This window comes from Scyliorhinus canicula, chromosome 6 (assembly GCF_902713615.1).
Source record: "Scyliorhinus canicula chromosome 6, sScyCan1.1, whole genome shotgun sequence".
Classification (NCBI taxonomy): Eukaryota; Metazoa; Chordata; class Chondrichthyes; order Carcharhiniformes; family Scyliorhinidae; genus Scyliorhinus; species Scyliorhinus canicula.
Window position 1 is genome coordinate 172,324,264 of NC_052151.1, and position 144,179 is coordinate 172,468,442.

General features: G+C 45.6%; 2 protein-coding genes across 2 annotated transcripts in view; one reads left to right on the top strand and one right to left on the bottom strand.

Annotated features, from left to right (window-relative positions):
• Window positions 1-11,209: 11,209 nt before the first annotated feature.
• On the bottom strand, window positions 11,210-107,723 carry gclc (glutamate-cysteine ligase, catalytic subunit). Its single transcript, XM_038800449.1, is given in 19 exon segments — window positions 11,210-11,985; window positions 11,988-12,036; window positions 12,038-12,072; window positions 12,983-13,103; window positions 17,784-17,887; window positions 18,879-18,960; window positions 28,892-28,996; window positions 31,633-31,725; window positions 44,538-44,650; window positions 48,467-48,605; window positions 48,693-48,809; window positions 52,336-52,410; window positions 52,494-52,630; window positions 61,475-61,533; window positions 63,558-63,671; window positions 77,827-78,009; window positions 79,457-79,569; window positions 107,175-107,333; window positions 107,557-107,723. Coding segments are annotated over 18 exon segments (1,911 nt in total). The 5' UTR covers window positions 107,325-107,333; window positions 107,557-107,723; the 3' UTR covers window positions 11,210-11,863.
• A 25,586-nt stretch (window positions 107,724-133,309) lies between these two features.
• Window positions 133,310-144,179, top strand: part of eloal (elongin A, like) — a 178,526-nt gene continuing 167,656 nt past the window's right edge. Inside the window, exon 1 of the mRNA XM_038801049.1 lies at window positions 133,310-133,348. Within this exon, the coding sequence (XP_038656977.1) occupies window positions 133,310-133,348 (39 nt within the window). The remainder of the gene's footprint in view (window positions 133,349-144,179) is intronic.

Sequence of the window (144,179 nt, forward strand, 5' to 3'; positions counted from 1 at the left end):
CTCATAGAGTATTATAGTCCTTATTGAATTGTGTGTTTTTGTCTTTTTTTTAAGTTAATGGGTATTCTTTATTAATTGCTCTCACAACGACTGGATTGTTCCCCACTGGGTTGTACACCGTTCCTCACATTGTACCAGAAAAACACAGACACCACTATGAACTGGTGTTCGAAATTACCCTTCTAGGTTTTGGGATACCCTCGCACTTAACATCAGCGAGGATTGTAACATGACTGAACTGTGCATCTTATAATGTCTAATTAAAATTAACGAATGCAGGTAAGTGTTAACATCAGGCTGTTTATCTGAAATGGTTTCTGTGCACTAAGTACGGTCAATCCAATGCTCAATGGTCTACTACTTCTTGAATGTCAGGGCATTTTTAGGCTTATGGTTTTGCCACTATTCCAATGGCTTGTATAAAAGGTTTGCTGATTCACCTGGAAATGCAGCAGATAATTATTTTTAAACCTGGTCTTTGGAGGTAACCGAGGATAAAGGTGTTCTCAATGATTTATGCGGAGACATTCAGGAGATGGCAAGAAGAGCTTCGACCATATTTCAAGATCTAATAGTTAAGTAAAGGTCACTTCTAAAAACGAGTCAGGCAGCAAATTTGCTGCACAGAATTAATGTTACACATAATGCTAACTCGCTTACAATGGCAACTACAAGGTAGCAGCTTCTAAATTAACTGATGAATTTTGACCTCCATTACGCATACTTCTGGATTTGTGAACTTCTCAAAATCATTGCTAACTTTCTATTTATCTTTAAGTGTTGAGTACATATGGAGGGGTTCTGGTGTGAGGTGCTCCGGAGAGTGAATGCCTCCACCTCGTGCGCGAGGTTGGGGCTGATACAGCTGAAGGTGGTATCCAGAGCACACCTCACAAGGGCAAGCATTAGCCGACTCTTTGAGAGGGTAGAAGATGTGTGTGAACGTTGCGGGGTGGGGGGGGGGAGGGGGAAACCATGTTCATATGTTTTGGTCCTGTCCAAAGCTGGAGGATTACTGAAAGGAGGTGTTTAGGGTAATCACTAAAGTGGTGCACGTGAAACTGGACCCGGCCCTCGGGAGGCCATATTCGGGGTGTCGAGACCAGCCAGGGTTGGAAATGAGCGCGGAGGCAGATGTTGCAGTCTTCGCTTGTTGAATGCCCGAAGGCGGATCCTGGTGGGATGGAGAGCAGCCTCTCCATCCTGTGCCCTGGCGTGGCGGGGGGACCTGCTGGAATTCTTAACTCTTGAGAAGGTTAAGTTTGAACTGAGGGGAAGGATGGAGGGGTTCAACAATTCATGGGCATTATTCATTATGCACTTTCAAGAACTGGATAACATCGAACATTAGTTGGGGGGGGGGGGGTGGTTGGGAGGGTTGGGGGAGGGGGACTGTGTGTCCATGGTAACTATGGGTGATTCCTCATTCCTTTTTGTTATTTGTTTATGTTAACATGCGGGCTAATGTTTGGGGGTTTGGTGGAAAGATGGGATCGTTGTTATCGATATGGGGATTGACATTGCATTCGTTACTGATTATTGTTTATTATTGGGTGTAAATTTGGAAGAAAATGTGAAAAAGGGGAGAATAAAAATATTTTTTTAAAAAAGTGTAGAGTACATAATTTCATATTGTTATGGATCCTTGGATATCCTGACAATTTTAGGACTATTTCAACTTAATTCTGACACCATTTACTATTACATAAGAATAGATGCAACATGAGATGAGGGCAATTAAGCGAAATTACAAAAAAGATTTATAAATTTTAAAAAGAGTAAACCCAAATACTCCGGCATCAACAAATTTTGGAATTCTCTGCACTTTTGGGGGCTAGGTGGATGCCGGAGGGGCTGGCGCCGCTCCAGCCGGCACCGAAGGGACTGCACGGGTTCGCACATGCGCCGAAGGGCCGGCGTGATCTTGCGCATGCACGGAACCGCTGGCAAGGTTCCACGCATGCGCAGACCAGCCGGTGTATTTTGGCGTAGCCCTACAGGGGCCGGTGCAGAAGGAAGAAGTGCCCCCACGGAACAGGCACGCCCCCAGATTGGTGGGTCCCGATCACGGACCAGGCCACCGTGGAGGCCCCCCTCCCGGGGTTGGATCCCCCCCCCGCCGACTTACCTGTCAGGTCCCGCCATGTGGGACCATGCGCAAACTACGCCAGCGGGACTGGCCAAAAACGGACAGCCGCACGGCCCATCGTGGCCCGGAGAATTGCTGGGGGCCGCTGCCAATGGCCCCCGACTGGCATGGCGTGAATCCCGCACCCGCCTGAAAACGCTGCCGGAGAATACGGCAGCCCGCGTCGGGGCGGGGTTCGCGCCGCTCCCTGGGGACTCTCTGCCCCGGCAAGGGGGGGGGGGGGGTCAGAGAATCCCGCCCATGGTTGCTCTCCATGATATTCCAAACTTCTCCTTAAGCTGAGTAACACATTTAAGGATTCTTGACCGACTTGCCACAGAGATCTTTGCCTAGGTGATATATGTTAAAAATTATACCTTGGGCTATACTTAACTCAATCGGGGTTAAATTCAAATGCTAGAAAAGTTGAGAGATATAAATTAAAATTTAGATGGGTGACTGAACCTGCAATGCAGAAAAAAGGAATGGTACCTCCACATTCTAGTGATTTATCTTAATAATAATCTTTATTACTGTCACAAGTAGGCTTACATTAACAATGCAATGAAGTTACTGTGAAAATCCCCTCGTCACCACAATCCGGCGCCTGTTTGGGTACACTGAGGAGAATTCAGAATGTCCTCTTCACCTAACAAGCACGTCTTTCAGAACTTGTGGGAGGAAACTGGAGAACCCAGTGGAAACCCACGCAGACACAGGGAGAATGTGCAGACTCCGCACAGACAGTGACCAAAGCCGGGAATTCAAACCTGGGACCCTGGTACTGTGAAGTAACAGTGCTGACCACTGTGCTACCGTGCTATTTGTTTGTGGAATGTGAGTGTTATTGTCAAGTGATCATTTATTTCCAATCACCTTTGTCCGAATGGTTACGAGCTGTATTCTTGAAGCATTATGGTCCAAATAGTGTATAAGCAATCCTACAGTGCTGTTATGGAGGGATTATGACCCGGGGTAGTGAATAGACAGTAATTAATGCTGGTACAGCCTGCTACGCCCATGAACAAATTTTTAAAAAGAACCTTGAGGGGAAAGTTAACACATTGCCGTGGGTCTGCAGTCACATGTAGGCCAGGCCAGATAAGGATATCAGATTTCCTTCTCTAAAGGACATTAGTGAACCAGATGGGCGATTACGACAATCAAGGGTTTCATGTTCATCATTAGACTTAATTCCAGATTTTTATTCAATTCAAATTTCGCCATCTGCAGTGGCAGGATTTGAACCTGGATACGCAGAGAATTACTCTGGGTCTCTGGTTTATTAGTCCAGTGACAATACCACTGTGCCACCACCTCCCCTCTTGTAGCCACAGTATGTATATCATAGAATCATACAATCAAAGAATTCCTACAGTGCAGAAGGAGGCTATTCCACCCATTATCTCTGCACCGACCCTCCGAAAGATAACCTCACCCAGGCCTACTCCCTACCCTATTGCCGTAACTCCCCTTATCTTTGGACACTAAGGGGCAATTTTAGCATGGCCATTCCACCTAATCTGCACATCTTTGGTTGATCCAGTTCAGTTTCTTGTCAATGGTAACCAACAAGATGTTGGCAATGGGGGATTCAGCAATGTAATGCGACTCAAAGGGGTGCTGGGTAGATTCTACCTTGTTGGAAATGCTTATTGCCTGGCTCTTGTGTGGCACAAATGTTACTTGCTATTTATCAGCCTAAGCCTGAGTGTCATCCAGATCTTGGTGCATGCAGGTTCAGACTGCCTCAGTATCTGAGGAGCTGAAAATGACACTGAACAAAGTACATTCAACAGCGAACTTTTCTACTTCTGATATTACGTTTGAGGGAATCTCAGTGATGAAGCAGTTGAAGATAGGCCTAGGCACTATCCTGAGGAAATCCTGCAGCGATGTGCTAAGCTGAAATGTTTGGCCTCCAACCACCACAACCATTTTCCCTTGTGCTGCGTGTGACTGTAATCAGTGGGGAAAGTTTCCCCCTAGATTCCCATTGACTTCAATTTTGTTAGGGCTGCCATACTTGTTCAAAAGCTTGATGTTAAGGGCAGGCTCTCATCTCAAACTGGAATTCAATCCTTTTGTCCATTTTATATTTATTTGTTAGCTGCAAGGAGAAAAGCTACATGGATGCCCCCACTCTGGATTCTTTCAACCATGATGAGAGGTCTCATTAAGAGGTATTGCCCATTCAATATAAGATGGAGAACCACGAAGCTCACCCTCTCTGCTGACATCGCTATACGACACGTGATGCTTTACCAGCAGGCATGTATTCTTTGATACATAACACCCTTCGCTCTTTACTTCTTTCATGTAACAATGATTTCAAAGTTACACAACAGGCCCACTTATGCATTATCGTTATACACATATCTATTCAATTTTATAAGACAGTCTCTCAGGTGGACATCTATTCCATATGGGTTAAATTCAGCGTGCTGGAACCTGGCTAGTAGTGACCTTGGAAGTGTCCTCATTTCCTTCAGTAGGTGGTACTTCCTGGGACGCTACTCCAGCATTTGTCTATCAGAGATGGCAGCCATTCATGACCTACTTTAAGGAATTAGTTACAGTCCGTTGCTTGGGGCGGGGGGGGGGGGGGGGGGGGGGGGGGGTTTCTCTCTTTTCTTTCTGGATGAGGTGTGTACGGTTGGTTGGGTTTTTGTTATGTTGGTTTTGTGTAACATCTGCCGTGGGTATTATGCATTTGGTCATTGAATTTACTGTAAAATGCAAACTCTTTAAGAAAATTATTTTTTGAAAAAGGGAAAAGAGAATATAAATGCAAACTAGCGAATAACTTAAAGGAGGATGGAAAAGTTTTGTTTAATTATATGAAAAAGGAAAAGATCAGCTAGGACAAATGTGGGCCCATTAGAGTGGGCACCGGAGAATGTGTTGTGTAGAACAGGGAAATGGTGGAGGAACTAAAGAGGAGATACAGAAAATCTCCCAGAAATACAAGGCGACCATGGGACTTGTGAAATTGAAGAACTAAAATTTGTATTAGTGAAGAGGTAGTAGTTGAAACGTTAACTGGGCTGAAGGTTGATAAATCCTCTGGACCAGACGAGCTACATCCTTGAGTATTGCAGGAGGTAGCTATAGAGATAGTGGGTGAGGAGGTATTGCAGGAGTATTGCAGGAGGGAGCTATAGAGATAATGGGTGAGGAGATATTGCAGGAGGTAGCTATATAGTGGATGAGGAGGTATTGCAGGAGTAAGCTATAGAGATAGTGGGTGAGGAGGTATTGCAGGAGTATTGCAGGAGGTAGCTATAGAGATAGTGCATGAGGAGGTTTTGCAGGAGGTAGCTATAGAGATGGTGGGTGAGGAGATATTGCAGGAGGGAGCTATCTAGTGGATGAGGAGGTTTTGCAGGAGGTAGCTATAGAGATAGTGGGTGAGGAGGTATTGCAGGAGTATTGCAGGAGGTAGCTATAGAGATAGTGGGTGAGGAGGTATTGCAGGAGTATTGCAGGAGGTAGCTATAGAGGTAGTGGGTGAGGATGTATTGCAGGAGGTAGCAAGAGATAGTGGGTGAGGAGGTATTGCAGGAGTATTGCAGGAGGTAGCTATAGAGATAGTGGGTGAGGAGGTATTGCAGGAGTAAGCTATAGAGATAGTGGGTGAGGAGGTATTGCAGGAGGTAGCTATAGAGATAGTGGGTGAGGAGGTATTGCAGGAGGTAACTGTAGAGATAGGTGAGGAGGTATTGCAGGAGTATTGCAGGAGGTAGCTACAGAGATAGTAGATGCGTTGGTGGTTATCTTTCAAAATCCAAAAATTCTGGAAAGCTTCCTGCAGATTGGAGCGTAGCAAATGTAACACCACTATTTAAGAAGGAGAATAGACAACTACAGACTTGTTAGTTTGATGTCATAGAATTTAGTGCAGAAGGAGGCCAGTCAGCCCATCGAGTCTGTACCGGCCCTTGGAAAGAACACCCTACTTAAGCCCACGCCTCCACCCTATCCCTGCAACCCAGTAATCCCAGTTAACCTTTCTGGACACTAAGGGCAATTTATCATGGCCAATCCGCCTAACCTGCACATCTTTGGACTGTGGGAGGAAACCGGAGCAACCGGAGGAAACCCACGCAGACACCGCACAGACAGTGACCCAAGCCGGGAATTGAACTTGGGAGCCTGGAGCTGAATCAACTGTGCTAATCACTGTGCTACCATGCTGCATGTCAGTAGTAGGGAAAATGTTAGCATCTGTTAAAGAGGACGTGATAACTGAACACTTGGAAAATAATATAATTGGGCAGGGTCAACATGGATTTATGAAAGGGAAATCATGTTTGACAAACTTCTTGGATTTTTTGAGGATATTACATGTATCTTAGATAGGATATATTTTGATTTTCAGAAAGTTTTTGATAAGGTCCCCCACAGGTTAGTAAATAAAATTAGTGCATGTGATTGGGGGAAATATTCAAATATAGATTGGTCGACAGACAGAAAGCACAGAGTAGGAATAAATGGATCACTCTCCGGCTGACAAGCTCTTACTAGTGGGGTAATGCAAAGATCAATGCCCACAGCGCAACAAAGGTTCACCAGATTAATTCCTGGGATGGCTAGATTGTCAAATAAGAGATTGAAGAGACTGGGTCTGTATTCCCTGGAGTTTTAATGAATAAGGGCATAGGCTCACTGAAATTTACAAATTCTTACAGGACATGACAGGGTAATGAGACTAAAACCAGGGGACATAATCTCAGGGTAAGGGGTTGGTCATTTAAGACTGAGATTAGGAGGATTTTCTTCAGTGGGTGGTGAATCTTTGGAATTCTCAACCCCAGACGACTGTGGAAGCTTAGCCATTGAATATATTCAAGACAGAAATGATAGATTTGTGGAGACTAATGACATCAAGGGATTGGGAAAGCGGCATTAAGATAGATCATCAGCCAGGATCAAATTGAATGGCTCAATGGGCTACAACGGTTCCTATGTTCCTTCGATCAATACAAGATGAAGTCACTCCAAAGAGTGCGACGAGCCTGTCTGTGAGAAGCATTACCCCTTCCCTACGCTGAGAAAAGTAATATTTAAAGAATACACCTAAATGTCCTATACAGATGCGGGGAGGTGGTGGTGTTCTGATATTATCACTAGACATCTAATCCAGAAGACCCATGGTAATGCTCTGGGGCCCTTGTCTGATGGCAAAATAGATTTCAATAAAATAAATCAGAAATTAAAAGTCTAATGACCATGAAACTAGCATTGATTGTTGTAAAAATCTATCTAGTTCACTAATGTCCTTTAGTGAAGGAAATCTGCCATCCTTACCTGGTCTGGCCTACATGTGGCTACTGACCCACAGCAATGTGGTTGACTCTTAAATGCTCCCAGGGATGGGCAATAAATGCTGTCCCAGCCAGCAACACCCGCATCCCATGAATGAATAAAGAGAAATAAAATGGCAAGAACCTGCAGAATAAAGTATTGGGGGTATTTGAATAACGAACAAATGAGAATATGGATATATTTTACATTTAAGAGAGATGGCTAATGATAAATGGGCAAAAGGCAGAGCTGAGGGGGGATTAAATCTTTCAAAAAGAGCTACGGAATGTGAAGGAATTAAATTATAGTTTACGTATCACGTAACAACTTCAGAAAGCATAAATATAATTGCAGAAGGGGATAGGTCTGCCACAAAATAAATAGAATTGAGTAATGAAAATGGCTTGCTTTTGAAAATCCTTGCTTGGTTGACAATTGTTGGCTTGATGACAAAGTAATTCATATGTCTTATCATAGAATCTCTGCAGTGTAGGAGGCCATTTGGCCCAATGAGTCTGCACAGGTCCTCTGAAAGGCCCACGCCCCCGCCCCATCTAACTTGCACATCTTTGGCACCTAGGGGAATTTGGCATAGCAACCTACCTAATCTGCACATCTTTGGACGGTGGGAGGAAAAGGGAACATCCGGAGAAAACCCACGCAGACATGGGGAGAACGTACAAACTCCACACGGTCACCCAAGGCCAGAATTGAACCAGAATCCCTACCACTGAGGTAGCAGTGCTAACCACTGTGCCATCCTCAGCATCCACGATTTCTGACTGAGGTCTGGAGCTGTGTATAGACAGTTTCGCTGTTGAACATTCAATGCCAAAGCCCCCCCCCCATTCTCCAGCCAACTTTGCCTCCCTCTCCCCATGGAGCCGTTGTGCACTCAGGATGCTATAGGCATAGCTAAATAAACTGAATCATATCAATCCTCTAGGATTCAAAAATTGTGAAAATCCATCAGGGGATTTTCTAAAGCAACCCATTATCATTACCCAGATGTATCTGTATTGTTCCAGCCTTATACCCTCCTGCTGTTATATCTCTCCTATGTAGGTCATTACTTTTGGAAGTGGACATATGCTGCTTTGTTCTGACAGCCATCAGATTTCTTATTTTTTGCTTGTTCATGGGACCTGGGCATTGCTGGCTAGGCCATCATTTATTGTCCATCTTCAATTGCCCATGAAAAGTGGTGGTGAGCTTCCTTCTTGTACAGCTGCATAGAACCATAAAACCCCTGCAGTGCAGGCCATTCAGCCCATCTAGTCTGCACTGATCCTCTGAAAGAGCACCCTACCGTGGCCCCAATCCCCTGCCCTATTCCTGTAATTCCACAGATAGTGACCCAAGCTAGGATTCGAACCCACCTCCCTGGTGCAGAAGGCATAATTCTTGGTCCAAATAGCTCGGCCCTTGTTTGTGGGAGAGTCTAGAACCAGAGGGAATAATTAAAGAATAAAGGGTCACCCATTTGAGACAGAGGTGAGGACTAATTTCTTCTCTCTGTTGGTAGTGAATCTGTGGTATTCCTTACTCCAGGCCAGTATTTTTCAAACTTTTTTTCCGGGGACCCATTTTTACCAACCTGGCCGACCTTTGCGACCCACGCCGGCCGACCTGCACGACCCATTTTCTCTTACCTGGTTTGTTGCTGACAAAAATGGAGGAAATAGTTTTGGGTTCCTTTGGCCCCCTGAACTTAGAAAAAAAAAGGAAGGCTGCATATAAAAAAATGCGGCCACAATGCGCATGCGTGCCCGATCATCGGTGCGAATGCGCACTGATGACCGCGCATACTTGCGCAGTACGGCCAAATTTTTTTTTGCTGTTCCTGTCCATTTTGAAGGCCTCTCACAGACAGCATTATTAAAAGCCTGCTGCTACGCACGGATTGGCATGATCGGAAGCGCTGCGACCCTCCTGACACTCGCCCACGGGTTGCGCCCCCGGGTTTGACACTGTTTTCCCAGAGAGCTGGAGAGGCTTGGTTGTTAAGTATGTGCAAAGCGGAGATAGAAATTTTTAAACAGTAAGGGAATCAAGGCAGGAATGATGAAAAGGCAGGAAAGTGGAGCTGAGTATTATATCGGATCAACTATGATCTCCTTGAATAACATAGCAAACTGGAGGGGCCAAATGGCTTACTTCTGTTCCTCTACCTCAGGTCTTCAGTAATACTGGCTGATAGTTATCAGTTATAGTCAGCAAATCCAAGAGTTTATTAAGATTTGGAGCACAACTCTTTAAAAATGTTTATGTAATCTTCCACTTTGTCCTCAGAAATAGTTTGATAGAATAAATTTTAAAAATCAGGATTCATTAAATTGATTTAATAAAAGTTGGACTTTTGTTCATACTTTGTTACCCAAAATGATGTACAATCTGAACTTATATTGTGAAACACCAATTGCTAGATGCATTATCTTGTGCTTCATGGTTCAGCACATAAGGAAGTTTATATAAAATGTTACAGACTATTAACCTTCACTTGATAAAAGATTAATCATTGCGGGCAAAAGGTCACCTTCAGCATGGTACATTCAGCAACACTTGAACGTTTTTGGCACGATTTAATGGCCACATCGCACTTGAGCGAGAGCGTGACAGTCATTAGATCGTGGGGAGGCTAAAATCAGGAACCATGCCGGGCACCTCTAACGGCGACGGCCCAAGGTGTACAGACATTGTTGGTTTTTCAAGCAAAGCATGTCAACTGTCAAGGGCTTTACCTTCATAGATTTTCCTTGTATTTATCAATAAATGTTTTCATGATATTTAGCAAAGCTTGATAAAATTCACTCCCTTTCTCCCTAGTTTTATTAGATGTAAATTATGGCTAAGAGAATTACGGAAACTCAGAAGTGTTCAGACCACATCCAGAATGGAGTTATATTAAAACAAATTGAATGGTTGAATGCACCCGAATTATTTGCTATTTTTCACAAATTTTTCCAAGAATTCGGAGTGGAAAAAAGATACCTGTCCTCTTTCAAGCTTGAAGATTCGAGACACACATGTCTATATTTCCAATGTCTAAGATAATTCATGTTAAGAACTAAAGTAATTACAGTAGACTTAAGGTTCACTGCAAATCTGTCGAAAGCTGAAGGTAGGGTTCAGTCAGGCTACCAGAACCACATGATCAGCATTTTTGCAAAGTAAATCCTTCTGTAGTTTAATATAAAATAGTCTTTGAGAACATTCTAAAGCCATGTGTTTAAAATGAAACTTTCCAATTTGTAGACTCAAAATCAGGTATATTGCCCCCAGTAAAGTAGATCTCAGTCAGTCATCACAGCTGATCAGGGATTTCCAAAGACACAGGTTAAACAGAATCACTTACTGAAAACCAATGGATTTGATTAGTATCACTCATAACAACTGAACCTCAATATTAGATCATATCAGACAGATCATACAGACAAGGAAAGTAGCCTAGCTAGATTGAAGCAGCAAAGGTTGATGCCTGCGAAGTCATCTCAAAGGCAGTAAACACAATAGAATTAGGTTCAGAGACGAGAAGGAATTTAGCACATGATGAAAATAAAAATTATGGATTACCAGCAGTACTGGCAAGCAGTTTACAACAACCTACAAGTGAGAATTAAACAGGTGACAACTGTAAGTGCTCTTCCAAGATGGTGGGGACAGTCTCTATCCAGATTTTATCATTAAGTATGGCTCACCTTCATAGAAAAATGCAAAACCGTACAAATATCTACTGAGTATGATTGTGCATAACAGTATTTAGTCCAATCTCAATTTCCCGAGTAATTTTATTATAATTACAATTCCATCTCCTTGATTTTCATTTCATTTTCTCACCATGAAAACCATGTAATATTTACCAAACTCTCACTTATAAAACAAATGTAATCCAACACAATCCATTTAAACTATTCTTTGTCAAAGCCCTTACAAAAGTTTTTTGTAAACCACAGTGCAACATCAGATAATATTTAACAATGTGGACACAATATAAAGTTAGTAGATTTCTTTAAGTCAGTCAACAAAACATTCAATATAAACATCTACAGGGTTCATTATTTATTCTCACATGATCAAAACAACTTAATTCAGTACATTTACAGTCAATGAACAAAAAGCAATGGAATTTGTTGTAAGAAAATTATATATACAAAGTACATTTCTCCATTTGTATCTACAGCAGAATTTGTGCAACAACCCATGTTAGAGCGTATTAAAAATACATTGTTAATCTAAAAACAATATATGTACATGTAGCTTACATGTTATCTGACAACTGCAATGCACAAATCTGCATTGATTTAAACAATCAGTAAAATAAAGATTTGATTTAAATGGTTGGCCCTGTTCATTTGTTTGTGCATTTTCTTGGTCTCTGCACCATGCAAAATCTGTATGATTAACATCAAAGTATACAACTCCATGATATCAAACAGAGCTGTGCTTGCCATCTGAGTGTTTTGGTTTGCTGACTGGTACTCCAATTAGTTTTGGACAGTCATGCAAACCCTTTGCAATTTGGTCACATTTAATAATTAAGTCATAATGATTTTTTCAGTTACAATGCTATCTTGCTTGTAGTCTGGGTGATCAGCAACAAACCTTCCTCAACCAACATGCTGCAGTCATCAGCTCACCTGCAACAAACAAGAGTGTAATGGGAGTTTTTAAATGTTTACATTGATTTAGTATACAATTTCAGTGCAAGCATTGATTTGTTATTTTACTCTGTTGTAAAGTAAATGTTTTTTGATCAAGTTTCCTTGTAGGCAAATTGCAATATGAAATTGGTTGAAAAGCACAGAAGCAGCAAGGTTTTGCATTCCAGTGATTGATCCCTCTGGTCAACTTATTAAATTATCTCTTTAGATGTTTATTTCTCCCTTCCATCCCAATGCCTCTACCATTCTGACACCAACCCAACTCGAACCCTACAGGTTTGCCACCAATCCAAATTCATGGATAAGACTCAGTTCTAAAGGGGGAATAGAGTAAACCTGGACACACATACTGCTATACTGAAATTAAAGATCGCATGAATACAAGTTGCCTTACTTGGCAGCCTCAAATAAATCAAACTGTAATACATGCTTCCATCATGATGTGTCACTGGCTGCATCTTTATTCTGAGAAGTCTTACAACACCGGGTTAAAGTCCAACAGGTTTGTTTGGAGTCACTAGCTTTGGAGTGCAGCTCCTTCATTACTCACCTAGCTCCGAAAACAAACCTGTTGGACTTTAACCTGGTGCTGTAAGACTTCTTACTGTGCCCACCCCAGTCCAATGCCGGCATCTCCACATCATGGTCTGCATCTTTATAGGCATTGATTTTTAATATAGCAAGACTTCACTAATGTATATTTAGTGTTTTATCCACCAACCTCACTTGTGATTTCCAGACAACAGCTTATCAGAGAATACTGTTTTGGTAATTCTATAATATCAAGGCGGCAAACGTCCAGATAAATGCAACTGACCTTTTGATCATGGCCACAATTCTAGGTATGGTACAACAAATGCCAATAACAATTACATTACAATCTTACCTGAAGCTCGCTTTCTGATCAGTTTGAGGTAATTTAAAATGCTGCACCGTGTATCCACATCTACTTCCATGTTTTCAAGGTAACTGTTTATGATTGGAATTAAACCTGGAAAAACTCCTTCCTGCAAAACAAAATCCAAAATGGAGGTGGAAAATATCAGAAATTACACAAAATTTCACTCAAATACAAATGTGAAGGGAAGTGGTGCAAGATGTCTTTTAAAAAGCTATGAACACATTTTGGCAAAGGATTTGGTATGTTAATGGAAATGTTTGTAATATTGATCATTTGTACAGTTCCTATCCATTTGACAAGCAGCTAACTGCCATACTGTGAATATTGGATGGTATTTTCCCATCTGTCAACTCTCTTTAACCAAGACAACACAACTTTTAAAGAATGGATCAATTTAAACACTTTACTTTTGCACAAAATAAAGTACTGGGGAGGCGGAACAATCTCCCATTGCCCTTAATAAATCACTATGTGCAAGACAGTAGGAACAAAGTGGACAACTTCACTTATAATCTTATGTACAACCTTACCGAATGCCTTTCAGACATCCATATAGACAACTCCATTAACACTCCCTTATTTATCTTATTAACCTCAAAAGTTCAATTATATTAGTCAGTTTTAATGTGCTGATCAGGTCATTTGTTCGAATGTTCTGTCATTATCTTTCATGACAGAATCTAGTAGCTTCCTCACAACTGTTATAAAGTCAGTTAAAAAAAAAACCTGTTGGACTTTAACCTGGTGTGGTGAGACTTCTTACCGTGTCCACCCCAGTCCAACGCCGGCATCTCCACATCAATCTTCTTAAATACTGGAGTGACATTATCAAAGTTCCAATCTAATGGCACAATTTATAACTCAAAAGGACTTTGAAAGGTTATGACTAATGCTTCTCCAATTCCTCCAACCAACTATTTATTTTAATGTCCTAGGGTGGAAACCACAAGCTCGTGGAGGTTTATCTATTTTAACTCACTATTTTCTTCATTACCATTCTATCACTCATTAAATCCAGTAAGTTGCTCCTCAATTTATTTTTAGTTTTTCTTCTATCACTGATATTTTATCCTTTCCTTCGGCTATGAAAAAAAGATAAATAATGATTTAATAAACATGGCATTACCTTGTTGACTATTACAGTATCCTGTGCATGTCTTTAATGGATCCAGATCTTACCGTTATATTTTTGCATATTCTATTTGCAGATCTTAATATATTTTACTTTCTATATTTCTCCCAGTTTGCCAAATGACTATTTTTCTTGACATTTGTCAAGTCTTGCCTTATTTTTATAATAATCTTCTCTCACGGCAGCACGGTAGCATGGTGGTTAGCATAAATGCTTCACAGCTCCAGGGTCCCAGGTTCAGTTCCCGGCTGGGTCACTATCTGTGCGGAGTCTGCACGTCCTCCCCGTGTGTGCGTGGGTTTCCTCCGGGTGCTCCGGTTTCCTCCCACAGTCCCAAAGATGCTGCGTGTTAGGTGGATTGGCCATTCCAAATTGCCCGTAGTGTCCTAAAAAGTAAGGTTAAGGGGGGGGTGGGGTTGTTGGGTACGGGTATAGGGTGGATACGTGGGTTGAGTAGGGTGATCATTGCCTCGCACAACATCGAGGGCTGAAAGGGCCTGTTCAGTGCGGTACTGTTTCTATGTTCTAATGTGCCCATGGTTAAAATGACTGCAGAGTGGAACTTTTAGTCTTTCAACAGACTGGATTGTCTTATTTGTATGAAATAGTTTAAATGCCCCCATTTTTCTGCAGTCACTTGTTCCCTTTAATGTGCTCAGATTACTTTTATTTCTGGTGAAGTCAGCCTTACTTCTCTTAAAACATTGGTATTGAGTCTCAAACTTCATGATGAACTCCATCAGGTTACCATTTGCAGGATCCTCTCACTGTCACATCATTCATTCTGGCTCATTACTCTTCACAAAATCTAGCATGATCTGCTCCTTGTTGGCTTCAGGGAACCTTCTGGATACATTATAGAAATTCATTGGCTTGATGACTTCAGCTATTCTGCATTTCTCAATCTTTGAAAATTAAAACATCCTTAACTACTTTGCATTTACCATGTTTCTATCTATCCATTTATAAACCTATTAACTACATCACTACTTTTTAAAAAAAAATTTAGAGTACCCAATTATTTTTTCCAATTAAGGGGCAATTTAGAGTGTCCAATCTACCTATCCTGCACATCTTTGGGTTGTGGGGGTGAAACCCACGCAGACACGGGGAGAATGTGCAAACTCCACACGGACAGTGACCCAGGGCCGGGATTCGAACCCGGGTCCTCAGCGCCGTAGGCAGCAATGCTAACCACTGTGCCACCGTGCTGCCCTACTACATCCCTACTGACAAAAAGGTATGGAGACATCTCCCACTCAGTTTGACGTGGCTGGTGGCCAAGGAATGGCCCAGAACGATTTGATTAAAGCGACTGGTGGCCAATGAATGGCGAAGAAGGCTGTGATTCTGCCCAGCACCAGTTGGTGATTGGATATTTTTCCTCTGAGGTGCTTTTGAGTCACAAGGCTGGTTTGCTCGTTTCACTTTATATTCTGAAGCCTGGATGAAGGAGCTCTAGCTCTCTCTCTCTCTCTCTCAAAGATCTGATGAATTCTCTCTAAAAATCCTGTGTAAGAACTCTTCTCTCTTTCCAGCAAGACTGGATGTCATTTTATTGAAACTGCAAAGGATTGAGATTAAAACTCGGGCTGGAAGCTGGGTTTGATGCGAGACAAAGAGTCTTGAGAGAAAAGTGGACCCAAAGAACAATATAGCACTGGAATAGGCTATTCGGCCCTCCAAGCCTGTACCGGTCATGATACCAACCTTGGCCAAAGCCGTCAGCACTTCCTTGTGCCGTATCCCTCGATACACATCCTTTTCATGTATTTGTCAAAATGCTTTTTGAACACCATTAATGTATCTGCTTCCACAATCTCTCCTGGCAACACGTTCCACTCTTTTGCATTTTAAAAAAACTGCCTCGCACATCTCCTCTAAACTTTGCTCCACGGACCTTAAACCTATGCCCCCTGGTGACTGACCCCTCAACCCTGGGAAAGAGTGTCTGCCCATCCACTCTATCCATGCTCCTCATAATCTTGTAGACCTCTATCAGGTCAACCCTCATCCTCTGTCATTCTAATGAAAATAGTTTGAGTCTATTCAGCCTCCCCACATAGCTAACACACTCCAGACCAGGCAACTTCCTGGTAAACCTCCTCGCCTCCCACTCCAAAGCTTCCACATCCATCTCGTAATGTGGCAGCCAGAATTGTGCGCAATATTCCAAGTATGGCCTTACTAAGATTCTATACAACTGCAGCATGACTTGCCAGTTTTTAAATACTCAATACCTCATCCAATGAAGGCAAGCATTCCGTAAGCCTTCTTGACTACCTTGATCACTTGTGCTGCCACTTTCAAAGATCTTCAAAGGTGGACCTTTGGGTTGAAGGGCCAGTTTAATAAAGGTTAAAGTGTCTCTCCAGAAGAAATACAGTGAGAAATACTGTGAGCACTGAATGAATGTATCTGTTAGAAGACCATCGGCAACTGTATACCGGTGGCTTCGACCAAACAGCGTGCTGCTAACGGCAACTATAAAGCATTAAACATTGAAAGCAAGGACTCTTATGTTTTGCCCTGGACCCTTATTAATTTACCTTTCCATCCCTGTTTGTCTGACTTTGTGTGTGGGTAGAGGGTGGGACTGGAAGAAGAAGGTTAGCTGGTTGTTATTTTGTTGTAATTACTCCATATTTCATCTTTATTCTGTTATAAATAAACAGTAATTGTGTTTCAACTTAATAACCTGGTAACTATAAATTATTGGGCAGCCAAGGCCCAAAACGATTTCGGGAATTTTTATACGATTCACTTGTTGGGACTCCGGGGCCTTTGGGACTGGAATCGACCGAGCACTAGCCCAGGGTGTCATAACTCCAGACAGTGTTCCTGCTGCCTGCTCACCTTTATTAATAATCCTTTCTTTCAACTGCTGTAATGTTGTGTTTTAGTATTATTGCTATTTCTCCTCCTTTTCCAAGTCTTTCTAAATATCTTCTGATTTAGGCTATTTTTAGCTAGGTCTCCAACACCCATTGTCATACCTAGTTGAATCATTGTTTCTAGTTTCACTCGTAGGGCTGTGCAGAATTCAGGATAATGTTCACTGTAGGAACTCATTATTCCTGAAGAAGCATGCTCACACTGCACAGTATATTTTTCAGAATTTAGATTAATATTTTTCTTCCAAATGGAGGAGTTAGAACTCTTCACTCTTTTGTTGCATCCTATTTGCATTCCTGTGTGAAGTCCAAGAGTTTGTTCAGGGAATGGAATTATGATTAGCAATGCTCCTTTCCTAGCAGGTCTTACATATCTACACACTTGACTGCACTACTTAAAAGAAAATTTCCGTTGCCTTGCAAGAAACCTTAAAAGGCAATCAAGGATTTCAAACAATGTGTGGTTAAACAGTACAGTACTGGCAAGATCAAATGAGAGGTTACTTAAGCTTTCTTGATCTATAAAATTCAACCTCCACATGCAAGTCGCGTGAAGCAAGAACCATACACTGGGCCAAACTCTCATTTCTTATTAAAAGTTATTATAGAAGATTGGTGGGCGGGGAATCAACTAATTACCTCAGTTTATGAAGCATGCATAGCTTGAGTTTTGGGGTAGAAAGCTGTATTTAAATTACTTTCTGAATGGCACAATTTTGCTAAAATACAGGTGAGTGATACAAGGAGCATTTACACTTACCTTTCCATTAATGATCGTGTCTATGCTCATTAGTGCATACTCTTCAGTGTCCAAATCAATGCCATTTTGTGCATGAGCACAGCCATCAACAACTGGGTTTCCAGCTAGAATGACAAAGCCATGATTTAAAATATCTGATGCATCATGTTTATAATTGGCCTTAATTGAAAAATAAATATGGCTTTGACAGGTTCAAGTATTATTCAAATTGAAGCAAAGTAGCAGACAAATTAAAGCACCAGATAAGCACCCACACAGCTCCTTGTTTTAGTTTTGCATTTCTTAGAACCCCATACAGATTGAGAAAGTTTGAGTACAATGGAGATATTACAAATTACACCATAACACATAGGAGCAGAATTAGGCCATTCAGCCCAAGAGTCTGCTCTGCCATTCAATCATGGCTGATATGTTTCTCATTCCCATTCTCCTGCCTTCTCCCCATAACCCCGAACCCCTTATTAATCAAGAACCTATCTATCTCTGTCTTAAAGACATTTCCACAACCTTCTGCAGCAAAGTGTTCCACAGATTCACCACTCTCTGGCTGAAGAAATTCCTCCTCATCTCAGTTTTAAAAGCATCGCCCCTTGAGACTGAGGCTGTGCCTTCAGGTTCTAGCTTTTCCTACTAGTGGGAAACATGCATAGTTTGAGTTTTTGCCAGTCAGGTTTAGCGTATCCAATCTACAAAATATAGTCTGCTTTACTTCTATAAACCTGGAACAACTCTGTTGTTTTGCTCTTACCTAATATTACGAATGGAATGGGTATTTCAGTTAAAGGGACTGGTGGAATTTCATAATAACTTTCTCTCTGGTGGCATACATGTGTAGCATTATCTTTTAATAATGAGTATGTAAATAAAATAAAAAAAGAGAGCCACAGACCAGGTAGTTGGCTTCTTGATGTGCAGCCTTCCATTCCCACATTAGTTCCCGTAATGCAGCTTTGAGTTAATTTGATTTCAGTAATATTTAAGTAACTTACTTTTAGGCAGTATATTCCTATATTAAACTGTCTAAAATATTTGGGGCGACTTCTGTAGAAGTTTTAAATTGTTGACTTGAAACTGATTAAGATTCTTAATTTATACCTTTGTAAATGTCTTTCCTAAAGTAGAACATTCCTTGGCGTACAGCATCACGCTTTTGAGCCACGATCAAGTTCTCATCCACCTAGTTCAATAAAAATAGTATGTTAGATTGTAACATTTGTGGACTGTTTAAAACAAATTATGATTTTAAATAATGGTTTAAATACCATATTCCAATGTATCAATAATTTCAAGTAAGTACACAAACAAACTTGCTACTTTGCCGACAGGAAAAAATACTGTTCACATAAAAAGCTTCAATTTCACACGGCCAAACTATTAAAAGCCAGAAAGCCATTTCCCCCCAAAAAAGGAGAGGTAATTAGATGGTTCAGGAACAATTGGCAGATTCACTGATTGCAGACAGATTCATCACAAAGCAACTCGTTGAATTGTGGAAGAGTAAATGAACAGAACAGAATAAGATATAGTTTTCGTTCACAGATTCAAAATATTGGCTTGGAGCTTCAGCTGGGCTCTGCTGTTTTTTTTTTTGAAGCATTATTCACCTGAAATTGGCCAAACCAAGACTAAAATTTTAAGTTGAAAGAATTTCTGTAATATCATACACCAACTTAAACATGGAGGTAGATTCCAGCCCCACCCACAAATCCGGCCACAACCAAGATCTAGGCTGGGATTTTCCATTCCCAAGTGCATTAGGCGCAAATGTCATAATATTCAAGGCTATGGACCAACAGCTGGAAAGTAGGATTAATGTAGATTTATTGTAGTTTTGTCAGTGCAGACACGAAGGGCTGAAGGAACTCTTCTGTGCTGTATGACTCAAAGCGGGTTCGTCGACAGAGAGCAGAAAATATCACGAGAAGGCCAAAGTCATGTTTCACATCAATGTTAAAAGCAGGAAGACATTGCCCCCTCCCCTAGTCAATGGCGGGCTGCGTTTCTAGCCATTCAATGTTGGGAACCTCATGATAAATCGGCATATCATTATCAGGCCCATACGCCAGAATTATACCCACACATCAAACTATGTGTCCATGGAAGTGTGATGCATGACTGGTCTTAGCAGTGTTTGATTTCTTTTGGGTGGTGTGTGTGTGTGTGTGTGTGTGTGTGTGTGTGTGTGTATAATGCCAGGGTATGCACCCGAGTGAAGAATGTTTCCTGGTATGCTCACTGTGCACTGGAGCAGCCTTTAAAAATGGCACCCGAATCATTGAAGCGCTGAGTTGATGGCGGGGGCAGGTGAATCATGGGCCGCCTGCCAAACCCTTATCTGCCTTCTTTTCTTCCAAATCCCACACTATATGGTGGAAAAAGCTACCATTTGTCATTGGGGGCCACAATGCTGCTTTTCCCATCTGAGATCAGCCTTTGCCGAAAACCTTGCCCCTAATTAATAACTTGACTTTCTGCTAATTGTGCTCTCTGGTGGGCCTTAAATTTAAAAGCATTTAAATGTTAATTTAACTCACTACTAGGATACCTGGTCCTGTGCAACTTTTCTAAAAATCATTTTTCGGTTATTTGAAATTGGACTAGACACGGATTAAAAATTGATATTAGTGATAAACCCATTTTCAGCCGTATTATTTAAATTGCACCAAGTTCCAATGTAAATATATCAAAGAGTTTTCTAAAGCAATATTTCAAAATTAGTTTGAAAACATTGTCCAATTGCAGGGGCTCATGTCAGATTTTACTGAGTTCAGCAATATGCAAATATGTTTGAGTGGAAATTAGAACATCTCAATTTTGCATCTAGATTACTGATTGCATCCAAATCAGAAACTCTAGTGCATTATCCACAATGGAGTATTATACTAATACATGCAGATTAAACACTTATGCATTAGGTCAGTAGGAGACAAGTGCAAGCATCTCTTTCATATGCTTGGCCCTGGTGACCTGTAGGAACAGCAAGCAGTATATTCTGTAGGAACAGCAAGGAGTATATTCTGTAGGATTAACAGAGGATCAATAACTGCAATAAGTCTGCATGAGGAACTAGCCTATGAATTGAAAGCCCAAGTATTAACTCTTTCTCAGATGCTGCCAGACTTGCTTTCCAGCATTTCCCGTTTTATTTCAGTTTTCTAGTATCCACATGTTAATTAATTTGGCATTTTAATGTGTGTATATTTGGGGCAATGCTCCAAATGTCACTGCCCTAGGACAGGGCTTTTCAAACTGCGGGTCGCGAGCGGGTGTCGGGGGTTCACAGAGCGATCGGTTGCAGCGTTCCCGGTTGTAGGAGAAGCGTCAACGAGCGTGACTGTCTTTCAATTTGAGAATGCAACTGGTCTTCAAATGCGAATGATGGAATTTTCCTGCCAGGAGTGGTGGCAGAGAGCAGGTCACGTGCCCGGCACAATCACTAACTCTGTACATCCGTGCTTTGGCCACAAAATTGCAGGGGAGAGATTCCTCCATTTTCTAGCTGCCAGCAAGCAAGCAGCAGGACTGTGACTAACTGAAGATGGATTGTGATGTAATAAGGAAAAGAAGGCCAGAGTTACAAGAGTCCAGTATCTCGCAAACTGAATCGGCTGGAGAGAGCAGCTCAGGAGAATGCACGGCAGAACAAAGCAGTGCTGACACGAGCTGTGTACAGAGCTCCAGGGCCTCTGGTGAACAACCCATTAAGAAGAAACTGAAATCAGGAACAACGTAGTATAAAGATTATTTCTTGTGGTATGCCTTTGTTAATTGTGCCAATGCAAATCAGGATGCAAAGCCTGTGGGTGTTATATGCAGGGATGTATTAGTAAATGAAAGTTGGATGCTAACTATGTTTTACCTTGCAGACATCTTTTTAATTCTAAACAAACTGAACCACAAATTGCAAAGGAAGGATGATGATTGCTTTTGGCACTGAAGAAATAAATGCTTTCCAAAAGTAATTGAAAGTTTGGCAAGCACACGTATAAAGTCAAAACTACTACATGTTCCCCACACTGGTATGACACATCAAAGAAAACACTGTTAGTAAGGAGACTGTCAATAGACTACTAGCCTTATTCAGTTGCATCTGGCTGCGTTGATCAACAGTTTTTGTCTTTTCCAGAGAAGTTTCAGATTTTGAAAGAGAAGAGGTAGATGAAAATCCTTTTGCGTGTGAGACCCCAGAATCGATTATAAATTTACAGCTGTCTCTAAATGAAGAGACTAAACTTCTGTGTCCCGTCTGTGACAGCACATTAAAAACACACCACAAGGTTGTCAGCCTTCTGGAGTAGCATCTCCAAGGAGCATCAAGTGCTAATGCCCTTGACAACATTCTACATGTGCGAAGTTGGAAATTCCGTCCTCACTAAGATGAAGCACAATAGAACCTGACATGTGCATTGTCCTCTCCTCCTGACTGGAGTGAGATCGCGAGGACCAAGCGAGCTCACATGTTACATTAAAGGCAAATGAAAATGGTGTCGCGAAGGTTGGCTGACATGGGTCCCGAAGGTTGGCCGGTTGGTAAAAGTGGGTCCCGTAGTTTGCATTTCAGGGACTTTCTCCTGTTTCAAAGTAAACTTGTCCGATTGTTGAATCTGGATCAAAGGTGATTAACTTATATTTTCTCTTTGTTTGTGTGTGTTTTTGATAAAGGGATAGGTGGGGGAGGGGGGATACCATGCAACAGATGAAGGTTGGGGATGATGAAGCTTCTAAGTGCCAATTGTGCATATAGAAGCAGTTCCTGACTTCACTCCCAAATTGTCCGGCTTTAAATTTTTGGCTAAGTCCCCAAGTCCAAGGTCTCTCAGCCAGGTGTTCCCCTTAATATTGTGAAAAATATGATCAAATGACTTCCAAATTTAAATAGCAGGAAATACAACCAGGGTTTGTATGAAAACCAGAATGCTGGAAATCTGATATCAAAGCAGAAAATGCTGATAAAGGTAATCAACCTTAAACCGTTTCTCCATCCAGACATGCTGCCTAACCAGAGTATTTTCAGCATTTTTGTTTTTATTTCAGCGTTTGTGTAACCTCTCCTTATAATTTGGAGTCCAGGTATTATTCTAGCAAATTTACATTGCACTCCTTCCAAGACCGACACATCCTTCCCAAAGTGCAGTGCCCAGAACTGATCATTACTCCACTTATGGTCTAACCAGGCCCTGATATTGCCATGGTCTGACTTCTGGACTTTGATTCTTCATTCCTTCTCGCTGGTGGGATTTGCCCTTCCCGCTGGCAGCAAGAGTAAGATGGACCCATAAATCGTTTGTATTCCAGTCCTCCAGAAGTGAAGGTCAACATCACATTTGACTTTTTGATTATTTTCTGAAACTACTCACAACATTTTAATTAACTGTGTAAATGGATACAGATCCAAGTTTGCTGATGACAAAAGATATGTGGATCGCTATCCCATCATCTAGGTCGATAACAAATGCAATGTGCAATTGAGGCCAAACAAATCTCTTTGGGATTCAGCTAGTCACATGCTGCTCATTTCTGATAATCCATTATCCCGGTTTCTAGCAAATTCCCAAATCAAGTCAATTATTTTCCCATGTACTTCAAATTTAGCAAGAAATGAGGACCATAAAGATCAACCTAGGTTAAATTCCTAAAGATGCAATTAGGGCATTTTTACAATTGTGCTCAGTATCCCTACGTTTGTGTGAACTAAAATAACTATGCGCTGCTGCTCACTACGTAATGTTCTCTGCACGTTTCAATGCACGAATGTCAAATAGGCACTGAAGAAACCATTTTCCAAACTGCTAACTAAATTGTTTTTGTGTATAGGATATTAACCATGCCTCATGATAATTCAAAGTTTTTTTTCAATAAAGTAAATATTAAAATGAATTAAACATGGGATGTTGAAAGAATAACCGAAAAATAAAGGGATTTTAACTTGAGAGGAGACATTCATGCCACTTTTGATAATATCCAGCAGTGATGGAGAGTAACAGAGCATTGAAAATAGTTTCAGCTGGAATTCTTGCAGGGTGCTGTAATAATGTGATTGTTTACTTATTATGCAATGTTCATATTGACTGAAGTCACCTGCCCTATTGAAAAGCAGATACTATGAGAGCTGTTCAATACAATCAAAACTATCCATTGTAAATGTTAATCCGGAAATATTTTTTCCTACTGCTTCAATCTCATGTTTGGCAGAACACACTACAGATTTGAGGTTTGAGCGTCATGGCTGGCATATTTGCTCTCAGCCTAAATTAGCAACTGCTTATGTAACAGATGGTTATGACAGATGTTGCAACAGGTTCCAATTTGCTGTGTTTTGATGAGCTTTGTTGGGAGATCTGCCAGAGCCCTCTACCAAACAGCACGCCTCTGCTCACACTAATAAATCAAAACAGTAGTGAGAACAAGAGATCAACATCCTTCTGTGCTCCAGCAATTTATAACAAGTTGGCAGAATGCTGTGGAGCCGATTCAGTTGTACAATAAATATTACAACAGGATAATCTTCCAGAAATGCTTCACATTCCAGTGCGATGTACGTATTCTTAAACCACTTTCCCCTGCCTTTGCCACCTTTACCAACAAGAGGTATGAGGAGCTCATGAACTATATTACTACAAAGATCAAGACCGTCAGATCAGCTTCATCTTCTGCATTCCTCCCTTCCCAATGCCCACTGGAACCAACCTGTAGTGTGCCCCCCCCCCCCCCCCCCACTCAACCCTGAATAATGAGCTTCTCTCAATATCTATTCCCACTAACATCTAGTCAGTGAGACCCACCTCACACTCCATTGTTGACCCGATTCCGAGGCCAGAATTTTAGAGCTTGAACGGGTGTACGCCTGACCCAAACCCACGTGAAAAGACTTTGGGTGTGCGGCCCGACATCATGGCACCCTCGTGTAATAGGATGGTCGGCGAGTGTGAAGGGGAGTCAGAAGTGTGCCCATTGACACCTAAAAGGGTAATCAAACATATTAAACATGCACTTATCCAAAATTTTATATGGCCCAGTGCGCTGTTAGGTTTGGTGCACGGGCAAATCAGCTGGGCGCATTCACCTTTTTTCACCATTCCGGAGGTGGGATAAAAGGTCCAAATACGTTTGAAGTATGTATTTACAGCAAAGAGGCTCAATTTACTTCATAGAATTTAAAGTGCAGGAGGAGGCCATTCAGCTCATCGAGTCTGCACCGGCCCTTGGAAAGAGCACCCTCACTTAAGCCCACACCTCTACCTGATCCCCATAACCCAGTAACCCCCTAACCTTTTTGGACAGTAAGGCAATTTAGCATAGCCAATTCACCTAACCTCCACATCTTTGGACGGCGAGAGGAAACAGGAGCAGCCGGAGGAAACCCACGCAGACACGGGGAGAACGTGCAGACTCCCCAGACAGTGACCCATACGGGAATCGAATCTGGGACCCTGGAGTTGGAAAGCAATTGTGCTAACCAATGTGCCGCCCATGATTATGATTTTGGCATGACTCTCAGAAAACATGATGTGGAGATTCCGGTGTTGGACTGGGGTGAGCACAGTAAGACGTCTTACAACACCAGGTCAAAGTCCAACATGTTTGTTTCAAACACTAGCTTTCAGAGCACTGCTCCTTCCTCAGATGATTCACCTCAGAAAACAGTTCGGTGTTCACCAATGTCAATTTTGTCCTCTCTTGATAGCGCCAGGCTATTTATTTTTACTCAAATCTGTGGCACCCCACAAGGACAACTCAGGTTCTGCATGCTGCTAGAAGGATAGATCTGCATCAGTATTGTAACTACAACGCCACATCACTCCATTTTGAAAAGGCTGACTATCGGGATATCAGCAAATAAAGGTTTGAATGGCGAAAGTGATTTAACCAAGTTAAGGAAAAGAAGAAGTTGAGAGGAATAATTGATTATGAACCCAAAATGTTAAAATTGAAAGAATCACCACCGAATTCAAACTTTCTTTGCAATCACCTGCTTGAAACACAAATGTGTGCAGCAAACTTCATCGCAACGATGAAACGGCAAGATCACTACATTTGGATTGTTCAATGAGCAAAGTGTTTTCTGAAACAATATGAGCTGGCCAGCCCTTAATTGGTCAGCCAGGATGATATTCTTCCTCTGGTGCTCATGGGCAGAAGCAGGCACCGCGGCTGCTTCCACCCACCCTCTGCCCCATATTAACTGGCTACCCAACTCCCTTCCCCATTCCCATGTTATTAACAGTTCTCTCTCCTCAGGTGCTCCCCTCTCAATAAACAAGCGCTCTGGGTGGAGGCTGGGCACTATGATACCTAACAAGCCTTGTCAGTATGTGGCAGTGCACATGGCCATGTTTGCTCCATTTTGGGTTTCTGCTCCTGCAGTTAAAGGGCTTGACATCCTGACAGCAATGTAACCGAGTGGAAAAATGTGAAAACCACATCACAGGGCCCAGTATGGCTCCATAAAAGGTTGGTGGTCCAAGACAGTCAGGAGGAACCACCAGAGGTCCCAAAGAGAGAGTGTGTACAATGAACAAGGCTCCAGACAATAATGGACTACAGTTGACAGGTTACAAGTAGTGAGGGCTCGGGGGAAATCCTGGAGAGTGAAAAGACAGCAGAACGTTGGTGACTCTGCTCCAGGCCACTGGAGCAAAGAGCACCCTTTGGCATGCTGTGTTCTGCTTAAGGGTCATTAAGAATCTGCTTGTGAGTTGATGCTGGAGTGCAGACTCGAGAATCCAAGGGAATGGAACTTCGAGAGACAAAATAATCACCTAAAATAATTTCTCCTCCTGTTCCTGCACTTACACCTAATGTTTCAAGGCTCCATGCTCGTCCCCCACTTATTTCTCATCTACATGGCAATATCAACCAAAAAGGCTGTGTCAATTTCCACATACATGTTGACAATATACAGTACTACCTCACCTCTGTCTCTCTTAACCCCTCCACTTTCTAAATCTGTTCTGACTGTTGTTTAACCGCCTGTACCGGATGAGCAGACATTTCTTTCAACTAAATATGGGAGGATACAAATTATAGTCTTCATTCCCAATCACAGCTTCCGTTCCTCTGCCAGAATCCATCCATCTCACTGGAAACTGGAGGGTGAATCAGACTGAGATTCCTACTATTTTACTGTCCGAAAACCACCTTTTTCCACCTCTAACATAACACCCTTGTCTCAGCTTATCTCCTGCACACTTTCATACTTCTAGACTTAACTATTCCAATGTACTCACGGCTGACCACCCTATTTCTATTCTCCGCCAACTTCAGGTTATTCAAAATTCTGAATGGCCAAAACTGTCCAATTCAGTGGACCCCAAACCTTTTGCTTGGTAAAATTGACATCTTGGGAGTTGAAAACTTGCCAAAAAATATTCTTTTCTTTGAAGACTCACGTTAAACCAACAGAACATTGAAATCGCATTCCCAGAAATTATGTAAATATGTTAGAATTTAGTTCTATGTGATCAGAACAAAAAAAAAAGATGTGGAATGATAAAAACCCAGAGTCGGCCCAAAGTCCGTTCAACTTCTGAGGGAAAGTTTCCAAAATGTTCTTCACCATTTGCTTTTTATAACATACTACCTTCATGAAATAAAATCTGAACAGTTGATTATCTGTACTTTCTTAATCTTTAACTTGGTTCTGAACCTGAAACAGACCCAGCAAGGAGTTAAGAGCAGTAATTTTAAGAGATGCCAATTCCAGTACCCTGAAAAAAGCTTTTTTGGTCTGCAATTTTGATGTGCATTAACTTTCAACTCGTCACCTTTCACAGTTCAGAAAATAAATTTTAATTCGAACACTATCCAGGCTTGTCAAGCATCCAAAGAAAACAATTATTCCCATCTCTGTCCAATATTTTTGCCAAAAAACACACTTCACCACAACACTTTTCTCTGAATCCTCTTTGTTACATGAATGTCTTTTTTGAAATAGGGCATTAACATTTCAAATAAAGCAATATTTTCTCAAAATGCTTTATACGATCTATGATCAACACTGTTGAGGTTAAAACAGGGAGTTCTCACATGCCAGCCCTAGATAGTTTGCCTGCCCGTCATAAGTTCTGAAGTGCCTTCTATAACTAGAGTTACTTTATACAAAATGTGGAAGATGATGGCGGAACACTGAGGCCTCAGTATTAACGTCTTCTTCAAATGAAACATCTGGGCTGGGATTCTCCGGGCCCACTCCGGGTCAGAGAATCGCCGGTGACGCGGGAAATTCCTGCCTCACCGCTCCGAGGCCGGGATGTGATTCTCCGGTCAGCAGTGCCCGCGCAGTCGACGCGCCCCCGCAGTGATTCTCTGCGGTCAACCAGCTGAATTCCCGCTGAGTTCTGCCAACATGTTCCAACCTGGTATCACCCGGCAGGAGCTCGGACCCGCAGCCGCGTTGGCCGTCCTGGTGGGGGAGGGGCCTCCACGACATCCAGGCCCACGATCGAGGGCTACTGATTGGCGGGAGTCCGCGATCTGGAGGGGGCCTACCTCCTTCCACGGGCCCGCTGTAGGGCTCTGCAATGTTGCATGGCGCCGTCGCGGAGATGGCCACCATGCGCATGCGCCGGCACAGAGACGGCCGTCGCGCGCACGAGCGGTCCCGCAGTGCAGGGCCGCCTTTTGCGCCGGAACAGCGTGCATCACTCCGGTACCATGCTGGCCCCGAGGGCCGCTGAATCGCTAGTCCAGGAGGCCCGTTAAGGCCGGCGTACACCACTCGTGTTTACTCTGGTGTCAATACTTGGCCGTGATTTCTGAGAATCCCAGCCCTGATCTTCCTGGTTGAAGGTTTTTCATTGTGACCGTAATGTCAAACATACATCTACATCTCCTCTCAGTGACAAAAGGGAAATTCAATCATCCGCAGAAGATAGCAGTTATGTGTAAGATGCTGAGGACATTCTACACGTTTGAAACATTTTTATCGCTAACATGCAAGAGAGACTTTCTAGTTCTTCTAGAATAACCATTCTTTTTTCCATTTATTAGTCACGTCAGCTGCAAACCAAAAAGTCAGAGAGGATGTCTATTGTGCTCATAATTGCTTTTGTAACAAAACATAATACTGCTATATTTAATAGATCAATATATGTGTAAGTACTACTTACTTTCGAGAGTGGAATAAGAAAATCCAACTTGTATGAAAGGATCACTCGGGTTAGCAGTACAACAAAGACAACGTAGGCTGAATTCTCAAAATCTGTCAACTGGACCTGTGAACAAAATGTTTAAAAACCTTCTCTACATAATACATTTTTAAGGAAGCTATCGTTTTCCGAAAACTTAAGCAACCCAAAAAACTAGTGGTGATTAATTAATACACAGCAGCAATTTGGGTGATAAAAGGGGTAGCTAAGAGGCTTTTGAAACTACAAGGGCTTTGATAAATGAAAAGGGCTTTTCCCTCTGATTGCAGAGGTGTGCGGTTTACGCACCGTCACAGAAGGAATGTCAAAGCTTGAAGCTGCACACTGGTATCAGCTGAGCAAACAAAATGGAGGCACATGTGAAAAAGAAATAATGTCGGCTCCTCCCATTACTTGCGAAAATTCCTTGGCATGTAGGTATGAATTATGGAAAAACTCTCAATGTCCACTGTGCTCATTAAAGCAATGTGGATCACCCCCAATTTGGAAGCACTCTGCCATGTGATTATTTACATCAAGCCTAAATGACGGACAATAATTCCGGTTCTATAAATTGCTTGGTATTATTTTATCGCTGATTTAGAAGCAAAGTGGAACCTTCCCGGCTGAATCTGCGACCGGTTGCTCAGAAATACGTTGTCTCAGTTCAAATGCCTGGTGGCCCAATGCCTACTTTAACATAACCATTTTCCTCAGATACTGAAAAGTTAACTCCTATTGTTTTGAGCTGTCATTTTGTATGACAACATGGGAAATTTCCAGTAAAAGAAACTAAATTATGAAAAATCAAGTACCAAGAGCCAAACATAACTACAGCAACTTTGGTGTATTTTGCTCCACTTTTCTTACCCTTCCATCCATCACTTGCCTCCCTCCCCTTAATTTTCCTCTTGTCTATTTACCTAATTCCTTGCACCTTCATTTGCATTCCTCTCTTCCTCTCTAATCCTCCTTGTATCTATAGTCTTTGATCTGTTTTCCTCATCCCTCCAGGTCTCTTTACTAGCAGCATCAACCACAGCACCCAAAGCTTAACTCAGCAGGGATGGTTCAGGCACACTGAATGCAATTTTGTTGAGGTGGAGGAAACAGTTGAGGTGGTGACTTTGCAGGCAAACCAACTGGAAATGCTGGTATTCTCCAGCTTTTCAGTCCTGTGGGAGATATTTGGGGGGATAATCAGTTGCTGTTGACATCTTGGATTACTTGACAGAGGGTAGAACTACCAAAGGAAGTGATGGTTAATGGCCACTGAGCTAATGTGCTGGTCCTAAGTAGAGCACAAAAATGTACAACTATGACGACTCAAATCGATAATCACAAGGCACAGTGAAGCATCCCAGCTAAATGACTGGGTCAGGAGCAATGAAACAGAAAGCAAGCTTGAGATATACAAGAGCAGGGAGACCTGAATGGAGGAAATTTAGAGGTGGTGAAAGATGAGGCGAGCAAATTAGGTTGTGCACCAAAACTGGTAACAAGCATCTGCATTTAAAAAAAATAAAATTCTTTACAAGTAGTACAGTAGCAGGAAATGAATATGGCTCCTCAAAAAGGGCTTTTAATGAGTGAATGGATTTTATTTTGAAATAGAAGGAACTGAAATAAGTACTTGGTGATTTCAGCAAATGTATGCTGATCAAATGACATCCATCACACACCATGAATTTAAAAAAAATCAAAGGATGGTCAGGAGTTTCCACTCAAATACACTGTTTTAGACGTAATTAGCTACATTAAACAGTGTAACTGGCATAAAAGAATGCAGAATTTTAACTGCCAACTATTTACGCAACTTGGAACTTCAGCAATCTTTTGCTCCAATTTTTAAAAATGCTAGAAGCAGGGGTTACCCACAAAACTGGCTATGCCCTCAGGTTTATTAATCATTGGAAATTTCTACCTTGCATGCTTTCAAGGAGAATCCAAAAACAAATAGATACGTCTTTTGAGAAAAACACTAATACATTTTGAATATTTAATTTACTGAGAAAACGACTACGATTCCAAGCCAACTAGAAAATAGTTCTGTATATTTATGCCATTTTTAATCATTTAAGATCAGCTAACTCAAAAGTGGTTCACTGATCTAAAATGCAATATTTTCATTTGCATTAATAAAATTATCACTCAAGTATATCAAGGATCGCTTTTTAAAGCAAAACTGGTTTTCAAAAGAAATCAATTAACTGATTTTACGTTTGGTGAAATGCAAATTAATACGAACAATAACTTAATGGGGAAAACGTACCTCAAAACAGGAGTAATTAATAATAATAATTATTATTATTGTCACAAGTTGGGCTTAAATTACACTGCCATGAAGTTACTGTGAAAATCTCCTAGTCGCCACACTCCAGCGCCTGTTTGGGTACACAGAGGGAGAATTCAGAATGTCCAATTCACCTAACAAGCACGTCTTTCGGGTCTTATGGGAAGAAACCGGAGCACCCGGAGGAAACCCACGCAGACATGGGGAGAACGTGCGGACTTTGCAGAGACATTGACGCAAACCGGGAATCGAACTCCGGTCACTGGTGCTGTGAAGCAACAGTGCTAACCACAATGCTACCGTTGTGGCAATCAATGATTGCACCCCAAGTGCAACCTCTACCCCAAAAATTACATAAGCAGATAAAATACAAATAAATGGGCTTGAATTACATTGAATAGAGATGCATTAATACAATTATAGTACCTACCTCCATTGGTCGAAATTCAACTCTCCATCCAATTTCAGAATTTGGGGGGGGCGGCTTGAATCTCATGGTCTGCCAATTTGTGGATTGTATGTTCTATAGGTAGTCAAGTGCACAAGTGTTTTTTTTATTTCCGTTTTTCACAATTCACACAATTCCCATTATACTTTTCAAAACATTTAGTTATCGTTTCATCAACATTCCAGTTGAGTTTTTTGTACTTAACAAGCAAAATCAAGAACAAAAATAGAATTTTAGGACAGTTCTGTACTATAGTAAACAGTTAAAAGAACCTTTCCACATTATATATTACAAATAAATGCTTAAGTGATCGTACAAAATATTTATTCAGAGCCTTTAGCTGTAAATGTTGAGAAACTGAAAGATAGGTGCAACTGAAATTTTAAAATTGTTCCAAAGTCAGAACAGAACACCTTACAACCCATTACAAGGATGGGAGCATCATATTTACACACGGAATAATCTGAGTTTAGAAGTGAAGTTTGTAATGCAGCAGCAAAATGAACAACTAGCCATTCAATTGCAAAACCTGAAGCATAGGATTAAGGCTCATAAAATTAATGAACTGAAAACATATTAAATAGATACATTGGCATGGCATAAATAAAGTGTGATTAGAGGGGAAAATTCAATTACCATTCACCCAAATGTGAAGTAACACATGTCTGCTTTTCTTTTTGCTAACACCAAAAACTGCAGCACTACTGGTGTTGCAGGTTAACTTAAAACAGTACTAATTTCTCCTTTGATTGCTTCCCTCTTTATAAGCAGTGGCATATTACCCAACCCCTCAGTTCTGGTATGATCCAAATTTCTATTAATAATACCATAGCAAATTCTGAATAGAATGAACTCATTGGCAAGTATATTTACACACACTCAAGCCAGAGGAGGATGGCAACTTTGCCTCCTTTGGACTCATAGGAAAAGAGGGAGAGAAAAGAAAGATTTACAGGGCAAAGACCATAGAGAAAATAATTATTGCGATATAATTCACTTTTCCAGTGGAGTTGGCTTCACACATGGAGATAGGCATGCAGAGATGAATTAGTCTTGTAGACCACGGTACAGAAGTCCCGGTAGAAAGAGTAGATGGGGCCAGGTATTCAGCCTGGGCATAGACATTTTTCTACACTGCTGCTAGGTAGATGGAAAGATGGCAGACTGATCCAGAACCACTGGGCAATATTGCTCGTTCCACAAGCCATGTGTTCATGTCATGACTCCCACCTCTCCACTCTAGCTTGTGTATCATCTCTTATGTGGATCACTGAAATTGATAATGTTCCAACTATTAATTCTAGAAAGGGAGGCTGCAGTGTCCTTTTATCCTAGCAGACAAATGGGCGCCAGTTAGCCAGGCCTGGCTTACCAAATGTAGATGCCTTTATATAATCCCCATTGAATTTGGTCACTGAGGTAATTAGCGTTTCTTCAAAAATACCAAAGGTGGCCCAGATTTTACAGTAATAATGACTGCATCTTTCAGCACTTGCAGTCCTTTTTCCTCTCAAACTGACAGCAAATTCTGGAGTCCACAAATGTGGAAATCCAAAGCTAAAGTTAGTGATTCTACAATACTCAAAACGTTGAGGTCTCCACAAATTGCAATCAATTAGAAATCACTGAACTGAGAAAACTTGCATTTTATGCCATTAGGCTTGCTGTAAAAAAAAAACTTGTCGAATGAGGTGCACCTAATTCATAATTGTTGCTGAAAACCTCTCTGGTTTGACTTGAAAAACTAATCTTATCTTTGTGGAAAATGAAATTTTAAACATTTTTTAAAATGTTTGTGATATTTTTCAGCTTTTACCTTAAGCTGTCATAGAACACCTGTGTGCAGAAGGAGGCCATTTGGCCCATCGAGTCTGCACCGACACTCCGAAAGAGCACCCCACCCTATTCTGCCTAACCTTTAGACACCAAGGGGCAATTTAGCATGGCCAATCCCCCTAACCTACATGCACATCTTTGGTCTGAGGGGAAACCGGAGCACCCGAAGGAATTGCACACTGACACCGGAGGCGGTGCAGACTCCACACACACACTCAAGGTCAGAATCAGATCTGGGTCCCTGGCACTGTTGAGGCAGCAGTGATAGCCATTGCGCCACCATACTGCCCATATCTATGTCCCAATCTTTATTTTGCTTTCAACAAAGTAACATTAAAAACATTCATTAATCAGACCTTTTAATTTCCTGGTTTGCTGTCTAAAACATCTTCACTGTGATTGGCTGCTTCCACCCTGCTTGATTACATCATTGTTTCTGGACACCCCGATTTACACCAGAACTCCACATCACTTAAAAAGGTTAGCTGCAGGCACAATCGCTTCACTGCAGTCCACAAAATCCAGATCACTGAAATGGTATTTATACCACTGCAATTTCATGCTAAGCAGAATTTTCTCTAGAGTGCATTAGTTCCCTAAACATGCCCAGTGGCAATATGGATGCAGCTTTGCCAGATCAATAATGTAAGGAAGTCTAACCACATTTCAAGTGGATTTGGATCAATTAACTAAATGAGGTTTAGAATAGGTGAATTTCAATGTAACAATAACAAGAAATGCACATTTTCAAAAGTAGAAAATTATTTGGACAGAGATCATAATATTTGAAAATTGATACAAAGTGGTCATCAACAAAACTGCTTACCAAGAAAGATTCCAATAGCATCTGGTTAAAAATCACTGGAATATGTATGCAAGACTAGGAAAAAGGTAAAATGCTTTTAAAAGCAGTTTAAGGAGAAAGACACTGGAATGACAGCCATATTGCACACCAAGGCACCGTGGCTCAGAAGGCTGCCCAGAAGGGTAGAAGGAGAAAGGAGGAGTAGCACTGTTTATTAAGTATAACATGGGTAAGAGCAGAATGGAAATATGGCAATAATAAGGAAATAGATGGCAGACTTTGCAGCCAACAATGAGAATCCTGAAAGGTGTGTTGCCTGTAACATACAAGAGTAAGGGATATCTCATGGAGGCTGAAGGGGAACTTGAAAGAGATGGAATAAATCCAATGTCTTGGTCCATGTTGGAACAAAGTAAGGAGCAAGCGAGAGAGAGAGAGAGAGAGAGAGAGCACGAGCAAAATATGTATCAAAAGTTAGACCCAAGGGTGATAATCTCTGGATTAGTGCGCCACATGCTAATTGGAATACAAAACAGATAGATCACATAGCTAAAGGTTACAAGAATAAAGAATAAGAGAGGACATTGATGGCAGGGGATGAAGTAATTATAGGGACTAAAAGTGAAAAAGTGCAAGAAAATCATTCAAAATTAGTTAAAATTGTATTCCCTGCAGTGCATGGTGACTAGAACAAGGGAACAGGTTAAACATAAGGGGGCTTTAAAATGTGAAGATGAGAATATTTTCTTTCTCTGGAGAGTTGTGAATCTTTGGAACTCTTTCCCCCAGAGAATGGTGGAGGAAGGGTCAATAAATGTTTTACGGCAATGGTAGACAGATTCTCGACTAACAAGGGAGTCAAAGGTTATGGGGGTAGGTGGGAATGTGGAGTTGAGGCCACAGTCAGATCAGCCATGATGTTATTGAATGATGGAGCAGGCTCAAGGGGCCGAATGGCCTGTTCCTGCTCCTAATTTGCATGTTCATAGACCATGTTTGTAATACAACAGGGGATCTAGAAGCTATCATTCATTGGGAGTAACCAGAAATAGTAGGGGTTACACAGAGACATGGCTACAGAAAAAAAATCAGAACTGGGAGTAAAACATTGCAGGGTATAATGTATTTAGAAAAGAATAGGAGAAAGGAGGAGTAGCACTGTTTATTAAATATAACATGGGTAAGCACTGGTTTTTTTTAAGGATAACATAAATGGCAGTAAAAACATACAGCTGTCAGAAAGACAAAAACAAAATCCATATGGATAGAGATAAAAGATAATAAAATATCAATCATACTAATGGATGTAGTCTACAGATTATCCAGAAGGAAGAAATATGCAGAAAAATTAGAGAATTGAGTAAAAAATAAACAGAATAACCATTGTGGGGATTTCAATTACCCATGAGGTAGGTAAAGAGGATAAGGGAATGGAGTTCCTACATATGCACAGCACTTCTTTCAAACACAGGGGGCGGAATTCTCCGACCCTCCCCCGCAGGGTCGGAGAATCGCCCGGGGCCGGCGTAAATTCCGCCCCCGCCGTGGCCGGAATTCTCCGCCACCCAGGAATTGGCGGGGATGGGAATCACGCCCCACCGATCGGCGTGCCCCCCCGTGGCGATTCTCCGGCCCGCAATGGGCTGAAGTCCCGCCGCTGACAGGCCAATCCCGCCGACGTGGTTTCAACCACCTCTGGTGGCGGCAGGATTGGCGGCGCGAGCGGGCCCCCGGGGTGGGTGTGCGGGGCGATCGGACCACGGGGTGTGTGTGTGTGGTGACGTCAGCGGCCGCTGACGCACCGGCGCATGCGCGAACCGGCGAAGGCCTTTCAGCCAGCCCCGACGCCGGGTGGCGGGCATCTAAGGCCGTTGGCACCGGTTTTGGCGCGGCGCCAACCACTCCGGCGCGGGCCTAGCCCCTAAAGGTGCAGAGAATTCCGCACCTTTGGGAAGGCCCGACGCCAGAGTGGTTGGCGCCACTCCGCTACGCTGGGACCCCCCGCCCTGCCGGGTAGGGGAGAATCCCGACCAGGAAGTATAAAGTCCAAATCACTACCAAATGTACTTATTTGGAATGAACCAGAGCTGGTAAGATAATTAACATAAGGGAACATCCAGGTAATAGTGACCATACATCCCTCTCTATCATTATCTTAAAGCCAAAGTATGATGAAAACCAAGTTAATAGATTGGAGGGAAGCTGATTTTGATGGGTTCAGAAAATATTTGGTAAAATAAAATGAGCAACCATATTGAAAAATATGGATGGCAACAATGAGAAACAATTAAAATGGTGTTCAACAGTTTGGAGGAAAATATATTACACTAAAAGAGCAAACTAAACACTCTAGGCACAATCTAACGTAAAACTTTCTGCCCGAAACACAGCACAGTGCAGCCAGATGTCAGGAGATCCCTCTTCTGGGATCTACCTGGCTCGCTAAGCCTCCAGAGATCTAATGCGATCTTGCAAGGAAACGCGATCTGAATCCAGCCCATTGTGGTGGGATCACTGTTTTGCAAATCTGCATATTAGAGTGAGACAGCTAGTCTCACTCCAATATGCTTTCCCAATCTACCCGAGGCATGGGATCTAACCCCCTCAACCATGTAGATCTCAGGGCAAATGCCAACGGGGACCAGACAGAACAGCACTTGTGGTGATCTCAGAGGAGATCATAGCCCAGCCCCCCCCCCCCCCCCCCTCCCAGGTGCTTGCCATGTTGCTGCCACCCAGGCACTGCCATCTGGGTGCCAGCCTGGCAACACTAATGTGACCAGTGGCAATGCCAGCTGGCAACACTACCAGGTCAGTGCCAAGGTGGCAGTCTGCCATTTTTACCATGCTGGAGATCGGGACTGGGGCAGCTTGTACAGGTGCAGTGGGGCTCTGAGGACCCCTTTGCCCATCGATTCTGCTCTGCCATCCAAACAGATCATCTACAATAATAATTATTAGTATCACAAGTAGATTTACATTAAAACTGCAATGAAGTTACTGTAAAACTCCCCTTGTTGCCACATTCTGCGCCTGCTCTGGTACACTGAAGGAGAATACAGAATGTCTAATTCATCTAACAAATACGTCTTTTGGGACTACCCATTTTTCCCACTATCCCCATATCTCTTGATGTCATTAGTGTTGAAAAATCAGCAATTTCTGTCTTGAACATACTCAATGACTGAGCTTCACAACCCTCCAGGATGAGAATTCTTAAGATTCACCACCCTCAGTGAAGAAGTTCCTCTGCATCTCAGCATAAAGGCCTGTCCCTTATTCTGAAACAATGTCTCCTGGTTCTGGACTCACCAGTGTTACAAACGCCTGGTCAACACTTAATAATGGCTACAATATTGAACCAGACACGTAACGCAGAAAGATCGATTTGTTCCAGGAGTGATAATACAAGAACTAGGGCTTGGTTATTTTGAAAACAAAACTTTATTAAAACAAAAAAATGAAGTATTTCTATTGGTTTTACATTTATAATAACATTACAAGGAACATCACACAGTAAGAGAGAGATTTACAGAGTGGGTATATGAGGAAAAAGAAAAAAAACTTAATAAATAGGTATGCATACAAAGGCAACATGTGTACAGATGCGGGGACGCTAACTTTGGGTGACCAGTGATTGGTTACCACAATCGTGCCATATTACATGTTAGCTTTTTACATGTTGCCATCCTGGTATTAGCACATACCAGGGGCATGTTTGGTGCTACCTGGGCGCCATTCTTGTGATCGCACCCATGTGCTTCCTTGCCCTTCGTCCCCCTGGCTCCTCTGCCTTTCTTGCCCTGTATCCAGGTTACTATCCCCACCAACCCACCCCCCCTCCTCAACCGCATCCTTCTCCCATTATCCATTTCTGTTATGGTCCTCCCCCCAATCCCCCTTCCCCTCCCCCATTCCCCTCTCCCTTTTTGGTCGCTGGTCACAAACAGGTCTTGGAACAGGCTGGTGTCTTGCTTCGAAGTGTGGTGAAAGCCTTCTTCGGATCCTCGAATGGAGAATTTGATCCTTTCCACTTTAACGGAATTCCCCAAGTCAGACAGCCAGTCCGCAGCCTTGGGTGGCGCTGATCTCCAGCAAAACAGGAGTCTCCAGCAGGCGATCAGGGAGGCAAAGGCTAGGGCGTCTGCCCCTCTCCCTGTAAAGAGTTCCATTTGTTCCGATATCCCAAAGACCACCACTAGTGGGCATGGATCCACCCTCACCACCTTGGACATGGTCTCAAAAAGGCGGTTCAGTACTCGACATGTCTGGGACAGGACCAGAACATGTGGTTGGCAGGACTTCTCTGGTACTGTACGCATTTGTCCTCCACCTTTGGAAAGAACCTGTACATGCATTTTATGGTCAAGTGCGCCCTGTGCACGTTTAGCTATGTTCGGCTCAGCCCTGCGCATGAGGAGGTGGAGTTCATCCTATGCAGCGCTTAGTATTTCTAGGAGGTTTTCTGTATCTTCCTCAGTGAAGACATAAACAAAATAGTTGTTTAGTTTCTCCATTTTCCTATTCTCAATTATAAATTCTCCCGTCTCCACCCGTCATGGAGCCAATCTTAGAAAAGTATCTGTAAATGACATCGGGTGATTTCAACCAACCAAATGTTGTTTTATGAATATGAATTTAAGGAAGGATATAACTGAGCTGGAAGCAGTTGAGAGAAGGTTGACCAGACTAATACTTGGAATGGGTGAGTTGTCCTATGAGGAAAGTGATGTGTTGGGTAGGCTGGGTCTATGTGGACTGCGTTTGATGCAGTGTAGCGAGAGACAGACTTCCAACACTTAGAGATGCAACGCGATTTTATTTAACATCTAACTATTTTACATCTTCAACTGTGGGTTGACACTATGCTAGCTTGACTGGAGACCCGAGGCTAGCCTGAACCAGACTAACTGACTACCACATGGTGTTTGCACTGACTAATGCTCACAACCTCTGACCGTCAGAGGCTGGATCTCGAGAGAGCGGGAAAACTGGTGCCCTCTGGCTTTATAGTGGTCGTGTCCTGTCTGGTGATTGGCTGTTGTGTTCTGTGCGCTCACTGGTCATCCTGTGCGTCAATCACTGCCTGTCTGCACTCCATTATATACATGGATGTATATTATGACATCTCCCCCCCCCCCCCCCCCCCCCCCCCTTTTGTTTTGTGAAGTTTGTGTTCAGGTAATAAATATTGAGGTGTGTGCGCGTGAAGATGTGTACATGTGCGTGACTAAATACAGAATATGCTAAATTGGACTTGAATACATAGGAAGGCGTCACTAGTGCAGATATAGGGCAGATGAAGCAGTAAAAAAAAAAAAAACGATATTTACAGATGTCAAAACGATGAGGTAACAAAGTTATGCAGCATTCAGTCTATAAGTTTAGTCTCTGTGGCGGGCGACGAATTCTGGTTGACCGAATGAGCATTTGGCTCTGTTGAGTCAGAGGCCACGCTCGTAGATCCTGTAGAATACCCCCTCGAGACGATCGATGTGTTCTTGAGGGGTTGTGGACCAGATTATGGCACAGTCGACGTACACTCACACCCCCTCGATGCCCTCCATCATCTGTTCCATTATGCGGTGAAATACCTCTGGAGGCAGAGATGATGCCAAAGGGCATTCGGTTGTAGGAGTAGCGACCGAACGGGGTACTGAATGTGCACAGCTTGCGACTGGACAGGTCCAGCTGTATTTGCCAGTACCCCTTGGAGGTGTCCAGCTTCGTAAAGAATTTGGCATGAGCCATCTCGTTGGTTAACACTTCCCGTTTTGGTATCGGGTAATGTTCCCTCATGATATTGCGGTTTAAATCTTTGAGGTCGATACAGATTTGAAGCTCCCCTGACGGTTTCTTGACGCAAACCATGGAGCTAACCCAGTCCGTGGGTTCCGTGACCTTTGATATGATGCCCTGGTCCTGCAACGGCTGCTTGAGGCGGTCCTTGAGGGGTGCCAGCACCCGACGCGGTGCGTGAACCACAGGGGTGGCGTTTGGTTTCAGCAAGATTTTGTATCGGTGTGAGAGTGTGCCCAACCCTGCTAACACGCTATGATATTGCGCTATGATGTCATCAATTTGAGCCTGGAAGTATTCATCAGGTGAGGCCGTTGCCTGTGAGGATGACATGGTGTGGACTCGTTGAACCAGGTTCAGGAGTTTGCAGGCCCGAGCAGGGAAGCTCTGCCAGGTCCTAAGATCTCAAATCGCAACGTCGCTTTAAGTGACCTATTGGATACTCCAAGTTGGCATGAGCCACTGGCAGCAATGGCATTGCCATTGTAGTCAAGGAGCTGGCAGGCCGGTGGAAGAATGCGTGGTCTGACGCGGATGGTGTCGAGATTGGATTTTGAAATGAGGTTCGCTGAAGCGCCGGTGTCCAGCTTGAAACGGATGCGAGCCTTGTTAACTGTAAGGATAGCACACCACTCGTCGTCTGGATCAACGCTCAGGATAGGGAGGTGTTTCACCATCTTTGAGAAAGGCAGCGCATGCTTTGTAATGATATCCACCCGGAATGGGGATTTGAGGCACTCAGCATCAGGATCTGGTGGACTGTCGGGGTCGGAGTCTGGCACGGCCTGCTGTATCGAACGGACGCTTCTGCGCCGTGGCTGGGATCGCTGGATGTTGGGCAGTGGAGCAGATCTGCAAAGGGCTGCGTAGCGGCCAAGCTTGCCACAATTCAGACACGTCATGACGCCAACGTCAGCGCATTCCGTGCGCCAACATGCATGCGCAGTGCGGTCGAATGACGTACGCACCTGCGCAGGCTGGTCGTCGGTCTCGCCGTCCCCTCGCTCGTGGCGCGCATGCCCTGGAGCCCGGGAAAAGCGCGCGAAATGGCCACTCTCATCAAGACTCAGGCCCTGCATTTGTGTGATGGCCTGCACCCATTCTGCCTCGTGGGGGTTTAGCTTTGCCGTTTCTGCCGCCCTGATGTGGGAGTACCGGTTGTTAGCATGCTCGTGGAGAACGCACGTTTCGATGGCGATGGTGAGGGTGAGATACTTGACTTTCAGGAGCTGCTGTCGAAGGGAATCGCAGTGGACCCCGAAAACAATCTGATCCCGGATCATGGAATCAGTGGCCGAGTCATAGTTACATGACTGCGCGAGGATGCGGACATGGGTCAAAAAGGACTGACAAGGTTCATCCTTACCATTAAGCCTCTGCTGGAAAACGTACCGTTCAAAGCTCTCATTCACCTCAATGTCGCAGTGGCTGTCGAACTTCAGCAGGACTGTTTTAAATTTAGTCTCGTCTTCGCCTTCAGCGAATGTAAGGGAGTTGTAGATGTGGATGGCATGGTCCCCGGCTGTGGAGAGGAATAGTGCGATCTTCCTGGCATCCGTGCGGCCTCGAGGTTGGTGGCTTCGAGATAGAGTTGGAACTTCTGTTTGAAAATCTTCCAGTTTGCACTGAGGTTGCCGGCGATGTGGAGCTGTGGAGGAGGGCGGACGTTGTCCATGTTACCGGATGGCTGATTGCTGGTCAACGCTGATTACCTCAAGGTGAGTCCGTCAATTCTCAGCATCCAGACCTGGTACCATGATGTGTTGGGTAGACTGGGTCTATGTGGACTGCGTTTGATGCAGTGTAGCGAGAGACAGACTTCCAACACTTGATAAGATGCAACGCGATTTTATTTAACGTCTTAACTATTATACATGTTCAACTGTGAGTTGACACTATGCTGACTTGAATGGAGACCTGACACTAGCCTGACCAGACTTACTAGCTACCACATGGTGTTTGCACTGACTAATGCTCACGAGCTCCGACTGTCTCAGAGGCTGGATCCTGTGAGTGGGAAAACTGGTGCCGTCTGGCTTTATAGTGGTCGTGTCCTGTCTGGTGATTGGCTGCTCTGTTCTATATGCTCACTGGTCATCCTGTGTCAATCACTGCCTGTCTGCACTCCATTATATGCATGGATGTATATTATGACAGAAAGGTTGGACAGGCTAGACTTGTCTCCGCTGGAGTTTAGAAGAGCAAGAGGCAACTTAATCGATACATACAAGATTTGGAAGGGGTCTTGAGAGGTTTCATCTTGTGGGATAATCTAGAACGAGGGGTCAATGGTAACAAGACGATGAAAAAGGAAACCGGAGCGCTGCTTTATTTCCAGACAGTCAGAATTGAAAAGTAGGGAAGTTATGGTTATACTTCTATCAAATGTTGTTTAGACCATATGGAAACTGTAAGCAGTTCTGGTCCCTATATTATGGTAACGACATAGGGGTAGAGAAGATGGAAAGGATCAACAGGATGAGTCTCTTTTCTCTTTAAAAAGGCTGAGGGATGACCTAATAGTGGTCTTTAAAATTATGGAAGGATTTGATAGAGGAGATAAAGATGATGGATTTAGATATTGAAAGATGGGATGAGGCTAGAGCAGGGGTGGGCAAACTACGGCCCGCGGGCCGCAGGTATTTCTGCGGCCCACCAAGTCATTAAAAAAAAAAAAAAAAAAAATTTTTTTTAAATTAATGGAGGGGGGGGGGGGGGGGGGGGGGGGGGGGGGAGGGCTGTTGGGTTACTTACTGGTATAGGGTGGATATGTTGACTTGAGTAGGGTGATCATTGCTCGGCACAACGTCGAGGGCCGAAGGGCCTGTTTTGTGCTGTACTGTTCTATGTTCTATATGAGGCGCCCAGAATCATAACCGGGTGAAGTAATTATTTTACTTAATATACTATGCGGCCCTTTATTAATTGTGAATTTCTGAATGTGGCCCTTGCACGGAAAAGTTTGCCCACCCCTGGGCTAGAGGGTTAGGTATAAATACTCGCATGAACTGCTTGGGCTGAATGACCAGTGTGTTGTTTATCCGATGTAATTTGATGCAGTCCAGCACATTTAAAAAGTCAGGCATTTACATCGCGGACAATTTCAATTCAAAAGAGACTCATTGTAGTTCCTTTTGCTTTGCAACAACTTTCTGTTATAAGGTAGGTTTTACCAATCCAACTTAAGATGAGTAACTTCCAGAGCATAGCACGACTAGTCCACAAATATCAATTTGAAACATTCTATAATGCAGTTGTAATTAAATGTTGGAAAAGAGTAAAGTTATGTGGCTGCATTCTCCAAAAATGGGGCGATGTCCCACGCCGGCGTATAAACGGTGGCATTTCACGCCAGACATTCCTTACAAAGATTAAGACCTATTCACCTACCTACATGGGGCTGGCAGGGCCCCGGAGTGCTTCTCGCAGCTTTAGCTGCGGATACAGCCCCCTGGTACTTGATCCCCCCCCCGGACCCCCACCAGCGCAGCCCCAGACTGAGTCCGTAGTCGCCACGCGAGTGTCCCGACTGGCCAGACGTAGTTACAACCACGTTATCGGGAAGTCGGCCGGTCACGACCGAAGCATCGCTGGGTGGGCCTCTGGCAATGGCCCTCCCAGCCGTGCTGCATAAATCGCACGTGAGCGAGTGGCGCCGGGCCCGAGTCAGATGGAAAAGTGGATTCTCCGCCCCCGCGCCAAACGCAATTTTGACGCAGGACTGCTGAGAATCCAGCCCCATGGTTGTTATTACTCACCACAAACCCTGTTCCCTCCAGGCCAATTTTATCCCCCTCCTTGGCCACTGGCTCAGGTGGGTCAGACAATTTGCCTTCTCAGAAACCTCACATCCTCTTAACACCAAGAGAGTTTACTTCTGTTCCATATTGTCTCTCAGTCCACCCACTGCAGAAATTCGCATCTATGTTTTTGGTACTTACAGACTCAACTATTTTAATGCAATCCAGGTCAGTCTCCCATCTTCCAAAAACTGAAGCTTATCCAAAATCTGTAACCCTGCATCCCCACTGCACCAGGTTTTGCTCACCAAACACCTCACTCCTTGCTGATCTGCTTTGGAACGTGGACCAACAATGTAGTATAATATTCAAACCACTCCAAGGCCTCACGTCCCTTCTATTGCAGAGGCCGCCAAGACCTCATGTTTCTCCATATCTGACGTCTTTTGTATCCTCACTTCCTTTCCAACACTACTGGTACTTGTGCGTTCAGCCATCTAGGGGACAAGCTCTGTATATTCCCTCCTCTTCAAGATGCTCCTTGAAACCTACCTCCTTGACCAACCTTATGGTCATCTGCCCTAATATCTCCATTGGCCAAGTATCATTTTGGTCTGGTTGCACTTCTAGGAAGGGATAGAGATATTTACTGCCTTGAATAAGGTGCTATGAAAGTATGTATTGCTGCTGTTGATGCTGCAGATTACCTCAAAGTGGTCAGATTCATTTGCATCATCCATATGTATCCTTTCTGCATACAGCGTCAAAGGATCCCGAATAAAAAGGTGAGCTATATGTTGTGCCAGGAGATGATCAATACCTGAAAAACATATTTCCAACCTCAAAATAATTCTTCAAATCAAAGGATATCGCAAAAAAAGACTACGAGACAACACAGCATGGCAGTTTTCTTTTGCCCCATAGGAATATTTGGTAATCCACCAAAGCCTCCCCAGTTTCCACCATAAACTGAATAAGTTTAATATACTCATCTCCCAAGATCAGATTCAGCCTTTAGGCGAAGCAGGGGGGTAAGAAAGGGCAGCAAAAAAAAATAAAAAAATAAGTGCTTATTTTTAAAAAAGTTTTATGTTCTGATCTTTCATTTAAGCCTTTTTATTATTTACAATTAAATAAAGCAAAAGATAATTTGGAAAGCAGAGAAGCAAAGTTAACTGGTGCACGCGAGTTGCCATGCCATAGAGGTCAAGTAGCTAGGAGATACAAAATGAAGATGCTCCATTACAAATATTGTTGAGTAATTACAACTTACACTTATGAAATGCCTTTAATATAGTAATGCATTTCAAGGTACTGAACAGGAAGATAAGAATGCAGAAACCTACATAGAGCAATGAGGTAAAGACTTTACGGCAGGTGACCAAAAGCTTTGTCAAAGAGGGAGATATTGAGTATCTTTAAAAGCACAAGGGCCTGGATTGTCTGCGGGGTCCCTGATGTGGCAGAGAATCGAAAAGTCCCGATTGACCCCCCCCCCCCCTTATCTCCGCTGACTGCGGAATTGGGATTCATGCCCACACGCCATCAGGAGGATGTAAATGAAGCAAATGGATCATTAAGACTTATTTACATCCACTTAGCAGGCCTGGCACTCTATTCTCTGGCCCCAAGCGATATGCTAGTCCTTTGGGCAAGGATTACAACAAGGCTCACCAAACACAAACTTAATGGGGTAGCCCTCACAGTGGGCCAAGGAGGTACCTCTTAAGGGAGTTGCCCCCATTGTCCATCTGAGGGCTATTCCCCCTTCCCCTCCCCCACAATGCACAACCTGCCCACCCCTCCTCTACTAGAACCGCCCACCCTCCTCCAGACCCCCCTAAAATGGGGGACATCCCCCAGAGACCTCCTAACTAAAGGAACACTCTACAGAGACCACCTAACTAGAGGGAGCCCCTAACAGAGACCCCCTAACTAAAGGAACCCTCCACAGAGCCCCCAGAATAAACGCACCTGTCTGGAAGCTACCCAGACAGGGGTAGTGCTAGAAATTAACAGTTGTGACACTTACCTGGAGGCACTACGTGTTCATTCTTAGAAAGTTGTTTTTAAACCCCTCAGATCCTGTAGCTGCAAGCCATTCATTCATTACTAATAGTGGGCTGTGATTGGCAGCTTCCACAAAACAGCTGCAGCCTTGATTAATTCATCTCCCTTCATGGGTGAGTGACTCAAGAGTTGAAACATTGAAACCAATGTCTACAAACGTCAACCATATCAAAGAGTGGAAAAGTGCATTGCCATCACACGCTTGAATGCACTTACATTTCTTTGAAAAGAAAATGGCGGCCCGATAGCGGGATTCCCGGATTATTTCTTGCTATGCAGAAATTTCCATGGCGAGGAAGAGTGAATTGCTTCCTGATTTGCACTTCCAGGGGGAATGTAAATCAGCAGCAATTCTCCTCTGGTGGGAAAACATACAAAAACGGAGAATCTCACCCCAAGGATGTAAATTGATTTGTGGAGCTTAGGGTCTGGACAGCTATGCCACTGAACCAAGGTGGGGAGAAGGAAATCACCGATCCACAAGAGGCTTGAAGAAGTGAAGCAATGCAGAATTTGGAGAATTATAAACTTCAGAACCCAAGAGAAAGGGAAGGGCAAGACCACGGAATGAACAAAAAAGTTATAAACAGATAGAAGATTTTGCAGATGGGAATAGCACACAGGACAAGATTCAAAAAAACGGGCAGCACGGTGGCGCAGTGGGTTAGCCCTGCTGCCTCACGGCGCCGAGGTCCCAGGTTCGATCCCGGCTCTGGGTCACTGTCCTTGTGGAGTTTGCACATTCTCCCCGTGTTTGCGTGGGTTACACCCCCACAACCCAAAGGTTGCAGGCTAGGTGGATTGGCCATGTTAAATTGCCCCTTAATTGGAAAAAAAAGAATTGGGTACTCTAAATTTATTTTTTTTTAAAGATTCAAAAAAACACAATTAATCAATTTCCTGTGGCATTGTACATGGCAATACCAGGTCAAAAGGCAATCTTTGGATGAAGTGGAATTTGAAGCTCAGGAAAAAATTCAACCACAATATACAGATGGAACTTAGATCTCCTTCTTTCCTTTTTGTATTTGCATTACAATTCCATTGTTCAGTTGTACTAGAAATTTGTTATGCTGTAACTATATCCTTTCCCTGCTGATAATGGTGCAACCATTCTGACACTAGTCAATCAAATGACAATGAGGGGATGGATGTGTGCTTCAAAGTTCAATTTTTCTCAGGAAGCTCAGCTGCAATGTGGGAAATTGCACTTTGATATTTACAGAAAAAAAAATTACAACAAGTATACAATCAACAACCTGTCTTACCATACACTTACACTAATATTACTCCTCAAACCCTGGTCACCGTTAAAAAAATTATTTTAAAATTAAACTAATCTTTTGAAATGGGTCTGCTGCCATCATTTTTGGAAAGCTTTCACGCAGAAACTGACAGAAGCCAAGTATTCAATCCTTAAAACTTCCTCAAAACTGTTTTGAGGAAACCAAGAAATTAGATGAGGATACGGTCCAAATCCATAAATTTACCTTCCAGAATTTGTGGGAACCTAGTGGCTAGACTGCATTAGGTGAAGAGGTTACAGGCAAAACCCTTTATAGATATATAAGCGAGTTCAAAGTCAACTGTGTGATGGTCAATATTTGCAGACAAGATGCGCATGTAGATGACTTGGGTTTGTGTGGGTGGCACGGTAGCACTCTTGCTTCACAGTGACAGGAACCCAGGTTAAATTCCCGGCTTGGGTCCTTGTCTGTGAGGAGTTTGCACGTTCTCCCAGTTTCTGCGTGTTTCCCCTCTGGGTGCTCCGGTTCAGTCTCACAAGTCCCGAAAGACGTGCTGTTGGGCGAATTGGACATTCTGAATTCTCCCTTAGTGTACCAGAGTGTGGTGATTAGGGGATTTTCACAGTAATTTCATTGCAGTGTTAATGTAAGCCTCCTTGTGACAATAAAGATTATTATAATAAAACTATGAGCCGCATTCTCCCCGACCCGGCTGCCACAAAAACGACACGGGAGAGCCGTGTACAATGGAGAACTCCATTGACCTTGGGCAGGATTCTCCGGTCGCCAAGCAAAGATGGACAGAAAATTCCGCCCCTTATAAATGAAAAACATGCATTTGTTTCTGGGGACAAGTCTACAAATAGAAATTTGTTAAACAGTTTTTTTTAAGCTGTACCTCAGGTTATTTATATTAACTTTAGAATTGATGCTGGCTTTCCACACTAGGTATTACCACACTTTGCGAACAGGTCTTGATCAAAAATGTTACGTTTGCTTAAGTAGAGTCAAATTGAAAGTGCTGTTCCTTGAAGTCGGTGAACTAGGACTATTTATCAAATGCATTTTCTCGTGGGAAAAAAAAATGCTCTAAAAGTAAATGAATTTCATGCCTAAACATTTAAAACAGGAAGGTTTGTGCTCCAAATGCTGCGTGGGCCAAGGACACATCAGTCATACTAGGCTAAATTGTTACTTTACAAACAAGGTTTTAATAGTCATCAAGTACAGCATCATACCAATGCAAGGCAACTTGTAATTCAGAAATTTCATATGTTAGAAACTAATCCCAACTTTTATTTCTATGCATACTTTATTACCTCCTTCTCGGAGCTGCTTGTAGATTTCATCATCAACTGTCAACGTGAGGTCATTGTATTTTTCACCACATTTCGAGAGGTAACTATCAATGGAGTCGTACCTGGATTTACTGATCGTGTACTTGCTATTTTTGCAAGGCTGCAAAAGTAACAAACCAAGCATAAGGTTCATGCTGTGCGCGTTAAAGTGGCATGCAACGCATTAACATGGAGAATAGTTAGTTACCTCCAAACCCCTTTCTTCCCTGGTTCGGTCATCTACAGAGGCGGAAATTACACCCCAGCGACAATCAATGTCTGACACATAACCTCTATAAAACGGTGAAGCAGCACTCAAAGCCATCTGGAAGGGAAATTGCACTTAAATGCACCAGGGGAAAAGAAAAAGTACAGTATTTGCAATTCACTTCAGCTGAATATTCCGTAAATGTTACAATTTTAAGCATTGAAGTTATCAGAGCATTTTTATTAAGTATTATTGTACGTTTTCCTTTAAACAGCTAAAATGTTACAATCAAGCTAAGTACACAATCAAGTGAGGGTGGCACAGTGGTTACCTCTGCAGCCTCACACCGTTCAGAACCCGGGTTCAATCCCAGCACTGGGTCACTGTCCACATGTAGTTTGCATACTCTCCCTGTGTCAGTGTGCGTCTCACTCCCACAACCTAAAAATGTGCAGGGTAGGTGGATTGGCCATGCTAAATTGCCCCTTAATTGGGGAAAAAAATGAATTGGGTGCTTTATTTTTTTAAGTATCATAATCAAGTCAATCTGTAGCACTCATCAATCTGTAAAGCTTAGCAATCATCAATATGCATCAGACACTTTAGTGCTCTTACATGGCCTCAAATTTGGGAATAACTTTCTATCCACTTTTTCAGGTAAGAAACTTGCATTAATCAATGGCAACTTTTAAGTCACAAAGCCTAGGGCGGGATTCTTTGGCTGCGCCCACCTGGCAACCAGAAATTCCCGCCTGAGGTCAACGGACCTTTACATGGTCCCCGTCCTGTCCACGGCGATCTTCCGGAAGCCACAGCCGAAGAATCCTGGTCCTAATTTTTAGGGGCTAAGAATTTATACACATTTAGATATGCATCAGCATCGCCTGCCTATGAAGCCATTCCCACCAACTTCACCAGCTTCTTAGTTTTGAGACGTTATGAGGTGTTTGCATTTTTTGTATCACTTCAGTTTAAAACTCACTTATAGTAGTTGCATTTCGCCATTTGACATCAATAAAGCACCTTCAACATTCACTCCCTCCACCACTAATGCAGTCTACACCATCTATAAGATGCACTGCAGCAGCTCACCAATTCCTCTAACAGCACCTTCCAAACCAGTGACTTGTTACCTAGGTGCCCTCGGGCAGCAGATGCATGGGAATACTACCACCTGCAAGTTCACTTTCAAGCCACACAGCATCCTGACTTGAAAATATATATATTTTTAAAAAATATTCTCCCTTTTCACATTTTCTCCAGAATTTGCACCCCACCCACAAGCAGTAAATGGTAACAAATACAAAGTCAATTTCCTTATCAACAACAATGATCCCATCCTCCCACCACCCCAAGCAATGACCCACCTGACAATATAAGCATCAAATGGAACAAACCCTCCCGGACTTGAAAATATAATGCCATTCCTTCACAGCAATTGGGTCAAAATCCTGGAACGCCCCCTTAACAGTTTTGAGAGTGTACCTACACAGCTATTCAAGAAGGCAGCTCGCCACCGGCATGGTAGCATAGTGGATAACACTGTTGCTTCACAGTGCCAATGATCTGGGTTTGATTCCGGCTTGGGGTCACTGTCTGTGCGGAGTCTGCACGTACTCCCAGTGTCTGCGTGGGCTCCTCCAGGAGCTCCAGTTTCCTCCCACAAGTCCCAAAAGACGTGCTTTTTCGGTGGATTGGCCATTCTGAATTCTCCCTCTGTGTACCCGAACATGCGCCGGAATGTGGCAACTAGGGGCTTTTCACAGTAACTTCACTGCAGTGTTAATGTAAGCTTACTTGTGACAATAATAAAGATTATTATAATAAAGGTTATTATCACCTTCTCAAATGCAATTAAGGATGGGCAATAATATTGCTGGCCCAATACAAAAATATCAAAACCTCAGACTGACCTCTAGACCCCAAAAGTCTTTTAATGATAGTACTACAAGAGCAAAGTGCATCAAGAGTCAGAGGAAACAAAATAATGGGGCTTCAAATTCTAGAAAACAAAATAGTTATAAATATAAAAAGTTATTTTTAAAAAGTGGGTATGGGTGATATTTATATTTGAACAGCTTTCAATCAGTCTGACAAATATCAGCTGCTGCAATTTAATGTTGTTATCAAGACTAACTCACATTACAACAGCGACTTCTCTGACAGCACCTATTTACCTTGAAATGCTATGGAAAATGGAGGACATGGTAGTTCTTTCTTGATATTATGCTACATCTTAGTGGTGAGAATTAGTTATTGCAACAACAACAAAAACAAAAAGGTTCCCAGCTGGAAGTAGGCACAAAGTTAAAAATATGGGGCTGGATTCTCTGATTTTGAGGTCTCCACACCGGCGTGAGAACAGTGGTGTTTTACGACAGAAAAAAATGGCCCCATTTAGCTGGGGGGCTAGCAGCAAGGCAGCGTAGAGCACCCGGCTCTAGCTGCCGATACAGCCGGAGAATTGGCGGGTCCCACTCGGCGGCAGTCTGTAGCGGCCGCGCCATGCAACATGGCGCCGGCTGCTCCCTGACCCGGCCTGCAAAATAGTGCCCCCCCCCCCCCCCCCCCCCTCTCCACAGTGCCCCAGCCCCTGACAGAGTCAGTCCCGAGGCCATCGATACGGCGCACTCCATACTCCGCCCCCGATTCGGTTGTAAACAGGAATTCTCCGGTCAACCACCGAACGCGATTTTGGTGCCATCGACCTGAGAATCCCGCCCGTGCTAAATAAGTTCCAAATGTGCTGAACCAGAATGATGGGATGAGAGGAAACTCAAAACTTCCAAAAGCATTTTACACTAAACTAATTTGTTGCATCATTAAGAAAAAGATGAGGAAAGTTAAATGCCTATTCTATAACGTTGGATTCTAACCAGAACAGCTGTGTGGTCAGAGCTTTTCGTTCTGGCATTCTTCAACTTAAGAAAGGAAAATTTAAATAGTCATGGTGAGATCTCATTACCATACAACACCCTTGCTGTAACATGGCCACAGCAGAGGAGGTCAGACTTCACCGTGAAGCCCACAGTTGAACAGTCTTCCAACTCTCATTGTTGAGGCTCACATACGTAGAGCATTGAATGAGTTGCTGCAGGATTGCTGCTATCTACAAAAATATGCCAAAACTGTGACAACTTCAGCCAAGCAATGGGGGACAAAAACTGGAAAAGAAAACTGGAAAGCTTTTAAATACTGAAAAGTTCTGCCAACAACAGTAATTTAACAATGAAAGTAAACTCATGGAGTTACTAACTCAAAGCACTCTTCTTTGTTTAGCAAAACAAAATATTTAAAAAAAACATTTGTGTGATTTTTTATAAAGAAATTCTATGTTCTAAAATGTTGCCACATTCACACAGCCCAGAGATGCATGGAGATTACTGACTGCAAGGGTGTTAATTTAATAAAACAGCAATTACAACATTGAACTATCTTGAGTACCGATCATTGAGAGCTTCCCAAACCCAGGAAACCACCCATCAATATTTTGTGGATTGGCTCACAGCTGCTAGTCCTTGTAGTATTGTCATTTCAGGACACACCCTGTTGGTGTTTTATACAGACAACTCTCAAAATACAAGTGATGGCACCAGGAGAATGAAAATTTACAAAACAGAGAACAACAGTCCTTTACACTTACCACAATAGGGCAAATTGTGGCGAGTTGGTCATATAGATACCTGGCTTCGGAGATGCTGCATGCTTGGAATGTCACCTATCACAAGAGCAGTAAGTATGTAAGAGAGCGAAGACAAAAAACTAAATGAACACTTTCAAATTTTACAATTGGACACTCACCTGAAGGCAGCAATTGCCCATACCAAACCCCATAGCATCCATATAGATGTGATCAGGTTTTGTTGCTCTTGCTGCTTCGCCATCATCATTAACAAATTTTTCAATAAATGGAGAGGAAATACGTTTGTCTTTATAAACTGCAAGGGAGAAAAATGTTAAAAGTCTGGCAGTAGTTGGTTGCAGCATAGACTTGAAAGGGGGAACAGCAAGTCATTTACAGCAACTTCGCATCCTTTGCAGTTAATTTCTCAATGAAATATCTCTGTGCACTCTAGCTTGCTAACATTTTACTGTAGCAGATGGAAAAGATCAGCCAACATTGAGTGCAATGAGTGGTCTGCTTACAGACTAATTACCTTTAAGTTTTCGTTGTTATTGGAGAATGTCAAAATTCACTTCAATCTCTATGTTCGTATGTAAACAGACCAACTAAAACATCGAATGACAACATGCAGATAGGGTTTCTTGCTGAACATCTGTTGCTATTAAATTTGCCTCTTATGAGCAAGAATGCTGTTTGACTGCTTTCCATCAGCTCCTTGTGGTTGGGTGGGCATGGCAGAAAACAAACGATATGTTCTGCATCATAATTTTCATACTGTAAGTTGCCTTTTTCCGGGATTCTCCGAAATCCCGGCCAAGTGTAAACAATGGAGTGGTGTACGCCAGCTTCAACAGGCCTCCTGGCCAGGTTATTCTCCCGATTCCAGGGGGCTAGAATGGTGTCAGAGTACTGTGCGCTGCTCTGGCACCAAAAGCATGGCCGGCGCGGTCTCTGCACCAGCCCCTGCACAACATGCTGGAGCCCTACAGGGGCCCGGAGCGGAGGAACATAGGCCATTCTGGTATGAGCGTGCCGCCAATCGGTAGCCCCGATCGTGGGCCTGGCCACCATTGAGACCCCCCCAGGAGTTAGAACCCCCCCCAATCAGGATGGCCCCCGCAGCCAGAACGCCGAGGTCCCACCGGGTAGGGCCATATGTGAACCACGCCGGCGGGACTGAGCAGGCACTCGGTACATCGAGCGTGGAGAAGCGCCGCGGGGGCTGCTTTCAACGGCCCCGGTCACCAGAGAATCGGTGGCCTGGCATGGGCTCGGAGAATTCCGGCCCAGGTGCTTTGAAATTATTTTTTGGAATGAGCCTAATGCTCGTATTTCAGGGAGTGAGAAGTGCCAGATAGTAACATTACCATCTTGCTACACATGGCACACTAAAGTGTTCTTTCCATGGCTCCCTGCATTCTTTACTGTATTCGTTTAGCAGCGTCTGATGTTCAGCCCCTTATGTGCTCTTTTCAGCTCCTTCAATCATCCTGATCCATCTTTGGGTGCCTCTGCCCGCTTCTTCAGTTTCAAGCTTGCTTTAAGAGATTTCTCAGTCTCAATTCACTTGGGCCCTCCAATCAAATTTCCACCCCACCACAGTTCCGAAACAGTTTAAAGTCACAAATGACATCCGACCAAACTGCAATAAAATTATCCCTCCTGGCCCTTTTCGACCCAGCAACATCGTACACGCTGACCACAGATTCTTTCTTCAATGTCTCTCCACTGTCATATGGCTGAAGGGTTCTGCTCTTACCCAGTCCCATGTCTATCTAATCACTGCCAGAGAATCACTTGCAATGGTCTCTCAACTGGCTTTTCGACATCCTGCAAATGGATGGGTAGAAACATCTTCAAAATGTTGGGAAGACTGAAACCAATCTTTTGGTCCGTTCCCCAGCTATCGAATCCTGGCAACTATCGGAGACCAAAACACAGACTGTTTGCAACCTTGTTGTCATTTGACCCCAGCTGGAGCTTCCAACCTCTTTATGCCATCACGAAGACCACCTAATTTCATCTCTAACATCGCCCGACTTCGCCGCAGCCACAGCTAATTTGTTTTGGAAACACTCATTCATGTATTTATTGCCACTAGACCAGATTATTCTTTTTTTAATAAATTTCAAATATCCAATTATTTTTTTCCCCAATTAAGAGGCTATTTTAAGTGTGGCCAATCCACCTACCCTGCACATCTTTAAACCCGGGTCCTCGGCACCATGAGGCAGTAGTGCCAACCACAGTGCCACCCCTAGACCAGACAATTCTAATGCACACCTGGCTGGTCTGCCACATTCTACCTTCATCCTCTTTATCAAAAACATACACCAAATCTTGTTCACCCCTCATCCCTATGCTCTCTGACAATATGGACCCCCAATCAATAAATGTCTTGATTTTAAAATTCTTATCCTCATTTTCAACTCTCACCCTGGCCTCAACCCTTCCCAATTGGAATCCCCTTCAGCTCCAAAACTCTCCCTAGAGATCTGCAATCTTCTAATTCACGTCTCAAGCATCGCAGATTTTAATTATTCTACCATTGGTTGGCATGTCATCAGTTGTCTAGGTCCTGAGCTCTGGGACTTCCTCCCCACAGATATCTGCCTCACCTGCTTGCTTACCTACTTACACAGAAAATAGGGAGAGGCCATTCAGCTCTTCGAGCTTGCTGCTCCATTCATTATGATCATAGCTGATCTTCCAACTCGATAGCCTGATGCCATCTTCCCCCCCCCCCCCCCCCCCCCCATATATATTTGATTCCCTTAGCCCCAAGTGCTATCTAACTGCTTCTTGAAAAAATACAATATTTCGGCCTCAACGGCTTTCTGTGGTAGCAAATTCCACAGGTTGACCACTCTCTGGGTGAAGAAAGTTCACCTCACCTCTCTCCTAAATGGTCTACCCCATATCATCAGACTGCGACCCCTGGATCTGGACACCCACAACATCAGGAACATACTTCTTGCATCTACCCCGATTAGTCCTGTTAGGGCAGCACGGTGACACAGTGGTTAGCACGACTGCCTCACAGATCCAGAAACACAGCTTCAATTCCGGCCTTGTGTGACTGTGTGGAGTTTGCACTTTCTCCCTGTATCTGTATTCCTCCGGGTGCTCCCATTTCCTCCACAGTCCAAAGATGTGCAAGTTAGGTGTATTGGACATGATCAATTGCCCCTTAGTGCCCAAAAGGTTAGGTTAGGTGGGGTTACTGGGTTAAGGAGGCAGGGTGGGGCCTGACCCTCGGTACGGTATCCTTTCAGAGGGTTGATCCAGACCTGATGGGCTGAATGGCCTCTTTCTGCACTGTAGTGATTTTATGATTTTAATTTTAAATGTTTCTGAGATCCCCCCCCCCTCATTCTTCGCAACTCCAGCGAATACAATCCTAACCAACTCGGCCTCTTCGCAAATGTCTTCCTGCCATCTCGGGAATCAGTCTGGTAAACGCGAGAGCAAGAATATCGTTCCTCAGAGAAGGAGATGAAAACTGAACATAATATTCAAGGTGTGGTCTCATCAAGGCCAAGGCTCTGTATAATTACTGCAAGACATCCCTGCTCCTGTATTCTAATCCTCTCGCTATGAAGGCAGCACATTATTTGCCTTCTTTACAGCTTGCTGCATCTGCATGCTTACCTCCAGCGACTGGTGTAGAAGACACCCAGTTCTTGTTGAACATTCCCCTCTTTCTAATTTATAGCCATTCAGATAATTATCTGTGTTCCTGCTTTTGCTAATAACTTGCATAACTTCACATTTATCCAAATTATACTGCATCTGCCATTCATTTGCCCACTCTCTCAACCTCTTCACATCACACTGAAGGATCTCTGCATCTTCCTCTCAGCTCACCATTCCTCCCAGCTTTGTGTGATCTGCAAATTTGGATATCACATTTTGTTCCCTCATCTAAATCACTACTATATATTGTGAATAGCTGGGGTCCCAGTACCGATCCCTGCAGTGCACCGATCCCTGCGGTACACCACTACTCAGTGCCTGTCAAAAAGACCCGTTTATTCCTACTTCTGGTTTCTCGTCTGCCAATCAGTTTTCTATTAACCTCAATACACCAAATCCAATCCCATAATTTTATAGCTAATCTCTTATGTGGGATTTTGTCGAAAGCCTTCTGTAAATCCAAATAAACCACATCCACTGGCTATCTTTCATCAACTCTACTAGTTACATCCTCAAGAGTTCCAGTAGATTTGCCAAGCATGATATATCCCTTTCATAAACCTATGCTGCCTCAATCTGAACCTGCCACTGTTTTCTAAGTGCTCTGCAATAAAACCTTTGTTCATGGATTCTAGAAATTTCCCCAACAGCATGGTGCCACAGTGGTTAGTGCTGCTGCGTCACTGCGCCAAGGACCCGGGTTCGATCCCAGCCCCCAGTTACTGTCCATGTGGAGTTTGCACATTCTCCACATGTCTGTGAGGGGCTCACTCCCACAATCCAAGGATGTGCAGGGTAGGTGGATTGCCCGTTAATTAGAATTTTTTTTTAAAAAAAAGTTTACTGGTCTATAATTCTGTTTTTTCCCTCTGCCTCACTTTCTAAATAACGGGGTTACATTAGCTACCCTCCAATCTGTAGGAATTGCTCCAGTCTATAGAAACTTGGAAGATGACCACCATTGGAGCTATTATTTCTGAATCTAAATAAAGGAAATTATGATGATATGAGACATGAGCTGGCTATGGAGGATTGGGAAAGGGATGACAGTAGTTAGGCAATGGCAAATATTCAAGGAGCACATGATGAACGTTAACAATTGCTTATTCCTGTCTGATGCAAAGTAAAACAGTAAAGGTGGCCAATCCATGGCTTACATGTCTCATCACATCACAAAGTCAGGCGTGACAAGGCCATTAAGTCACGTCCAATATCTTTCCTCTCTAGTGTGTTAATGCAACTCCACCGTTTTTTTTCCCGGCCTTTCCTAAAGACTGAATGTTCAATTCTCATCCCATATCACCCTACAGCCATGTCTCCATAATCCTGACTATATTATACCCGTTTACATCTATTTGCGTGATTAAATTCATCCACTTAATTACGAACGCTCTGTGCGTCAAGGCACAATGCCTTAATGCTTGTATTTTAAACATTACTTGTCCCGTTCCCAGGGCCTTATTGAATCTGGCCCTTGTTTTCTTTGCCTATCCCCCCCCCCCCCCCCTCTGACTCCTTGCATAAGTTTCCATGCCCCTGGCATTTTAGTTTAATCCCTCCCCAACCACACTCGCAAATTCTCTCCCAAGGACACTAGTCCCTCTCCTTTGAAGCACCTAGATTTGACCAGGTTGTTGGTCATCTAACTCATTTTTTGAAAATGTTTTTATTCAGGATCTTTTCATTTTACATACAAAACACAGCATTCAATCAAACATTATACAATTCTTATTATAAACACCCCACCGGGGCAGGATATGGCGCAGTGGTTAGCACTGGGGCTACAGCGCTGAGGTCCCGGGTTCGAATCCTGGGACACTGTCCGTGCGGAGTTTGCACATTCTCCCAGTGTCTGCGTGGGTTTCACCCCCACAACCCAAAGATGTGCAGGTTCGGTGGATTGGTCACGCTAAATTGTCCCTTAATTAGGAAAAAAAATACTATAAATTTTTATTTTAAAAAAAACACGCCACCCACCATACCACCCCAGATGCCACGCCTTTTATCTATAGAACAAAAACAATCCCTCCCCCCACCCTCCATGGATGATTACCGGCTCTTGAAGATGAACGAACAGCCTCCACCTCAAGTAGAACCCCTCCCCCAAACCCCTGATGGCAAACTTAATATTCTCCAAATGTAAAAATTCCGACCGGTCCCCTTGGTGGCTCTGGAGCCTGCCACCCGAGCAAAATCCACCTCCAGGCTACCAAGGAGGCAAAGGCCAACACGTCAGCCTCTCTCCTCTCCTGCACAACCGATACCCCAAATATCACCACCTTTTGGCTTGGGGCAACCCGTGTGTATGTGTGTGTGTGTGTGTGTGCGCGCGCGTGTGCGGTTCGCCAGTTCCCTCAAAAATTGCTCGCATCTGTCCCCAATCCCCAGATAAACTTACTCATGTGCGCAACTGAATTAAGCTCAATCTCGCGCAGAAGGTCAAGTTTATCCTCTGCAAGGCCTCACTCCACATCCGTCCCCGTCCCTCCAAAAGGCACCATCCAGCTCCTCCTCTTTATCTCCTCCAGCAAGGCCTTCTCCCTTTACCATTAACTGCCAGTAAATATCAGAGATCTTACTCTCCCCTCATCTCACCCTCAAGACACTACCTTTTTCAGCAACGAAGGGACAATAACCGCAGAAATGTGACTAGCTCCCTCCGCACAAAAACCTACAAGTACCAAATCTGTTCCTCCACAGAAGCGGAAACCTTTCTACCAGTTCCCCCAGCTCTGCAAATCTGCACTCCACAAACAAGTTTCTAACCTCTCTATTCCTTCCCATTCTCAAACCCTGTGTGTTGAATCCAACCCCGCTGGAATAAATCCGAGTTCCACAAATCGTGCCCACAACATTCCTTCCAGATTAAAATGTTGCCTAAACTGATTCCAAACTCTTAACTGAGGCACCATCACTAGAATCGTAGACTATTGGCCGGCAAGAATGGAATGGGGCTGTCACCAGTGCCGTCAGACTTGACCCTATGCACAAGCTTCCTCCATCTGCCCCAAAGTGACTGACCGCCCACGATCTATTTCCGAACTGTCTCAACATTCACTGTCCCTCTGCAAAAAGACCTTCCAGATCAGAGGCACCTCATCTGCCCTAACACAGGCCGAATTTACCCATTTACTCTCCAGGCCAGAATTATCCTATTTACTCAGTCAAACAAAGATATAGGCAGAACAATTAGGAGATTCAGGAAAATAAATCAATTTTTAGGTAAGAATCATTTTCACGGTTTGGACCCCGCCCTGCCAGCGATAATGGGAGAACATCGCACCTCCAAATCCCCCCTCTACCAAGTTGGCCATATTAAATTTATGTAACATACCTCAGCTAAGTGCCACCCGTATTCCCAGATATCGAAAACCTGACCTGACCAACCGAAACGGCAACTTCTCCAGACCCCTACCTTGCCCCTCGGAACTCATTGGAAACACCTCACTCTTTCCCACGTCTTTCCCACCCAAAAAAGAGCCAAATCTACTCAGCATCTCCATAATCCTGCTCATACTAGAAATCAGGTCTGTCACATGTAACAAGTTGTCTGCACATAGGGGCACTCCATGTTGCATACCCCACACCCTCTCTCCCCTGCACTCTGTTGATGCCCTAATCGCAATCGCCAGCATCTCAATCGCCTACGCAAAAAGTAACGGGGAGAGTGGACATCCCTGCCTTGTACCTCTGTGCAAAAGAAAATATCCCAAACTTGTTGAGTTGCGTTAGTGTGAACATGACCCATGGGGGTCTTTGCAACAATCTCATCCAGGCAATGAACCACAGTCCAAACCTTCCCAATAGCTCAAATAGATACTCCCACTGAACCCAATGAACCCCGGGGTCCAAACCGTGAAAATTATGATCTTACCGAAATATTGATTTATTATGCTCAAAAGTGCGGCCTCCAGCCTCTGCACTTTCCCCTCCACCATTGACCTTACCTGGATCATCAGATCACCTGTTCCCTGGGTACTTTATTTGCTCAATCTCCCTCAAATGCCTTCTCCGCATCCAGGGAAATTATTGCCTCCATTTCCTTATCAGTTATCATCACATGGGTACTTTATTTTCTCAAATCTACCTCAAAGCCGCCTGTCGTCTCAGCTGGTGTGCCAACAACCTACTTGTTTTCTTCCCCATGCTCATAAAACGGCCCCCCGCACACCCGCAACTAACCAACCAACTTCCCTGTCGACAACAATTCAAAAACGTATTCTGGAGCTTCTTCCTCTTCAACAACATTTCTGGGGTGGCCAAATACTGCCAAAACCACTGCCAAAATGGACTCCACTAACCTGTCTTTCCATCCTCCCCACCTTCTCTCTATGCCCCTTAAATCAAGAATTGCTCCCCAAATTAACGCCTCCCACAACGTGGAGGGAGAGACCTCCTTGTTCTTATTGAATTCAACATACATGCCTATAGCAGCACAAATCCTCATGTGCTCCCTTTTCCATCTTCAGTACCACATCTAACCTCCACAGACCAATTTGTCTGTCGACCAGTGAGTGGGCAACAACTCCACAGGGCCCTCCGCCATCTCCTCCACCACATGCATCCGCCAGGTCCGAAGACTCGTCTGGTAACTCTTCGACCGGAGGAAAAAATCCTAGTTCTTCTATTTTGCCACTTCTCCCTCGTAAAACGGAGCAGAGCCAAAGAAAACCAGCCCTCAGGCAGGAGCCAACTTATATGTGACAACTCATTCGATGGCCACCACTGGAAGCAAATTGATATGACTCATCATATTTGGTTTTATGTTACTCTTGTTAAAGTGCCTTGGGAATTTGTATTATACAAAGGAATTACTTAGATATAAGCTACTGCTGTAACGCTGAGCGAGCGTTTAATTTTTTTGAAATACGCATCTCATTATCTATAAGTAAACAGTTATCAATTCTGCAGTCACCACTCCTCTGGCAGGGTGTCCCCAGTTCTAATAGCCTCGGTATGGAAAAACTTCTCCGAACCAAAATGACAACGGACGAGTTTGTGATTTTGCATTTTAAGCTTTTAAGTACTGACTCGCCGTTCAAAGCTTTTCTTTGTAGCAAATGCTTAAATTATCAAAAATTCCATTGGTTCTCCTCTTAGAGAGCTGTTGACACCCATGGAACCAGAAGTATACATAACGCAAGGGCAGCATGGTGGTGCAGTGGTTAGCACTGCTACCTATGGCACTGAGGACCCAGGTTCGATTCTGGCCCCAGGTCACTGTCTGTGTGGAGTGTGCACATTCTCCGTGCCTGCATGGGTTTCAGCCCCACAACTTTAAGGTGGCAGGTTAGGTGGATTGGCTGCGCTAAATTTCCCCTTAATTGGAAAAAAAAATAATTGGGTACTCCAAATTTTGTTTTTAAATGAAGTATACAAAGCGTGTTCAATTTTAGAACAGGCATGAACAAAGTCAGGAAGGGAATTGCGAAAAGACAGACAAATTAAGCAGTTTACTTACTTGGTACATTAATTGCTATTTTTTCTCCCCGTCTGTGGCGAATATTCCTCGTCAAAGTGCTAAAGAAAGAAATCCAACAAAAGAACAAGCTGAAATAAATATAAAAATTATTGAAGCCGCTTAACTATGAATTTTCCAAGTAATGGAAATTAGTAGTAAGAATTGATTAATTCCAAAACAGTTTAAGTAAACTGGGAGCCAAAGAGGTTTACTTTGAGAGATTGAACTCAGCTTGAAATAATGTAAAGCAGAGGTTTTAAAGGACTTATTTCATTAGATTTTATTTGTTTGTGAATCTAAGAATTCAACAGGGCTAATGGAATGCACTGAAGAAATCTACTGGCATATATATGTTCTGGTTTAAAATCGGGTACATTTCTAATTCTCCTCAAGTGTAGCCATTGGACAGCTAGATCTTGAGGCAGAGTACTAAAACAAGGATATTATGTTAACACTTTATACATCACACCAAGCAAGAATAGGATATTTAATTTTGGGCACCAAACCCAAAATATCAAATCCTTGGAGAGGATGCAGAGATTTAGAAGATTCTAGGATTGAAAATTATGTTGAGGAACAGAGGAACAAGAGAAGTTGGGAGTTTTAGACCCAAAAAAAAGGGGTGATTCAATAGATTTTCTTAAAAAGGAGTTTTTTTTTTTTTTTAGTAGTTTCTCCTTGCAAATTCAGTTTCTGATACGCCGATCCAGAGATGACACTGATCCAGAGATGACAAATTATTATTATTTTTTTTTTTAAATGCAGTGAGTTACAGTGACCTGGGATGCAATGCTAGAATGGAAGCAGATTCAATAGCGTTTCAACGGTGAATTGGGTAAATACTTAAATCAAACATTTGGAACGTTATGGTGGGGTGGGGTGTTGGGGGCTGATGAGATGAGATCACTTTTTCCTTTTATGTTGTAGTCTATTCTCAAATTACAGACAGGCAGTCATCAAAATCTGGAAGATGCAAGGTATTTTCTACATAGCAATGAAATCTCTCCCTATGAGTGTAAAATAGCGCAAGGTACCTACACCCCCAAAAAAACCTTCAGATATTAACAGAAAAGGGAAGGGAGCCCCAAATTCCAAATGTTAATTATTTAGTATTAATTTATGCACCTTCCACATATTAAATTATGACTTTTTTTTTAAAGTGTTGCTCAAGGGCTTTTGTGCGATGGAGCTCAAAGGGTAAACTTCAAATATCAAAAAAAGTGGCCACGAAATGACTGCAAAAATGACAGGATAAATGTGTTGGATAAATGTCCTGGAATAACAAGTGTGGATACTGGGACAAAGTTTAGAAAATGAAGTGCAACTAAAATGGAAAGACAGAAGATAGCTTTGCAAATAGACATCGTGAAGGATCCATTGGGAATTCACGAAGCCTCTGCTACCAAATGGATCTCAGCTTCATTGAGCTACCTCATACTTCGGCATTAGGGCAGCACAAGTGATTAGCACTGTGGCTTCACAACTCCAAGGTCCGAGGTTCAATCCCCTGCTGGGTCACTGTGCGGAGTCTGCACGTTCTCACCGAGGTTTTCTCTGGGTGCTCCGGTTTCCTCCCACAGTCCAAAGACGTGCAGGTTAGGTGGATTGTCCATCATAAATTGCCCTTAGCGACCAAAAAAGGTTAGGAGTTATTGGGTTACGGGGATAGGGTGGAAGTGAGGGCTTAAGTGGGTCGGCGTAACTCGATGGGCTGAATGGCCTCCTTCTGCACTGTTTGTTCTTTTAGGTGCTAACTGCTTCTATCATTAGGCAAGCTTGTAACAAATAACCTTTGCACTAGCAAAGAAATTCGACTGGCTACGTGGAACAAAATCTAGAAACTTAAAGTGGCAGAAGTCTGCTCTAGGTAGTCTGCCATCCATATAATGGGTGTGTAGTGTTGCACGAGTGTTTGGAAATATGAAGAAAGCTGTTTAATCAAAAATTCACTTAGTCAGCAATACAATATGTTCCATGCAGATATATTGACAAGATCATATCGTACTAAACAATACATATGCATTTTATATTTAGAGTAATAACTAGGATGTTCTTTACAAACACACGGTCAGTATTAACTCACCTAAATCTTGGATGTTTGTTAATTGCTTCATCAGGAAAAAACAGTGATTTAGAAGCTCCGCTTTCAAGTGGTTTAGGCTCATATACAGGTTGTGTGAATTGAGGACATCCCAACCTGGAAAATAATTTCTCCCAAATGAGTTTAGAAACTCTCTCACATATGTACAGAATATGATCATTCATTTAGTTTCACTTGTCTAACCCCCTTCCCCAATGATCACTGGGAGCTAAACATTTTGTGAAATTAAATAGCCTCCACAGCAACATGCTTCCTAAAAGTATTGCAAATATCTGTACTTGGGATGATATACTCGTGTTTATCCTAATAAGTTTCTTCCGACATTGCCCATCAACGAATACACCAGTGGTGGGAAACCTGCAGCCCATGAGGTCTCTTGAGTGCGGCCGTTGAATACTGTCCATGGTGCATAGGAATCTCGCCACGACAGATCATTTTGGGTCTGGAATTGTGCTGCCATGCGTTGATCCCAAGACGCGCTGCTACGAGTTGACACCAGGATCGCAATGTTGCAGTTTCTGCCGTTCAAACAGCATGCCCAGTATTCTGAGTACACAAGCGCAGGGAGACTACTGTGTTCAGTGTCAGAGTACATGTGGGAGGTTGCACTTCTTGCTATTAATCTTCTGGTGATTATCCATTTTGCTCCTGCCTATTAGTTCATTTTATATTGAAGTGGTATGGTGAGGAAAGAGAATCAAGTTCAAAATCAAAAAATGCAGAGGAAGAAGTAGCAAAAAAGTGAAAAATTGGTGATAAATGCATGTTGGGAGCTGTATTATTTTGTTACTCAACAGAAAGGGAGACCATTGTGCTTAATTTGCAATGAGGTGATAACAATTCAAAAAAAATACAATGTTAACAGACATCATGAAACATGCCATCCCTCTCAGGGTAACATTTCCAGTAGGTTCTGACCAATGTTCTTAACAGTTTTTAAATCTAAAGAAAGCCATGAAAACAGAGGCATGTACTTAGACAAGTATTAAATGCGAATGGTGCAGCGAATTTGGCCAGTTTTTGTATTGCTTCGTTACTTGCAAAAAAAAAGGAAAGCCATTCTCCGATGGCAAATTAGTGGATGAGTGCAAAATCAAACCTGCAGAAGTTTTATTTGCTGGGTTTAAAAACATAAGGAAATTATCAAACGTGAATTGCGAAGCGTCTGCACAGCGCTGAGTCCTATGCAAAGAAAACTTGAGGACATATCAAAACAGGAGTCACATGGATAATGTAAGCGGAATTATTACATTTGTTTTTGCCAATTGATATTGACAGTTACTGTTAATATATGAATAATTAAGCACCTTCTGTAACTGGTTCTGAAATATTTGGCACGTGTTAAATGGCCCAATTTCACTTGTGTGGCCCATGGACATGATGAAGAGCCACTTGCTAGATTGCCCACTACTGGATTACACAGACTGAGCACTGGGAATAGTAGATTTCAAAAACATTCTCCATTGCACCACTCAGTGGCGAAAGCTCACAACTGTATTCTAATAGACAAGTGCTTGTATGCAGGAAATAATTCTAAATCTTTACATAGGTAATTGAATTGTACACAAAGATGTAATCAAAAGTTGCAATAACAGGAAGTTGGACAGAAAGTATCCACTAAAATCGAAATTTAAAGGCATTTACCTCATGTAAAGGGGAGGTGATGGCGTAGTGATATTGTCACTAGACTAGAGATCCAGTGCAATGCTCTGGGGTCCCAGGCTAGAATCCTACCACATGCAACTCCAAATCCACAGCAATGTGGTTGCCTCTTAAATGCCTTCAGAAATGAGCTGGCAAGCCACTCAGTTCAAGGGCAATTAGGGATTGGCAATAAATGCTGGCCTTGTGAGCGACACCCACATTCCATGAATAATCTTTTAATTCGTGCACTCTCAGAAGCAAAAATGATGTTCATAGTAGTCTTCCTAACAATGCACTTGAACTTCAGGATAGCACTTCATAAATCCAACATCAACTTAAAATCAAGACCTTAGGTCCAACAGCATTTTTCTGCTGGAGTTATGTACATAGAATATGGAGTGAAAGTGGCTAATAGCCTGGCCAAAATTCTGCACATTAATGGAAGATAAGACATGGTGATTTCATCTCACTCACTGGGAATGTTGGCTAGGTTATCTTATCCATCTACCGGGCAATATCTCTACTTCACACATCCTGATGCCAAGCAGAAAGATCAGAGACTCGCTTTGAGAAAATGAAATTTCTCCATTTGCTCTGCAATCTCACTCAACATCCTAAATCATTGACTTAATATCTGTGGATGGTTAGCTCAAAAATAATGCTCTCCCTAGGTGCATGCATGCACAGCCATCTGGGATGTAATACGCAAGTAATCATTATAATGCACAACAGCAAGCTCACGAAGGAACAGGGCTTAGTATTAAACCCTAACTACAAAAGCACAAATAGCTGAAAAGAGCGCCAGTAACTTCGAACACAGGAGAGGGGAAATCTGTGATTGGAGGCGTGACAGCAGCAGAGAGGGCAGTTTTGTTTGGAGAAGCAGCGCACACAAGCTGGGAGAATGGGGGGTACACGTGCCTTAAGTGTGCAGAGTCTAGGCAGAAGAGCAGGAAGCAAGGAGCCAGACAAAGCCATCTCTAGGCTCTGAGACCCAGGCCAGGTTTTGCTGCTCTGGGCCCCAAGTCCAGTGACAGGAGTGGGAAGTAAGTGGGACTCCTGCTGGAGAGCAGACAGGTGAGCACATAGAATCATGTGCTGCTCTCCTAATGAATTATGCAGCTCAGAGTATAATGTCACATCGCGTGGTGGTGTAGTCAGGAAATCATGTACGCTGGCATGTCCAGGTGCCACATTTAAAAGGCATCCGGACAGCAAGTAATTAATTGTTCCAGAAAACCAGTACATCGGGCTGGCTTCTAGAGTGGCTGGTTTGCTGGGAGGCTGCAGGTTGCTGATCCAGCCACACAAAGCACGGCCGTTCAGGGGAGGTTGGAGTAGAGGGAAAGTTGTAAATGCTGCTGATGCCATGCATCTTCTCCGCTTGTACCTTTTAACTTCTAGAGCTCGCAGGTCTGGAGAAAGTGGCCTTGGGTATGTATCAGCAGCAGTGCATCACTCATATAGCACACACATCTGCTAATGGGTTGGCTACAGATATCAGAATACCTAGACGTAGTGGTAGGGTAAGAAAATTCTAAGTATTAAGTTCACATTGGTGGCACAGGTGTACAATTATTGTAAGTAGTTATTGCATCTGGGACAAGATGGAGAGCTCACATAGAATTCATAACCCTCCCAGCACAAAAGAAATATCTGCCAGAATATTGCTCGAAAAGGTTGTTCCTAATACTGTTCTGAACCAAATAACCCAGGGTTTTCTACCATCCACTCAGTGCTTTCTACAGCAGAAACTAAGCAGCGAGGGGATTCACTTCACATTCCAAGCAACTCGGGGTTAGATGTTGAACCCCAACTTTGGGGGGGGGGGGGGGGGGGGGGGGGGCAGTGCTGGTGGCGCCCAGCGAGGCCTAGGGTTTACCATTGAGAATGTGAAGCAAGGGTTAATAGCTAGAACAAGCCAGAATGAATATGGAATATGTTAGTGGAAAATTACAAGTGTAAAAGTTTGTTATTGAAGGAGAACGAACTTGCTGAAATAATGGAGTTGAATAGCCTCGAGAAACAAGGAAGATGGCCAGGTGACAGGGTATGAAATATGGGAGCCGCTTGCAATTATAACTAGCACCTGCTAATTAAGCTAAGACTGCTACATACTCATGTACCAATAGATAACTTTAAAGTCTGTATAATTATGTACTGGAACTATTGCAATAACAAATTTATGCTTTGTAATGGGGCGAGCTCAAGTGCCATGTCATGTTCCGTGTCCAGTGTGTCCGTCAACTGTCTGGCCGTCCTCTGTGCATCACTGTCCAGTCCCCATCCTCTCTCCATCACTGTCCTGGCTCAAGACCCTATCTTTGTGGGACTTACGGCTATCACTGTCCTGACTGTCCGTCCTGTGTCCCTCGGTGTTGTCTCTATCCGTCCTCTGTGCATCCCCCGCCAGTGTCCCGGACTGAAGATGGCCCTCCTGTACCCTTTGGGGTGGGGTGTGACCCAGGGGCACTCACCACGACAGTCCACGTGCGGTCGTGGAGCTTCTTCCTAGACTGGTCCCCAGAGCCGGGGGGGGGGGGGGGGGGGGTGCCCCACAGCACTGTCCGCCGTGCCAACCTCACACCAGCCGAGCCTCACATTGCTTGACGGTTGGCGATGCCCACGTCTTGGGCAGAGGATGGCCCTGCGTTCTTTCATCTCATCCAGCAGGGTGTCCAGGTCTGTGTCGCGGAACCTGGGAGCAGCTCATCGGGGCTCAGCCATCGTGTCGTCTTGGGCCCTGTGCGCAGATCGCGCACTTTAAATGACGGCGTGCGGCGTCAGTCGGGCGTCACGCGATGATGACGCTGCTTTCGCGCCATGCCCCCCCGAGTTTTGCGCGGCCCCGCTGCTAGCCCATTTTCGGTCCCTGAATCGCTTGTGACCGCGGCCGTTTCAAGCCGTCGTGAAACAGGACGGCGTTCACGTTGGCGCGGGCACTCTGCCGCATTATTGGAGAATCCCGCCCAGGATGTTGTACATTTATCATATATCAAAGTGAAGAACATAAATGCAACATTTTAGTAATTTCACAGCTGGAATCTCAAACATATTTAAAACTTTTAATATTTATCTAAATTAAAATTTACTCACATTTATGTACTTAAAATCAAGGAATCCTCACTTTACAAGACTATTCACTGTCACTACCCATGTCCATTGCCAGGCCTGATACCATTCTTTAATGACTCTTCCATCTGATTGGTTAAGCAGATACACGGCTGCTTGTCCTGTTCACACATGTCCCAGGTCCCCAATAGAGGGAACTGTGCTTTTTGGCTCTCTAATTACACTAATATCTATAGTTGTGTGCAAGGGCAAAGCACTGTCCATTCATCAGAGTATCTGTCCAATCATTTAAGAATTGCTGGGTGTAGATCTGGCTGGCTAGGTCAGCATTTATTGCCAATGCGTTAAAAAATGTTAAATGTGGTCTTTAGAAAATACAGGTAAAACAGAATGTGGATGCAGAATATGCCAGTTCAAAAGCATAATTAAGCTTGAATCTAGCACATGAAAAAAAACCTTAAAATGAAGTATTGTAAGATAACCGTAAACATCGAGTAAAAACAGAGTAATCACTTAATTTCCGATGCTTACGTTCAGTGAATTGACAGCAGTAACCAACAAGCTGATCATTTTACCTGAAATTATATCTTTCCATCTTAAGCAGTTTTGTAAAAATGTAATAATTCTATCAACACTTTTTAAAGGAACTATTTTGATCGCTGCTTCTCACTCCAACACAACAACACGGATATAAAATACAGGTTTATCCTAGGCAAAATTCCACAGGTTGTAGTTTCGATCTGGTGCTTTTGCCAAACAATCATTCTCAAAGAGAAAACCCAATTTCAGCAATTGAAACACTCCAGGAGCAATCACAAAAGTTGGTGCAGATATGAGCAGGAACTGCAATTAGTTAAATTTCAGGCTTCTCCAGTGCCACAGGAGGCAAGTGTACTACTGCCCATATACAACAGTTGCACCTCGTAGGAGGTACCTGATTTCACTCACAACGTGCTGCAGTTTCTGGTGGCAATTGGGGTACTACAACCGGCAATAGCTGGTAAATCAGGTGTTATGACCGACCCCTATCCAGCTATTGACTACTGTTGGGAAGTTCATGGAACCCACACCCAGAATAAATTGCATTTATTAGGTAGACTATAATGGAAATAATCCTCAGGGCAGCTTTGGGACACAAAATATTGTGGCACTAGTTCTGATGGGGTTTTGAATTAGTCTCCAAATTCAAGGCCGACTTGTCAATTAAATACATGTTTTAATTAAATTGTGAGAAAGGAGAGAATGTACAGCTCAGAAGCCACCATTCGGTCCATCATATCTGTGCCAGCCAAAACAGATGCACTGCAGCTACTCACCAAGGTTCTTTTGACAGCACCTCCCAAACCCTTAACCTCTACCACCTGAAAGGCAAAGAGCAGCAGATGCATGGGAACGCTACCACCTGCAAGTTCCCCTCCAAGCTGCACACCATCTTAACTTGGAACTATATTACCCCATTCCTTCACTACGGAGTCAAAATCCTGGAACTCCCTTCCTAATAGCACTGGAGTTGTACCTACATCAGATGGACTGCAGAGATTTACCACCGCCACCTTCTCGAGGGAAATTAGGAATTGGCAATAAATGCTGACCTAGCCAGCCAGATCTACACCCAGCAAAATAATTTTAAAAATAGATCCAGCCTAATCTCTCTTGGTCCACAGTCCTGTAGGACGTAGCATTTGAAGTGCAGGTGTTCTCGGGATTTAGAAAAATAGAAACGAAGAGCAGTAGTAGGCCGTTCATTCCTTCAAGTTTGCTCCATCATTCAATATGATCATGGCTAATGCGCTATCTCAACACCAAACACCTGTGCTCTGCCCACACCCCTTGACGCCTTTAGAATCTAGAAATCTATTTCCCTCTTAAATATATTCAGTGACTTGGTCTTCAGTTTCACCATGCTCTTGAGTGAAGACGTTTCTCCTTACCTCAGTCCGAAATTGCCTACCCCGTATCCTGACTGTGACCCCTTGTTATAGACACCTCCAGGAAACAATATGCCTCCATCTGTCTAACCCCATCAGAATATTAATTTGTTTCAATTAGATCTCCTCTCATTCTTGGTTCCAGTGAATACAGGCCCAGTCGACCGAATCTCTCCTCATACTACTGTCCTGCCATCCCAGAAATTAGTCTAGTGAACCTTTGCAAACTCCCTCCATGGCAAGTATATCCTTTAAGGAGACCAAAACTGCACAGAATACTTCAGATATGGGTTCACCAAGGCCTTATACAGGTATGCTTGCCCTCTTGCAATGAAGGTCAATGTACCATTTGTCTTCCTGACTGCTTGCTATATTGGCATGCTTGCTTTCTGTAACTGGTTTACCAGGACACCCAGGTTCCTTTGTATGTCAACATTTCCCAAACCATTACCATTTAATTAATAGCTTACTATTCTGTTTCTCCATTCAAAGTGAATAACTATCCACATTCTACAACATCTGCAGTGGATTTGCCCAGTCTCTTAACTTTTCTAAATCACCTTGAAGCCTCTTAACATCCTCCTCACCACGTTTCATGTTGCCAACAAACTTGGAAATATTAACTTTGGTTCCTTCATCCAAAACATTGCATATTGTGAATAGCTGGAGCCCAAGCACTGGTCCCTGATGGACCTTACCAGACACGGTGTCACTTCGAAAAACACCCATTTGTTCGTACTCTGTTTCCTGTCTGCTAACCAATCAATCCATGCCAATATATCACCCCCAATCCCACCCCACACTAACCTTGTTTGACTTTATCAAAAGCTTTCTGAAAATCCAAATATGCCACATCCACTGGTTCACCCATATCTATTCTACAAGTTATATCCTCAAAAAACTCTAGTAGGTTGGTCAAAACATAATTTTCTTTCATAAATCCATGCTGAATTTGTCTAATCTTGCTATAAAAAAATTTAAGTGTCCTTTATAATAGGCTCTAGCATTTTCCCTACTACTGTACTGGTACTAGGCTAACTGGTCTGCAATTCAGTTTTCTTCCTCACTCTTTTTTTAAATAGCAGTGTTACATTTTCCATCCTCCAATCTGTCAAGACTGTTCCGGAATCTACAGAATTTTGGAAGATGACAACCAACACATCCACTATTTCTACGATCCTTTAGTACCCTGGGATGTAGCTCATCAGACCCAAAAGATTTATTGGCTTTCAGTCCCATTAATTTCTCAAGCACTATATTTTTTAGTAATACTAATTTCCTTGAATTCCACCTTCTCACTAGAACCTTGATTCCTTCGCATTTCTAGGAAGTTATTTGGGTCTTCCTCAGTGAAGACAGAAATAGTTATTTAATTGTTCACCATTATAAATTCTCCTATTTTGGACTGTAAAGGACTGACTTTTGTATTGATTAATCTATTTCTTTTTATATACTTGTAGAAGCTTTTACAGCCCACTTTTATGTTACTTGCAAGTTTGCTCTCTTATTCTAAGTTTTTCCCCTCCTAACCAATCTCTTAGTCCTCCTTTGCTGAATTTTGAACTGCTCTCAAACCTCTTTTTACTACTTTTTTAAGCAACTTTTTAGGACTCCTCTTTGAGTTTAACACTATCCTTAATTTCTTTTGCAAGACATGTTTGGGCCACTTTGCTTGTAGTGTTTTTGCGCCAGAAAGGAACGTATAACTATAGTAATACATATATTTGTTCCTTAAATATTAGCCATTGGCTACGTCATTAGCCATTGCCTACATCATGCTTTTTAGTGAGGTTTGTCAATCTATCTTAGCCAAATCGCACATTATACCATTGTGGTTTTCTTTGTTTAGATTTTGACCCAAGTTTCAAATTGGACTTCCATCACTTTCCATCCTCATGAAGAATTCTATCATGCTATGGTCACTGTTCTGTAAAGGACCTCACAAAACAAGATTAATTAACCCCTTCTCATTGTAAAATACCAAATCTTGGATAGCATGTTCTCTAAATGGTTTCCCAACATACTGATCTAAAAATTAATCAATTTGTACACAATCCAGGAATTCATCTGCCACAGTATTGTTGCTAATTCAGTTTATCCAGTATATATGGAGATTAAAGTCACCCATTATTAATGTAGCACTCTTGTTACATTCATCTCCAATTACCCGATAATGCCATCCTCTAACTCAGTGTTCTCCAACCTTTTTAAGCATAAGATCACTTTTAGAATCTAAATGCAGGACAAGATCTACTTTTTAAAATTCAACTCGACTAAAAAAAAAACCAAAAATGTACGCTATGCATAACACTCACCTATTTTTAGTGTGACAGCTGTGCTTTCACACTATCTGTGAGTGCTGTGAAGTCTGGGTCATAGTTCGAGATGGCCAGTCTCAGAATCCATCAGATGGGCAATTGCGAGATGAATGATAGAATCCCTACAATCAGGAAGCCATTCAGCCTATCGCGTCTGCACCAACCCTCTGAAAGAGCACCCCAACCAGGCTCCCATCCTATTCCTGCTACCCTGTAACCACACTTAACCAACATATTCCTGGGCAATAATGGGAAATTTAACATGGCCAATCCGCCTAACATGCATATCTTTGGACTGTGGGAGGAAACCGGAGTACCCGGAGGAAACCCACGCAGACATGGGGAGAACATGCAAACTCCACACAGACAATTGCCCAAGGCCGGAATTGAACCTGGGACCTTGGCACTGTGACCTAGCTTTCAGCTCTATGTCATTTTGCGTGGTAATTATTCCCATGTCAAGTCCACTGCTTTGTTCAAACACCTTCTGAAATTTTGCTATCAGCTCTCCCATGACCACTTGAAGAAATCCAGGCCGAGTACTGATTTACTGTCATCCTTTCTTATCCATGAAATGGTATTTGCAGAATGCCCACTTGAAGAAAAGGATTAGAGACAATCAGACAATGATTTGTTCCACCTTGTCTACCTCCTGGAATTCTGTTGAATTATTTTTTCAATTTGATCAGTGGTCACATAACTTGCTTGGCTGAAACCATTTATGTTTGATCTGTTGTTGGAGTTTCTCCCGATTTGGGAAATACTCAGTAATTTTGTTCTTTAACCGAGAGGACCACAGGCTCAATTTCAACTTAAACATATTCACTTCACTGATCATGTGTGACAAGTCTCTGTCCCTCCCTTACAGTTTACAAGTAAGCAGCAAATCTGGCAACCATGTATTATCTGATAGCTCGCTGCAAGCCTCATTTCTTGATTTTAGAAAGGTGACAATTTTAGGAAGCAGATCTAAAAATCTCTGGAGGACTTTTGCTTGACTTAACCACCTGGCATCTGCATGAAGGATTAGTTCACTGTCAGTGGAATTAAGCTCACTGAGTTGACGATCTTGACATAAACTGTCACTACATGAGAAAAGTCAATAATCTTGCTCTCTAGCACTTCGTTGGTGGCAATTGACAAAGGAGGGGAATTCGGGTTCATTTCTGTAAAGTACAACAAAGTCTGCATTAACACCCAGCATTGACGGTGCACCATGGGTTGTGATTGAAATCGGTTTCGTGATCAGAATGCTTTTCTCAGCCACATACCTTTTTGAAGGACATCCTTGCCTCTTGTCATCTCTTTCAGTGGCAAAATAATGAGAAAGTCCTTGTTTGCTGTTGAATCTTTGAATGGCATGTGAACGGAACCAATCAGCTGGGCCATATCCATGTGGGCAGCACAGTGGTTAGCACAGATGCTTCACAGCTCCAGGGTCCCAGGTTTGATTCCCGGCTTCGGTCATTGTGCAGATTCCACACAGACATTCTCCCAGTGTCTGCATGGGTTTCCTCCGTGTGGTCTGGTTTCCTCCCACTGTCCAAAGATGTGCAGGTTAGGTGGATTGGCCATGACAAATTGCCCTAGTGTCCAAAAAAAGGTTAGGTGGGGTTTCTGGGTTACACTGATATGGTGGATGGGTGGGCTTAAGTCGGGTGCTCTTTCTAGAGACTGGTGCACACGATGGGCCGAATGGCCTCCTTCTGTACTGTAAATTCTATGAAATATCCGTCGTATCTACTGATTCATCAAACTGTAGTGAGAAACATACATGTCTGACAAGTCTTGCGTATTTTCTGAGACACACCTTCAGACAACACTTCCACCCTTCTGGTTACGCTTAAGGCACGTTCTTGATGGCTGTCATAAATTCATCTTAATTTTTCGAGTCTTTGAACAAAGTGTCAGCAGCAAACACATAGCCTCCTTGATAACTTGCCCGTCGGTGAATTGTTTATGTTTTGCCAGTAGATGAATGTGAAAAAACACCTCTTTCTTAGGTTTGCCTTTAGTCACAGGTTTTGAAAAGAGTGACCGTTAAGCTTTCAAAATTCTCTTTAACTTACAAATTTTCTTCGTCTAAATCACGTTGTTGAAATTTTGCATGCATCGTCTTGTAATGCCGATCCAAATTACCTCTTTTGCTCAAGGCTACACTCTTGACGGTCTTGCCTTTAATATTCGTAAAAAGAAATTGGTTTTCCAATTCCTGGTGGAAATTACATTTTTTTCCTTTTTGAGATCCCTGGCTCCTTGCTCATCATTTTGTCTTCAAGCAGCTTATTCTAAGTTTTGCCGCCAGCGAGAATCTTTTTGCACAGTTCAGCAGGCAATGAGCAGATTCACTGATCATTACACGAAATCCAGAGTCTTCTGCAATTTGGCGCAGTTTGGCAGGCAATGACAATCGATTATTAGAGACCCCGGAATTGACTTGAGATTGCAACAGACTATTTGGGGACCACTGCTCTACCGTGGAGGCTTGGTCAATTCCCACTAATGGTTTTTTTGTCCCTTGCTGCTTCTTAGCTTCATCCAGACTGATTCTACATCTAGACTTGGAGCCGATACCTTCTCTTACTATTACGGATTTCATCCTTAACTAACACCACCTCAGCTCCTTTCGCTTTTTGCCTGTCCTTCCTAAATATCAAATAGTCTTGGATATTCAGTATAATGCGTTTGTCACCCTGCAGCCATGTATCCATAATTGTAATCACATCGCACCTGTGTGTAACCAATTTGCGCTGTTAAATTAGTCTATCCCGTTGCGAATGCCCTTGTGCATTTGGATAACGTGCCTTTAGACTTGTCGTTTTAACATTTTTACACATTTCTATTCGTACTATGGCCTTATTTGCTCGTCCTCTTTTCCCCTGCCTTCCACTTTTTCTTTCTACTTTTCTATCTTTCATTTCTATCTTTGTTTCTCTCATGTCTCCTGCTCAGGTTCCGATCCCCACTGCCACTCTAGTTTAAACAGCACAAGCAAATACCCTCCTGATGATATTGGTCCTAGTCCTATTGGGTCACAATCTGTCCCAATGCCTCAGGAATCCAAATCTCTCCCTCCTACACTATCTTTCCAGCCACCCATTCATCTTCCTGCTTTCGCTGACATGTGCACTGGGAGCAATCCTGCGATTACTACCTTTGAGGTTCAGCTTTGTAATTTATTTCTTAGTTCCCTACGTTCAGCTTTCAGGACCATCTTCCTTCTTACTTACATCATTAGTATCAGTATGGACCACAACCTCTGGCTGTACACCCTCTTTCAGAATGTTCCCGCAGCCGCTGATCTTGGCACTATCCCATCTTGTCAGGTCTGTGGCCAGAGAACCCCCCCCACCCCACCCCCATATCCTGAGACGATGACCCCTTATTCTACACCCCGCAGCCAGAGGAAACAACATCCCTGTATCCCGTCTGTCCAGCCCTGTCAGAACTTTTATGTTTCAAGATATCTTTCTAAATTCCAGTGAATACAGGCCCTGTTGTCTAAACCTCTCTTCATGTAACAATCCTACCATCAGAATCCTAGAATACGTCTAGTGAACCTTCGCTGCACTCCCTCTATGGAAAGTATATTTGCTGCATTCCCGGGCAAACCACCTTCCCCAACTGTATTCAAAAGCAAAACCTGTTAGAGGTACCTTCTTCTTGCTGATGCTCCACAGTATGGCTTGCCTGAATCTACATGGCAAGTATAAACATCAATATCTGACCAAAACAAACCTGTAACTTTCATCCTCTCAAATACAGAAATAGAAACTCATGAATACAAGAAGGAAAATCAGAGCGCAGTCCCACCTAGCTACGTTTTTGCACAATTACTGGAGACACTTTGCTCATGCTCAAAAAAATACACTTAACCTTAAGTTTGCTCTCTCAAAAGCAAACTTGTGTGCCTTTCAATGCCTAATAACTGGACAATAATTCCCATTCTACAGTATGAAGCATACTCAACACACTGCCCATCACTAATTTCATTAACTTCTGAAGGTTGTAGAACAAACACCAGACCTTACCTCCGGCTTTAAGCTAACAAACAAATTTATTAATAGTCAAGTACACAGTAGCAAAGGCAAACTGCAGAGTTTCAGTTATACGCAGAACACTATTCCTTAATGTAAAAAAATGTAGTCCCTGAATATTTGATCTTGGCATTTGCTGCTAACTTCTCAGAGCTCCTGTGCCTCTTCAGCTTTAAAATGATTCTTGAATTGAGAGACATTTAATTCAGTTACTGTTAAACCTTTGAACCTAAGAAAATTTTTTGAATAATTGCACTATGCCATCAAACAAGATATTGAATACAAACGGACATTTGCTAGGCAGGGTGTCCACTTTTAGTCAACAAAGTTTCATCTATGAGGCAGAATATCAAACTGAGTATTATCAATGCTTGTGGATATATAACTAATGTAGCAGTAAACACACATTAACATGTTAAGACATTCTTTTATTTCACTGCAGAAACTTACAGATGTATATGTACCTCTACTGAAATATGGTAGTCAAACAGTCATAGCTTCAATTGAACTTGCCGTAAACCCAAAAGCATTAGTCGCCAGCACGCACACGCACTTCCAATCCCAGCTCTGGGTCACTGTCCGAGTTTGCACACAAAAACACACACACAGGGCGCAAGTGGTTAGCACAGATGCCTCATGGCGCCGAGGTCCCAGGTTCAATCCCAGCTCTGGGTCACTGTCCGTGTGGAGTTTGCACATTCTCCCAGCTTGCGTGGGTTTCACCCCCACAACCCAAAGAGATGTGCAGGGGAAGTGGATTGGCCATGCTAAATTGCCCCTTAATTGGAAAAAATGAATTGGATACTCTAAATTTAAAAAAAACAAACATACACAAATACACACACGCACATTATCGTAACAATGACAAAATGATCAAAAAGGCATCATATCTATCATATCAAATAGGTGCAACTCGTGCTTCCCCCAGTTGGTGACTGGAATTTATTCCTAGCAGTAGAGCAACTATGGAATGTACCAAGTGCAACTATTTTTTAAAATTACATGGAATGCATATTTTATGTAAGTAACCCGAAATTAAACATCTTATATTAGGTTTCATATTCAATTTAATCTATGTTATTATTGTACACATACAAACAAGACATATACTTTCAATATATTTGTTAATCTGAGTGATCTTACAGGCTTTCCTTGAAAACACTTCTCAAATTCAATAAAACTCATGACCCATGTGTTGCACTCCATCAAGAACATAAGACTAACAGTCCTCTGTGCTTCAATGTTTGTTTACCTGGGGAATGCAGTGATGGTGCAGATGGTCTCATTCATTTTCAGTAAGGAAAACACTTCCTGTCGGCGTAACTTCATGTTTGCTTCTACAGTGTTAAAATCTGCCATCGTTCCTCCATATGGTTGCCCTGGAGTACCTTCAATCATATAGCTGCCATATTCAGGTCTCCAAAGAGTGGGATGGCTTTGGACAAAATATCAAGTAAAAATTAATGGTTCCAGCATCATAGAGCTTAGTTCCACTATTTGTTTCTTAGTTCCACTATTTGTTTCTTAATGCGGCAGATCTCAAGTGTTTGCTGCACCTATGGTTCAGAAACCCCTCAAGAGTTCCAAGCTTTGTCCTTTGTTTAGGTGGCACTTGCCAATTAGAAGCATATGAAGATGCTACCATTGGTCCAAAGTCTAGGCACAGACTTAAAGTAATCCATCAGGTGAGAAGAACACAGGGAGGTTCATCCCCTCCCGCTCCCCAATTGTAATGGCCTGCTAATATGAAATGTCTATGTTCATACACAAAAAATTACCACTTGCGGGTGGGGAACACCTCAATAGAACAAACCCTACAATAAGTTACCTGTCACCTTCAAAAAAGAGCATAGTTTAAAGAGGTATTTTATCAGTGAGTAAAGTAGGTCTGTTCATACTGATCAATTGCATTAAATTAGGAAGTTGAGGTTTGTTCCCCAATGTCCCTGGTAACCTACATAGTATTAGCATAAGTAATTTACTGCTCCTGAAAAAAGTGATTTCTAATAATCTGACTGAAATGGTTGACTCCCTCAATAAGTTACAATTGCGGGCGAATGTTCATGTTGAGCCTCGACAGGTTAAGCAATGACAGGTTGTCACAACCAAGCAGACCTTATCGTCACCCATTGACAACACCTGTATATCCAGCAGAGGTCAGCATTTGAATAAGAGAATAATGGATGATTTTTCCTTCCTTAGCCTGGTGTGCACAGCTAACTGCATTACGCCTACTGCACTTGCTGAGAATATTGGGGTGCATAAAAATGGAGGTTCCACCTCCTAAATGTTTCAATTTACAAACAAAGAATCTATGGCACCGTGGTGGTTAGCACTGCTGCCTCACAGCACCATGGTCCCAGGTTCAATTCTGGCCTTGGGGAATTGTCTGTGTGGAGTTTGCACATTCTCACAGTGTTTATGTGGGTTTCCACTGCGTGCTCTGGTTTCCTCCCAAAGTCCAAAGATGTGCAATTAAGTCAATTAGCCATGCTAAATTTCCACCTTGGTATACAGGGATGTGTAGGTTAGATTAAGGGAGTTATTGGGATAGGGCAGGGAGGTAGACTTGGGTGGAATGCTCTTTCAGAGGGTTGAGCAGCCTCCTTCTGCACTACAGGAATTCAGATTTTTTAAAAAAATATATAAATTAGAGCACCCAATTCTTTTTTTTCCCCCCAATTAAGCGGCAATTTAGCGTGGCCAATCCACCGACCTTGCAAATCTTTGGATTGTGGGGATGAGACCCACGCAGACACTGGAGAATGTGCAAACTCCACACGGACAGTGACCCGGGGCTGGGATTGAACCCAGGTCCTCAATGCTGTACGGCAGCAGTGCTAACCACTGCACCGCCCATGGGATTCTCGGATTCTACTTACTTGGGATTTGTCTTTTCACCCTGATTTTGAAGCTCGTGAAGAATCTCTTCTCCATGCAGGAGCACTTGAACTTTCTGATGTTCATGATCAAATGACAGCAACATATATTCAACCTAGTGGACAAAGTAGAATTAAGTAAATACTAACATTATGACAAGGGCTACAGTCAACATACAACCCCGAATTCCTGTGACACTAAGCGCAAGTCGCACGAAAGGCGGCTCCCAGCAGAGTCTTTGTTTTTGAACCCTTTTAACCATTTCTTCAGGGACTTTGGTATCCAAACCGAGATAGTTAATTTGGTGGACCTTTGCCCGACAAGAGGCATGGCAAAAAACATTGATGTAGAAGCCCAACGCGAAGAAAGCACAGGCGGGGAGCCCGTCAAATTAACTTGAAGGAGGAAAGTTGGCTGCTGCGCCCATTACATTCGACACGCTGGCTGTGGTGATAGTGCAGGAGTTGGAAAAGGTTTGAGCGGCAGGGCAAAGAGATAAAGGAATAATTTAAGTCCACTGTCGAGGCAGCTTTGTGAAAATGCAAGGTGCAACGTTGAAGGGGGTGGCGGAGGTCTTGTCACAGCATATGGGTAGCTGGCTTCTTTGGAAGCGGAGTTACTTCTTGTGGCAAAGAGCAACAAAGGCCTGACGCTAAAAGTGGAAGTTATGAGCTGGCGAAGAGGCCTGCGGCCTTCAACAGGGCAACGGTGGTGTTTTCTGGCCTGGGATTCAGAAATTTGTGTAGGACTATTACATCATGGTGGGGATGGCTGACTCATTAAATTGAATAAGAATGGGATGATCTCATTTTCTACTTTGTGAAAGGCATTAAAGACAGCGTTGGAGTTCGAGGTGGGGATCACCTCGTACAAGGCACACATAGATAGGGAGGCCAGGAAGGAGTGTCAGGAGCTAGTGGACGAGATTCAGGGCATGGATCGGGAATATGCGACTGACCCAACGCCAGAGTTATGCACACGCAAGAAGAGACTACAAATGTAGTTCGACCTGTTGTCCACGGGCCAGGCGGTGCACAAGCCGAGGCGCTTAAAGAGGCTGGCATATGAATATGGAGAGAAGGCTATTTTGGCCCACTAGTTACAGTGACAGGAGGTTGCTCGGCGGATTGTGCAGGTAAGACAGCTGGCGATAGGTTGGTCTCCACTCCAGAAATGGGCATTTTGGTCCTTTTAGGAGGGGGTTTATTGGCTGGAGCCGTCAGAGGACGAACAGGGGATGGCAGAGTTGTTAGAGGGTTAAGAGTTCCCGTGGGGGGGGGGGGGGGTGAAATTGCATGAGGGGTTGAAAGCGCTGTTGAGGTTGGAGGAGGTTCAAACAGCTTTAGGAAAGGTGCAGATGGGGGAGGCATTGGGGCCAGATGGGTTCCCAGTAGAATTTTACAAGACATTTGCGGATTAGTTGGTCCGTTGGTTTTGGAGATGTTTAACCATTCATTGGTGCAGGGTTTTCTCCGGAGACTTTGGGGCCAGTGTCTATCTCCCTCATCCTGAAGAAGGATTAGGACCCCACAGAGTTTGGGTCGTACTGCACGACATTGCTGCTCAATGTGAATGCAAAGCTTTTGAATAAGGTGTTAGAGTTGAGGCAAGAGCCCTTTCTCCCAAAGGTAGTGGGGGAGGATCAGACAGGCTTTGTGAAGGGCAGAAAACGGCTATCCAACATGAGGTGGCTACTCAGCATAGTCCTTACCCCAGTGGTGAGGCCGGAACCAGAGATAATAGTCTCTCTGGATGCAGAAAAAGCAATTTATTTGGCTGATTGGAGCCATCTGGTCATGATTCTGGAGAGGTTTGGGCTGGGTCCTGGGTTTGTGTCGTGGGAGAGGATGTTATACAAAGTGCTATCTGCTAGTGCGCGCACTAACACCACAAGATCGGGGTTATTTCGGCTGCATGGGGGAACAAGGCAAGGGCATCCTACGTCTCCTCTTCTATTTGCAATGGTGATCGAGCCATTGCTATGGCGCTGAGGTCTCAGACAAGTGGAGAGGAATTGCACGGGATGGCGTAGAACTCGGTGCTCCTATATGCAGATGACCTCTTGCTGTATGTAATTTATGGTGGACATCATGGATATATTGAAGAGGTTTGGTTCCTTGTCGGTGTATGAAATCAAACATTTCGTGGTTAGCCTTGGAGGGGGGTGGGGGGGGGGGGGGGGGAGAAAGAGGATGCTGGGACTAGCTTCCAGTATCTAGGGGTCCAGGTGGCTTAGGATTGGGCGCTGCTTCGCAAACTGAATTACACAAGCCTGACGAGAAGGGTCAAGGCGGATCTACAGAGGTGGAACAGCCTTCCGTTGTCGCCGGTGGGCTAGGTTCAATCCATTAAGATGAATATCTTGCCGCGATTCTTGTTTTTATTTCAATGCCGCCCAGTTTTTTCTACCCAAGTCATTTTTCTGGGGATGGAGTGGCAAATAGGGGGTTTCATACATGAGGATTCGGAGGGGGGGGTCCTAAAGAGAAAGGCGGCGGGGGGGGGGGGGGGGGGGGGGGGGGGCAGCACTGCTGAATTTGACTTTATTATTGGGTGGCCAATGCAGAGAAGGTGTTGCACATGCACATGTCCCAAACTGGTGGTTTTTGGGGGTCTTTTCTTCAGCAATTCAAAATGTTGTTTCGAGTCCGTGTCCGTTAGTAGCTATATTTTGGGTGTCGGAGCAGCCGGAGTCGAGGATGTGTGCGGGGGCACATGCCCTGACAATTGCTTGTTGATTGCTCAGAGGCAGATTCTGCTGAGCTGGGTACAGGCAACACCACCAAGTGCCTCAGCATGGTCAAGTGACCTTTTAGGATGTTTCTGTACCTCAGGAAGGTCAGGTTTACAAGTTGGGGGGTGGTCAAGCAATGGTCTCTACTGGTGGCCTTTCATATTGTACGTTACGTAATTGGTCACTGTTAGCCTTCAGTGGGGACGGGTGGGGTTGTATTTCTGTTACTGGGGTTGTCACTGTTGTTGTTTGGAATTTGGTTGATACTTGTTGGTTTTTTGTTAATTTTTGATATGAAATGTTAAAAGTTCAATTGAAAAATAAATACAACGCTAATAAAAAGCTTTGTCAAATTGTCTAAATGTGCAGAAAAAATTTCCTTTATCAACTGAAAACAGAAATAAGCATCTGTTCAGAAATATTGTGTTCACAATGGCAACGTTGATCAGTTGGCCTTCCATCATTAACCCACAGTTCTCCCATCACCTTGTTTTTACGAAAGGGACACAACTTCCCATGTCTGCCATGACTTGTCTAATCTAGGAAAATGGTCTGTGGCCTATTTGCACTATCCCGATAAAAGTCGAGGAATATCCCCGAAACTAGGTTACAATTGTGGCCCTATTAAATGGAATAGGTCTGGGATAGAGACAGCTCCTCGACGCCCCACGAACAATTGATGAAGGTATGTGCACCAAATCACTCAGCTTTGTTTAAGTCAAACAAACCCAGAGAAACCGATCAGCTTCTGCGCCGGCTCAATTGTTGGCATATTAAATGACACATTCAGAGGAAAGCAAAGGTGTTCAGTAGTACCAGTACAGGAACACTGGCCAAGTCCTAAATGAAGACGAAAAACTACACCAGTGTCAAATGGTGAAAGAATCAAATGAGGAAGTTAGCTTCACAGCCTTATAATTCCCATCCAATCACAGACATATCTGCACGTTAGCGTTGACAGAATGGACTACCCGAGTCCTTAGCTCTACTGTGAGGACATCCTCGATTTTCTAATGTGGCAACACTGCCATGGCAAATAGGACAGAGACCTTGAAGCCCAAAACTAGCCATCCCAACAAAAGCTATGTCATCAGTAGCAATTAAATATCAGTATAATCTGCACGGAAAAACAGTGGTTGGCACTGTTGTCCCAAGTTCGATTCCCGGCTTGGTCATTGTCTGTGCGAAGTCTGCACGTTCTCTCCGTGTCTTTCCCCCCACAAGTCCCGAAAGACGTGCTGTTAGGTAATTTGGACATTCTGAATTCTCCCACCGTGTACCCAAACAGGCGCCAGAATGTGGCGACTAGGGGCTTTTCACAGTAACTCATTGCAGTGTTAATGTAAGCCTACTTGTGACAATAAAGATGATTATCTGTAACCTCATAGTCCCGTGTATCTTCCACTCTGATCAATCCTGACTCAACAGGCTGTAGAAAGATGTGTCAAGAGCAGCACCAGGCAGGATTTAGAACTTGGTGCAAACTTATCTCCCTATTATGACACCCCTCAACAAAGTAAACCAATGCAGCTTTTCTAAATGACCTCCTTCATTCCGAGGTGGACCAACCTGTTAGTAAGTATGTGAAGTTCCATTTCTTTCACTGAAACTGGTTGTACAGCCTCCTGACTCAAATGTACTCACCCACCTTATGATGTCTGACCTCCCGGTCATGCTCAGAGAGGGAGAAATGTCATGTGATAACAGTTTGCCCCCTCAGTTAAAGGGATCATACTTTGATTAAATTGATTGAAGCTCCCCTGGATATCATTACGGTCATTGCTGAAGGAGCTAGAATGTGAAAATCATGTGGTTACAACCTAGCAAACATGAGTGGACAATGGAAATCAGATGGTGCGTCTTTTCTTGTATCTTCTTTTCTTGGTTAAGGATGAGTCCAAAGCTTCAATGTCTTTTGAAACAGTGAACTGTGTTTCTTGGAATTGGAGCAGTGTCGAGCTGGACACGTCGGTGGTGTCTGGCACCATTGATCTTGCTCTGTGACGACAGTTTGATTCAATCAGCTAAGGCCTCACCTCGAAGGATGCGTTGAGCAGCCATACTCCAATTGTACAGAGCTTTAAAACGACCACATTGGGAATATGGTGTGCAGTTTTGGTCTATATTTAAGGATGTTTATACCTACATTGAAGGAGGTGCACCAAAAGTTCACTAGATTGGTATCTTGGATGAGACACTTGTCCTGTGATGGCTGAATGGCTGAGTAAATTGGGCGTATATTCTGTGGGGTTTAGATGATTGCGAGGCACTCATTAACATGTATAAGATGGGGTTTAATAGGGTTGATGCGGAGAGTGTTTCCACATGAAGCCACAATCTCAAGATAAGGGATCAATTATTTCGGACTGAGACGAGGAGAAATTACTTCACTCAAGAGTTATGAATCTTTTGAATTCTCTACCAGAGGGTTGTGGATAATCGATCATTCAATATGTTGAAGGCTAGGATAGATAGATTTTTGGTTTCTCAAAGAATCTAAGGAAGGAAGAGGCCGGGGTTCAGCCATGATGTCCAAAGATGTGCAGGTTCAGTGGATTGGCCATGCTAAATTGCCCTAGTATCCAAAGGTTAGGTGGGGTGACATAGATAGGGCATGGGCCTACATAGGATACCTCTTTCAGAGGTTTGGTGCGGACTCTATTGGCCGAAAGGCCCCCTTCTGCACTTTAGGGATTCTATGATTCATTCATAGGGCATTCCAGCACGAGTGCATCAGGCAAGCTTAAATGCGTTCGAGCATCTTCAGCCAGAAGTGCCGACTGAGTGATCCATCTGGGTCTCAAAGAACAAAGAAAAGTACAGCACAGGAACAGGCCCTTCGGCCCTCCAAGCCTGTGCTGACCATGCTGCCCGTCTAAATTAAAATCTTCTACACTTCCGGTCCGTATCCCTCTATTCCTATCCTAAGATGCGCCTTAAATGTCACTATCGTCCCCGCTTCCACCACCTCCTCCGGCAGCGAGTTCCAGGCACCCATTACCCTCTGTGTAAAAAAAAAAAAAAAACTTGCCTCGTACATCCCCTCTAAACCAATGTTCTTCAAACTTTTTCTCTGGGGACCCATTTTTACCAACCGGCCAACCTTCGGGACCCGCCATTTTGTTTGCTGCTGACAAAATTGGAGGAAATGGTTTTGGGTCCCTTTGGCCCTCGTGTACACTCCTCCAATGGAACCTGTTGGATGAAGGTGAAGCTTTCCGGTGTCGGAAAGTATGGAGTCTCCATCGGTCCAAAGTTCTGCATTTTTTTCCTGTAAAATTTTATCTAATAAAACCGAACTTGTAAAAAAAAAAAAAAAAATGAATAAACCTCTAACCCACCCCCCCCCCCCCCCGAACTTCCAAAACAAAAAGCTGCAACCGTTTTTAAAAACAGCGGCCGCACTGCGCATGCGTGCCCGATTATCGGCGCGCATGCGCACAGCTTTTTTTTTACTTCAGATCTTTATTGAAAATTTTCTCTACCAGTATACAAATCTTTCTAGAAACAGGGTTGTGCACAAGCTGCAACTAAAGTTGTACATACAACACCTCATTGCTTCAATGAGGTAGGTGTACATCAGTATCAAAGAACAGGCAATTTACAAAGTCAGAGTAAGGAGAGTTGGCACAGATTTTAAAAGGCTTTTAAAAACAGATCCAACATGGTTTGTCCATTGGTCCGAATGCCATCGAGAATCAGGATTAGTGTAAACATCTTCATTATTTTCACAACATGTACCGGGGTGAATTTCCCACTTAAGACCCAGAAACCAAAAGAAAACAGAATCACATTTCAGCTACAATAGCAAACAGGGTTTAGCTGGCCTGAAAGGGTTCGTATTCGGATGTATTCCTGTCAGCAAAGGAACATGTTGAGCGTTCTGCAGGCAAAACTGCTTCAAATCTGTTGCAGCTTGAGACACCTTCAGCCTCTTGATGTCTAGCTCAAAGCGCAGTTGCTGCACCATCTTCCTGGAGGCGCTCAGATTGGCGGCGACCAACATCACAGTCCGGAGCGGGACTAGGGATCCGGGAGCGGTGCTCTCTCTCAGGTGGACTCCGGGCGTTTTCCGCTTTTGCTCCCCGCATGCGGCCAAATTTTTTTTAACATGTTCGCGCCCATTTTGAAGGCCGCTTGCAGCCGGCGTTATTAAAAGCTGGCTGCTGCGTGGGGGTTTGCGCGATCGGGAGCGCCGCGGAGGACCGCTCCGCGGCCCTCCCGACACCTGCCCGGCATTGCGCGGCACAACATTGAGGGCCGAAGGGCCTGTTCTGTGCTGTACTGTTCTATGTTCTATGTTCTGCCCGCGACCCACCCGAGGGTCCCGCCCCCGACTTTGAAGAACATGGCTCTAAACCTTGCCGCTCGCACCTTAAATCTATGCCCCCTAGTAATTGACCCCTGTACCCTGAGAAAAAAAACTCTTGACTATCCACTGTCTATGCTCCTCATAATTTTGTAGACCTCTATTAGGTCGCCCCTCAACCTTCTTTGTTCCAGTGAGAACGAACCAAGTTTATTCAACCGCTCCGCATAGCTGATGCACTCCATACCAGTCTCCTTCTGGAGATCCCAGGCATGTTAATACTGACCAGTCAATTCAGCTTACTCCACGTGACATTAAGAGACAAGGTTGGAAAAGACTCTGAAAAGGTTATCCTGACAACATCCAGCCTGAACAAAAACTCTGCAATAGCATTTGCTGATTCCATTGTGTCAGGCATTTGATGATTTGCACTGTTAATTAGGAAAATAATTAGATGATTAATTAAGCTAGTACAAAACTCACCGAGAAAATAATTGTATGATTAATTGAGCTAGTATAAAATTCACTGAGATTAATAGGGAATAGAAGTCTTTGCTCATAACTGGAGGCGAACAACATAGATGCATTCAAGGGAAAGCTGGAGAAAAGAACTGATAAGAGCCCTTATAACCATGGTGTTGAAATATTTAATAATAGAACAATCCCACTCCTGAAGATATGGCAAAATTATGAGTTATATGGTGAAAGGAGAATTGTGTACAACACAAACAAGATTGGACCAGTTGGGCCAAGTGGCCTTCCTGTGCTGTTAAACTGACACCGCATTATTTAGAATTATCAGTAGAAAGCTATCCCATGAAGAACATTGCCCTTGTATATCCTACCTACATTATAAATTTAACTTGCCCAATGGGTCCTTCCTTCCGCCTCTGTCCAGTAAGATGACCACCCCTACCCGAGAGGCAGTGGCAGCATTAGTCAGTGCCAGCTCCTTGCGGAATAGAACCAGGCAGCAGTGCCAAATGAAGGTGAATGACCTTTTCCACCGGCCAGGGCAAGGCTGCCGACTCCAGTCTCTTGTAGCAGTCCCACATCCAAGGTGATCTGTTGTCGAACCACCTCATGGGTTTCCAAGACCTGTAAGGCGGCTCTCTTTTCACCCCAAATCCCCTAGTGTCTCAGCGTTTATTCTGCTCCTCACATACCTGCTCCTACTACATTCCACACATGCGTCTCCACAACCATCTAAACTGGCTGGACTCCCGCCTACACTCTGCCCATCTGTCTCTCTGCAAGACAAATTAAAGCATAACCAGCATGAGCAGGCACAGCCACCTAGGGCGACGTGCAAATTCCGATGCCTTACAGAAAGAGCCCTTGAGCTTGTTGGGGAGGAGCAAGAATGCACCTGTGCTGAGGGCAAAGTGGGCTGCAAACAAAAGTGAGAACCCTCAGCACACACAGTTACTCCTCAAATCTCATAAGTAAACATCTTGCATCATTTATCCACCATGATGTACTAATAACATCTGTTCTTTTGCAGGGCAATTAGACAAATAGGCCAGACCATCCTCACGTCCCTTGGATACCGCAGCTCAAAGGGAGAATTTGCGGATACGTTGAGTGAAATTAAGTGGGTAGGCTTCTGGGTCACTCACCGATGAGTACCTCACAACTGATAATCCACAGCAGTGGAGGCAGCTATATCCCAGAGAACCGGAACTCGGAGAGCTGCCAGAGCCCAAGATGATGACGTGGCCTTGAACCCAATCATCCAGAGCTGCTGGAACTCACAAAGGCAGAATCACAAGCACCAGGAAGGGATGGCAGCATTCACCCTGCAAGGTCACTTGGAGGAGTCCAATCGCTCAGAGGAGATGGTGCCTTCAGTCCAACTCAACAAGGGTGGTCTCCGTAGTGGAGACATTGGTGCAGGACATGCACTCCATGGCAGGGAATGTCAGCTCATGACCGCCATGGCTGAGGGCATGAGTTCCATGCTGCAGGCACTTGTGGGAATCCACTAGAGGTTGACAGGGCTATTCCACAAGAGGAGCACAGGGGCCCCAAGGCACATGAAGGGACGAGGATCAGCAGGAGCACAGCCCAGGGCCCTGCACTCAGGGGGTGTCCAGCCCATCAGGCAGCCACTTCTCAGTGAGCGATGCACCTACAGTCCAGCACACTACGCTGCCTGAAAGTAGGCCTGGACCCTCGAGGGCCAGATTCCCCCAGGTAGCCCGCCAAGGTCATCTCAGGCAACAGGGAGTGGAAGGCAGCAGGTCGCATCAACCTCAGTTATGACGCAGCGGGAGGGTGAGGAAGAGTAAGAAACTGTGGGGACATGTGAACATAGGCACTAGCTGAGCTAGACCAATATAGCACTTTCATTAAAGATCACTTTGCTCACCAGCAGATCCTCCACCCTGTCACATCATGGCAACATGCTCCGCAAACCCCCCGCGCACACTTGGCACTTTAACCCTGTAGAGTGAGCGAATGGCAGCACTGTCTCTCCCGTCACCCACGCTGGCGACGCAGTAAAGACACACTGCTGCTGGCTGACAAAGTGTAGAGAGGCTGACCAACCTCAGATGTTAGTTGGAGAAAAATACCAGGACCCTGAACCTCTGTCAGGAGCAAATGAAAGCTCATCCAGCATCTCGGAACTTCATGATAACCCCGTTCATTGACAGGACGCATTCATCTCTCTGTCAGACAAGAGTGAGATATATCACTGCGGATGGAAGGAACATCGCTCGGTCCTCAGTGCAAGTCATCATCATTCTCCAGCAGAGTCCATCCAATGGCATTAAGCACCCCATCCATGAACATGGGCACCATCAAGAACCTACCATTGGCACCACAATAACGATGAGATGTTACACCTCATGCTGGGAGAGCTCCTCACTCCCTGGTCCTAGTCTCCCCAAAACGAGAGGCTCAGAGCTTCCCTGGTCCTTTCGCCCAAGCGAGCCCTGGCCGGAGTTACTTGCTCCGCCTCCTCCTCCGCGAGTTGAACATTGGGGTAGTGGAATCCTTTGCTGTTCCTGCCATGCGATACCATGGAAACCGCAGGACCATGTGGGTGCAATCTATCACATCCTGCACCTGAGGCATGCCCACTAACTGGGCAAAGCCTATGGCCAAGGCTCGCCTAGTCACAGTCTAAGTTTATATACATGCGAGTCCATATAATGTGCATCTGTCACCTCCCTAATGCATTTGTGTGGCTGACTGGGAAATTCTACACATGTCACCAGTGATGCTCTGAAACATGCCAAGCATAAAAGTTCAGAGGAGCAGGGTGATGGGCAATGGGTGTCCTCCCATCCCACGTGGTGCTATGCAAGGTGTGGTGATGTCCGTCATCCCTCACCCCATTCAAGTTCATGATGGGTGGTGTCTTTTGAGGTTCCCTGTGATGATGCAGACACTGGCCCCATGCATCCACTCAGTAGCCCTGTCACCTAATGCCAAAGCTAGTGATTCGAAGCAAACTTGTAAGACTTCTTACACTTGTATGAGCATTGGAGGTCAATGTTTGGGGCCAACGCTTCCAAAGGTTTAAGAACTTGGCTCCAAATATTTTGATTTTCGGGAGCCAGGCCATCTCCTCTGTGCCAGCAACAATGTCCTGCATGTTCGCCACGGGGAATGCCGAACCAAGCCCAGCACTTCTGACCAATATTTCAGACCGACAACGGAGTTCAAAAAGCCTGCCAAAAGTAGCACCAAATGCCTTTTGAGGACTTCCAAGAGCTTTTCAAAAGGTCTTCCAAGTAGAACTCGTGTGTGTCTCCCGACGTCTCCGGGGCATTGAACACCTTCGTGATTCATAACGGACAGTGCTTATCTCCGAAATCCCCTTTGTAGGCGAGGCCGCCAGGTTCACATTTATGTAAACCAGTTGTAAATTGTGCAAGTGAAATCACGCCTGTGTCAGTTATGTCCGGAGAGAGTGCTCGCTCATGTATCAAAATGGTTTGCGTTACTCCATCAGCAAGTGGGGTGAAAATCGGAATCTCACTGGAGAGAAGGTGTTTTTCCATTGTCTCTGGATTTTATACATGTGCTGCTGTTCTCACTGGCAGGTACCGCAGACTCAAAAATCACCCCATTGTGGAATGCATTAGAACCAGTGGGTGTCCTTGGCATCAAGACAGCATTTAACTAAATAACGCTGTAATGAGTCCACGGAGGAAAGTCGAAAGGAAAACCTTGCAGTCATACTGGCAAAGCAATGTAACTGTGGATGTTGCAAGTCAGTGACAACCCTGGAGTTTCAGGCAAGGCAGGAGTCCACCCAACTCCTTGAGTATTCATTTATATGTTGGGAGGAAAACTTTAAAAACCATGCAGCAATCCCAATTTACAGTCATGGTGTGTTACACAAATAAAGTTTGCAAGATTGTTATGCTTTGGGATCAGCTTACGAATTTCAGGTAAAATGGAGAACTAAAAGGGGTCACGTCACCTGATCTGCATTGTGCCAGCCAACAAGTTTGGTTGTCAAAAGCTGGTATCTGGGAAGATACCAAATTTTCAGAACTGTAAACAGTTACTTGGGCAGCTGTTGTCACGAAGCATACTGATGTTATTGTGTTATTTGCACGGGTATTGTTATGGATGCCTGATCAGACATTCCGCAGAGACTGTTCCCTCCGAGATGATCTAGTCCGCTCCTCACCAGTACTTCTCCCATCATCCATGGCACCTTCCCATGCAATCGCAGAAGGTGTAACACCTGCCCCTTTACCTCTTCCATGCTAACATTCCAGATCCAAAACACTCATCCCAGGTGAAGCAGCGTTTCACTTTCATCTCTTCCAATTTGGTCTACTGCATTCGCTGCTCGCAATGTGGTCTCCTCTATGCCGGAGAGACCAAACGCAGACTGGGTGATCGCTTTGCTGAGCATCTTCGGTCTGTGCGCATTCAGGACCCTGACCTTCCCGTTGCTTGCCATTTTAACAAAAGACCCTGCTCCCATGCCCACATGTCTGTCCTTGGCCTGCTGCAATGTTCCAGCAAAGCTCAACGCAAACTGGAGGAACAACATCTCATCTTCCGGTTAGGCACGCTACAGCCTTCCGGTCTCAACATCAAATTCAACAACTTCAGATGATTGGCTCTACCCCACCTCGACCCATTTGTTTTCATCCCATTTAATTTTAACTGTCTTTTACCATTTCTTTCCTGTTTTTCTTCATCTATATTTAACACCCCTCCCCCCCATCTTATCCACCTTTCCTTACCCTTTCTCCTCTTTGCTTTCCCCTTCCCCTCCCCCCACATCTACAGTTCACCCTCTGATGTTAGTTTCTCTGCTGTTTGGCCTTTCACATATTTTGTTCTCTCTGGGGACTGCCATTAACACTCTTTCCCCTTGGTTTCTGTGGCCATTAGCACCCGGTTTCCCTCGGTTTCTGTGGCTATGATTCATCTTTTATTCCCACTCTGTTAATCCCTGATTATTTTGCTGTCAGTCTAGATTCAATAAAATCTGAGATGGATTTGCAGGTATCATATCATTTAATAATATAAATATTTCCCACTTTCTCTGTCTGTTAGCTTTGACAAAGAGTCATTAGACTCGAAACGTCAGCTTTTCTCTCCCTACAGATGCTGTCAGACCTGCTGAGATTTTCCAGCATTTTCTCTTTTGTTTCAGATTCCACCATCCTCAGTAATTTGCTTTTAAGAACACCTTTCATGTACTTCTTAACCCTAACACACGATTTCTCATGAAACAGCATGTAATATGAACATACAGCTCTCAATCACTTACTCATACAGGCAAAATGATATTTGCATTACAGAACACATTCATGCTTTTAGTGAGGTTTCTGTTCCCAAAGCAGTTTTTTTCATGACCTCTTCGGATTGTTCTCCAAATCCTTCTGCTCCCACCTGCTCTTTTACCTCTCAGAGCTTCGCCCAGCCGCTCAAAGATGGTTCTGTCCAAGCTTGAGCTTGTCATCGCTTACTGGTCTTTGATTACCCACTCCCATTTACATAGGGCCTTGTTAACTTTGAATTTACAGACAGAAGAGGCCATCAGACTCTGCAATGGGCTAATGGCTGGTCAGATCAGAGTGTTTTGGAGGACAGTGATTATTGAGCGAATTACCCCAGCTGAACAGGGTATCCGGTTTATTCCCATTAACGAGTTTAAGTTTGACTGGGACAAATAACTCAGGCCAGGTTTGGCTGTATACCTGATTCAGTGTTAGCAGTTTTTCCCCTCAGGCTGCTAACCCCTAATTTGACCACTACACCTTGAATCCAATTTCCTAACATTTCCCAGTGTAATGAACTTCAATTGGCTTTATTGGTTGGCCAATTGGAGTATGAGCTCCCTCAATGATAGCTCATTGAGGGGGCCCATATAAGCACCTGTGTAGGCTTTGTGAGCCAGTCTTAAGTCGACTGGACTGCTAGCAGCAATGTTTGTAGCTGCTCCTGTAATATCGTTATTGTAAATAAATATTGGTGTGGTGACGGAGCTCCTGCCTCCCGTGGATTACTACAGTGGCAACGAGGTAAACTAAGAATTTTGCGGAGACCAGCTGCCGCACTCGGAGGGTAAGCCTTGCCATTTTAAAAATGCCGTTTTTTGGGAGGTTAGAGGCATTCAACCCGGCTATCGAGGACTGGTCCCAGTATGTGGAGAGAATGTGTTACTTCTTCCGGGAAAATGATATACTGACGGACGAAAGGAGACGGCTTATCCTGCTGTCGGCGTGCGGACCCTCAGCTTTCGCCATTATAAGTAGTCTGACTTATCCCGATGCGCCGGATACAAAAACTTTCCAAGAAGTAACGGAATTGGTGAAAGAGCACTACGACCCAAAAACACCACTCATTTTGCGTAGGTACAGATTCTACACAGCGAAGCAGGAAGACAGGGAGTCAGTCACGAATTTCTTGACCCGCCTGAGAAGGCTGGCGGAAAAATGTGAGTTCGGCCCGACGCTAAATGAAATGCTTCGGGACCGGTTAGTGTGTGGTATAAACGAATTCACAATACAGAAACGCTTGTTGGCGGAAACAGAGCTAGACTGCAGGCAGGCGTTACAGCTCGCACTGTCCCTAGAAAAGGCAGCAAGTGGGTCGCAGGAACTACAGGGCACGCCAATGGAGGTAGATACCTGTGAGAGGGACTACCACAACAGGTCCTGCTACCAGATAGCCGCTCTCAGGAAAAGCCTGAGGAATAGACGGAAAAAAGAAAACCCCAGAACTGCCCCCAAGTCTGCCAGGACTAACTGGAGACAGAGGGAAGTACCGGCTGAGGCTCCCCCAACAGAGAAGGACCATTTCTGGCACCAGACAGAGTGGGGTAACAGCGACAGAAACCCTAAAAGGAGGTGGCAAAAGAGAAATAGCAGGTGCGGACGCAGGGAAGTACACAACCTAGACGCCCCATCCTCCTCCGAAGGGGAACAATGATATAATATTGCAACGAAGAAAGCAGAACCCATTAAGATTACCCCACGGGTGAACAGGCAGCCGACAATAATGGAAATAGACACGGGTGCGGCTGTATCAGTAATGGGAGTGGCAGCATTTAGAAAAATCAAAGATAACGGTAGCATGGTGGTTAGCATCAATGCTTCACAGCTCCAGGGTCCCAGGTTCGATTCCCGGCTGGGTCACTGTCTGTGTGGAGTCTGCACGTCCTCCCCGTGTGTGCGTGGGTTTCCTCCGGGTGCTCCGGTTTCCTCCCACAGTCCAAAGATGTGCGGGTTAGGTGGATTGGCTATGCTAAATTGCCCGTAATGTAAGGTTAATGGGGGGATTGTTGGGTTACGGGTACACGGGTTACGTGGGTTTAAGTAGGGTGATCATTGCTCGGCACAACATCGAGGGCCGAAGGGCCTGTTCTGTGCTGTACTGTTCTATGTTCTATGACTCCAGCCACTAACCCTAACAAAAACATCGACGAAACTTAAAACCTACACGGGGGAACCCCTGGAAGGTCTAGGCACGACTCATGTACCCGTGGAATAGGAGAAACAATTGCTCAAGATTACCGTTGACGATAGTAGAGGGCTCCGGGCCGAGCTTAATTGGACGAAACTGGCTGAAAGACCAAAAATTAGATTGGATGAAAATTTTCCAGAGTGGAAGCGGGCAGTTGAATGGAGTACTCCAAAAATACCTGGAGGTCTTCCAGGAAGGTTTGGGGGAAATCATAGGTGCCAAAGCAACTTTGCACGTGGACCCAGAAGCCCTTCCGAAATTTTGTAAGGCCAGGCCGGTACCTTTTGCATTAAGGAAGAAAGTAGATGACGAAATAGAAAGGATACGGCGCAACGGCATTATCAGACCAGTACAGTTCTCAGAATGGGCAGCGCCGGTGGTACCAATTTTGAAGACACACGGCTCGATACGTCTCTGTGGAGATTTCAAACAGACGGTAAACAAATACGCACTGCTGGACAAATACCCAATCCCGAAAATAGATGACCTATATGCCAAATTGGCAGGTGGGCTTTTGTTCACGAAACTGGACATGAGCCACGCCTACCTGCAGTTAAAACTGGACAAGGGCTCCCAGACGTTCGCTACGATCAACACCCTGAAGGGCCTTTTTCGTTATACTAGGCTACCTTTCAGAGTGTCACCAGCCTGCGCTATATTCCAGCGTACGATGGAAAATATTCTGCAGGCCGCAGCGAGGGAGGGCTGGCTTTGCCGAGTCTGGTCAATTATTACTGGGCGGCCAACATCGCTATGATAAGGAAGTGGATGGTGGGTACGGGGTCTATTTGGGAGCGGGTGGAGGCGGCTTCGTGCAGGGGCTCCAGTTTGGAAGCCCTGGTCACGGCTCCTCTACCGCTGCCGCCGGCCAAGTACACCACCAGCCCGGTAGTGGTGGCGACCCTGCGGATATGGGGCCAGTGGAGGAGGCATGTGGGGGAGATGGGGGCGTCTGTCTGGGCGCCAATCTGCGACAACCATCGGTTTGCCCCCGGCAGTATGGATGGGGGGTTCCGAGTATGGCGGCGAGCAGGGGCGGGAAGGGTGGGTGATATGTTCCTGGAAGGGAGCTTCGCGAGTTTGAGGAGCTTGGAGGAGAAATTTGGGTTGGTAAGGGAAAATGATTTTAGATACCTACAGTTGCGGGACTTTGTTCGTAGACAGGTCCCATCTTTCCCGCGCCTCCCGCCAATGGGGATCCTAGACAGAATAGTCTCTGGGAGGGACGAAGGGGAGGGTAGCGTCTCGGGTATTTATAAGGTGCTCATGAGGGAGGAAGGGTCCCAGACACAGGAACTGAAACTTAAATGGGAGGAGGAGATAGGTGGGGAAATGGAGGATGGGCTGTGGGCAGAGGCCCTGAGTAGGGTAAACTCGACCGCGACATGTGCTAGGCTCGGGCTGATCCAATTTAAGGTCGTTTACCGGGCCCATATGACGGTGGCTCGGATGAGCAAATTTTTCGGGATAGAGGACAAATGCGCTAGGTGCGCGGGAGGACCAGCGAACCATGTTCACATGTTTTGGGAATGCCCTGAGCTGAGGGGGTACTGGGAGGGATTTGCGGGGGTCATGTCCCAGGTGCTAAAAACAAGGGTGGTGATGAGTCCAGGGATGGCAATTTTTGGGGTTTCGGAAGACCCGGGCGTCCAGGGGGAGAAAGAGGCCGATGTTTTGGCCTTTGCTTCCCTGATAGCCCGGCGACGAATATTATTGGCGTGGAGGGACTCAAAGCCCCCGAAGACTGAGTGGTGGCTTGCGGACATGTCGAGTTTCCTGGGGATGGAAAAAATTAAGTTCGCCTTGAGGGGATCTGTGCAGGGGTTCACCCGGAGGTGGCAACCATTTATTGACTTCTTTGCGGGAGAGTGAGCATCAGCAGGGGGGTGGGGGTAGAGTAGAGTAGGAGGGAAAATATGGCGGGTAGTACCGGTGGGAGGGGAGTGGGCTTGTGCAATATGTTACGGTGGAAGTATTGAAAGTACGTGGATGTTTGCACATTTTTGCCTTTTTTGCTTCCTTTCTGATGATGTCTGTAACTGTTTATAAAGCCAAAAACTACCTCAATAAAATTGTTTATTAAAAAAAAAGAAAATATTCTGCAGGGACTACCACAGGTGGCGATTTATTTGGACGATGTCTTAATCACGGGTAGGGCAAACAGGGAACACTTAAGGAACCTGGAGGAAGTGCTCAGGCGTTTTGCAAAGGCAGGCGTACGGCTAAAAAGGGAAAAATGTGTTTTTCTGGCCCCAAAAGTGACGTATCTGGGATATAAAGTAGACGAGTCAGGCTTACCCATTAGAAGACAGAGTAAGGGCAATAAAAGAAGCCCCAGCTCCCACCACGGTCCAGGAGTTACGATCATTTCTAGGGTTGGTAACCTATCATGGAAAATTTATTGAAAATAGGGCGTCCATCCTAGAACCCCTCCACCAGCAACTAAAAAAGGGGAAAGAATGGAAATGGTCCGCCTGCCAAAACCAAGCATTTAGGGACATTAAGGAACAGCTGTCATCCGAAAATGTCCTAGAGCATTATGACCCAAGGAAGGAGTTGGTGGTCACTTGTGATGCATCCCCCTACGGGGTAGGAGCCGTCTTAGCCCATAGAGGAAGGAATGGGGAAGAACGGCCAATAGCCTATGCTTCGAGGACCTTGCTGATGGTCGAGAGGAAGTACGCCCAAATCGAGAAGGACTGGCGGTGATATTCGCAGTAAAAACATTTCACCAGTATCTGTACGGGCAGAAATTCACCATAGTGATGGACAATGAGCCGTTATTAGGGTTATTAAAAGAAGACAAGTCAATACCCCCGATTGCATTAGCTAGAATCCAACGCTGGGCATTGCTACTGGCAGAGTATAGATACATTCTGGAGCACAGGCCGGGAACGCGAGTAGCAAATGCAGATGCTTTGAGCAGACTTCCCCTCCCGGACACTCCGCCACAAATACCAAAAGTAGAGGAGACAGTAATGACTACATATTTTGGACACCCTACCAGTAGACGCACAACATATTCGGTTGTGGACGCAAAAAGACCCCGTTTTAGCCAAGATGAAGCATTTGGGGGGGTGGGGGGGGGGGGGGGGGGGGGGGTGGGTGGGGGGGGGCTTTGTAAGCCAGTCTTAAGTTGACTGGATTGCTAGCAGCACTGTTTGTAATATCGTTATTGTAAATAAATATTGGTGTGGTGACGGAACTCCTGCCTCCCATGGATTACTACATCCAGTATCCCAACTTGGGACATGAATTCGTGGAGGTGTACTTTATTTTGGTAGGAGTAGAAAAGTGAAACCTCAGTGAGAATAAATAACCCAGCCGCCGTGTGATAATTATTAAAGACTATTTATTAATGTAAAAGAAAAGTCAAATACACACAAACTGAACTAGTCTACTCTCATGCAATTAAGATGTATGAATCATTAAACACACATTGGGGGGGGGGGGGGGGGGCGCGCGGCACACCACCCAAGGGACGTAGGGCAGAGGAACCAAAGGGTACGGAAGGAAAGAAAGACCCAGATACGGCCACGGCAAACAACAGCAGGGTACGCCTTGGTGGCCTCAAATACACTCCTGATATGTTTTAATACCACAGGGCAACATAGTATAAAGTTTCTGTGAAATATATAGATAGTTAAACAGTATGGCTGTGGTAACTGACTACTGGGAGTGCAGCATACCTTGTATCTGTTGTTCCTATGTATTCATAGCTGTTTATTTCTTCCATTTTTTGGGAATGAAGTCACAAATAAACGCAAAACCAATAAAAGAATATATATTTCTAATTATACCTTTGATGCTCTCTGATTATTCCTTCTGTGTATTCAGCTGTCTGCCCCCATCAATTTCCTTTACTAGAAAATATGTACATCGCAGGGTCCTTACCAATCACCTATAATGTTTCTCCTCCAAACTCTACATACTGGATTATTCTTGAAACTAGTTACCAGGAGAAACGCTTGAGGCCCTATGAATACTGTCTTGTGCTATCTCCCGACAGATTCATGACAATTCAGTGGCAGTGGATTGAATCTTCAAGTCTCACTGGGAGATGTTAAGAAAGTCAAGTTTTGTAAACTGAATAGTTCAAACTACCTATTTAATTCCAGGATAGATTGAAGTTGGGGGTCTAGAGGATAATTAATTAGCACTTAACTATGAATACAAGGCCCATACGATTCTCATTGCCACGAGATCAGTTTTGAATGGGGACGATCCGATAGCAAGCCATTGTGGGATCAGGTTACATGGTTTTTCTCAAGATCTGAGATGAGAGCTCAATTCAAAAGAGTGTGAGGAATTATGCAATTATAGCAGTTTATTGAAATGCAAACGCTCCGAGGTCACTTCAAACAGGTGGAATTAATAACGTTCAAGTGGGCAGAATCACCAAATGACATCAGCATTTCAGTATTCAATGCAGTTAGTGCATGTAATATAGGACGAAGTCCATACCAACAAAAGAACACGACCTTGCTGGATTATGTACATGTGAAGTGAAGCAAAGGACTATGGCAATGCTTTGCAAACTATTTTCCAATGTGACACCATTTTAATCACCACCATCTTCTCAAAAGCAATAAGCAACAAATGCTGGCTTGTCCACACCGCATGGATACATTTGAAAAACTCTTGAAAATAACTTGACTCCAGACGTTCACTCAATACAGATCACCTCACTGCACAAGTTTGCCATACCACTGCCACAGCTTTTAGTGCTGGTCAGGCCAACACCAAGTCTTTCTTGCCATCTCATTGTATCAAATCAGGAAGGAGCAGATTAGTAGTAACTTGAAGTTGCTCTCTAAGTTATGCTACTTTGCCATTAACTTCACAAAACACATTTTACTACTCATCTTACTGTTTAAATGCACTGAAGTTGCTCTATTTGTGTAGTAAATACAAATTAAAGCCATAGTATATATTTAAGACTAGTAATTACAAGTGTAAACACACTTCCCTTTTAACAGAGTGTTCATGGCTGCCAGTGAACCTCTCTGGTCACTGACACGGACCTATTACAAGCATTCATGTGTACAGATACTCTGTTTTCTTCACTGCACTATTTTCAGCACATACACTGAGCAAAACACGTTTTGTGCTGAAGAGTGCAGGAACAAGTCTAACTCATGACAGATATCGTTAAATATCCTGCTACAGCCCATTACATACGCTCAGATCCTACGTCCAACTGACTGAAAGTCTCATGACTGAAATTGTTTGCAAGTCTTCCAATTCTACTTATCTAACTCAATGAATGGGTTTGAAGAATAATCCAATACCACATTGGGTACAATAGTTTATTTTCAGAAAGGATCGTGGAAATGTCACCTGCGGAATACAGCTTCCACAAGAACAGGTTGGAATCTTAAAACCATACTGAAAACTTTGCTGGTTAAATGCAGTCGAGTGCGGGCAGCAGTTCTGTTTCGCTTTTGCCTTGGAAATGGTCGGTGTTCCTTCAGAGATAAATTAGGCAAATAACAGATCATGGAAATAATCTGCGTCGGGCTAAAATTTTCCTTCCTCATTCCAGCTTTATATCAATTACATATCAGCAGCTTTACACAGTACAGACACTTGATAAAAAGTTTTCAGGTCAAATTTTGTAAATAAAACATATGGCAGGTCACCAGTTCGAAATGGTCAATTACACCAAACAAAGCAGCCATAGCCCTTTTCAGTCTAAATGATTATGACTAAATGAAAAATCAGCTGAAGCAATAAGTGTAGTCACTGTTGGAATGCAGAAAAAGTGGCAGCTAATTTACACAAAGCAAGGTCATACAAAGAACAAATAAATAAATGACCAAATAATTGATTTTGCTTTCGTTGGTTGAGATACAAGTATTGGCAAGGTCATAATCTCTGCAGTTCATCATCAGCATCTCACTGGAGCATCAGTCTGTATTTTAATTCAAGTTTGTGGCAGAGTTGAATCCATGACCTTGACTCAGAGGCAAGGCTGACAACTGAAGCAGGAGTATGGGCACAAGATTTGGCACCCTGGGTTAGGGTTAAGATTCCCATATCTAGTGATCCTCATTAGAAATAGGCAATGGGGACAGGAGACGAGGACAACTTCAGCCGTGGTTTTCCTTTCGCACCACTGCCTGCCCCCCCCCCCCCCCCCCAACCCCTCATCCACTGCGCAAGAAAGCATATTGAAGCAATATTTTTATTCACTTTGTAAAGGTTGGACACGAGGCCAAAAAAAGTATATTTATACACAGATCACAGAAAACTAATATGCAGGTCCAGCAAACAATTGAGAGCAAATGTTATGCTTGTTTTTCATAAGGTATATAGGTGCAGAATTAGGCCATTAGGCCCATCAAGTCTGCTCCACCTTTCTATCATGGCTGATATGTTCCTCATCTGTTACCGACAATGCTACAGACCAAGAGCTGGATTGCAAAATCAGAGCATCTCCTCCCTCAAACACATGGCGTAGGAGTAGGCAATTTAGCCTCCTGAGCTTAAACAACTTCAATGTGATCATAGCTGATCCCACAATGGCCTCAAACCCACTGTTCTGCCCATACTCCATAACCCTTCAACCCATTACCAATTAAAAATCTGTCTAACTCCTCCTTAAATTTACTCAGTCCCTGCATCCACCGTACTCTGGGGTAGCGAATTCCGCAGATTCACAATCCTTTGGGAGTAGTTTGTCCTCAAATCGGTTTTAAATTTGCTTCCTTTTATTCTAAGATTATGACCTCTCGTTTTAGAATGCCCCACCAGAGGAAGCATCTGCTCCATGCCTATTTTATCCATATCTTTTAGCATCTTGAATACCTCGATTTGATCTCCCCTCATTCTTCTAAACTGTACAGGCCTAAACTGTTCCATCTCTCCTCATACGACAAACCCTTCATCTATGCAATCAATCTAGTGAACTTCCCCTGAACTGCCTCCAATGCCACATCTTTTCTCAAATAAGGGGACCACAACTGTGCACAATAGTACAATATTACAGAGGTCTGGCTCTGAGCACAAGATCCTTCAACAGCACCATTAAACCAGTAACCTCTTTTTTTTTTAAATAATCTTTCGTGTCTCAAGTAAGCTTACATTAACATTGCAATGAAGTTACCGTGAAAAGCCCCTCGTTACCACACTCAGACGCCTGTTCAGGTACATGGAGGGAGAATTCAGAATGTCCAAATTACCTAACAGCACGTCTTTTGGGACTCTACCACCCAGAAGGGCAAGGACAGCAGATGCATGGGAACACCATCACTTGCAAGTTGCCCACCAAAGGCACATACACCATCCTAGATTTGGAACTATATCACCGTTCTTTGATGTCAAAATCGTGGAACTCCCTCCATAACAAGCACTATTGCTGTATCTACACCACAAGGATTGCAGCAGTTTAAGGAGGTGACTCAAGATGATTTTTGATAAGGGTTGAGAGATAATCAACAAACTGTGGCCTTGCCAGTGACCTTCAAATTGCACAAAAATAAAAAGGTAGTGAAATTTTATGACAAGAATACAGACATCATGTCACATCACAAGGACATTTTTTGCCTCCTGACCCAACGGAATATATACTTCGTGGAAGGACTGCAGCAAAAGTTCACTACATTGATTCCAGTGATGAGTACAGTCCTGTGAGGAAAGATTGAGTAGACTAGGTCTATATTCCCTGGGGTTAAGAATGAGACGGGTCGCATTGAAAAATAAATTCTTACGGGACTCAATAAAATAGAGAATGTTTCCCAGTGGGGGAGTCCAAGCCTCAGAATAAGTGGTTTGTCATTTAGGATTCAGATGAAGAGAAATGTTTTCACTCAGAACATTGTGACTGTTGGGAAATCTGTTGGGAAGAGAAGAGTAGATGCTTAGTCATTGACTATATTCAAGACTGAATTTGACAGATCTTTGGATAGTATGGGGATACTGGAGGTGGAGTGAGGTAGATTTCAGCCATGATCTCAATGACAATAAAGCAGGTTCAAAGGATCAAATTATCTACTTTTGTTCGAAGCTATGTTTTTAGGTTTATAAAGTCTGAAGTATTAATTAAATCTGCATCCTCAAAGCTAAATTTGCAAATATCGATGTGTTGCTTTACTTTTTTGGAGCAATATATTCACAATTGTGTGTATAATCCATGCATTAACTTGTGATAAATGTCTTTGCAAAACAAATGTCACATGAAATCATAAAAGATCAAATGGATAACAGTAGAGATGATAGCAGTGAGTTTGTGGCAGGTGATAAACAAAACTCTGTCATTTAGATTGGAGAATTAGTTATAGGCCAAGAGGAAATGCGTATCAAAATTTGTAGATGCTACCACAGTGATATCTTCTTTTTCCAAAATCAAAAAGAAAACTTTAGCAACAGGTTAAACAGTGACAGATGTAATTCAAGATGAGACACATTTTGGTTAAAAATAGAAGTAATTATGCTTTGAATAGAAGTAGGCTCAGTGCTGTAGAACAGCAAAGGGACTTTGGATTATAGGTTTAGAGAGGGACTTTGGGTTTCATGAAGGCAGCATCTCAAGTTAATATGGCATTAAAAAAGCCATCAAGACTCTAGGTTTAAGCGCAAGCAATAAATAACCTATATAAAATCTTACCGCCCGAGTTGGAGCACTAATGGGCGCCACAATACAGGAAGGATATTAAGACTTTTAAAGCGGGCACAATGCAGGCTTCACTAGGATGGATGTCTACCTGGTACAGACAAATACAAAAACAACTTCTTGTACTTATAGATTGCCATTATCGTAGTAAAAATGTTCCACAGCACCACACAGAAGAAATATGAAAATTGACCCTGAATCACATTTGGGGACAGCAAATGACAAATTTGCAAGACTATGGAAATCGCCAGGCAAAGAGTTGGCACATGGGCCAAATTCCCTCATTTGGCACTGCAAGGTTCTATCAAGTTTAAAGTCTGGACAGTCAAAATTACTGTAATACATTTAGCATACTTAATAATTAACTCCAATGGTACACATTATATTTGTCCCTCTCAGGGTTTTCAAGAATTTAGCTTATATTTTACTCAGTTTAATGTAGAGCAGTTTCAGATGTGTCACTGATTGTGCAAGAAATGCTGGAGATTATTTCCCACACAAAGTACAACGGCATTCCTGTATATTAGTCCATGATTAAGTAGTTAATCTAGCAGGTATGAAAATTTAACCAACATTAGGAATTTTGATTTTTCTTCATACTTTATGCACAAGAGTTCCAAACAAAATATTTTGCTACTTTTTTTTAAAATTACAAGCATCGAAAATGTGTTATCAGACAATCCAGTTGGGCTATCCTGGATATTTAACTTGAAATGTATCACTGTTTCCCTACAATAAACTTTCCCCTCCAATGAGATGACCCAAGTTCTGTCACATGTTTACATGCACTTATCTTTGCCAAGTAATTTGCACCTCCCAAAATATTCAACCAGTTTGCATTAGATTATGCAGCACAGTACTAATTAGCCTAGTATGCCACTAGCTATTTAAAAAAAAAAAGTTTTTTCTATATTTAGTCACTTGCTTTTAAGGATTTCTGTATACGCAATGCTAAATCTCTCTGCACACCCACAGTTCCTAGCATCTCAGCATTTAGATAATTTGATTTAGTATGACCTTGCACTTTTCTATATTAAACTTCACCTGCCAGTTTTGCCCCACTTAATCTATCAATATCCTTCTGCACTGTAAATTCTATGATATATCCCTCTGCAACCTCCTGCTTCCACTGACAGAATGTGACTGCATTTTCCAGCTTAAGCGTCATCAGCAGGCATTAAATGCATTAATGTGAATCAGATCAATTTTGTTTTTTGCCTGTTTGTCCATGTTATCAATAACTGGAGTATTGCTTCCCCTTCCACAGATGTTAAATTCACAATCTTTTAACAACTGAATTGATTCATATTCCAGAATTACTCTTGCCACTCCCCTTTAAATTCCATCCAATTCATCCATATAAATCTGATTAATTTGGAATGAATACACAGTTACAGAGAAATGGTTTGGGACTTACAATATTTTCATAATAAAATGAAACTACTAAAATTCAAAATCTCCCAAATATTAATATTAATGATAAAAATCACCCAACGCAAAGTCAGATTAAAGTTACAGTATAGGTGCAACTGCTCCATATCATTTAAAAAAAAACAGCTAGCTATTGAAGAACGACACACAATGAGGTATGCATGAGTTCAGAAGCCCACCACACCAAAGATCAACTGCCGACTTTTTTTTTAAAAAGCATTTACTGCTGTCAAAGCAGTATTTAAATTAAAGGAAATATATTGAAACGTTTACTTTTTTCTGGAGTGACTTCTATATTGTATAATTTGAATAATTATTTGTTCAAAGGCACACTGTCATGAATGCAAACTGACTAGATTGTAATGGCTAGCTTTTTATTTTGCTATTCATTCCACAACATGCTAATGGGAGGTACTGCCCGAAATCAAAAATATCTAGTTGACTGATGGAACACACAAGTAGTGTGCAAAATTTGTATTTAACAAAAACATTTTAAATGAATACCTGTTTCGGCAAGGAGGTCTATTGGTAAGACTGGAGAGTCCATTATTAAGGATGAGATTGCAGGGTACCTGGAAGTGTATGGTAAAATAGGGCACAGCTTCATCAAGGGGGGGGGGGGGGGGTCATGTCTGACAAATCTGTCATAACATGGCTGACGTGGCTGCAAGGGGATCAGGGCTGGGATGCTGGAATTTATAAGTAGGGAAATAGAGCAATGTTTTACAAAGTGGGGGTCCCGATCTGCGGGTGGGTCGCGGGATGATGTAAAATGAGTTATTTGAGGAGGTAACAAGGGGATTAGACGCAGGAGAGCCAGTGGACATGATCTATTTTGAGTTCCAGAAGGCCTCTGAAGGTGTCACACATGAGGCTGCTAAATAAATTAAGAACCCATGGTGTGAGGTACAAGGTACTGGCATGGATAGAGGATTGGCTGACTAACAGAGTCAGGATAAAGGGGTCTTTTTCAGGATGGCAGCCGATGACTAGTGGTGTTCTGCAGGTTCAGTGTTGGGACCACACCTATTCACAATATTTAAAACTGAGATGAAGAGGAATTTCTTCAGTCAGAGGGTGGTGAATCTGTGAAACTCATTGCTGTGGAGGCCAAATCACAGACTGTCTTAAAGCAGAGATAGATAGGTTCCTGGTTAATAAGATGAAGGGTTATGGGGAGAATGCACGAGTGGGGATGAGAAACATATCAGCCATGATTGAATGATGGACTCGATTGGCTAAATGGCTTAGTTCTGCTCCTATATCTTGGGATCATTATGGTCTGGCCACAGTGGGCCAAATGGCCTTTGTTGTGATGAAAATAACCATATGGCTCTTTAATAATCAAAATAACTCGTGCACCTTCATTGTTGAAAACCCCCTGCAGGATACCCGATCTAAGATCTTCTCAGACACCCAGAAACCATATGGTTCACCAAACAACTGCTGAGACAGAACAGCTGCGCAACACACAAATAGATCTATTTTCAGGGTGCGTTCACTTCATTTGCCCGTTTCCTTATCCAAGCAGTACGGAAGAAGTGATGCAACAGAGATACAGTCTTCTCAAATGGGATATTAAATGAAAGATCAGTTAAATCTGCTAGATTGACAGCAGAAATCCCATTGCACTACTCAGAAAATAGTAGCCATAGGCTCCTGGTGTCCTAACCGATATTTTCTCACTGAAACAGACGACTGATCATTGTTTTATTGCTGTTTTTGGAGCCCGCGGTGCACAGCATTAGCTACCTTTCCAATAAAACAGCGACTACATGCCAAAATTAAGTGATTAGTTGTAAAGCACTGAAGAAGAACAAACTGGTGAAAGGTTCGGCCCAAAATCCAAGATATCCTGTCGTGTACCAGGATTCGCAGGCTGTTGAATGAATGAAAGGTGCCTACCACTCACTCTTCAGCTACAAAACATTGACTCACTTTACCCTTCCTTCCCTTTACATCTTGCTCGGGTTTCACAAAATAATTAATGTTTGAAAGCAAAAGTCGAAAATGCTCAGCGGGTCTGGCATCATCCGCCAGGGAGAGAGAGAACCCTAGTTTCAGGCGGGTGATCTTTGGGTCAGAACCGAAACTCCACTGGGTTTCCCTCTCTCCGCAGATCAGAGTATTTCCAGAGCTTTCTGTCAGACTTCCAGCGTCAGCGGAATTTCGTGCTCGAATGTTTTCCCTCCCCGGCTGTCTGTCCCCCACCCACCCCCCTCTTTGACAACATTTTGCCCCGCAGGGTGGTCAGGTTAAATTAGCGGCCAGTTATTTATATAAAAAGAAAATTAGCTCTGCTGGGCCATCCGCATCACTGCAGGATCAGGCCGGCTCGGAAAGCAAAACGAGATGTCGGATGTTGTGAGTGCAAACCGTGTGCGTGTGTGTGTATATATAAAGTGAGGGGAATCCCATTTGAACTATCAACTTTTTCCTCTTTCGGATACCGAGTATCCAGGCTGCCTGCTGCACGGTCTATCTAGAACTTTCTATTCCCCGGACGGATTGACCTCTCTCTCGATTGTACAGGATCGAGATAGGAGATGAGATAGTTCCAGAAGGAAAAAAGCACCCACCACACAACCCGGGCTGGCGGGCGGGGAGCCGCCGGCGAGGGGCCGAGTCCACGTTGATCAGAAAGGGACAACCCCCCCCAAACACTCCACTTTATTTTTTTACCTCGTCCCCCCATTTCAGCACGTCCTTCTGGCGGTCCTTCACTTTGTGGTAGATGTTGAGAAACTGGATGATGCCGTGCTTGCGGACGTGATCGGCGTGTTTCTTCGTTTCTTCCCAGTTCAATGGCGACCCCTCCGACAGCAGACCCATAACCACCGACTGGAAAGGGGGTGGGCGACACAGAGAGAGAGATAGACAGAGAGAGGGATGTTAGCTACTGGAAATAACGCCGCGGCGCCCTGCACTGACAGCGGCGTTTTCAAATCTCGACCCCCCCCCCGGACTGGAGTCTGCCATCTCTACACACACCCACCCTTCTCTCCCCCTACACAACACGGCGGGCCAGGGTGGTCTTCGCTCCACCTCGCGGTAGCGCACTCACCGCCTTTGGGGAGTCGACACCACCGATCAATGGACGACGCGGCTCAGCTGCTCCCGCTCGATTGATTGATTGATTGATGTTCCCGGAGCCACACTGCAGCGCCTGCTGCACGTCCTCCTCCTCGCCTCTGCCCGCCCAGCGGCGCTGCCCCCACTATTTACACCCGCTCCGCCTCCCACCCGCAACCCAAACATTCACGCCGTACGTCACCGGACGTTGCTCCTCCCCCCCGCCCCCCCCCCCGCATCCCAGCTCAACTGTCGAGCCGGTACTGCCCCGCCCCCTCGCCAGCGTCTCGCGCGCAATTGCCAATGTGACCTTTCCCCATCTCAATCTCCTCCCCCCCCCCCCCCCCAACCGCCCCTCCCAGTCTCCAGGGCAACTGCTAACGTCACGTGCCGCTGCTGTCCTCCCCTCCTGACTTGTCGATTGCCAAGTCCATGCGCTGCCCCAGTTTAATGTTTGGTATCTCCAGCCCGGTGACTCAGCAGTTTTCTGTTGTTGGGCGAGCTGTTTGCCGGCGGGGCGGGGTATTGGAAAACGGGAGAGGTGCGGCACGATGGAGGTCGTGGAGATGGGGAGGAGTAGGGATGGGGTAGGGAGAGGGGAGTAGGGATGGGGGAGTAGGGGGGGGGAGTAGGGATGGGGGGGGGGGGGGGGAGTAGGGATGGGGGGGGGGGGGGGGAGTAGGGATGGGGGGGGGGGGGGGGGGGAGTAGGGATGGGGGGGGAGGGGAGTAGGGATGGGGGGGGGAGTAGGGATGGGGGGGGAGAGTAGGGATGGGGGGGGGAGTAGGGATGGGGGGGGGAGGGGAGTAGGGATGGGGGGGGGAGGGGAGTAGGGATGGGGGGGGAGTAGGGATGGGGGGGGAGTAGGGATGGGGGGGGGGAGTAGGGATGGGGGGGGGAGTAGGGATGGGGGGGGAGTAGGGATGGGGGGGGGAGTAGGGATGGGGGGGGGGGAAGTAGGGATATGGGGGGGGGGAGTAGGGATATGGGGGGGGGGGAGTAGGGATGGGGGGGGGGGGAGTAGGGATGGGGGGGGAGTAGGGATGGGGGGGGAGTAGGGATGGATGGGGAGTAGGGATGGATGGGGGGTAGGGATGAGGGGAGTAGGGATGGGGGAGAGGGGAGTAGGGATGGGGAGAGGGGAGTAGGGATGAGGGGAGTATGGGGGGAGAGTAGGGATGGGGGGGAGAGGGGAGTAGGGGGGATGGGGGGGAGAGTAGGGATGGGGGGGAGAGGGGAGTAGGGGGGATGGGGGGAGGGGTGAGGGGGGAGTAGGGGTGAGGGGGGAGTAGGGGGGAGAGGGGAGTAGGGATGGGGGGGAGAGGGGAGTAGGGATGGGGGGAGAGGGGAGTAGGGATGGGGGGAGGAGGGGAGTAGGGATGGGGGGGAGAGGGGATGGAGGGGAGTAGGGGTGAGGGGGGGAGAGGGGGAGAGGGGAGTAGGGATGGTGGGAGAGGGGAGTAGGGATGGGGGGGAGAGGGGATGGAGGGGAGTAGGGGGGGGGAGAGGGGAGAGGGGGGGAGAGGGGAGGGGGGGAGAGGGGAGTAGGGGGGAGAGGGGAGTAGGGGTGAGGGGGGGAGAGGGGAGTAGGGGTGAGGGGGGAGTAGGGGGGAGAGGGGAGTAGGGGTGAGGGGGGAGAGGGGAGTAGGGGGGAGAGGGGAGTAGGGGTGAGGGGGGAGAGGGGAGTAGGGATGGGGGGAGAGGGGAGTAGGGATGGGGGGGAGAGGGGAGTAGGGATGGGGGGGAGAGGGGAGTAGGGATGGGGGGAGAGGGGAGTAGGGATGGGGGGGAGAGGGGAGTAGGGATGGGGGGGGAGGGGAGTAGGGATGGGGGGGAGGGGGGAGTAGGGATGGGGGGGAGAGGGGAGTAGGGAGGGGGGGAGAGGGGAGTAGGGATGGGGGGGAGAGGGGAGTAGGGATGGGGGGGAGAGGGGAGTAGGGATGGGGGGGGAGAGGGGAGTAGGGATGGGGGGGAGAGGGGAGTAGGGATGGGGGGGAGAGGGGAGTAGGGATGGGGGGAGAGGGGAGTAGGGATGGGGGAGAGGGGAGTAGGGATGGGGGGGAGAGGGGAGTAGGGATGGGGGGGGGAGTAGGGATGGATGGGGAGTAGGGATGGGGGGAGTAGGGATGGGGGGGGGAGTAGGGATGGATGGGGAGTAGGGATGGGGGGAGTAGGGATGGGGGGAGTAGGGATGGGGGGAGTAGGGATATGGGGAGTAGGGATGGGGGAAGAGGGGAGTAGGGATGGGGGAAGAGGGGAGTAGGGATGGGGGAAGAGGGGAGGAGGATGGGGGAAGAGGGGAGTAGGGATGGGGGAGAGGAGTAGGGATGGGGGAGAGGGGAGTAGGGATGGGAGAGGGAGTAGGGATGGGGAGAGGGGAGTATGGGGGGGAGAGGGGAGTAGGGATGGGGGAGAGGGGAGTAGGGATGGGGGAGAGGGGAGTAGGGATGGGGAGGGGAGTATGGGGGGGAGAGTAGGGATGGGGGGGAGAGTAGGGATGGGGGGGGAGTAGGGATGGATGGGGAGTAGGGATGGGGGGGGGAGTAGGGATGGGGGGGGGGAGTAGGGATGGGGGGGGGGGAGTAGGGATGGGGGGGGGAGTAGGGATGGGGGGGGGAGTAGGGATGGGGGGGAGTAGGGATGGATGGGGAGTAGGGATGGATGGGGGGTAGGGATGAGGGGAGTAGGGATGGGGGAGAGGGGAGTAGGGATGGGGAGAGGGGAGTAGGGATGAGGGGAGTATGGGGGGAGAGTAGGGATGGGGGGGAGAGGGGAGTAGGGGGGATGGGGGGAGAGTAGGGATGGGGGGGAGAGGGGAGTAGGGGGGATGGGGGGAGGGGGGAGAGGGGAGTAGGGGTGAGGGGGGGAGTAGGGGTGAGGGGGGAGAGGGGAGTAGGGATGGGGGGGAGAGGGGAGTAGGGATGGGGGGAGAGGGGAGTAGGGATGGGGGGGAGAGGGGAGTAGGGATGGGGGGGAGAGGGGATGGAGGGGAGTAGGGGTGAGGGGGGGAGAGGGGAGGGGGGAGAGGGGAGTAGGGATGGGGGGAGAGGGGAGTAGGGATGGGGGGGAGAGGGGATGGAGGGGAGTAGGGGTGAGGGGGGAGAGGGGAGAGGGGGGGAGAGGGGAGAGGGGAGAGGGGGGAGGGGAGGGGGGGGAGAGGGGAGTAGGGGGGAGAGGGGAGTAGGGGTGAGGGGGGGGAGAGGGGAGTAGGGGGGAGAGGGGAGTAGGGGTGAGGGGGGAGTAGGGGGGAGAGGGGAGTAGGGGTGAGGGGGGGAGAGGGGAGTAGGGGGGAGAGGGGAGTAGGGGTGAGGGGGAGAGGGAGTAGTAGGGATGGGGGGAGAGGGAGTAGGGATGGGGGGGAGAGGGGAGTAGGGATGGGGGGGAGAGGGGAGTAGGGATGGGGGGGAGAGGGGAGTAGGGATGGGGGGGAGAGGGGAGTAGGGATGGGGGGGGAGAGGGGAGTAGGGATGGGGGGGAGAGGGGAGTAGGGATGGGGGGGAGAGGGGAGTAGGGATGGGGGGAGAGGGGAGTAGGGAGGGGGGGAGGTAGTAGGATGGGGGGGAGAGGGGAGTAGGGATGGGGGGGAGAGGGGAGTAGGGATGGGGGGGGGGAGTAGGGATGGATGGGGAGTAGGATGGGGGGAGTAGGGATGGGGGGGAGTAGGGATGGATGGGGAGTAGGGATGGGGGGAGTAGGGATGGGGGGAGTAGGGATATGGGGAGTAGGGATGGGGGAAGAGGGGAGTAGGGATGGGGGAAGAGGGGAGTAGGGATGGGGGAAGAGGGGAGTAGGGATGGGGGAAGAGGGGAGTAGGGATGGGGGAGAGGAGTAGGGATGGGGGAGAGGGGAGTAGGGATGGGGAGAGGGGAGTAGGGATGGGGAGAGGGGAGTATGGGGGGGAGAGGGAGTAGGGATGGGGGAGAGGGGAGTAGGGATGGGGGAGAGGGGAGTAGGATGGGGAGGGGGAGTATGGGGGGGAGAGTAGGGATGGGGGGAGAGTAGGGATGGGGGGGAGAGGGGAGTAGGGGTGGGGGGGGAGAGTAGGGGGGGGGGGGAGAGTAGGGGGGGGGAGAGTAGGGATGGATGGGAGTAGGGATGGGGGGAGTAGGGATGGGGAGTAGGGATGAGGGGAGTAGGGATGGGGGAAGAGGGGAGTAGGGATGGGGGAAGAGGGGAGTAGGGAGAGGGGAGTAGGGATGGGGGAGAGGGGAGTAGGGATGGGGAGAGGGGAGATGGGGGGGAGAGGGGAGTAGGGATGGGGGAGAGGGGAGTAGGGATGGGGAGGGGGAGTATGGGGGGGGAGAGTAGGGATGGGGGGAGAGTAGGGATGGGGGGGAGAGGGGAGTAGGGGTGGGGGGGGGGAGAGTAGGGATGGGGGGGGAGAGTAGGGATGGGGGGGAGAGGGGAGTAGGGGTGGGGGGGGAGAGTAGGGATGGGGGGGAGAGTAGGGATGGGGGAGGAGAGTAGGGGTGAGGGGGGAGAGTAGGGGTGAGGGGGGGAGAGTAGGGATGGGGGGGAGAGGGGAGTAGGGGTGAGGGGGGAGAGTAGGGGTGAGGGGGGGAGAGTAGGGATGGGGGGGAGAGGGGAGTAGGGGTGAGGGGGGGGGGAGTAGGGGTGAGGGGAGTAGGGGTGAGGGGGGGGAGAGGGGAGTAGGGGTGAGGGGGGGAGAGGGGAGTAGGGGTGAGGGGGGGGGAGAGGGGAGTAGGGATGGGGGGGAGAGGGGAGTAGGGATGGGGGGAGAGGGAGTAGGGATGGGGGGAGAGGGGAGTAGGATGGGGGGGAGAGGGGAGTAGGGATGGGGGGGAGAGTAGAGTAGGGGTGAGGGGGGGAGAGGGGAGTAGGGGTGAGGGGGGGAGAGGGGAGTAGGGATGGGGGGGAGAGGGGAGTAGGGATGGGGGGGAGAGGGGAGTAGGGATGGGGGGGGAGAGGGGAGTAGGGATGGGGGGGGGGGAGTAGGGATGGGAGTAGGATGGGGGAGGAAGGGGAGAGTAGGGATGGGGGGGAGAGGGGAGTAGGGATGGGGGGGAGAGGGGAGTAGGGATGGGGGGGAGGGGGGTAGGGATGGGGGGGAGAGGGGAGTAGGGATGGGGGGGGAGGGGGGAAGTAGGATGGGGGGGGAGAGGGGAGTAGGGATGGGGGGGAGAGGGGAGGAGTAGGGATGGGGGGAGAGGGGAGTAGGGATGGGGGGAGAGGGGCAGTAGGGATGGGGGGGGGAGGGGAGTAGGGATGGGGGGAGAGGGAGTAGGGATGGGGGGAGAGGGGAGTAGGGATGGGGGGGAGAGGGGAGTAGGGATGGGGGGGAGAGGGGAGTAGGGATGGGGGGGGAGTAGGGATGGATGGGGGGGGAGTAGGGATGGATGGGGAGTAGGGATGGGGGGGAGTAGGGATGGGAGTAGGGATGAGGGAGTAGGGATGGGGGAGAGGGGAGTAGGGATGGGGGAGAGGGGAGTAGGGATGGGGGAGAGGGGAGTAGGGATGGGGGAGAGGGGAGTAGGGATGGGGGAGAGGGGAGTAGGGATGGGGGGAGAGGGGAGTAGGGATGGGGGAGAGGGGAGTAGGGATGGGGGAGAGGGGAGTAGGGATGGGGGAGAGGGGAGTAGGGATGGGGAGAGGGGAGTAGGGATGGGGAGAGGGGAGTATGGGGGGGAGAGTAGGGATGGGGGGGAGAGTAGGGATGGGGGGGGGAGAGTAGGGATGGGGGGAGAGTAGGGATGGGGGGGTAGGGGTGAGGGGGGAGAGTAGGGATGGAGGGGAGTAGGGGTGAGGGGGGGGAGAGGGGAGTAGGGGTGAGGGGGGGGTAGGGGTGAGGGGGGGGGGAGAGGGGAGTAGGGATGGGGGGGAGAGGGGAGTAGGGATGGGGGGGAGTGGGGAGTAGGGATGGGGGGAGAGGGGAGTAGGGATGGGGGGAGAGGGGAGTAGGGATGGGGGGAGAGGGGAGTAGGGATGGGGGGAGAGGGGAGTAGGGATGGGGGAGAGGGGAGTAGGGATGGGGAGGGAGAGGGGAGTAGGGATGGGGAGGGAGAGGGGAGTAGGGATGGGGGGGAGAGGGGAGTAGGGATGGGGGGGAGAGGGGAGTAGGGATGGGGGGGGAGTAGGGATGGGGGGGAGTAGGGATGGGGGGAGAGGGGAGTAGGGATGGGGGGGGAGAGGGGAGTAGGGATGGGGGGGGGGAGAGGGGAGTAGGGATGGGGGGGGAGAGAGGAGAGTAGGGAGAGGGGAGTTGGGATGGGGGGAGAGGGGAGTAGGGATGGGGGGGAGAGGGGAGTAGGGATGGGGGGGAGAGGGGAGTAGGGATGGGGGGGAGAGGGGAGTAGGGATGGGGGAGAGGGGAGGGGAGTAGGGATGGGGGAGAGGGGAGTAGGGGTGGGGGGGGAGGGGAGTAGGGATGGGGGGAGAGGGGAGTAGGGATGGGGGGGAGAGAGGAGAGTAGGGATGGGGGAGAGGGGAGTTGGGATGGGGGAGAGGGGAGTTGGGATGGGGGAGAGGGGAGTTGGGATGGGGGAGAGGGGGGTAGGGATGGGGGGAGAGGGTTGGATGGGGGGAGTAGGGATGGGGAGAGGGGAGTTGGGATGGGGGAGAGGGGAGTAGGGATGGGGGGAGAGGGGAGTAGGGATGGGGGGAGAGGGGAGTAGGGATGGGGGGGAGAGGGGAGTAGGGATGGGGGGGAGAGGGGAGTAGGGATGGGGGGGGAGAGGGGAGTAGGGATGGGGGGGGGAGAGGGGAGTAGGGATGGGGGGGGAGAGGGGAGTAGGGATGGGGGGGAGAGGGGAGTAGGGATGGGGGGGAGAGGGGAGTAGGGATGGGGGGGAGAGAGGAGAGTAGGGAGAGGGGAGTTGGGATGGGGAGAGGGGAGTAGGGATGGGGGGGAGAGGGGAGTAGGGATGGGGGGGAGAGGGGAGTAGGGATGGGGAGAGGGGAGGGAGAGGGGGAGGGGAGTAGGGATGGGGGAGAGGGGAGTAGGGATGGGGGGGAGAGGGGAGTAGGGATGGGGGGGGAGGGGAGTAGGGATGGGGGGGAGAGAGGAGAGTAGGGATGGGGGGAGAGAGGGGAGTAGGGATGAGGGAGAGGGGAGTTGGGATGGGGGAGAGGGGAGTTGGGATGGGGGAGAGGGGAGTTGGGATGGGGGCGAGGGGGTAGGGATGGGGGGAGAGGGGAGTAGGGATGGGGAGAGGGGAGTTGGGATGGGGAGAGGGGAGTAGGGATGGGGGAGAGGGGAGTTGGGATGGAGTGGGGGGTAGGGAGGCGGGAGAGGGGCAGGGAGGCGGGAGAGGGGGCAGGGAGGCGGGGGAGGGGGGTAGGGAGGCGGGGAGAGGGGGTAGGGATGGGGGAGACTGCAATAGGGATTGGGGGCATTGTTCTATTGTGTGTTCTATGTCTGAATGGGAGAGAAGAGGGGGTAGGGAGTGGGTGGAGGTAGGGAGGGGTGGTGGGGAGGAGGGGGTTAGAGAGGGGTAAGGATGGGGGAGAGACTGGGATAGGGGTGGGGGAGAGGCAATAGAGATTGGGGAGAGGGGGTGGGGGAGATGGGGGAGAGGGGTGCGGGAGATAAGGGGAGGGGGTGGGGGAGATGGGGAACAGGTATGGGGATGGAGATGGGGATAAGGATGGGGGAGGGTAACGTAGCGGGGATAGGGATGGTAATGTTGTAGGGTAGGGGCAGGAGTGGGAGTTGTAGGGGGAGATGGGGCGGGAGGGCTAGGGGCAGGGTAGATGTGAGTGGAGAGGGCATGGGAAAGATGTGTTGCATGGGACAGGGTAGAGGTGGGTCAGGGTGGGGGTTAGAGGTTGGGGCACAGGATAGAGGTGTGGCAGTGCCGTGTAGAATTTAAAGAAACAGTGCCAGAGTAAGGGGAAGGGCAGATGACGGCAGAGTAGAAGAGGGGTAGGGTGAAGGGGTGGGGGCAGGAAAGAAGTCAGGGTACAGTAGAGGGTGACAGAGAGAGGAGCAGGGTAGAGGGCAGTGCAGAAGGTAAGGTAGATGTTGGACAGGGCAGAGGCCAAGGTAGATGTTGGACAGGGCAGAGGCCAAGGTAGATGTCGGACAGGGCAGAGGCCAAGGTAGATGTCGGACTGGGCAGAGGCCAAGGTAGATGTTGGACAGGGCAGAGGCCAAGGATAGGAATTATTCAAATTCAACAATTTAAAAAAAAAATCTTAAACATCTTTTGGTTTGTTTGTGTTCAATTTCCAAGAATCCCCCTTAAAATGAGACAAGGCTTTATTCCAATACATGTGAGCAAGAGCTTGGTTGCAAGTATTGTGACCATTGCACCATAAATAGTTGGCGCTGAAACAAAGCAGACTTGTTGCCATTGAGATCCTGTCCTGTTTGGTGATTGCCTACACCCTTCTTTATGCAAATCAATTGTGAAGTTGTTTATTAAAGGATGTAGCTATTATATAACCATCATCCATTTTAAATTTGGGGAATTGAATTACTTCCATTATTAACTAGTTGACAATCATTTTCTGCGAGCTCTGTATTCTTTATAAAATTCACATGGACCACCAATATCCAGATTTGCAAATACCTTTTGCACGAAACAGGTGGTGAAAACATTGCGTTGAATTAGCTATGTTGGAGAACTAACAATTTCATTAAACAAAGTAACAAATTGGGGGTGGAGAGGGTTGATTTGATACTGGGACAAAAATGGTTAAATTATGAGGAAAGCCTGCATGTACTAGGTTGGCATTCCTTTGAATACAGAGTTTACGGGTGATCTAATTTCCGTCAAGATGATTTAAGGGGTTGGTGGTAGAGATAGAGGAAAATGATTTCCCTGGGCGGATGGTTGGAAATCTGAAATAACAGAAAATGCTGGAACAACTCGGCAGGTCTGGCAGCATTTGTGGAGAGACAAACAGTTCACATTTTGAGTCCATATGACTTATTCGAAGGTATAATTTTAAAATCAGAGCTAGACAGGTTACACTGATATTTAGAAGCACTTCTTCATACAAAGAGTGGCGGAAATCTGGAACTCTGCTCCCAAAATGTTGAGAATTTCATTTGAAAATGTCAAAACTGGGATTGATAAATTTTTATTAGACAAGTGTATAAAAGGATATGGAACCAAGGCAGATCAATGGAGGCAAGATAGAGGTCAGTCACAATCTATTATTGAGTAGATGACTCCTGTTCCTATAATGGAAATTTCATATAGAAACTCATTACCCTGTGCCACAGAGACAATGCAGTTGCACTGCTCGCAGCAGAACATAATTGGAGTATGCTAACTTTGTATTATTAATGTGGACATAGGAATTAAAAGTGGAAATATGAGGACAGTATGTTTTATACCTATGGTCTAATTATTCCCTTCCGTCTAGCCCTGCTTCACCTGAAGATTACACTTGGCCTTGAGTTCCCTCCCACATGCGGTGTTCAACCAGTGCAGCATTTGCAATGTGTATTATGCACTTTTTACCTTTGCATCACCATTCTGTCATGTCGAAGTGACATCACAATATAATTTCCCATGTCGCACAGTCACACCTAAAGCTTTAGGTCAGCTTCTTCAACTACAAATTCCATACCTATTTTTTTTTAATTTAAAGTACCCAATTATTTTTTTCCAATCGAGGGACAATTTAGCATGGCCAATCGACCTATCCTACACATCTTTGGGTTGTGGGGTGAGACCCACCCAAACATGGGGCGAATGTGCAAACTCCACACGGACAGTGACCCGGGTTTGGTATCGGGTCTGCACCGGTTCTTGGAAAGAGCACCCACTTAAGCCCACACCTCCACCCTATCCCTATAAATCCGTAACCCCACCTAACCTAAGGGCAATTTAGCATAGCCAATCCACCTAACCTGCACATCTTTGGACTGTGGGAGGAAACCGGAGAACTCGGAGGAAGCCCATGCAGACACGGGGAGAACGTGCAGACTCCACACAGACAGTGACCCAAGCCGGGAATTGAACCTGGGACCCTGGAGCTGTGAAGCAACTGTGCTACCGTGCTGCCCTAGAATCCATACCTATACCTGCAGCATATTAATGCACTGGCAAAGTCGTACCAGTGTGCATTTTCTGTTCATTATCTTGCAGCATTTCAAAAGTGAGATTGTCCTGTTTCCTGCAATGCAGTCTCCTCTGGTAGATAGTGGATTGAGACTTCATATGGAATGCTTACATAGAGATAGGAGAATTTCTTCTCATTCATGACTAATTTAGATGAAGAAAAGCTACTCTTGAAAATCTATTTATCATATTTCCACTGAAATATCTAACTTTCTGAAATGAATGGCCTCAACTATCCACACACAATATTTAAGTCGTTGGTCACAACCTGGAATCTGATCCAAAACTGTGCATTAAAACTTCGAATTTTGTCCTGTTGCTTTGGGGTATTGGAAGATTGGCGTGTGTGCAGTTTAAGAAGATTAAGAAGGAAAGTTGTGAACAGCAATGATTATATTAGTAAAATGGAGAAAATTATTAGAATAAAGAAAGGGTCAACTCACAATTTTCCGACACATTGCTCCCTGCGTCTTACATTTTAAAAGTGGAGAGGGTCTGAAAAATCTGAGCTAAGTGCAATTAAGGGAAATATTTTTGGTGTGGGGCAGTTTTTTATTGTCTAGGTAAGACAGCACGGTAGCACAGTGGTTAACACAGTTGCTTCATAGGGTCCCAGGTTCAATTCCCGGCTTGGGTCACTGTTGTGTGGAGTCTGCACGTTCTCCCCGTGTGTGCATGGGTTCCTTCAGGTGCTCCGGTTTCCTCCCGCAGTCCAAAGATGTGCAGGTTAGGTGGATTGGCTATTCTATATTGCCCTTAGAGTCCAAAATGGTTAGGTAGGGTTATGGGGAGAAAGGGGATAGGGTAGAGGCGTGGGGCTTAGGTAGGTGCTCTTTCCAAGGGCTGGTGCAGACTCGATGGGCTGAATGGCCTCCTACTGCACTGTAAATTCTATGATTCTAAGAGGTGTGGAATTCCCACTAATTTAGAAGGCAAAGAAAAACTTTAGGATGACACCAATAAAGGTGGCAGCTATTGATTTAAAGACATGATTCAAAGGACATGAAGAATTTGTGATCTTGAAAAGTTGAAAGCAACAAGACTTTCATTTCCAAATTGAAGGACATTGAAAGGCATGAAGATGCAGAGGTTTGGCATTGCAAAGCAAGGACAATTGGAAATTGTGTGGATTAAGTGTCTGACATTCAAAGGAAATTGATGATCGGTGGGTGAATTGAATGACGTTATCAGAGAAAGGAAATTTTAATTAAGCTACTATTTCACCTTCAATACCTACACCAAAGTCTATAATGATATTCAGCCTAATTCATTACTGCATTGAAAAGCAAAATACTATGAACACTGGAAATATGAAATAAAAAAACATTGAAAATGTGGGATTGGCATCCCAGTATGTGAGGGGGAACAGAAGTGGGAAAGTGCATAATTCTGTGCTATTAACTGGCATGCCAGTTTGTCTGCAGCGTCTAATTCCTGGTGTATTTTTCTGGAAACCTCATCATGGTGAATGGCAACCCACCTGGCGGCAGATTGTGAGGCCAGTGTTCCAGACTGACTTTGAGGCCCCACCTGGTTACAGCTGCAGCCACATGCTTCCTCGGGATGGAGGCACGATCTCTCCCTTATCAGAAAGGTAAAGGCAGGCTGTATTGTGCCCTCCATGTGGGAGGGCCTTCTATTCCTCGTGCCTGATTGAAGAATCAAGAGGCTAGATCAATAGCTTATTACTGACTAATTGCTTGTTGGCATCTAAGTTTTATTAATTAAGATTTCCTTCCTCTGACAATGACCATGGTCACAAGGGTTCAACGCCTGTGTCCATCTGAACAGAGCACTGTGGGGGACCAACCCTTTGATGTGGGTTCTCTACAACTGTCTTTATACTATTGTCCACTCTGCACACTTGTAAACAGTGTGTCAGCAGGTGAAAACCCAAATATTTGCCGAAGTGGACACAAGGAAGCACAAGGATCTGAGCTGGTTCCTTCTGAGCATGAGACCTATAATAGTATATGCTCAGAAGGAATCAGCGTGTTGAGGAGTCTTCATCCAGTAGATCCACCAGCTACTATATTTTGTCTTTGCGTCCTGACATAAAGTATATGAATTATGGCAAGATTAGAAAGTTGCAACTTAGCATTATGAAGTTGATTATATGCTGCTGAAATTAAGTCAACATGATAGTTGTATGACACGTTGGTCACTGATATTCAATTCTGTCACCAAGTAGCTATGATGTCGTAATCTTTCCATTTTCAATGGTCATGATCGGCAACATGCCATTAATGTCCATTACTTAGTCATCTGCAGCTGCTAGTGGAAGGCCATCGCCAGCCTCTACTGTTCATTACTCTCTTCTGCAACAAGAGAGAGAACAGACCTAGGAATAATAGTATTGTCCTTTGATTGTCCAATTAATTTGATGAGGGTAATTTTCAGGGAGAATGGCAGAGGAGTCAGGGTGAGTGGCGGTGGATGGGTAGATAAGGATGTGAAACGGTGGACAGAAAAATAATATCTCTGAAGTCTGTTATCTCACTTTAAATCTGGTTACTGCAGTTGCCTTGTTAACTCAAAATACTTTGTTTACTCCTCCTTGCATTCTTCTGAACAATACCTTGATCTCTTTTCTTAACTTCAGATTCCTTGGACCCTTCTCTTCATTTCTATAGTTTCCTTAACTAGCTGACTTTAGATTTCTGCTATCTGTTTTCTTAACCATTACTCCGTGGTATTCCTTTTCTTCTAGCAAAGCTGAAATAGAGGAGTTCCCTCTCTGGCCTTCTATACCCACTGCTTCCAGCAGAGCTGAGAGATCACTGTCTGTGCGGAGTCTGCACGTCCTCCCCGTGTGTGCGTGGGTTTCCTCCGGGTGCTCCGGTTTCCTCCCACAGTCCAAAGATGTGCGGGTTAGGTGGATTGGCCATGCTAAATTGCCCGTAGTGTCCTAAAAAGTAAGGTTGGGGGCGGTGGGGGGGGGGGGGGGCGGTTGTTGGGTTACGGGTTACGGGTGGATACGTGGGTTTGGGTAGGGTGATCATTGCTCGGCACAACATCGAGGGCCGAAGGGCCTGTTCTGTGCTGTACTGTTCTATGTTCTATGCCTTCTCTCCCACCACCTATCTGAAACTGCTCAGAACTTCAGCTAAAACGAAAACTTAAATGCTTCTCTACCTTACAAGGCCCCAATTGCTAAGAAACACCCTCATGCTTATGAGATTTATTTATTCTTCTTGCTGCAGCCCTGTCTAAGCACAATAGAAACACAATTGGAATCAATCAACCCCACACATACAAACACCTTTGTTAGCATCTATCTAACTATAAATATTACCCTTCCAAGCACAGAAATATGAAATAAAACACATTTAAAACTATACCTTATTTCTAATGTTTACCAATATAGATATAAATCCATTAAAATGTTTCCTAAAAGAATGTTTTCTTTTGTGAGGGCCATGAAGAATCCAGCACGAGTTGAAAGATAGAAAGAAATAACACTTATTTACAATAACATATATACAATAGCAGCAACTCCCTTGCTGCTCACTCTCCTCTAGCCGGTTCCAAACTGGCCAGCTTTATTTATGCAGGGAATCTGCTGATGATTTCTCCGTCCCCCTTATTGGGGAAGCTGATACTCCAAAAGGATTTTGGGATTGCCATTAGTTCCCAGCCAGTGGTAAGCAAACAGGTTATAACATCCCTCCCCCTTAAGTCCAAGGAATCCACCAAAGACCCTGGCGAAGGAGGGCGCTGGACTCATTTTGCCGCAGGCCGGACACCATTTGCATGATGTACTGGATCGGGTGTCGTGTAATGGGACGGAGAACGGCGCTTCCTTGATGAACGGCGTAACGGTTGTACATCCACAACATGTGGGCCCGAGGATTCCCCCTCTGAGGCGTCCTGTGTCCCATCTCAGAGTTGGAGTCCGCTGCCTTCATCATCTCGGTGTCTCTATCTCCACGCGGTTCTGCAATGACCTGCGCAGGCTTTGAGTGCGGCACCAGAGGAAGATTGTGAGGAATACTTTCCACTGTGTCTGGTCTCGGTGGCTGTAGAAGTGAACTCCGGGGGCGGGGAATCTTTGGAAGGGATGGTCTTCTGGACCGAACGTGGTCTACATGCTTGCGCTGGAGAGGACCCTGGGCTTGCACCTGGTACGAGATAGAGCCCATTTGGTGAAAGATTACGCCAGGGACCCAATGGGCACCATCAGCAAAATTCCGAACGAACACTGGGACACAGGCGCGCAAACCGCCGAATCGGCCGATGCCGAGAAAAACCATGTCCCTGCCGTTCTTGTGTGTGGCGTACTTTTGCGCCAATGTCTGGGAAAACCATGTTGAGGCGGGTGCGAAGTCTCCAGCCCATTAGGAGTTCCGCGGGAGCTACCCCAGTCACCAAATGTGGGGTGGTCTTAATGAAAACAAAACATGAGCCAGTCTCGTGTCCATCGACCCGGAAGACTGCTTCTTTAGGCCTTGATTGAATGTCTGTGCTGATGGCTCCGCCAACCCATTTGAAGCTGGGTGGTATGGGGTGGTGCAGATATGGCGTATGCCGTTCATCTTCATGAACCTTGCAAACTCCTCACTTGTGAATGGAGTGCTGTTGTCCGTGACCAGCACCTCGGGGAGGCCAAACGCATCTTCTCGATTGTTGCAGAGGATGTTGTGCCTACCATCTTATGCACCTCTAACCATTTAGACGGGGCATCGATTAATAGAAGGAACATGGATCCTTGGAAAGGGTCGGTGAAATCTGCATGCAATACCGCCCTGGCCATTCCCAGTGATGTTGGGGCGTGGCCGGCGGAAACATCTGATGCTCCTGCCATATAGAGCAGTTTTGGGCCACCTTCTCAATGTCAGTGTCGAGGCATGACCACCAGACATAACTCCGGACCAACATTTTGGTCATATCCGGATGCCCATTGTGAAAGTCCCTTAGTATCAGCTCCTGTTCTTTTTCCGGGACAATCACACGCGTCCCCCACAAGAGGATACCGTCTTCCATGCTGAATTCGGACAGCTTGGAGGAAAATGCCCACAACTCGCCTGGGAGCTGTCTATGCTGCCCACCATACAGGACTATGTGCCGAACCTTTGACAGGACTGGCTCCACTCGTCTGGGTCCACTCACGGATCTGTGATGCCGTGACAGGCAAGGTGTCCATAAAATTTAGGGTTGCAACCACCTCACCAGTCATGGGGGTCGACATAGGCCCGGTCGATAAAGACAATCGGCTCAGTGCGTCGGCATTCGCTGTCTGGGTTCCCAGTTTGTGCTCCAGAGAATACTCGTAGGCAGCGAGCAACAAAGCCCAGCGCTGGATCCATGCGGACGCAATGGGCGGAATTGGCTAATTTTTTCGGAAAAATCCCAGCAGAGGCTTATGATCAGTCGCGATAGTGAAGTGGCGGCCATACACGTACTGGTGGAAGCGTTTCACCGCAAAGACCACCGCCAGGCCCTCCTTCTCAATCTGCGCATATTTCTTTTCCACTGCACTCAATGTGCGGGAGGCGAAAGCTATCTTGTGGGACAGGACGGCCATAATACCATATGGGGATGCATCACATGTGATGAGCAAAGGCTTTCCAGGATCATAATGGGTTAGTAACCCAGACAACGATAATTGTTGTTTTACTCGCCAGAAAGCGGTTTCTTGCGGTTGACCCCAAACCCAGGTGTGATTCTTCTTTAGCAGAAGGTGCAACAGGGCCAGTGTAGTTGCCAGATTTGGTAGGAACTTCCCATAATAGTTTAAGAGGCTGAGAAAAGAACAAAGATGCAAAGTGTTGGTCGGGGCAGGGGCCTGTTGAATTGCGCGCACCTTCTCTGCGATGGGGTGCAAACCTTCGCAGTCCACCCAATAACTCAGGTAGACTACTTCCTTCGCCTGAAAGACGCACTTTGTGCGACGTAATCGGCCTCCGAAAAACGTCTGAGGACAGTCCAAATTTTCCAAATGTTCCTGCTCTGACGTCCCTGTAATTAAAACGTCATCTAAGTAGACAGCGACATGCGGTAAACCTCTCAAAATGCTCTCCATGACGCGTTGAAAAATAGCACAGGCAGAGAATACCCCAAAGGGCAACCGTGTATATTCATACAGGCCCCGGTGTGTATTAATCGTTACATATGGCCGGGAGGCAGGGTCCAGTAGGTAGGTGTGACTCATATCTAATTTCGTAAACAAGCTTTGTGTAGAGATCCTCTATGAGAGGCATTGGATATCGGCGGAGCCGGGAAGCTGTATTCACTGTAAGTTTATAGTCGCCGCACAAGCAAACTGTGGCGTCTGGCTTCATTACAGGTTCAATTGGTGCAGCCCAGTCAGCGAAATGGACGGGCCTGATAATACCCAAAGTCTCCAAATGAGTGAGCTCCCCTTCTACCTTCTCGGGCAAGGCGTAAGGCACCGGGCGCGCCCGGAAATAGCGCGGCGTGGCTCCTGGTTCGATTTGGATATGGGCTACAGCTCTCTTGGGACAATACTATTTGAATGGCCTGCTGAAAAGATAATGTTGGTTCAGCTGACAACTTTCTCTGGGTGGCCGCATTGTTAATACCGCAAACCAAACGGTCGTGTAACATTTCTGACAAGGTCTCACCATAGTCACAGTACTCCGCAATCCTGCGTAGCCTGGATAGAAAATCGGCAAGGGATTCTCCTGGGGTCCTCTCAGCGGTATTAAACCGGTAACGCTGGACTATCGTGGACAGGGTTGGGTTAAAATGTTACCCCACTAAGTTCACAAGTTCATCAAACGTTTTGGTGTCTGGCGCAGCTGGGTATGTAAGACTCCTAATCACCCCAAACGTATGCGGGCCGCAGGCGGTGAGCAATATGACCACCTGGCGCTCGTTTTCGGTGATGTTGTTTGCCCAGAAATAGTAACGCATCCGTTGTGCGTACTGGTTCCAGCTTTCCATGGTGTAATAGAAAACAACTTCCAACCTGTATCCAACAAAAATCCAGGGAGGTGGCTTCAGCAGTGTAGACAGCTATTCACTTTAACCCTCATCGCCAGTTATGTGAGGGCCATGAAGAATCCAGCACAAGTTAAAGGATAGAAAGAAATAACACTTATTTACAATAACATATATACAACAGCAGCAACTCCCTTGCTGCTCACTCTCCTCTAGCCGATTCCAAACTGGCCAGCTTTATTTATGCAGGGAATCTGCTAATGATTTCTCCGCCCCCCTCCCCCCCCCTCCCCCCCCATTGGGGAAGCTCATACACACAAAGGACTGTGGGATTGCCATTAGTCCCCAGCCAGTGGTAAGCAGGCAGGTTATAATATTTTCCTCAAACAATGCATTTCAGAACCATTAAAATGTCAACTCATTAGTGGTTATGCAGAACAATTCTATCGGGTGGCACGTAGCAGAGTGGTTAGCACTGTTGCTTTACTGCGCCATGGACCCGAGTTCGATTGCCGGCTTGGGCCACTCTCTGCGTGGAGTCTGCACATTCTCCCCGTATCTGCGTGGGTTTCCTCCGGGTGCTCCGGTTTCCTCCCACAAGTCCTGAAAGACGTGCTTGTTAGGTGATTTGGACATTCTGAATTCTCCCTCAGTGTACCCGAAGAGGGGCCAGAGTGTGTCAACAAGAGGATTTTCACAGTAGCTTCATTGCAGTGCACTTCAAGCTTATTTTTTTCTTTTAAAATAATTTTTATTGAAAAATTTTGAATTTATACAACAATAACGCACCATAGTAAAATACCAAAAATAACAATAATATTAGCAATCATAAACATTCGCCCCACCTCCATGAACATTTTAACAACAACGCAAATTAACACAATATAAAGTTACAGAATAGAAACTACAATAAGGAACCCCCCCCGGCCGGGTTGCTGCTGCTATTGACCAAGATACCTATCTTTGAGCCAGGAAGTCCAGAAAAGGCTGCCATCGTTTATAGAACCCTTGTATTGATCCTCTCAGGGCAAATTTGACCCTTTCCAATTTTATAAATCCCACCATGTCACTGATCCAGGTCTCCACACTTGGGGGCCTCGCATCCTTCCACTGTAGCAGGACCCTTCGTCGGGCTACTAGGGACGCAAAGGCCAGGACACCGGCCTCTTTCACCTCCTGCACTCCCGGCTCTACCGCAACTCCAAAAATCGCGAGTCCCCACCCTGGATCCAACCACCCTCGACACCGTCCCCGCCACCCCCTTCCAGAATTCTTCCAGTGCTGGGCATGCCCAGAACATATGGGCGTGGTTCGCTGGACTCCCCGAACATCTGGTGCACCTGTCCTCACACCCAAAGAACCTACTCATCCTAGTCCCGGACATGTGGGCCCGGTGCAGCACCTTAAATTGGATGAGACTAAGCCTCGCACATGAGGAGGAAGAGTTGACTTTCTCCAAGGCATCCGCCCAAGTCCCGTCCTCTATCTGCTCCCCGAGTTCCTCCTCCCATTTAGCCTTCAGCTCCTCCACTGACGACTCCTCCACCTCCTGCATTACCTTATAGATGTCAGACACCTTCCCCTCTCCGACCCACACCCCCGAAAGCACTCTGTCCATCGTCCCCCACGAGGGCAGCAGAGGGAATCCCTTTACCTGTCGCCTAGCAAACGCCTTTACCTGCAAGTATCTGAACATGTTCCCTTGGGGAAGTCCAAATTTATCTTCCAGTTCCCCTAGGCCCGCAAACCTCCCGCCAATAAACAGGTCCCTCAATTTACTGATGCCCGCCCTTTGCCACCCCCCTAAATCCCCCATCCTTGTTCCCCGGGATGACCGATGATTGCCACCCAGTGGAGCCTCCATCGAGCCCCCTGTTTCCCCCCGATGCCGTAGATTCTTAGGGTCGCCGCCACCACCGGGCTCGTGGTAAACCTCTTAGGGGAGAGCGGCAACGGCGCCGTTACCATGGCACCCAGGCCACTTTAAGCTTATTTATTACACAAATAAAGATTATTATTATTACACACATCAAAATGATATGCACATCATAGTAACCAGCACATTTTGAAGGATATTATAATCACATCAATTATTAAGTTTAACCTGCTGCCCTAGATGAAAATTTGGTTTAAGTGTGACTTATAATACAGTATAGTAGACCACAGAACAATTTAGAATTTGTAGAGTGCCTTGCCAGCACGGTGGTGCAGTAGTTAAAGCTGCTCCCTATGGTGCTGAGGACGTGGGTTTGATACCGGCCCTGGGCCACTGCCTGTGTGGAGATTTGCACATTCTCCCCATGTCTGTGTGGGTTTCACCCCCACAACCAAAATATGTGCAAGTTAGGTGGATTGGCCACACCAAATTGCCTCTTAATTGGGAAAAAAAATAATTGGGTACACTAAATTTATTTTTAAAAAGAATTTGTAGAGTGCCTAAAGTTAATTGTGCTGCTGCCCAATAACTGACTAAACATGTATTTTTAGTCCACTGCTGTAAAACATTCAACTTAATGTGAAGCCAATGATGGAATTGTGAACTTTTAACTGATCAAATTAACCAGCTAATGCCTGTACGGTGCTATGTGGTGTTAACATTTACAGACAATGAGTATATACATCTGAGCTTAGATAAGTATTTTCATCATTTGATACTGTTGGGAAAGCTTCTAATTTTGTTACAAGCAAATTTATAACCTATATTTCAAGGATGTAGAATAAATTTGCTGAAGACATGAGTCGGAGTATTGGCACACCTATGTTGGGATAAAAAGATTGCAGGAAATTATGGCATGAGTGAGTAACGTCATTATGTATGCCAGACCATAATTGTCTGAACTTTCCGGTCTGTTCCACAGAAAGAGTTGCCAGAAAATCTCAACAGCAACAACTTGCATTTACATTGTGCCTTAAAGGTAGTAGAGTAAGAAACTATAGGCACCTAGTGGGTACAGGTAAACGTTGGCACTAGTAGAGATAGGTCATCATTGTAATATAGCTCTTATATTAAACATCACTTTGATCACCAGCAGATCCTATCATTTCATGGTGTCATGCTCTGCAAACCTCCGTCCACACACGGCACTTCATCCCTGTGAAGTGTGAGAATGACAGCGCTATGTCTCTCCCATCTCCCACACTGACAACGCAGTAAAGACACGCTGCAGCTGGCACTGGCCCTGCCCACCCCAGACCCACTCTCCCCAAATGCCCATCCATGGAAGGTGTAACCGCGCCCCCCACTCCCCCCCCCCCCCCCCCCCCCCCCCGCCCCCCCCCATCCTCCCTCCTCCTCCTCCTCTTCCCCCCTCCCCTCCCCCGGCATCAAAGCTCAGGGCTTTCATGTCTTCCACCCTTCGCCAGCGATGTGGAAGCCAAAAGCTGACAAAGTGTTGAGAGACTGCCCACCTCGTAAGCTGGAGGAAAACACCAAGTGCTCTGACCCCGGAAACTCCATAGAGAAAAAAAAAATCATAGGTAAGAAAGAACATATATTGTCATGTGGATTTGTGATGTGGCCCAACAGAGATATGGCAGAGGGCGTGGCAGAACCAGCAGCTCAACATTCCAGGGTGGCACGTTAGCATGGTGGTTAACATATAGGATCTTCAGGCAGGACCCCAGGGGAGGGATGATATCTTTGAAGGATCTTCAAATGAGGCTTTGTGGGTAGAATTTAGGAATAAATATGGGGGCAGTCCACTGTGAGTGTATTATAGGCCGCCCAAACAGTCAGTAGGCAATAGAGGAGCAGATATGCAGACAATTCACTGAGGTGTGTAGAAGTAATGATAGAGTAATTACACTTTAAATTCTCCAATATTAATTGGGATAGTCATATTGTAAAGGGTTTAGAGGGAGCAGATTTCTTGAAATGTGTTCAAGAGAGCTTTTTATATCAACATGTTGAAGGTCAAACAAGGGACGGTGTAGTTCTGGACCTAGTTCTGGGAATAAAGCCAGACAGGTGTTTGAGGTATTGGTGGGAAAGCATGTGAGTGATAGTGACCACAATTTCATATGTTTTAAATTTGGCATGGTTAAGGAAAAGGAATATCTTCAAAAAATGGTTTTGAATTGGGGAGGAAGGTTGACTTTATTAAAATAAGGCAGGATCTGAATAATGTAGACAAGGATCAGCTACTTCTGGTAAATCTACAGCAGAACAGTGGGGGGGGGGGGGCATTCAAAATGAAATTGGTGAGAGTACAGGTCCAACATGTTCCCTTTCGAGGAGCAAAAAGTTCAGTGAACTCTGGATGTCTAGGAATATTCAGGACTGGATAGGAAGGAAAAGGGAGGCTTTTAACAGGTACATGGGGAGCAAGACTACAGAGGCACTTGTGGAGCATAGAAAGTGCAGGGGGAATCTCAAAAAAAGAAATTAGGAGAGCAAAGCATAAGAAAGCACTGACAGGTAAGATTAGGAAAAATCCCAAGATTAGCTATAACTATCAAGGGGAAGAGCATAACCAGGAAATTAGTTGGACCCAAGGGGTCCAAAGGGGTCATCTGTGCATCGAGCCAGATGACATCGGTCGGGTGTTGAACAAGTACTTCACATCTGTCTTCACTTTGTGAGGTCCTGAGCAGTTTGATGTAGGGAGTGAGGAGGTATTGAAGGTTTTAGCCAGCTTAAAAGTGGTCAAATCCCTAGCTCCAGATGGGCTATGTTCCAGGCTGTTGTGGGAGGCGACGGAGGGAATTACAGGGGCTCTGACTCAAATGTTTTAATTCCTCTCTGGCCACAGAGGAGCTACCAGAGGACTGGAGGACAGCTTATGTGGTTCCACATTTCAAGAAGGGTGGTAGAGATAAACCAGGGAATTCGAGACCAGTGAGTCCCCCTCCCATCAGTGGTAGGGAAACTATTGGAGACAATTCTAAAGGACAGAATCAATCTCTACTTGGAGAGGCAAAATTTGATCAAGGAGCATCAACATGGCTTTTTCAGAGGGAGGCCATGCCTAAAAAATTTGACTGAATTTCTTTGAGGAGGTAACCAGGTGTGTAAATGAGGGTACGGCGGTTGATGTAATTTACATGGATTTCAGCAAAGCCTTTGACGAGGTCCCACATGGGAGACTGATAAAGAAGGTAAAAGCACATGGGATCCAGGGTAACGTGGCAAGTTAGATCAAAAATTGGCTTTGTGGTTGGAGACAGAGGGTGGTGGTAGAAGCTGCTTGTCTGACTGGAGGTTGGTGTCCAGTGGCATAATAATGGCTGCTCCATTATTGCTTATGATATATATGAACGAACAGAGAGGAAAATATTGGGAGGATGATAAGAAATTTTGCAGATGACAACAAAGATTGGGTGGTTGACAGTGAAGAAGAAGGTCTTGGGGTCTTGGGTTACAGGAGGCTATAAGCGGATTGGTCAGATGGGAAGGTCAGTGGCAGATGGACTTTAGCCCTGAAAAGTGTGAGGTGATGCACTTTGGAAGGAGGACATGACAAGGGAATATTCACTGAATGGCAGGACACTAGGAAGAGGGATCTTGGGGTGCTTGTCCACAGATCCCTGAAGGCAGCAGGACAGTTGAATAGGATAGTTAAGAAGATATATGGGACACTTGCCTTTATCAGTTGTGGCATAGATTGTAAGAATACTGTTATGTTGCAGCTATACAAGAATTTGGTTAGGCCACAGCTAAAGTACTATGTTCAGTTCTGGTCACTATACTATAGGAAGGATGTGATTAGACTCGAGAGGGTGCAGAAGTGTTTCACCAGGACATTGCCTGGGATGGATCAGTTGAGCTATGAAGAGAGGCTGGATAGGCTGGGGTTATTTTCTTTGGAGCATGAAGGCTCAGAGGGGTCCTGATTGAGGTGTAATAAGATTGTGAGGCATAAGAACTAGGAGTAGGCAATTCAGTCCCTTGAGCCCTCTCTGCCATTCAATATGATCATGGCTGATCTCCTCTTGGACTCAACTTCACTTTCCTGCTCTTTCTCCATAACCCTTCAACCTATTACTAATTAAAAATCTGTCAACCTCCTCCTTAAATTTACTCAATGTCCTGGTGTCCACCACACTCTGGGGTAGTGAATTCCATGGATTCATGATCCTTTGAGAGAAGTATGTTCTTCTCATCTCTGTTTTAAATCTGCTACCTCTTATCTTAAAACTATGACCTCTGATTCTAGTTTGCTCCACAAGAGGAAACACCCACTTTACGTCTACTTGATCAATACCTTTTATCATCTTATATACCTCAATTAGATCTCCTCTCATTCTACTAAATTGGAGAGAGTTTGGGCCTAAACTGCTCAAACGCTCTGCACAAACCAAACTCTTCATCTCTGGAATCAATCTAATGAATTTCCTCTGAACTGCCTCCTCAAATAAGGAGACTAAAACTGTACACATCACACGAGGTGTGGTCTCACGTGTATAGTTGCAGCAATATCTCCCTACTTTTCTACTTTATTCCTTTAGTTATAAAGGCTAAAATTCCACTTGCCTTTCTTATTATCTGCAAACTATTTTTTTTGCTATTCATGCATGAGGAAACCCAGCTCCCTCTGCACTGAAGCACTCTGAGGTTTCTCTCTATTTAGATAAGAAATTGCTTTTCCATTTTACTGACCAAAATGGATAACCTCACACTTTTCCATATTGAACTCCACCTGCCAAATTTTGGCCTACTCACCGAACCTATTTATATCCATTTGTAAATTTCTTATTTCCACGTTGCAGCTTACTATCCCACCTATTTTAGTGTCGTCTGCAGATTTGGTTATAGTACCTCTATCTTTGCATCCGAGTCATTAATATATAGGAGGGCACGCTAACACTCTGGTTGGCACTGTTGCTTCACAGTGCCAGGGACCCGGCTTGGGTCACTGTCTGTGCAGAGTCTGCATGTTTTCCCCATGTGTGTGTGGATTTCCTCCGGGTGCTCCAGTTTCCTCCCACAAGTCCCGAAAGGCGTGCTTGTTAGGTAAATTGGACATTCTGAATTCTCCCTCAGTGTACTCGAACAGGCACCAGAATGTGGCAAATAGGGATTTTCACAGTAACTTCATTGCAGTGTTAATGCAAGCCTACTTGTGACACAAATAAAGATTATTATTATATATTGTAAATAGTTAGGGTCCTGTGGCACCCCACTAGTTACATCTTGTCAACCAGAAAAAGACCCATTTATTCTGGCTCTCTGCCTTCTGTCAGACAGCCAGTCTTCTATCCAACTAATACATTATCCTTAACCCCATGTAATCTTATCTTATGTATTCACCTTTTGTGAAACACCTTATCAAATGTCTTCTGGAAGTTCAGATCTACCACATCCACAGGATGGTCATCCAATTGGCTCGTTACATCTGTGAAGAACTCCAGCACATTAGTCAAACACTTCATAAAACCCTGCTAACTCTGATGGAGTACATTTTGACCTTCTCAGTGTCCTGTTATTACTTCCTTAATAATGAATTCAACAATTCCCCGACAGATGTTAAACTAACTGGTTTATGGTTTCCTACTTTCTGCCTCCCTTTTTGAATAAAAGTGTTGCATTAGAATTTTTTTAATCCACTGGAACCTTACCTGCATCCAGGGAATATTGGATTATTATAACTAATAGATCCACTATCTCCCCAGCCACTTCCTCTGAGACCCAAGGATGTAGGCTGTCAGGTGCTGGGGACTTATCTGCCTTCAATCTCAATAGTTTGTTTCGTACTTTTTCTCTACTGATGATGGATAGGGTGGATAGAAGGCAGCTGTTCCCATTCGTTGAAGGGTTAATAGCAAAGGGGCATAGTTTTACGATTAAGGTTTAAGATTAAGGTAAGAGGTTTAAAGGGAATTTGAGGAAAATATCTTTTACCCAGAATGTGGTGGGAATCTGCAATGCACTGCCTGGGACGGTAGTTGAGGCAGGAAACTTCATAATCTTTAGAAAGTACTTGGTTTATGGGCTATATACTGGGAAGTGGGATTAGTGTAGATTTACGGTTGCTATGAGGGTGCCCCTAGCCCTTCATGCCATGCAGGCCCAGGCCATCGCCCGAGGCCCTTCCTCCTCCTTCTCCACGTGTTGACCCTTGCTACCCTCCTCACCTCCTCCTCATTTGAGGAGATATGGCGCTCTTCCACCTCCTTCTGATCCAGCTGCTCGTCCAGCTGCAGTGCCATGTGGTGCTGAGCGTAGCAGACCCCTGACCAGTCCAGGCACCGGAATTGCATCTGTAGCAGGCCAATTGCCTGCATGACCAGTACGCGCATTGATGAATGAGCCTTGTTACTGCAAGTCTCAGCGTGTGTTGTGGCCCATGCACTAGAATCATCAGCCACTTCCTGAGTGCGTACCCTTTGTCCCCGAGGAACCATCCCACCAGCCATTGCACTCCCTCAAACACATCAGGGATCTGCAAGCACTGCAACATGTAACTATCATGGACGCTCCCTGGGAAACGAGTACATACCCGCATGATTTGCCTTGTGTGGTCACAGACAATTCGGATATTGAGGGAGTGGTAATCCTTGCGGTTCATGAATGGCATCACACGCCGCCAGAGAGTCTGCAGAGCCATGAGGATGCAGTAGATGACATCCTGCACCTGAGGCATGTCTGCTAAGCGAGCAGATCCCATGGCCCTGATGTCCTGGCTCTCCCAGTCATGATCCAATTTGATGTACATGTGGGCCCAACGAATAGCGCGTCTGTAATTTCCCTTATGCACTTGTGTGTGGCAGACTGGGAGATGCCACTGTCATGGATTTAACTTGTAACAGCAGTGACACAAATCTAACAGTACAAATTAGGATGCAATCTGCCCTGTAACAGGTAGAAATATGTCTAGTGACAGCAGTAGCCAGCTTTCAAAAGGCCAGGTGAGATGTGTCTTTCCCAGTAATGAGATTAGCAGGCATCCTAGATAGAATCATGTGGGAACTGCCTTTTAGTAGAAACAACTTATTCAGATGATTGGGAGATCAGGGAGGTATACACATGCAAAATTCCAGAGAACATGAGGAGCACGTCATCAGTGTAGGCAAAAATGACCTTCCTGACACCTGGCTCATGCAGAACCAATCCTGTCAACCTCCTCCACAAGAGGCACAGGAAAGGAAAGAGATAGAATACATTTGGTTAGACAAGGTGCAGCCCATGACGCACTTCCAAATAAATATTCGTGATCCACCCTGTTGAATGCATTCTCCTGGTTAAGAGACAGGAAGGCGCTCATTGGACCAGCTCTCTGGGAAATGTGGATCTGATTCCGGGCCATTGTTATCCCGGGCCTGGATGTTATCATGAATGGTCCAGCCCTGGACTGTGTAGGACTGGTCAGGGTGGATCATGTGATCTAGTTAGCAGGGTGCCAAGGCAGGAAGACACTGCCATGGCAAAGATTTTGGAATCTGTGCTAAGGAGTGAGACTGGACATCAGTTTTTTAGCAGGCAGAGATCCCACTTATTGGGCAGCAGGACAATAATGGCAGTCTGCCACGAAAGGGGCAGCTCATCAGTCATGGTACTCTTCCCCCAGGACCTCTGCAAATTCGTTCCCAGGATGTCTCACAATGTCCTGAAGAACTCCATGGTCAGCCCTGGGGTCGTACCCCTGGAGAGGCTGTTGAGGGTGCCGGTCAACTCCCCCAAGCTGATAGGAGCATCAGGATTTCCGACACCCTCCGGGCCTAGTTGTAGCAAGTCCTCCCACAAAACTCTGTGAGCATCCTCGCTGGACGGACCAGAAGAGAAAAGGGCAGTGGAGAAATTTTGGGCATGCGTCCTAATGCCCTCTGCTACGAGATGAGGGACCTGTCATCAGCCAGCAATATAAGGAGCTGCTGACAGACCCTGTGGCTTTTTTCCAGCGAGTAGAAGGAGAGTCGCGATCCACATCCTGAAAGAACCGGATTCGCGACCTCACAAACGCACCATGGGACCCGAGGAATTGCAGGTCCCTCACCATGCCCTTCCTCTCTCTGTACGCCAGCCGCAGGGCTGGGTCCTCATCGGGCTGACCAAGTCGTAACTCCAAGTCGACCACCTCCTTCTCCAAGTCCTCGACCATGGATTTACACCTCTTTGGCGACCCCCTTGCATACTCCTGCTAGAAGACACGTGAGTCTTGCCCACATCCCACCATAGCCTCAAGGAAGAGAAGCCACATGGAATAGAACATAGAACATAGAAAATACAGCACAGAACAGGCCCTTCGGCCCACGATGCTGTGCCGAACTTTTGTCCTCGATTAAGAAAAAATTCATCTACACCCCATCATTCTACCGTAATCCATGTACCTGTCCAATAGCTTGAAGGTCCCTCATGTTTCCGATTCAATTACTTCCACAGGTAGTGCATTCCATGCCCCCAGTACTCTCTGGGTAAAGAACCTACCTCTGACATCCCCCCTATATCTTCCACCATTCATGTTAAATTTATGTCCCCTTGTAATGGTTTGTTCTACCCGGGGAAAAAGTCTCTGACTGTCTATCTATTCCCCTGATCTTCTTATAAACCTCTATCAAGTCTCCCCTCATCCCTCTCTGTTCTAATGCGAAAAGGCCTAGCACCCTCAACCTTTCCTCGTAAGACCTACTCTCCATTCCAGCTAACATCCTGGTAAATCTCCTTTGCAAATTTTATATGGAATATATAGAACATAGAACAGTACAGCACAGAACAGGCCCTTCGGCCCTCGATGTTGTGCCGAGCAATGATCACCTTACTCAAACCCACATATCCACCCTATACCCGTAACCCAACAACCCCCTCCTTAACCTTACTTTTTAGGACACTACGGGCAATTTAGCATGGCCAATCCACCTAACCCGCACATCTTTGGACTGTGGGAGGAAACCGGAACACCCGGAGGAAACCCACGCACACACAGGGAGGACGTGCAGACTCCGCACAGACAGTGACCCAGCCGGGAATCGAACCTGGGACCCTGGAGCTGTGAAGCATTTATGCTAACCACCATGCTACCGTGCTGCCCAAATATCTTGAAGGGTGCATGTGTAACCTATACAAAATATAATCTGGTGTGATTCGCTCCAGCTATACCTGGAGGATATCTTCTTCAAAGATAAAAACAATCATAAAATATTACACTGTTGCCAATGTGGGCTTTAGTCACTACCACTCCAGATTTCAGTTGGCTATTGAAAGTCCAGTTTTTCTCGTCAGAAATAGCAGTAAACTACGCACAAGGCAGTGGTTACTGAATTATTACTATCAATGATTTGGTGATGCTAATGTAACCATGCTGAGTCATGCTGATATTCAGAAAAGGGAAATAGTTCTTGCACAAGCTCTTAAATTTACATTAACCAAATATATTTGTGCTAGCTCAGGGTGAAAGATCAACTTTCACACATAAACCCAAGACTGGCAACACTTTATGACTCAATATGTTAAGTATGTTTTGTTTGCACTGGGCTTGCATTTTGAGAGCAGTTTTGGAGCTGCTAACTTGGCTTCCAGGAAGATTTACACCATGAATATGTAATTACACCATTCCAAAATACTCCCAAGAATTAGGACTACAAACGAGGCCACAGTAAAATGCAGTACCAAGGGGGATTTTACGATTTAGTACAATATTCAGATTTCCTAAAACATAGACATGAAAAATTCTCAGTTTCGGGAGGCAGCATCCTAGATCTACTCCCAGGAAAATTCAATTGAATCAGGGCTCCTCCAATTAGTTAATCCTTAATTTGCCCTGCCTCAGCAATAGTTTCTTGTCTTCTTAGGAGAGCTTTTTGTGATCTTGTCTGTTTATTTCTTGATTTTCTACGATCTGGATTAATTTCTCTGAACTGACAGGCAGAATTTTAATGGAATTGACCTTCTGGCAGGTGCCAGCAGCAGGTGAGGATCCCAATCATTGCAGCAGCAGGAGACTTTAACGAAGTACTCCCAGGATCCCGCCTCTGGGTTTCCTGAACAATCACTGAGCGTGGGTGTGATGACAACCTGTAGCAGTCAATGGAAGAATTTCCAGTTAAAGAAACCGTGTCGAGTCAGAATGGCAGAATTCAACATTCATTTTTGAAGTTTCAACAGATACGGGAATGGAAGCAAGATGTGGGCAGTCTGTTCCCTGGTTCTCTAACTGTTCCCTGGGGGACTTGCTGTAGGACCGCCGTGAACTACTGCTTCCCATAGATAGGGAGGAAGATTCCAGGCTCTCAAACCAAACAGGTAATAATAATCTTTATTATTGTCACAAGTTGGCTTACATTAACACTGCAATGAAGTTGCTGTGAAAATCCCTGAGCTGCCACATTCCAGCGCCTATTCAGGTACACAGAGGGAGAATTTAATGTCCAATTCACCTAACAGCTCGTCTTTTGGGACTTGTGGGAGATCATAGAATTTACAGTGCAGAAGGAGGCCATTCGGCCCATCGAGTCTGCACCGGCTCTTGGAAAGAGCACCCTACCCAAGTTCAACACCTCCACCCTATCCCAATAACCCAGTAACCCCACCCAACACTAAGGGCAATTTTGGACACTAAGGGCAATTTATCATGGCCAATCCACCTAACCTGCACACCTTTGGACTGTGGGAGGAAACCGGAGCACCCGGAGGAAACTCACACACACACGGGGAGGATGTGCAGACTCCGCACAGACAGTGACCCAAGCCGGAATCGAACCTGGGACCCTGGCACTGTGAAGCAACAGTGCTAACCACCGTGCTACTGTACCGCCCAGATGTGGATGGAAAAGGCCGAGGATATGAGCAGCAGGAGTATGGGCCCTTGGACATGTATGCTTTTATGCAAGAGTTTCAAAGATATCCTGAGGGCAAGATAGGTGAGTGGCATACAATTTCAGGTGGCAAGCTCTACACTCTGACTTGCCTCAGCATTCTCCTGCACAGCACCCACACCTTGCAGTACTACTCATTCCTCGATCCTTACATCCGCATCTGAACAGCAAACGCTCACACTCACCACAACTTTCTGTCGTGTCACACCATGCCTCAGTCACCTGCTACAGACATTGCCATTCTCCCTGTGTCAGTTCCATTGCTCAGCGTTCATCTCTCACATGTCCGCCGGGCGTGGCACAGGAGCTGGAACATGAGGAGGACAAAACACAGCAGTCCTCCACCATTGAGAAGACCCTTTTGGTACTACTCCTTGAATTACTTCTTCAGCCACCCAAGGCTTTCTATATGAATGTCCTTGTGCTTTGTTCCTTTCTTCTGCACCAGTCATTGGGTTTCTTACAGGTTTCATCAGCCATGTTCCTGGATAGTGGATGTTGTCTTCAAGGAGTCACCTGCTGACTCTGTTTGGTCAGTGCACAGGTCTGTGAGAGAGGTGACTGATGCAGAATAAAATTATTCGGGCAGCTTCAGGATACCTTCCTCAGACATGCATGAATCCCTTTCATTGGTCACGCCCAAGCTAAACATTGATTTTGATTAATAAATTCACCTGGGGGGAAATCATAGCCTACAAAGCGCAAAGAGATAGGGAGGAAAGGGTGGCTAGGCAGAAGCTGGTCGACTCCATACTGGAGGTAGACCATAAATACTCCGAGGCCCCGACTGTAGAACTCCTGGCGGAGAGAAAAGAATTACAAAGGAACTTTGACCTGCTCTCCACCAGGAAAGCAGTACACCAACTCCGCCAGGCACGCGGGGCCCTATACGAACACGGAGACAAAGCCAGCCGCCTGTTGGCCCACCAGCTGAGAAAGCAGGCAGCCAGCAGAGAAATTGCGCAAATCAGAGATACCAGAGGCACGTTGGAAACAGAACCAGAGAAGATTAACAAAACCTTCAAGGCCTTCTACCAAGAGCTGTACACCTCAGAGCCCCCAACGGGGAAGGCTGGGATGAACCGGTTTCTTGACGGACTGAACATACCAGTTGTGGGAGAGGGCAGAAAACGGGATCTGGAAGCACCACTAGCACTGGGAGAGATCATGGAGAGCATTAGCTCCATGCAGGCGGGGAAGGCGCCGGGACCGGACGGATTCCCGGCGGACTTCTACAAAAAATTTGCGACAGCGCTGGCCCCGCACATGCGGGAGATGTTCACAGACTCGCTAGCTAGGGGCACGTTGCCACCCACGTTAGCACAGGCCTCAATCTCGCTGATACCTAAGAAAGACAAAGACCCAACGGAATGTGGGTCATACAGACCCATATCTCTGCTGAATGCAGACGCCAAAATACTGGCCAAAATCCTAGCCAAAAGGCTAGAAGACTGTGTACCTGAGGTGGTCACAGAGGACCAGACGGGCTTTGTCAAAGGTAGACAGCTGACCGCGAACATCAGGCGCCTGCTGAACGTGATAATGACCCCCTCCGGGGAGAGAACACAAGAGGTGATCGTCTCCCTGGACGCAGAAAAGGCCTTCGACAGAGTCGAATGGATATACCTCATAGAGGTACTGGAGCGGTTCAGGCTTGGAACAGGGTTCACAGCTTGGGTAAAGCTCCTGTACAACGCTCCCATGGCGAGTGTACAGACCAACAATACCAACTCCCAATACTTCCAGCTGCACAGGGGCACCAGACAAGGATGCCCACTGTCCCCGCTGCTGTTCGCACTAGCAATCGAACCGCTAGCAATCGCGCTCAGGGCAGCAAAAAATTGGAGGGGGATCCGAAGGGGAGGTAGAGAGCACAGAGTCTAACTCTATGAGGATGATCTGCTCCTCTATATCTCGGACCCACAAAGCAGCATGGACGGAATCATCGCGCTCCTGAAAGAGTTTGGAGCCTTCTCGGGCTACAAACTCAACATGAGCAAAAGTGAGATCTTCCCATTACACCCGCAAGGGGGGGGGGGGGGGGGGGGGGGGGGGCAGCACTAAAGGGGCTGCCGTTCAAACAAGCCCGACATAAATTCCGCTACCTGGGGATCCAAATAGCCCATGACTGGAAAGGGATCCACAAATGGAACCTCACCAGCCTGACGGAGGAAGTTAAAAAGGACCTGCAAAGATGGAACACACTCCCGCTCTCCCTCGCGGGGAGAGTTCAGACGATCAAAATGAACGTACTGCCCAGGTTCCTCTTCCTGTTTAGATCCATTCCGATCTACATCCCCAAGGCCTTTTTCAAAGCGCTGGACAAACTCATCATGGCGCTCGTATGGGGGGGTAAAAATGCTAGGATCCCAAAGAAGGTCTTACAAAAAACAAAAACCAGGGGAGGGTTAGCCCTCCCGAATCTACAATTCTACCACTGGGCAGCAACAGCCGAGCGAGTAAGGGGATGGATCCAGGAGCCAGAAGCTGAGTGGGTGCGTGCGGAGGAGGCCTCCTGCATGGGAACCTCCCTCCGGGCCCTCGCCACGGCAGCACTCCCATCCCCACCCAAAAAACACTCCAGCAGCCCAGTGGTGACAGCCACCCTCCAATCCTGGAACCAACTGCGGCAGCAACTTGGCCTGACCAAAATGTCGAACAGGGCTCCCATCTGCAACAACCATAGGTTCAAACCAGCACTGACCGACGCCACCTTCAAAAGGTGGAGGCAGGACGGGGGGACACTGACAGTCAGGGACCTATACACGGACGACAGGATCGCAACACTGGACGAACTGACAGAGAAATTTCAGCTAGCTGGGGGGAACGAGCTACGGTACCTGCAGCTCAAAAACTTCCTACGAAAGGAGACAAGGACGTACCCACAACCGCCACGACAGACACTACTGGAAGACCTACTGGACGCAAGTATCCTAGAGAAAGGGAACTGTAGTGACATGTATGACCGACTGGTAGATAGGGACGACACCGTACTGGACGCAACAAGGAGGAAATGGGAGGACGACCTGGGGATGGAGATCGGGTGGGGACTCTGGAGCGAAGCACTGCATAGGGTCAACTCCACCTCCACGTGCGCAAGGCTCAGCCTGACGCAACTAAAAGTGGTACATAGAGCCCACTTAACAAGAACCCGTATGAGTAGGTTCTTCCCGGAGGTGGAAGACAGATGTGAACGGTGCCAAAGAGGCCCGGCCAACCACGCCCACATGTTCTGGTCCTGCCCCAGACTTGTGGAGTACTGGACAGCCTTCTTCGAGGTAATGTCCAAAGTGGTGGGAGTGAGGGTGGAGCCATGCCCGATAGTGGCGGTCTTCGGGGTTTCAGAACAGCCAGATCTATTCCTGGGGAGGAGGGCGGATGCCCTTGCCTTTGCCTCCCTGATCGCCCGCCGTAGAATCCTGTTTGGCTGGCGGTCAGCAGCACCGCCCAGAGCTGCGGACTGGCTGTCCGACCTCTCGGAATCTCTCCAAATGGAGAAAATCAAATTTGCCATCCGAGGGTCGGACGACGGCTTCCACAGAACGTGGGAGCCATTCATGCAACTGTTCCGGGACCTATTTGTGGCCAATGTACAAGAGGAAGAATAGTCGGGGGAAGGTAGCGGGAGGGGGGGGGGGGGGGGGGCTACAGGTTCGTTACGGGGGTTCAATGGCTAGCTAAGGCCCAAAAGCAAGCTAAATAAACATGTTGAGGGGGGGAGGGGGGGGGGGGGGCGCAGTTACTACTACGAAGATGCTTACCTGTAAATATGTATGTTAATTTTTGCGTGTTTGTTTTTGTTTGTTTTTTTTTCTCTCTCCTAACAATTTGTAATTTGTTCAATATAAAATACGAAAACTGAATAAAAACATTTATAAAAAAAAATAAATTCACCTGGATATGCTGCCTCACGGCGCCGAGGTCCCAGGTTCGATCCCTGCGCTGGGCCACTGTCCGTGTGGAGTTTCAGCCATTTCTCCCTGTGTTTGCATGGGTTTCGCCCCCACAACCCAAAAGATGTTACGGCTGGTTGGATTGTTCACGCTAAATTGCCCCTTAATTGGAAAAAATGAATTGGGTACTTTAAATTTAAAAAAAAAAAATAAATGCACCTGGATAATATGAGGATATCTTGTTTGCCACATATATGAAGTCTGTGACTCCCCAGATCAAGGGGAACATAGAACATTACAGCGCAGTACAGGCCCTTCGGCCCACGATGTTGCACCGTCCTGTGAAACCCTTCTAAAGTCCCTCTACACTATTCAGATATTACAGTGAAATAAAGAACCCACTGGCACTGGCTGGTCTCATCGGTAACGAAGTGGTCCGTACTGATTGCCAAACATGGCATTGACCACCTGGGCGATACACCTTTGGGCAGCAGTTGTCACCAGCAAATTCCTGGAAAGAATCTTGGAGGAAATTTAGGAGTTTGGTGACCTTGATGGCATTGGCAAATCTTGCCCCCTTGGGCCATTTGCAAAGTGTGCCTCCTTGGCCCTCTTCGAAGGAGATCTTGTTCCAGGAGACTGCAGTTATTAGTAACAACCTGCCATGAAAACCTGAGCCATTTGGAGCACGGTTACACTATTATTTTGAGGCAGCTGAACGAATGACATTTTATCTGCAGGTTGCTGGTGGATTTGCACATCAATAACAGTGCGTGTCATTAACACACCATTTCTTTTCAGAAAAATCTGGCCCTATATTTGCAGCAAATTTTAAAAGTGAGGGACTAAGACCTCACTCTATATAATGTTTTGAATCAAATAAAGAGATATGCTCATTGCTATCTCTAAAATGTCAAGCTGGACACAGACTTAAAATGGCTGAATCTACATTTGTCTGTGATGCCGGGCAAAATGAACTACCTGGCAGCATTGGAGAAACTCGAATCTCATCCCTGATGAATCACTAACTCTCCCCTGTGGGCTGCACAGACCAAATTCAAAGAGAGCTATACAAATGTCATCTACATTTCATAACCCAGACTGCCAACAGGAGTCTGCTCATCTGCTAAGACAAAGTGCCCCGCAACCTTCTTTTCAATTCTTAATGATTGAAACATTTAAAAATCTCAGGGACCCAGACAAGGGGTACACGTCCCTTGTCCAAGAGAGTATGGAGAGTTGGAAGTCGTGCGGCATGGACATCTGGCTTGTGGAAACAGTAATACAGTAGTCCCCCTTTATAACGCGGGTGTTGGGGTCCAAGACAGCCACCCGCGTTGCATCCGAGCCGCGGATATCCACGATGGGAGTTTTAAATTTATTTAAAAATCTATGCATGCGCTTCCCATTGTGAGTCTATGGGGGGCGGGGGGAGAGGTCAGACCCCCGTAGACTCACAATGGGAAGAGCATGCATAGATTTTAAAATAAATTTAAAACCCCCATCGTGGATCTAATTAAAACAACCCACAGAAACTTACCAGGAACTTACAAGGTCTTGCTGTCTGCACCCCATCTGCCGCACGCGCTTGCACCCTGCGCTGCATGTCAGTTTCAAAGGCTCTGCACTATCCACTTCCGGGCGCTATGTGAGCTGCTCCTCTTTCACTGAATCTCAGTGAGAGAGGAGCAGCCGGCAGTGTCAATTTCAGCCGGCAGTGTCAATTTCAGCGGCCGGCTCACTTTGATCCGGAGAGGGAAGCTGACAGTTGGGGTCCATAAGCCCCCCCGCCGTATATCGTGAACCGCGGTATTGCGGAGCGCGGTATAACGGGGGACTACTGTATTGCCTATCTGAACTACAAAGTCCCAGCCTGCCTTTTTACCATCTGACTTGCAGCCTCACAGGAGCTCTGGTCAAAATTGGACACCTGGCCCCATCTACACTGTTTCTCCTAGAAATTCTGTCCCATTGCCTGCAAGACTGATTTATCTCTGCATGTCCATCTCGTCAGATGAAGTCAGCACTAGAGCGAGAGGTCACAGATATAGGTTGAGGTGGTAGATTTAAAACCGAGATGACGACAAACTACTTCTGGCAGAAGATGGTGAATTTGTGGAATTTGCTGCCCCATAGTGCGGTGGAGTCCGAATGATTAAATGGTTTCAAAAAGGAGATGGATATGTTTCCAATTTTAAAAAATGGGTTGAAGGGATATGGGAAACAAGCAGGGAGGTGGATTTGAACCTGGAAGTGTTCAGCCATGATCTGATTGAACGGCGGAACAGGCTCAAAGGGCTGAATTGCCTACTTCTGCTTCTAATTACTATGTTCCTAACACCACTGGAAAATGTTTTCAACCTGCTGACTTCCGTGAAGAAATACGTCATTGAACTTTGATCCTGGACTCTGGAACCCACATGAAATAATATTTCTTTTCTCTGTGGTCTGTGTCATTGTAAATCTTTCTTTTCTCTCAACCTCTTTTACTGTAAGAATGCAAAGAAGGCAACATTGCGACCCACCTATGTTTAAGTGTGTACTTGCTTGCTTTCAACTTTGAACTTTAATGTTGACATAAGCATAACCGTGGTCTACTATACACTGTATGTTATTACATTTTTTTCAAGCAAACAAATATGCCATTTTTACGCTTTGTTGAAATATTGACCTTTGGAAGAACATATACAATGCAGTCCCAGAAATATCTGTGTTTAGTAAACTCAAAAGACATAAGTAATTTTACAGTCTGCTCATTAGGCAGTTGCAACTTATACCTCATCCCCGAATACTGTTTAATACTGCGGAATATAAAATGTTAACATGGAAAATACCATACCGCTATTACTGGTATCCAGCAGGTACATTTTTTTACATTGCACAAATCAAGTTGCCCATCTGGAGCTGTTTCTCTGCGATGATTTTTGACACATCTGGCAATACATGACAGACAGAAGTGTTTCTGAAAGAGGGAAACTTGACACTTTGCCAGTAACATCTGTATATGAATCTGTCAGACAAAAACACAGCTTAGCACT